At 38.6% G+C, this 144179-nt stretch overlaps 9 protein-coding genes and 1 non-coding gene across 13 annotated transcripts in view; 8 read left to right on the top strand and 2 right to left on the bottom strand.

Moving 5' to 3' along the window:
• Nucleotides 1-8102, bottom strand: part of LOC128359126 (ras-related and estrogen-regulated growth inhibitor-like protein) — a 9297-nt gene extending 1195 nt beyond the window's left edge. The window contains exons 1-4 of the mRNA XM_053319553.1: nucleotides 8051-8102; nucleotides 4896-4952; nucleotides 4225-4298; nucleotides 490-638 (exon numbers count right to left, since the gene is read on the bottom strand). Of these exons, the coding sequence (XP_053175528.1) occupies nucleotides 490-638; nucleotides 4225-4298; nucleotides 4896-4952; nucleotides 8051-8102 (332 nt within the window). The remainder of the gene's footprint in view (nucleotides 1-489; nucleotides 639-4224; nucleotides 4299-4895; nucleotides 4953-8050) is intronic.
• Nucleotides 8103-26103: 18001 nt separating this feature from the next.
• Nucleotides 26104-33786, top strand: rpl27a (ribosomal protein L27a). The gene is made up of 6 exons (XM_053319493.1): nucleotides 26104-26131; nucleotides 29816-29919; nucleotides 30528-30591; nucleotides 30682-30757; nucleotides 32624-32798; nucleotides 33613-33786. Exons 1-6 carry the CDS (start codon nucleotides 26104-26106, stop codon nucleotides 33739-33741), a joined length of 576 nt encoding a protein of 191 aa, XP_053175468.1. The 3' UTR covers nucleotides 33742-33786.
• Nucleotides 32124-32253, top strand: LOC128359585 (small nucleolar RNA SNORA3/SNORA45 family). The gene has a single exon (XR_008321459.1). It is a non-coding gene; the product is annotated as a small nucleolar RNA SNORA3/SNORA45 family (small nucleolar RNA).
• A 1395-nt stretch (nucleotides 33787-35181) lies between the features above and the next one.
• Nucleotides 35182-38908, top strand: akip1 (A kinase (PRKA) interacting protein 1). 2 transcript variants are annotated; one of them, XM_053319285.1, is made up of 5 exons: nucleotides 35182-35259; nucleotides 36882-37073; nucleotides 37191-37265; nucleotides 37356-37475; nucleotides 38460-38908. In XM_053319285.1, the coding sequence occupies exons 2-5, from the start codon at nucleotides 36912-36914 to the stop codon at nucleotides 38607-38609; spliced, it is 507 nt and encodes a 168-aa protein (XP_053175260.1). In that variant the 5' UTR covers nucleotides 35182-35259; nucleotides 36882-36911; the 3' UTR covers nucleotides 38610-38908. The 2 variants fall into 2 exon arrangements, with proteins under 2 accessions (XP_053175260.1, XP_053175261.1); XM_053319286.1 differs by lacking the exon at nucleotides 35182-35259 and adding an exon at nucleotides 35818-35841.
• A 7400-nt stretch (nucleotides 38909-46308) lies between these two features.
• On the bottom strand, nucleotides 46309-50629 carry LOC128359073 (nuclear receptor-interacting protein 3-like). Its single transcript, XM_053319492.1, has 7 exons — nucleotides 50462-50629; nucleotides 49648-49830; nucleotides 49031-49113; nucleotides 48254-48393; nucleotides 48061-48113; nucleotides 47072-47160; nucleotides 46309-46336 (listed from the first exon to the last, which is right to left on the bottom strand). Exons 1-7 carry the CDS (start codon nucleotides 50627-50629, stop codon nucleotides 46309-46311), a joined length of 744 nt encoding a protein of 247 aa, XP_053175467.1.
• Nucleotides 50630-54537: 3908 nt separating this feature from the next.
• znf143b (zinc finger protein 143b) lies at nucleotides 54538-68001 on the top strand. Of its 3 annotated transcripts, none has more exons than XM_053319560.1 (15): nucleotides 54538-54665; nucleotides 57642-57757; nucleotides 58384-58572; nucleotides 58796-58876; nucleotides 59553-59749; nucleotides 59930-59998; nucleotides 60088-60204; nucleotides 60366-60441; nucleotides 61152-61277; nucleotides 62465-62644; nucleotides 62788-63015; nucleotides 63137-63285; nucleotides 65226-65378; nucleotides 66433-66561; nucleotides 67700-68001. In XM_053319560.1, exons 2-15 carry the CDS (start codon nucleotides 57652-57654, stop codon nucleotides 67781-67783), a joined length of 1884 nt encoding a protein of 627 aa, XP_053175535.1. In that variant the 5' UTR covers nucleotides 54538-54665; nucleotides 57642-57651; the 3' UTR covers nucleotides 67784-68001. The 3 variants fall into 3 exon arrangements, with proteins under 3 accessions (XP_053175535.1, XP_053175534.1, XP_053175537.1); XM_053319559.1 differs by having other exon boundaries at nucleotides 62788-63021; XM_053319562.1 differs by having other exon boundaries at nucleotides 62788-63021; nucleotides 66433-66601.
• A 2263-nt stretch (nucleotides 68002-70264) lies between these two features.
• wee1 (WEE1 G2 checkpoint kinase) lies at nucleotides 70265-75824 on the top strand. The gene is made up of 10 exons (XM_053318977.1): nucleotides 70265-70801; nucleotides 71606-71820; nucleotides 72234-72300; nucleotides 73156-73328; nucleotides 73739-74007; nucleotides 74347-74436; nucleotides 74564-74649; nucleotides 74739-74909; nucleotides 75306-75451; nucleotides 75633-75824. The coding sequence occupies exons 1-10, from the start codon at nucleotides 70322-70324 to the stop codon at nucleotides 75787-75789; spliced, it is 1854 nt and encodes a 617-aa protein (XP_053174952.1). The 5' UTR covers nucleotides 70265-70321; the 3' UTR covers nucleotides 75790-75824.
• Nucleotides 75825-80304: 4480 nt separating this feature from the next.
• swap70b (switching B cell complex subunit SWAP70b) lies at nucleotides 80305-113383 on the top strand. The gene is made up of 12 exons (XM_053318843.1): nucleotides 80305-80458; nucleotides 83233-83373; nucleotides 93935-94108; nucleotides 95965-96192; nucleotides 97733-97879; nucleotides 98096-98204; nucleotides 99105-99286; nucleotides 104313-104420; nucleotides 105395-105561; nucleotides 107935-108133; nucleotides 109207-109303; nucleotides 111710-113383. The coding sequence occupies exons 1-12, from the start codon at nucleotides 80363-80365 to the stop codon at nucleotides 111826-111828; spliced, it is 1767 nt and encodes a 588-aa protein (XP_053174818.1). The 5' UTR covers nucleotides 80305-80362; the 3' UTR covers nucleotides 111829-113383.
• A 19785-nt stretch (nucleotides 113384-133168) lies between these two features.
• On the top strand, nucleotides 133169-134544 carry admb (adrenomedullin b). Its single transcript, XM_053319480.1, has 3 exons — nucleotides 133169-133280; nucleotides 133863-133979; nucleotides 134265-134544. Exons 1-3 carry the CDS (start codon nucleotides 133177-133179, stop codon nucleotides 134542-134544), a joined length of 501 nt encoding a protein of 166 aa, XP_053175455.1. The 5' UTR covers nucleotides 133169-133176.
• A 4353-nt stretch (nucleotides 134545-138897) lies between these two features.
• The window catches only part of ampd3b (adenosine monophosphate deaminase 3b), a 23305-nt gene continuing 18023 nt past the window's right edge, over nucleotides 138898-144179 (top strand). Inside the window, exon 1 of the mRNA XM_053319333.1 lies at nucleotides 138898-139054. The gene's annotated coding sequence lies outside the window, so the exon portion shown is untranslated. The remainder of the gene's footprint in view (nucleotides 139055-144179) is intronic.

The following is a 144179-nucleotide window of genomic DNA, read 5'->3' as shown; positions in this document are numbered from 1 at the left end:
GCATCTAGTAGTGATTGCATCAACTGAATACCCCTCCTCCACTCCTTCCAAGCGTATAGAAGAACCTGCGTTGGCTACAAAAAACATGAAAGGCCCTCTTTAAAGCCAGTGTTTGGTTTGTCCATTCTGGGCTACTGTAGAAACATGGCAGACCTGCTCCTTATGTAGATATAAAGGGCTAATTCTCATTCTAAGATAACAATTCTTATTATTTTTGTATGAAAATATACCTAAAGGATAAATATTCTTATATTCTATTTCTGTGAAGACTGTTCTGCTAGAATGCTTTAACAAATTCCACCTTTACAACTAAAGAAACAAGAAAATATTTACTTTTGAACATTTCATGCATAAAATATCACCAGAAACCATTTGACATAACAAGACAACTTATTTTCTGATCCTCCAAACCCCACAGTGACCTTTTCATCTCTGTCCACACTCTCATTCACATCATAATTAAAATACCCTCACTGTGGTGCTTCTGACCCTTTGCAGTTATCCATGCGTGCCTCTCGAATCTGCTGCAGGATGTTCTTGGCGTTGAGGAAGGAAGTGCGGTCGCTTATGTTGTACACCACCACAAAGCCGTCTGCCCAGTCCACCGGCTCCTCCAGTATACACCTGGCCTCTGAGCTCTGCCAAGGATGACACATAAATGAAATCCTGAATATATTCTGTATGACTTCGTTTTGTTCTTTGAGGAGTTATAAACTCATCAGAAAGAGGTTTAGATTGGCTCACTGGCAGCTTGGTATTTGGAAACCTATTACCATTGGGAATGTATTGCTTTGCTGCAGAAACATAATATGACTTAAATGAGGAAAACAAATAACAAAAATATACAGTAAGCACTGAAATATGGTAACTTTGTTATATTAAACACTTTAAGCCCCCCTGTTTACCATTTTAAAAATGATTAGGTGTAAGCCTTTGTGTGTTTATTGACATAAAGCCAGCATTTATTATTTCTCTTATGAAGATATTATGCAGGAAAAGTGAGAATACAGTGTATCTGCATTTGGGACAGAGGCAGCCAAATGCACACCATCAGCCTATGCTCCAAGCCACCAAGCAATGAAAATCCAACATCTCAGGAAAAGACTCAAGTTGCTTAAGAGGCAGTACAAAATGGCAGAATAAATCGGGAAGGTTGGCTTTGCAGATCTTTGGGCAATACTCAGGAAGGAGCTGCAGAAAGCCAGAGATGTAAGCCAAGAGAGAGGGCAAGGAAGTGAGCGGCATTCCTGGCCCACCGCTTCAAGTTGACTAAGCAGCTCCTTGGCTTACAAGAGGACTGACTGCTTCACCTGCTCCAGAGGCACCATTTATGATCACCTCAAGTGCACCTACAGCAACACTGGGATAGACCAGCCACTGGGTTAGCGTAAGACATTGATAACACCACCAGAGCCAGCAGCAGATTTCAATCTGAATGAGCCCAACCTCAGTAAAGTGGAGGTAGGGATGAAGAGGGTGAGATATTAGCTTTGTACCAGGCCCAAGTGGAGAAAAGAAACTACCCAGAGTTACTCCACCGGCTTTAGAGGGCTCTGAAGCTGATCTTGAGGAGAAGGAAGATTGCCCAGTCAGATATGCAGAAGGGAAAGTGGAAAGATCCAAAAACCGTGGTCAATTTCGGATCATCTCCTCCTCCCATTGAGAGCAAGATTTTCTTCAGCATTGTGGCCAAGAGACTCTCCGATTTCCTGCTGAGTAACAACTACAGTGACACGTCAGTACAGATGGGACTGTAATACCAAATGAGGATGCAGAAACAGGGTGCCGTGCCCTCTCAGTAAGTCTGGAGTAAGGTAAACACCCATCAGAGCCTTCATGGATGACTTTACGGCGAAAACGACAACATTGCCAGAGGCCAGGTGGATCCTACATGAGAAGCTCATGTTGTGGTCTTGCATGAGTTTCAAACCTCCTAAGTCCCGATCTTTGGATCCAAAAAGAGGGAAGATCACTGACAAGTTCCACACCAGGCTGAGGAGAGGACCAGATCCGATCTGTCATAGAGAAACTAGTGAAGAGTCTCAGGAAGGTCTTCAGCTGCTTCACCTGAGCAGCATTGGGCTGTATGTGAACAGCAATAAGCTCAGGTTCCTGTTTAACTCTGTCAGATAGGAATTCATCATGGCATCAGCACAAGAACACCTGCAGTACACAGGATCGAGGGATATTGAAGTGTTCAGTGCAGGATGGGGAGGAGTTGACGAGGCAGTCCAGCAGGCAGAAGCTTGGCTGAATCACAAGGCCTTAGCGTGGGAGTGTGGATCAGGTCAGAGCCAGATGCTAAACATCAACCCGATATGATATAATAATAACAGGTAATGGAGCAAAATGTCACCTGGCAGGAGAATTGGCTTTTTTTGCACAAAAGGACTGTGTTTTTGTGGATTTTGGCACCTGTCACTTACACTGAAAACGCATTTGAAGGGGATTTTTAAATAGCCAGTATAAACAGGAGGAAGGATCTCAGCCAGAAAAACCTCTTTTAGTCTTCATACATGCACCTGGCCGTTGTTTTAAAACAGACTTGTAAAACTGTGAACTTATCCTTTATGTACTAATGTGGCAAAGAATATGTTGAGGATGATTTAAACAAATAAAAGTTTAAAAAGTGTTTTTAATGCATTGTTTCCAACAATATGTGACAAAGTAAAATCAACTACTTGTGATTGGCAGGCAGGACACGTCACCCATGGCTCCAATAAACATTTTAACTACTCTTCAAAAGTTGGCAGGGGACATATATTAAACTGCAGGTAACCATAGCAACAGTACTTCTGCTTGTTGCTACGTTACCAGATTAATCTAAGTGCTGCAGCAGACTTAACCACAAGTTTAACCAACAACAAAAAACTTTTAAAAATGATATTCATTTACAAAACATACCTTTTTTTTAGATGGTTTATATAATAATGCACAGCAAGGTGCTCTGACACAGAAAATAAAGGACTTTTCTTTTGTAGGATCCCTCTTGATCTCACTGCCTTGCAACATTTAACTTTAATTTATGACATATCAGAAATATATTCAAGCAATAACTTCTCATTACTCACTACATTGCCTTTTGTATGTACTGTACTGTGGTGTACGTATACTGTGCATAACTTTTCTTCCAGAGCTCTTTTTACCACTACTCCGAACAACATCTGCAGAACGAGAGTAGGGCTAAATTTCAGTGACCTTGAGAAGAAGTAAACAGCGTAGGAAGGATGAGGGGCCCGAGGACATGTCTGAGCTCTCAGCATTGTAAAAACCCACTCATTCCTCTTGCCTTATTGACTCCACAGATTTTTTTAAGCAGCATAGGTCAGAGGAGCAGGACATCAGCAGTGTTACAGTGAGTTTAACCGATAAAGACAATGAGTGGCTCTTGTTCTGCTAAGCCTGAGGGTATTCCAATAAAACACTCACTTTGTAGTAAAAGGCCTCTTTGGTCTTGTTGAAGGAGAAGTAAGAAGGTTGGTGTGGCTCTTTTCTTCAAAGAGACAGTCATTGCCACACATTGCCTCGGGATACTCTCATAAATCGCTTTGGATTCCCGACTTTATGTGCAGGACGATACGTACACGTGCCGACCCAAGGTAAATATCAGATCTCAGTTCTTTCCAGGTCATGAGCATGAACTGCAGTTTCCCCCGCAGACTGGAGACGGTCCAGTGTTTTACTGTTGTTATGTGAAACCCTTGTAGCTCCACATCCAGACATTACTATGTTTTCGCTGAAAGGGTTGTATCATATTTGGTGGATTCAGAAAATTCTACCATACTTGGGCTTTAAGAATTCTTTCAACAACAGTGGATAAACTGAAAGATATTAATAATTATAGGAGAGCTTCACTTTGACCAGCATGGGGACGACAGGCATTTCCTCAACAGTGAGGAGTTATAGGCATTTTATATCAGGACTGATATCGTCATAGGAAAAATGAATGTTGATTGAAATCTGGCCTCTAATTGTTCACAATCACTCAACTGAATATTAAATTTACCTTTCATCAGTCATCAGTCTTAAATATTCATTTGTTAAACATATTCCTTTATTGGGTCAACAATGCAAGCCAGGAAACACTGAGTATACTTTGAGTCCAGCTGATGACATACAAGAGGAAACAAAGGACTTGGAGCTCTAATAAAAAACAAGATATAGACTTTATTTATTCAAAAGTTTACATAGTTTAGTAATATAAGGCTTGTTGTGTTGTTGTACCTGAGAGCAGGGGTCAAAAACTTCCAGATTCAGCTGCCTGCCATCGATGGACAGCCTTTTATGATACAGGGAGTCTGCAAAGAGGATTAGAAATGGTCAAAAATAAATAACCTTGTAATATTGATTTAAAACACTGAATGATGTCACACAAAAAAATACACAAATCTCTTTTTCTATTGTTTATTTTATGCTCTTTTTTAAAATCATGCATGAATTTATAGATATGTTAACTTGAGTTCAACTTGGCCTGATGTTTTTAATTGTTCAGATACTTTTTTAGAAATAGTAAAATAACAGGAGGTGTATTTGGAAATTGACATTCATCACAGAAATTAGCACGAGAAGGTACATTTTCTTCTGTATTTTAAAGGAATAGTTCAACATTTTGGGAAACATGCTTGTTTTCTTGCTGACAGATAGATAAGAAGCTTGATACCATTACAGCCAATGAGAGTGGTATCTTTTCATCTAACTCTCAGCAAGAAAGAAATAAAGTTTAATTTTCAAAATGTCATACTATTTATTTAAGCTCATGGATGCTCAGGTAAAATGTCTGGACCTCTGGGTGGCTGAAAAAGAACATCAGTGGTGTCCACTCATAAACTTTAAGCTTTTGGACCAAAATCAAACCTTCACCAATGCCTCATTTCATCAAATCTGTAAACACTTACTGGCATTTGAGGCATATTCGCCAATGAAGCGTCTGGTCAGGAACCGCACAAGGACAGCTGGAGGAAACAGACGAGATTGAAAACAACTAAATGAATCAAGGCATCGTTATAGTCATCCCTCACAGGTGGCAGCAGCGGGGGGAAAATGACTCTCATTCACTCCTGCAGGCGCAACACTGTGCCAACAGTCTCTGGGATTGGAGGGGTGAAACTGTAGCCTCATATTAAAGGGGCTGCATTGCTTTGCTGGAAGGTCTGCACGCATACTTGGCAAGCTGGGATGGTTATATTTCCCCTCTTTGCTTCGCCTCCAGATTGTGAGCAATACATAAAACTGACTGTGTGAGCCAGTTTTGATCCCACAGACAATCACTTTCAATTAAAGGCTGAAGTTTCGAGTGCTGAACTTTGGAGCACTGTTGCTGATGGTAGTCATGAGCCTCTGAAGGGGTTATACTTAGGCAATAGAGAGACATAAATATGGACATATAGTACAACAGGTGCAGGAAATAAAATACAAAAGCAAAGGCAATGCAATATGCAGGATATTAAGACACATTAGTGATATTTCTTGGGGAGTTCTTCATGCTGAAATGGATATATTTGGAGAGTAATGAGCAAAACGGCAAAGAGCAGTAAAAAAAAAAAACATACGTGGACACATACATGCACACACAGCATCTCCACAGTAACAACTCTGATTCATCACCAGGCAGTGAGAATGGAGACATCCCATTGTTTTATGAAGCTCTTACACAGCGAGGAGCCAGTGAGTCTCAACCACCACCAAGGAGACTGAACACTGATACATGCAACAAGACGCCAAGCAGCAACAAGGGTCCTATAACTTCCACCTCCGAGTGCCGCGACAGCATTTTATTTTTTTTTCACTGCAGTTTAAAAATACAACGTGGAATGTGCTTGACCTCGCAGATTTCAGGTATGGTCACATTAACTGTTGAAAGTCATGGAAACACATTACTTGAAGTCCCCATTTCCATTATTTACAGTCATTGTATAAACTGTTAATAAATGATATACGACACACTATAATGCAGTTGTAATCAAATTTAAGTGTTTAATAAACTGTGAGCCGATGTATAATGAATGACATTTGTAATAATATAAAACATGTCTTCATAATATAAACTGTAATGGTTGACACTAAGTGCTTACTTAAACATGTCATTATATCTGTTAACAACTACTTTATATGCTAGAAATAATTTATTAAACGGTTATATTTCTTATGAATGCTGAATATGGGAACTAAGAGTAAAGTGTTATGCTACCAAATAGGCTATAGATCTGTTTTAGATATCACAAATGTGAACAAAGTAAAAAACGCTGATCTAGTTAGTCACAATATAAACTAAATCAGTGGTGGATTATTTTAGATTGCGTACTGAAAGAGCGCCAAATTCAGTGATAAGTCGTAATTTCCTTTCTTAAAGGGAGTTTAAATTTTACAAATGTTTCTTGAAGGCAGAAATTCTCCTTAAAAAACCTCAATGAATAAAGCCAATACATGTTTTTTTCTCATCATATAATTTGAAACTGAAGCCCATGGTGAAAAGGGAAGTTGAGCTTACATATAAACAAACAGCTGCGACTGGCTTAATATCCTAAAACAGGCTAACTGCCTTTAAAGATGTCTGTTTATTTTACTTTTTTATAGAACTTTTTTCACTTTAGGTACTTTTTTAACGATTATTTTTAAGGTCAAGAACTTTAACGCTAATTGTTCGCAGTTAGTTAGTTAGTTAGCTACAGTAACTACAACAAGTTCATCCATAGACACATCCATAAGCCTCAGCTTTTCTTTGAGAGAATAACAGGAAGGAAGAAACTGAAACCTACACCATTATTCAGATAGACCTGTACAGATTACGATGTGTTACAGTTATGAGGAGTATCAACCGGTTTTTGACCATAAAGTTACAAATCTGTGGAGCTTCTAGTAAAATGTTAGGCACATTATTGTCCCTCAGAAAAACCTCCACACAGATTTCCTGGATAAATAAAAGTTTTGTTTTTTTCAAATCCGAAAAAACATTGCCCCCATACAGAGCAGATCATATTACATTATTCAGTCACCCTGGAGAGTCAGTAAAATATCAAAACAATGACACACACAGCATTTAACCAACCAGTGGTCGGTCTATGACAACATCTTCAATGCTGTTTTGGAAAGTTTTGTCTAAAGTATTTATACAGGCTCACTCTTAGACATTGAGCCTGAGCTGATTTTTAACTTCTTCTTTTTCTACATCTGTGAACAACACACAGCACAGAACAGTCACAACTTGTCGACAGAGTCTCTGATAAGATTGAATCCTGCCAAAAATATGCAGGATAAGTTCATGCACTGATCAGTGATATGGATTTGTGAGTGTACGCACTTCATATTTTCTAGTTCACCTCAGATGACTGTGTGTTATCACATCTAAACAAACCTACAGCTGCTTAAAATGTATTTACCTGGAAGAGAAACCAAGAATGTTAACTAAAGTATAGCTACAGTGCAGCAATTCAGTCAGTTAAAGTTGATTAATTGGTTGGTGGAAAGTTAATCAAACAAATCAGATAATCATTTGATATTAATTTGATATTTTTTCCAAGTAAAAATGCTCTTATCACAGGTTTTCCAGTGGATTTGCTGCTCTTTTCTGTTTTTTATTTGTATAATATTCAAATATCTTTGAGCTCTGGACAAAATAACTTGATTTTTCACATCACCCTGAAATCTGTAAACTTTTAATGGACACTTTTGAATATTTTCAGTAGAAAATAATCTGCTAAAATGTGTTAGTTGCAGCATAAAAATTAGATGTTTCAGCTTCTTTTATACTTTTCTGGAGGCTCAGTACACTTGTAAGCTACCTACATGTACTTTTTAATCAAATAAATGTAAAAAAAAAAAAAAAAAAAAAAGTCTAATGCTACTGTTGTGTTTCAATATACAGTATAATGAAACCTAAAACAGTGATTTATTATGCACCAAAATCATATCTTTACCTTTTGAAAGGCTCTTACACACTGTCATCACAAAATAAATGACATACAGTACAATGCTGTTGACTGATGAACCACAGGTGTATTTTTTTTTTTTTTTTTATAGCTGCTGGAAATAAAAACCATATTCAGACCCTCACCTGATTTCCCAGCCCCCTGGCTTCCCAGCAGGGCCAGTTTGATGTCGTTCATGCCTGCGCTCTGTCAGGTCCTCAGCTGGCTCTCTGGCTGCAGCTCTGTGTTGTGTCTGCTATCTGGGTAAGCGTCGCCACACTAAATGCTCCTAACAGTCCAAAGCTGGATGGGAATACAGGACTGCCCCCCTCTTTCTCTCTCTCCCTCTCTCTCTCTTTCTCTCTCTCCCCCTCTCTCTCTTCAAAGGGCTGTTTCACTTTTTAAAAGCCAGAGGGAGAGGCAAGAGGGGAAAACAAGTGCCCCCCTCCACTTGCTCTCTCACTCTAACGCCTCTCTTTTCACTATCCCCATTTCCTCTCTCTCTCTCTCTGCCTTCTGTACCCAGCATATCTCTCTCTCTCCCCTCCTTTTTCCCTCAATCCATCTGTTTTCTGTCTTTCTTTCCTTTGTTGCACCAGTATATCTCCCTTTTCTGTCTCTTCTCCCTCCTACAGAGAGGTTACTCAAAGGTCATGACTCAGTAAACCTACTGTGCAGTGCTCCTTTTCATACACTGTAAGTGGTCTGCCATCTATGGACATTAGTGCTATTCTTCATTGAGTAATTATATGGAAGCCCATTCATGCCATAGAAAAGAAAAAGGTGAACAAATGAAATGTTAGGTAATAATAAACATAAAAATACTCATAAAAATAAAAGAAAAATACCTCAAAATAATACATCACTAGAATTTATGTTTTAATATCAAATACACCTGCAGAGAGATAATCAACATCAACATCATGAAGAACATGTCTGCATATCTATCTGTAAAATGTTCACTGACAACACATTTAATTAGTTTTTGCTACAATATCTGCTTCTGTGATATGAAATCCATGTTTAAGTAATGCATGATTAACATTTTTCTGGTTATAATGGCACCAAAGTCCTGCACACTGGATGCAAACTGAGGAGACATTACTGTACACTTCAGTTTTTCAGACAGTTCTGACTTCTTAGTATAATTATTGTAATGTATATCTTTAATATAATATAATTGTGTAATTTGCAACTTTAATTTTATTCAGACAGGGACAGTGTACAATAAAACATTAACCTTGTATAAAACAAGGAGGATAATATATAAGATATGTTTTGACTTATTATCTAATAACTATAACTTAGTATTGTTCTTAGTAACTTATAATCTTTACTTTGAAATTAAAAAGTTTGAATTTTATGACTTTGTGTATCACACTTTCCAGCCCTGTCTCCTAAATGTTACTAATAATATGTATTGATAACTTCAAATACATTTAGAGAGAATGTAATACCACCTTAATTACATTTTTATGCACATAATAAGTAAACGTTTTAATGAACATACTTACAATATTACAAAATACTCCAATGATAATGTGTTATATGTTTTTCCTAGTCCATCCTGGTTCCTAGTATGCTCTTGCAATACAAGATAAGAAGTTTTGTCATGTTTTCGGACTCAAGGTATTTCAAATAAGGGCTAAATATTTAGATAAATCAACAATGACACAATGAGTTTATTAACATTTAACCAAACCACAGTCTATCCCTTAAACTTAACCAAAGTGTTAACAGGTGAGATGCAAACCCAGGTATCTGGTGTTTAAGTAACTAACTTGTGACTTACGAATAAGTAAAAATGACAACTTCTGAGTCAAAAATATGACTTAGTTTCCCATAAATATAACTTGTTTTATCTGTCACAACATTTCATCTTTTATTCTGGCAGAAATTAGGTTTTCTACATAATACAACTTCTTATTCACTTAAAATCAAGAAATCTTTATTTCTGCAGGTGGTGTTATTATTGAACTCTCTGTGATAAGATCTGACAACATCCTGTTGAGTCCAGTGTTAATAAAACTCTGGCTTCAAGAAAAAGTGATTTTAGTGAAATTGTTGGATTTATTTTCACAAAGGGAAAGCAGTGATATGATGGGGAAAAAATGTTGATGACTTTAGTTACGTACTTTATCATCCATACAGTCTTAGCTCACCAGACTGAAGCAATATAGTAAAGTCAATGCTTTGAGTATGGTGTAAAAGCAGAACCATGAGTGGGCCTGCAATAAAAACACTGATTAGAGCATCAGTCATACTCTTGACATCAAACTGAGCAGATCTGAACAGATCTAGACGAGCAATCCATCTACTTCAGCTTTAGCCGCCACACAAAACGTGGCACATACAGCCAATAAATCATCTTGCAGTAGCTTCGATTTCACAGACACCAATGTGAGCCAACAAAATGAATATTCTTTAGACTAAAAACACATTTCTGTCCCCCCTGAACTCTTTCGCATGTTCTTGCTGGGCATTTCAGGCCCATTTCCAAACCGGCTTCTATCTGTATAGCGTGCAAAGTCAGTGACCCTCTTCCAAAGAAAAGCTTTAAATTTAACCCTGATCTTTAGAGAAGGATACCATGACCTGTCTTAGTGTTAACAGCATTTCACTAATATTATGACAGCGATGTTTAAAACCTCAATTTGGGGTCGGTTTAGTCTATTTACATAGTATTTTTATGATTAAAATGGTTGGATTGAATACTTAAGAGTATTGGATTGTGAGGCCCAGACCTTTCCAGCATTACAAATGTAAACAAGTGTTCATTGACTTGTTACTCAGTACGCAGTAAGACTCCTGTCAGTCAATTTTAAAGTGAAAAATGTTTCCAAACACCCCTTTTTTGGAGTTTGAGCTTTTCCTCTTTTTGTTTGACTTTAAGATCATACATTTCAATACCATGTAACAAAAGCCTTAACAATGAAAAGGAAAACAGCGTGATCACGTTATGGCATCGAAATCAAATCATAACGCACGACATGCAGACTTGATAGGATTGTGAAATGTTTACCAAATTATGCTCTTTTCACTCAGTGATGTTTAGATATCCTGCTGTGTATACGCTGCAAACGAGCTCGCATGAGGCAAGATAATTGGTACCAGACAGTTTTACATATTATTGGGAGTTCAGATAAGGACTGAAATCACTTACATTTTGTTAATGTTTCATGAGAACGCAAGAAAATGCTGAGGAATTGCGATTAATATTGCATATCGGGGAAGTTTGTATGAGTGCCCCAATCAAGTGTTATCCAATACCATTAAAGTAAGAACTCTAATCAGCCTTGAATGCTTGAAACACTTGAGCTTGATGACCTCAATCAGCTGCGTGTGCTTTGGATCGGAAAAAACAACATGATGAATTGATGCAAAAATTCAAATTCAAATTGCCTTTTCCTCTCATGCTCTTTCATCATCAAAACTTCTCAATGGACATTCCTGATGTAATCAAGAAGAATCGCATCCGTCTGTTTTACTTCTAAGGTGAGCACCGAGTGGAAGGCCCAGCCATCCATAGCAGCGTTTAATCAGTCAAGAGACGGAGGAACTGTTTCTCCTGAGCTGATCAACACGTGGTTGCAGAGGAGCTTTCACATGGGACGACGTCATGTGACCGCCACGAAACATGTTATTCTCACCAGCTGCATACACACACACATATACACACACATACACACACATATACACATTCGAAACCTCCAACAAATCAACATCAAAGAGCCCCACAGCACATCAGCAACGTCATTATATAACGTCTCTGCACCAGGAATCTGTCGGAAAGGTTTCTGTTTATTCTGTGAAATGAGATTATCAGCCAAATATGACATTAGGGAAAAGTTATGTTGGAGGGTAGATTTCTATGTGGCTGCTAGCCAAACAGGAGATGCCATTTCACAACTAAATGGCTTTATGTCATTATTGGGCAGTTAGCCTTTTTTTTTTAAGCAATACTATTTACATACCTCTCTAAATGCTTCTTGTATAGTTCAGTTTTGGTTTGGTTTCCCGTATTTTAGCATCATTTTAGTTTAGTTCAGTTCAGTTTACATTAGTCATCATTTATTTAGTTTAGTTAGTTTACTTTATTCTGTCTTGGCTTTATTAAATTAACTTCACTTAGCTCAGTAACTTTGTGATGTGATAAAAAACTAAACGATAAGATAAACAAAACAAATGCAAAGTTAACTGGGTGATGCTTGTTCATTGTTAGCTTAGCTTAGTTTAGCTTAGCTTAGTTATCCAAGTTTTTATGATTTTATGATTTTAAAGGTGTTAGATATGTATTTTGTCTTCAATTGTTTTAAAATGTGAACACTGCTGATCTGTTGAGAACGGCATTTCACTTCTATGTATGCTGAGCGTGTATTTGTGCTAATACGCTATTTTTGGAGGCAAACACTATATTATGTAATGTGACACAAAACAGGCAGAAGTTCTTCAAGTCCAAACTGTAAAAGCTTTCATTGTTTCCAGCAGCTGCAGGTGTTGTAAGGAATGAATACATGGTAAAAAATCACAATTAGGACTATTTATCTTTTTCAATAAAGCCGAACAGTAAAAACCTTTGATTTCGTGACAGGAAATGATGGGATTTATGGTGAAATATGGTCTTAATTTTGAGGCACTTTCTCTGGCTTGAGATGGCAGCTATTGATCATTTTGACAGAAGCCTCACTCAGTAATTGTTCCAAGGAATCGGAGATAGTGTGACTTTGATGTATAATATCACACCTTTGCATTCATCCTTTACTGTCCGATGCTTTTTGATTCAGTCACAGTCAGAAAATCAGAAATAGTCACAAACATCTTGAACATGTTACAGTAGTGAGCCGTCGTCCTCAGAGAGACAGGCACAGGCAGGATTGATGAAGTGCAGAGGCAGAGGCTGTCTGACCCCAAGCCAACATCTCTTCTTCTTCTTCTTGTTCTTCTTTTTCTTCTTCTTCTTCTTCTTCTGCTTCTTCTGCTACTTCTTCTTCATCTTCTGCTTCTTCTACAACTACTACTATTTCTACTTGTACTTCAACTTCTTCTACTTCTACTACTTCTTCCACTTCTACTTCTCCTACATCTACTTCTTCTATGTCTCCTTCTTTACCTGTACTTCTTCTACTTCTTCTACATCTACGTGTACTACTTCTTCCACTTCTACTTCTTCTACTTCTACTTCTATTTCTTCATGTCTCCAGGGATTACCAAGGACAAAATTCAGCCCTGGACTTTTGTCTAGACCAGCCCACACACTGGCAGCAAATGGCCTTTTCTACTCGTACTTCTTCGTCTTCTACTTCTACCTCTACTCTTGTACATTTTCTTCTTTGTCTTCTACTTCTATTTAGTCTTCTACTTCCACTTCTACTTCTACTTCTATTTATTCTTGTTCTTCTACTTCTACTTCTACTTCTCCTACTCCTACTCCTATTTTTTCTTCTACTTCTACTTCTTCTTCTTCTTCTTCTTCTTCTTCTCTCCGCGGTTTCATTCCCAAATTTGTGCTAGTTTTGACATGTATCCAAATTCAGCTGTGGACTTTTGTCTAGATCAGCCCACACACCATGGTCGAGATGGTTTCTTCTACTTCTTCTTAATCTTCTACTTCTACTTCTACTTCTTCTACTTTATTCTTCTTCTTCTATTTCTACTTCTTCTTCTACTTCATCTGCTTCCTCTCACCGCGGTGTCATTCCCAAATTTGTGCTACTTTTGACATGTGTCCAGAGATGACCTAGGCGAAATCAGCCCTGCACTTTTGTCTAGACCAGCCCACACACTGGCCAAAAATGGCCTATTTGTTTCTCACACAACTGAATAACACATGTTCTCATTTGTCATGACTATCATATTTGCTTTATTTTTTGGATATAAATGGCTGCAAATGGTTGAATGAATCTTGAATATGCATCTGCAGGAATAACGTTATTCTTCTCACCACATCAGCTGGTTCATGAACACTGCCAGCTGTGCTGCTGCCAGCCTCCATCAGTGGCCCGATCTGTGACATCATGTTTGCTACGTGTTGAGAGGTCGACACACCAAACAAATGACTTATTTATTTACACTTGTCCGTCTCCACTTCTAACGGTTATGACTGTTGTTATGGTTACAAGCCACACAAAAGTTGGAGTCGCTCAGAATCAGAAGACACTTTGAAGTAATGATTACTAGATAATCACAGCACAGGAGGAGGGCTGGGGAGGTTTGACAAAGAACCCAAACTCACCATAACATATACAGGGCCGCACTGAAGCCGAGCAGTGCTGGCGTCAATAAAAAAGTGATGACTTGTGGCGTGTCTGTGATCTTTGAGCATGTTCTATTTTGAGGATTATGACTTCAAAAGCATCCAAATCTGTCTTGATCATACAAACATTTTCAAGTGAGAACCAAAAAAAGATGTGCAACATTATATTCTTTTTTTTTTGGACAGAAGTAGAGTTAAAAAAGTTAAAATATATCCTTGCGGAGTCCTTATCCCCTTCCATCAGCTTTGGTCATAAACTAAAAAAAGTAGTAAATACTTTTCCAGAAGGCTGCAACAAACTATCAGCTCCACTCTTAACACCGTCCAAGTAAAACATCATTCACTTATCCCACTCCCAGGCACGATAATTTAAGAAATGCGTGTTTAGACAGTAAGTGAGGAAATGAGTCTTAATGACTCTAAATAACACAGAGAGCTGCAAATCTTAGCTGGCAGCGTTTTGGCATAAGTACACGTCTTAAAACTACTGCACCAAAATGACGACGCTACTCTGAGATGGATGAAAAATGTGGGGGTCTAATCGTGGTTAATGCACGCTCTTGAGTTTGGTCTAAACATTAAATATAGGTCTTATCTCAAAAGAAGACATTCGCCTGTGCAGTCAGAGGAACAGAGCCTTTTTCCTCCTTTTCTGTGTCCATTAGTGATTCACCCAACATGAGACCAGATCAGACAGCTGGAGTGAGGGAGGGCTTTTGATGTTCTTAAATGAAACATCTGCACATCACAACACAGAAGGGGTAAAAAAAAAAAGAGGGAGAAACATGAGGAAAAACAGCAGAGAGAGGAGAAAGAAAGAGAGCAGGCATGTGACTGAGGTTTACTGGACTGAACAAAGCGGGTTTAAAACACACAAGCAGGGAATAAACCTCCCTTTGATAACATCTCACGGTCAATTTCCCCTATTCTATCTTACATTAGCCACAAGGCTGCTGGGCCTTAAAAGCTCCCTCTCATCTTTCTCTGTATGTCTTCATTCAATAGCTGTACACTCAGATCAAAGACAACATGTAGTGTTTATGGCTGGACCAGAGTGGGTTTTATCAGTGGTTTGACCAGATTCTGTCCATTGGAAAGTCTTTTTATGGGTTCACAAAGTAAGAGCACTCAAGGTGCAGCTTTCCTCATAGATTATATTACAGAAGAAGTGCGTTTTGTGTATGAAAGTATGAACTACAGAGGACAAATGGAATAAACTATGCAAAGCGGTCACTTAACGCTGTCTCTTGTCTGACAAATCATGGTGGATCTGGATTTTTGGAAGAACAAAATGTCCTGAAACACATGAATAAGAGAAATCATCTTGATAAAGTGAAAATTGAAATTGAAAACTGACAGCAGCAGGCCAGCAGCACACAGTGAGCAGACTACGGAGAGCTCCTCCAAAGAAAACAGAAGAGGATAGCAACATGTCCTCCTTAAGTTATTAATCTGACACACAGTTTAGATATTCGAATAGTAAGAGTTATATGATATTAGATCCCTGTGAATTCCTGTGGCATTAATCCCACTGCCATGAACCAAATAATCAACCCAAGGGACCACATAGATTAGCTTTTAACTTTATTTGCTGCCATAGTGTATCTTGTTAAAACAAACATTTTGTGGAGTGCATGTCACATTACCTCAATGATCCTGGTTTTACTCAAGTGAGGAATCTTTGTAGCATGTCATGCCCATTTTTCTCTCCTTGTTTCCTCTTAGCGTATTCACTATCAACTGTCCAATAAATGAAAAAATACAAATTTTGGGAGGAACAAAAACCCATAAATAACTGATGAAGAAACAATCCCTACAGCACCCAACACTGTACTCTGTATACCAAAAAGTTGGCTGACAGTGACATGAGATCAACATTTTTTTAATTCATAAATAAAGCTTTATTACAGATACTGCCACCCTATATTTAATCACTTTTAACCCTGAAGTCACATGATATTGGTACTCAATCACAGATTAGCTTGTTGCTCTGTACTCCATTAGTCAGAACCAAAATAGTAAAAATGAGATTATATATACCACCACTACAGCTGTTCAAAGGTCTTATCACAGACCTTGTTTTAATTGATTGCAAATGTTTTAACTTCACCGTAATCTTATGGGTTTACTTGTATTCATTCATCATTTTCTTTTCTTTTATTTCTTTATATTTCCTCTCTTTTTATTTTCTATTGTTTTTACGTGTTGTTGTGTTGCTTTTGTTATTCGCTATCAACTGTCAAATAAATGTGAATAATTGTTTTAATGACATATCCATTTATCTCATTAAAATACTTGTTTTTCTTGTCATCATTTGATAAACTGATATATTTTTATAACAGGAAAACTTCCAGGTTAGAACAGGAAAGTGAGCAAATGTCTAGTTTAATTGTGTATGCTGCTAATTCATTAGTTTGTTGGTTGGTTTATTTAATATGGGACAATAACACTGTTGCATCTGTACAAGCAATACAACAGATTAATTGTATATAATGGAGTTAGTTGAAGCTAATTAACAGTTTCTGTCCTAACCTTAACCCTAACCCTTTCAAATCCAGATTAAAACAACTAAACAACTAAACCGCTGCAGCAGATTTGGGATTTTTTTTTAAACGTCTACAAAAACACTGCTTATAGATGTCTTTCTTCACCACACTGACTCCTTGTCATATTCCTAACAAGATATATAGTTCATATTGACGTTAGGCATTTCATCTAAGCTATCTAAGCCATCTAAGTCAGTAAGTGTTTTAACGATATTGCTCTGGATGATGCTGTCCAGCGCTGGTGGTTGACAGACATTTGGCAGGTTTCTGTGTGTTCCCGCAGACGCATTACAGTCCAGACAGGATGATGAAGTTAAACATCATCGGCCTCTAAGGAGAAAAGAGTAAGAAAGTTTATTCTACTCCAGTTAGTGTCAACCTGCTTTGGTGGAGGATATTACTGTCATATTGAGTTACGTGACTGTCATTTATTGTCAGTAATTTAATTGCTTCATTTCATTTTTGTAATGCTAGCTGTAGCCATGTATAAATTCCTTTTTCTTTTTTTTTCTTTTTTAAATCCAGATCATGTGGTGTCAGATATAAATGTACTGCTGTGCTCGTCAGTAGAGATACCTTAAAATGAGAAGAAAATGAATGTGAAGATAAGTTAGTGAGGAGCGCCCCCTCAGCCCAGGTTTACTAGCTTAGTTTTGCTTAATTCATGGATAACATTGGAATTATGATCATGTTTCTTGACACTCAACAACTGAGCCAAGATAGCTTGATACATCAAAAAGACCTGTCTAAAGGTGTTGTTTTTTTTTACTCTGAGAAAGTGGGCTCTGAACCATCTCTTTAACCAAATCACACTCATTTAGACTATTTTACACGATCTCCTTTTAATACTTAACATAATAACTAATGCAATATGTTTTCACTTCCACCCCCCACTTTGAAAACCTCTAATCTACTCTTGAGTCCACAATCCATCAAGCCTCTAACCCTAACCCTCAATCAAAGACACCCAAAAAGTTCAATAAGTATGTTGGTACTGCAATGCAAAACACAAAAGCTTTCAAATAAAACACAATAAAACTGAAAACACAACAATATTTAAGAAGAAAATATAAAAAAAATATTTTACTGAAGACAAAGTGTATTTGGCAGCTCTGGGCCACCGTAGCAGACACACAGACAAACCACTGAGTCACAGAGCACAAACAATACAGAACTGAAACAAGCTGTGGCTTCATATTGTCATGGATAGTCTTCTCTGTGGTCCTTTTTGGTCATTACAAATACCACAGAATAAACATCACATCTTCTGTAAGGAGGAAAAATGTAAAAGTAAAAGAGACTCCATGCACTAAAACTTCAAACCTCTAACTGAATGATCAAACTTTACTGTGAAGGCTCAGATACAAGCACGCCCCCTGGTGGTAATTTGTGTAACAATAACCACAATAAACTTTATTTTTAAAGCACTTTCCATACATTGGGTGTAGCTCAAAGTACTTTACTACAAAAAATGACAAATTTAAATTTTGCAAACAACCAATAAAATTAACAAATTATTCTAGTGTGATTTAATAAAAAAGAAGAGGTAATAAAAATGTAGACACGTATCTCTTAAAGTAATTGTTTTGCATGGCAGGTAATTAGCAGGCTATTTCAAAGCCTTTGCTACATAATAAGAAAAAAAGAGTGAGCCCTTTATATCTACATATTATATCTACATACACTCAACTTTGTCATGAGTTTTGACACCCAGAATGAAACTCAGTGGAGTTAACGGGAAAGTTATAAAAATAAAAAGAATTTCTTCAAATGTTCCTCATTTCCATTCTCTTAAAGAAATACGAAATGTTTAATGTGCACTTGACCAGATGTTTATGATAGTGTACCAAATATTCTGCATCAATACCTGAAATATGACTCACAGCCTTATTAATCCCTGAAAACTCCTGAAAAACAGTCAAAATCTGGCTTTGGAATGAATCACTTCTACGTATTTTATATCAATTAAACAGCTTTAAACTAGTTACACATAATATTTTTTGCCCCTAAACACGCATCTCTTCTTCCTGTAGTTTTCCTTCCTCTTCCTGTTGAGCCACTGCAGGCGAGCTCTGTCCATTCTGTCCTGGCTGGCCAATGGAAACGTCAGGTCGGGAAAAATCTCCTTCAGTTTGCTTAAGAAAAACACCTCCAGGTTTCGACCAGCCTGGCCCACCTCTGAGTCCGGCTGCATAGCGGAGAGAGACGGATGTACACATGAGTTTAATTCAAGGATAGTTGACTTAGAGGATAGGTCTGTATTCAAACAGCAGTCAGAAAGAGGTTTGCCTCGCTGTACTCATTCCTATTGTTCATACTGACTATTAAAAGATCCCCTTCAAATGGGCTTTTAATGTTACAGGGGACAAAATCCACAGTGATCTTGTGTTAAATGGTGGTTATATGGTTATCTATCAAGTGTTTATCTGCCACATTTACAGTCTTTTTAACCTCAAATTCTCTCTTTGTGTTTCCCTGTTGAGCTGTGGTGGAAGTATAGTAACAAAAAGAAGGACTTTGGCATCAAAAAGACTGTAATGTTGAAATATGTCTCATTTAGACAGCTGAAGCTCCAAATTAGCTTCTGATAAACTTTTAAATACATTTTTGCACAGAAGGGAGACTGTGGATTTTGTCCTCCATCACTTACATTGTAAGTACATTATGAAAGGATCTTCTAATGGTCAGCATGAACAGGAAGAAAAACCTGTTTCAATGTTCATTTGGGCTCTTTACTGTTGTTTTAAGACAGAAAAAAATGTGAACCCATCCTTTAAAACAGGCTAGATCACCATCATAAAGGGACTTTATTTCACATGCCTACATTCAAGTAAACATTCTCAAATGTTGGTACAATCATGGCCAAAATAATCCCTAAGCATTTAAAAATCAGACTGTTAACAAGGCATTCATGGAGTTTTAAAATTATTATCTTTAAATGGAGTGCCATTTCTAGTCATTATCAAAATCAAGCCAGGCATGTCTGTCTCTTGCTTAGTAGCAGATGGACCAAATGGGATCAGTCCACATATAAGGAGAAAGTATCAGCAAATTATATCATGGCCTCATTTTCTACATGTGGAACTTATTCCCAGAGGCTATACAGCTCAGCAATAATTCAATTACACCAATAGTTAGATTAAGCAGGAAAATCCACTCGGATTCTTGTGACAGACGTACGTAATTGAAAGTGGCACAGTTCTTGAACATCAGCAGGACGTCATCGACAAACTGCTCGGCGGTGAAGTAGTGGAGAGTATTGCTCTTGTCCAGTTTCCTGCGGATCACCGAAAGGTCGATGGGCCTCTTGATGATCTGGTAGTAGTTTTGGGCCTGGAGGACATTTACCGACATTAGATCACTGCAGTGGAGAATGCTGTCATACTGTTTTTAACAGAAGTGGAACATTTCATCTATAGATCACTGTTTTCTCTACTTAGGTGTGTTGTTATAACCGTGACATGCTGAGTTTTAAATGAGGCCAGAAGTTTAACTTTTCCCTTTATTATTGCTGGATAGATGTGATGGATTTTATTTATCAGTATTTAAAAAGATAAATGAGTTTGATGCTTGCAAATAAGCATTTTCCTTTTTCCATTTTCCTTGTGATTTTAAGTTTAAGTGTTGAATGTTCAAAATTATTTGTAATGTTGAATGCAGACATTTGAACTTGAGTCTTTTGATTTGGAATGACTTTCCTGCCAAACGTATTAGATCCTAAATGTTATGATTACAGCTAATTGCACAGGTTTAAGATTGTGGGCCAAAATGACATCATCTGCTGGAGTTTGTATGTGTCTATATGCTCTCTAGACCAAAACACCAAGTGAAGGACTCCTATTGGTGGGAGAACCACTAGAAAAGGGTCAGCTGTTTCATGAGATCTCCCTAAAAGTCTAATGTGACCATGCCGTGACAATAAAGGCATTTTAATTGTTTCAAAACAAAGTGCTTTGGAGTTCATTTGTACTTTTGTGTTCATAAGTTTGGGAAAAGTACGTTTGGCATCTCAGACCAGCAGACAAACAGACAATACGTCAGATTATTACATTCTGATGGATTAATCAATTTGTCAAATGACTGAATATTTGATTAATCAATAGTTGATATGAATAAGTTTCTTTGCCCAGGGACTAAATTTGTTTTTAGCTCTGTCTGATACAATAAATGTGTTTGTGTATTGTTCATATTAAATATAAGAATAATATAAGAAAAGGAATAAAATCAATTAATGCTGCAATAAAGTGACTAGTGGTTGTATTTTTTATGTATTTTATGATTATAATGCTTTTTTTACAGAGCACTTTTCAACATACTCTAAGAAGCTTTATACAGAAAAAGAAAAAACAACATTGAAAACACACACAGAGAGAGTGCACTGAATACATTAAGCAGCAGGGGACATCAAATCAAACATGAACAGAAGCTCTTTGAAAGGTGAGTCTTGAGTGGTTTTTGATATTAAAATAACAAAGTGACTGATGACTAATACTGCTGCCTGTGTTTGTACTCTTTGTACTTATTTGTTATTTCTCACTGCCACAGCTGATTTATCATTCGATGTGATTTCTGTAAAACAAACATGTTGCAGCACAGATTGTGAGTGTGAACCTGCAGGACTCACCAGACGGCTGACGGGCTCGTGGAACGGAGCGCTGAGCAGGTGACAGTACAACAGCAGAGTCAGCTTCTCACATCTCTGCAGGAGGAAGAACACATACACAATTACACACAATTACACACATAATCACACACATAAACTTAACCCTCCTGTTGTCCTTGAGTCAAGGAAGGAAGGGAGGGAGGAAGGAAGGAAGGGAGGGAAGAAGGAAGGATGGAAGGGAGGAAAGAAGGAAGGAGGGGAGGAAGGCGGGAAGAAGGAAGGAAGGAAGGAAAGGAGGGATCAAGGAAGGGAGCAAAGGAAGGAAGGACGGAGGAAAGAAGGAAGGAAGGAGGGAAGGAGGGAGGGAGAAAGGAAAAGAGGAAGGGAGGAAGGAAAGAAAGACAGAGGAAAGAAGGAAGGAAGGAAGGAAGGAAGGACAGAAGGGAGGGAGGAAAGAGAGAGGAAGGAAAGACAGAGAGAAGGAGGGAGGAAGGACAGAAAGAAGGAAGGGAGGAAGGACAGAAGGAAGGAAGGGAGGAAAGAAGGAACAGTCAAAACAGACGGGGTCAATTTGACCTGGGAGGACGACACAAAGGTTAAACCAGGTCAACTTCCACCCATAAAACTTGGTTGACACTAGGTAAATCTACAACAGTTATTGCTCCTCCAGATTATCATCTATACGAGATAGTGCCGTAACACATTGTCACACTGCATTTGGACAGTCAGTATTTTCTGTGCCACAATGTAAAAGGATCCTCCACCTGATGACATGAAGAGCTGCAGCTGCTTCAGTCCTTGTAAAGCCAAATTAAATAGTTCACTAAAATCTACTCAGCTCTGTAACCACTGATGTTATATTTTATCCTTCTTGTGTTCATTTGGGTAGACTAGATAAGAGATTATTACTACAGTGCAGCCTGCTGGATACAAAAGTGTGCATTAATCTCTCTGTTACACCCAGAGAGAGAAATGGCTGCACGTTGGTGATAGTTTTGAGAAGATAAAAAGCATATTATTAGTGACATTCCCCCACATGAGTACAGAAACCAATTAATGAATGGTATGCAACTTCATTGGTAATATGTCACCTTTCTTGTTACACTTGTAACACCTTATGTTTTTGTTCAGCTTTTGTATGTATTTGTCTGTATTTCTTTACTCTTAACTTTTTATGTTGTATGTCTGACCATAGAAGATCCACCTGACTAGGCCTTATGGGTTTTATTGACTCCTTCTGCACATTTCTCTTTTGTTAAAAAAAAAACAACTGCCCACCCTCTGGTCCTGGTTGGACAGTGTGTACGGAGCTTTGAATCCCCCGCAGGAGTGCATGTTCTCACAGTCGTAGGCCTCCACAGGCTCGTGGTCAGTTCTGCACAGCGTACACACCCAGTCACCTCTGCAGGACATACAGCACAGGGCCTCTTAATCACAGTTTGGACATGAAAAAGTGCATGTGAGATACACTTGTAGCATTTCAGCATTTGTTATTCCGAGGATAAGACTGGAACTGTTTTATATTTTTATTGTAATCAATCCATAAAACGACCAAAAAGTGTGACAAGTGCGTAAAAGTGTGTGTATAGCTGATGAAGGCTGTGTGTGTTCATACTCACAGTGGGAAGCTGATGAGTGGAGGTACATGACAGATCAGATGGTAAACTTTAGGACAGCGGTCGCAGCAGAGCAGGTCTCCTCCGTTCAGACACACAGCGCAGAAATCTTCACTCTCCATCTCCTCGCTCACAGCTTCAGTTTCAGGTTCCTGGACAGATGAGTTGGTCACTTCCTGGGTCGGTGAACAGCTTCGTTCCCTTTGATCTTCACTATTGTTCATTTGAACTACATCCGCTTCACACTTTACTTCAGGTTCAGGTTCTTCCTCCAGCTGCAGTGTCTCATCCTGATCTGCTTCTGGTTCTGGATCCAGTTCGATCACCATGGTCGGCTCCGGGTCTGGATCCAAATAAAATGTTTCTGAGTCAGTGTTCTCGTCCGGGTCCGGGTCTGGGTCCTGTTCCGGGTCCAGATCTGGGTCCTGGTCCGGGTCCAGATCTGGGTCCCATTCTTCTGATCCAGAATCAAACAGGATATAAGGCTGATCTGGATTAGAGTCACAGTCGAAGCCTGAGTCTTGCTCTGGTTCTGTATACGGGGAGCTGTCAGGACAGTACGGCTCAGTCCAGGATGTTTCTGTTGCATCTGGCTGACAGGCGAGATCTGAAGACTCTGCTGGGTCAGACTGAGGTGTCTCCTCTTCAATCTCCACAATGTCTGCCTCACTGTGACTGAATCCATTCTGTGAGAGAAAACAAGGAGACACAGAAGTAAATAAAATAGTAAAATAACCAAAAAAGGAGTCAAGCTGATCTTTACCTTCCATGAATGAACCCCAAATATCTTGCAGTCCATATTGACAACAGATTAAACTGAAAACACACAGAGTGCCGACTACAGGAAGGGACAGAGGCGACTCTACATCTTGAGGAAGCTTAGGCCCTTTAATGTGTGCAATAAGAGTCTGTTTTGTCAAGTGTAATTTTCTTTGCTGCTATCTGGGGTGCAGATTCAGAGCCAGGGACGCTAACAAGCTGAATAAACTGATCAGGAAGTCTGGCTCCGTGCTGGTGACTCCTCTGAATGTACTGGAGGTGGTGATGAAGAGGAGGATGCTGCACAAACTGATAGAAATCATCTTCCATCCCCTCCATGATCTGCTTGTCACAGAACAGATACTCTATCTATCTATCTATCTATCTATCTATCTATCTATCTATCTATCTATCTATCTATCTGTCTATCTATCTGTCTATCTATCTATCTGTCTATCTATCTATCTATCTATCTATCTATCTATCTATCTATCTATCTATCTATCTATCTATCTACCTGCTGAGGGCGATCCAGGCAGCAGACGTCATCGTGGAGCTTGGCACATGATGGCGGCAGTCGTACCAGAGACACCACCGGCTGCAGGGCTGATAAGGACACAGACTGGAAGTTCAGACGCTCCAGGCTCACTACAGCTATGCAGGAATTACCCAGAATCCTCTGGGCCTCTGGGTGAATCCTGTGGAAACAGGTAAAGACTGACTTCTTGTAAGCAGAAGAATCTCCGGTTTTGTTTATGACGTCTCATATTAGTCCAAATCCTAAACTTTTTGTTTCAACTTAACAAATAATTATCAATCGCTCACAAAATTGAATGCACATTAAGAACAATGAATAAACTCGCAGTTAGAATAGTAAATACAAATAAAATGAATGCTTTTATAAACTTCATAACAATTAAATTGATTTTTTTTAGGTATTTTTTGAGTAAAAATAACTTTCAATTATCAGTCAACTAACACATTAATCAACTATTCAGTAAATTAAAAAAATTAAATAGTTGCTTAATGACTCCAAATGTGATGAGTGAGATGTGATAGCTCAGTCAAAAGGCTGAAGGCGGACCATCACATTCATGACTCGAGTCCAGGTCATGTGACTTGAGTCCACGCTTCTGATTGTAGTATCTGTCTCTCTTTGATCATTTATGGCCAATTAAGAAATGTTTTACAAATGTTCAGATTAGTATCATCCAACATGCACCATCTGTTTGTCTTGTCTTATCACCTTATTCTCTTCAGTAAAGCTGCAACACTTTCATCAGGACGTTGTTGTTTTTCACATGAAGGAGAGGCTGAGGTGGTTTTTCCATTGCAGGACCAGTTTGGCTCCTTTTCCATCCCACAGAACCCAGTACTGCTGAGCTATTCAAGAACAGAATCACACCAATAATTAAATCAAATCTTTAAAAAACTCCTCTCTCTTTCTTTTTCATTACTTTTTTTTTCAAAAACACTGCCTGTGTGTCTGTATTACATGTTCTGCTGGGAGTTTTGGCTCCTCTGCTGTGGATGCTGGATTTGAACCAGTCTCTGATGGCATGGCCTCCAGTGCCAACTGTAATCTACACTCGGCTTCCAGTGGCAACAGAGCAGCCCGCCTTTGGGGAAAGTTGTCATGGCATCTGTGAGGCAAATGCGCCATATCCAGGAGATAGGGGCTCTTGGGGTCAAAAAAAAAAAAACATAAGAAAAACACAGAAGAAGCTGCTAGTTTGAAATCTCCTGTGTGCTGAGTGTTGATATTGAAATAAACACATCAAAACAAACAGGAAACCACCAAAGAAGCGGTTGAATTAACATTTTAAGATCACATGCTCAGATTGCTCCATTCCCTCAAGACCAATAGCAACACCCAAGTCAAATGTGTAATGATAACATGCACAAACAAAAAAAGCATTGATGTTCATAACAAATGCGCATTATCATCCGGCAAGAATAAAGTCTAAGTTGCATCATGTGTGTACCTTACCTGAGTGTGAGGGAGAGAAATACAAAAACAAGATATCTGCTTCAGAAAGGCAGGTGTACGTGTCTCCAGGTGGGTGAGAGCTGACGATGACAGAGATGGCACTTTCCCGTTAGTCCAGTATCAAGGGGGACACGTCTGATTTGATTGGTGGAGAGCTGCTGATCCAACCTCAGCCCCCCTGACATTTCACCACTGTACCTGCAAGCAAGTGTATCATGTTCTTCTTACCTGAGCCTTAGGAGTTTAGCATGAGATGTTACAAAAATAAACAGAGACATATCTAACACTCAGCCTATCAAAGGTAGAAAAACATCCTGCAGTGAGTCATTTAAAACTAGTCTGGTGAATCCTGTCAAGGCTCACTTGCAAACGTTTGTCTTTTCTTTAACATCAGTTTGAAGTAGTGAGATCCCCTCCCTGAAATCTTAACCAATGACGGTGTGCCAGGCTGTCATGTTGGGTAAGGTTTTGAATAACAGACCTATGTAAATCAACTTTGTCTGATATACGACTGCGACCTGATGTTGAACCCCATGTTGTAAAAAAAAAAAAAAAACCCACACATTCCGCTCCAATATGTCAAAGTTCATGATCTGTTTTCTATTGTCAGTCATACAGCCTTCTTGTTATCATATTAATAGTAATCAGATTACTACACCCCATTAAATAGAACTTAAGACTTACTTAAGACGTATGTTATTCATGTTATCGTGTGTGCATGCCAACCTCTCTGCCCACTGTGAGCTTATCATCTCTGTAAAATATATCCCAGTTCAACCTTGTTTTTATCTAACTGCTGTCAAAAAACATTAATTAGTGTATGTAGAAATCCTCCCTCGCATTGCTCAGTAAATGGCTGTTCAGTTGGTTATTGAATGTGTTGCATCAGCTGTGGAAATCCTCCAATGATGACTACACTCATACTTCAACCCCACAGTGCTAAAATACAACTATAAGAACGATTGTTCAAGAAGATTACTGTTTGTCAGGTGAAGTAATCCTACAAAAATAATGTACAACACTTCCATAAACTGTGCAAAAACAGATTATTCTCTTTAAAAATGCATTTATTTAAACTTTGTTTTCCATACAGTGGTCTCCCGTGGACGTGTGTATGGGAGCTGCTGAGTAATTTTCAGAAATAACTGAATGAACTCTCTTTTTAGAGCAATACAAATGTTAAGAGTAATGATATCTTTAGATTACAAAAACTCATTAAGCTGATTTCTTGCATGAAAAGCTATTATAATGTTGAGAAATCTATGTATTCAGATAAAATACTTTTTAGTACTGGAGTGGACGTCATCAAAAGCAAGAACCATATAATATACAGTCGGACATTCAGATGGAATTCAGTCATTTCTACATTTCTAAACTCTTCACTTACAGGCTTCATGTAATGAAGTCAGATACAAAGGGCCATAAAATATTTGGTGATGGCGAGATCTCATCAAACAAGTTCACTCCCATGAATCTGGCCAAATATAAACAGCTGACTGGTGAGTTACAATGTTTAATTCTGTATAAATCATCACTGACTGTCAGAATGGGGCGTCACTCCTATACAAAGCTCAACGGAGACATAAATATGTCAAGATAACAATGATATAACCAGCTGATGCAGAAAAATCAACACATCCAACTGGTTTTTTCACAGCTGACCTGGTTTCTACTGTATGTTTGAGTTAGACAGGTATAGATACTATTTCAGTGAGGTTTGACTCTACAGTGATGTCTTTATCATATATATCACTGCATGTGGATTCGTAAGAATATAGGTGTTGGTTTGTTGTGTTTAAGTGCTATGGATTTAAGTTTATGATGAGGAAAATGAGGTTTGAATATGTTTAACTGTGTATGGATGCAACATATACACACTGCTTGAATAAATATCTTAATATTAATCTATCTATATATTATATTCATATCATATCTTACAGGTGCTTTATTCTAGCATTCTAATTTTTCACGACTTTGTCAATGAATTTGCTCCTAATGACTTTCTATCACTGTTTTTCTGTTGTAATTTATGCTTTTTAAAAATACTAATGTATAATGCAACCAATTCCACCTATACAGATTTAATAGGTGGAACAATTTACTGAGTTTAATGTAACACATACTATCACAGAGGCTAGGAGTACTCTGTCAGTCATTTTGTAGGAGGCAGACACAGATTTCCCCGTGCTCTGTCGATGACCTTAAATACTGCTCTTCCCAGGAGTGTACTGGGAAAGGGTTAACCCTAACCCTAAAATAATAATGATGTATTTTTTTCAGAGGATGTTAATTATCTAACTAATATGTTTTGACAAGAAATAAGTTAACATTTTGCTATGTCGGTTGCTTCTTACAGTAGTTTATTCTCGGGGTTCCCAGAGGCCCCAGTCATAAATCCTTGTATGTTAAATATGTTGGTGGGATGTGAGTCAATCTGTGCCTCCAGAGGTCAAGCGGTTGTCCACCAACTGGAAGATTTAAGGTTCGATTCCCGGCTCCTCCAGTCCATATGTTGAAGTGTCCTTTACTTAACCCCAAATTGCTCCAGATAGCTGCACCAAGTGTGAGTGAAGGTTAGATTCCTCCTGATGAGCAGGTTGGTAGCCCTTTCCATCAGTGTATGTGTGTGTGTGTGAATGTGACATGCTGTGTAAAAGCTTTTTGAGTGGTCAAAATACTAGAAAAGTGCTACATAGTACATTAACCATTTAATTTGATGAAATGTAGGTGGCTTTACTGTGTGTATAAATAACACAGATTCATCCATTTCTGACATCCATCACTTTTAAATACTTTATTAACAACATCTTAACATTTCAAGCAGGGGTCAAAGAGCAGGCTGCTGGCTGGCCAAATGGCCTCTCTGGGATAATATAGACACCTTGAACCTTGAACCTTGATACATTACATAACACAACGCATGTAAGTGACTAATAAGATCCAAGCTACAGATATGATCTGTTTTTAAAGTGTAATGAGACCTTTGATGTTGTAGGCTATATCTGCTTTTATGTTTTCTCATGTGTTTGGTGAGTTGAAGACAAATTGGTGGACTATAAAGCTTTGTTCTCTTATATTCTATTATATTCTGTCTAAGGCAGACAAGAGGGAAAACACAATCAAACAAAACTGCCAAGCGTTTATGAAATCATAGATAATCAGCCAAATTAGAAAAGCCAGACTACCCCTTTTTCCTCCCATTTATAATAATACATACTGAGTGGTCAAAAGACTAGAAAATTGTTACTTAAGTACATTAACCATTTAATTTGATGAAATATAGGTGGCTTTACTGTGTATAATTAACACTGCTCACTTTTAAATACATTATTAAAAACATCTCCACATATATAGATTTCAAATTGAGGTCAAAGAGCATATAACAATCTGTGTCTATGTGTTGTTCTTATTGTGCTGTTTCTCAATCAACTTCATAAACTCATTATCAGGTAAAATAAAGATGAAATTATATGCTCTGCTCTTTGAAGTTACTAGATCTCAACCAGATATTTGAACAGAGAGAGTTAAGACACAAGATATAGTTTGATTTAATATATTTTATTAAGTATTTCAGGATCCCCCTCTCATTTATAATACTACATACTGAGACACAGTATTAACTAACCCCCACCACTAGGTCTCTGCACTTTGTTAACAGCAAAGAGAGGAAAGACACAAGATATAGGTTCCTTTTGAGCTGCACCTTTATTTTGATTCATTAAAACTTATGAAAATGTAGAAAGCCCTAATGCTATGTGAATATTTATCAGCTCTTACTTTTGTTTGATCCCCTGAAAGAATATGTAACAATTTAATTCATTAAATTTTATTTTCCTATTGTTGTTCTGTTATAGTTTATTTTTGAGTATACCTTATACATGGGACACTATCCTCAGTCCTGAATGGCATAATGGTTGTAATTGAATGTGCTTATTGTAGCCTACTTGTATTTTGCATTTTGCAATAAAAAAAATAAAAAAGATCTAGGTTCCTTTTATATATCTTGTTGCAGGAATCTCCTACTCCTTTTCTTCCTCTCATGTATAATAATAACTGAGATAAAGCATTACCTCACTCCCACCACTAGGGGTCTCTCCACTTTGTTGTCAGCAGAGACACAGCATTACCTCACTCCCACCACTAGGAGTCTCTGCACTTTGTTATCAGCAACATCAACGAGGCAAGAAATCTCGCACAAAACCGCGAGTTTTCCAAATCCCGTTCCTCTTTCAACTAGCCTCCAAGATGGTAGGTGCCTTCACGAACTCCCTGCTCCGACAAATTAACTCAAATCTGTGGCCATCCGTGTTTGTTCGTACAGAAAATCACCATCCGATGGCGGATTATAGTATAATAATCTTCCTCGGTCAATGAGCGGCTGTTATTACCATGGTTTATTTAAACATAATGTATATTTAGTGAGGCAGTAGCAGGGGCCTCCGGCAGCAGCAGACATACCGGTGCTTACTGTGTAGTTTAGTTTGTTTTAACCGCGTATATAAAACCTTTATCATGTTTGTCACACGTGTGAAAATGGTGGTGGCTATTAAAAATTTGAAAGTGTATAGAAATGTCCTGTTAAATTGTTACGTCTGCCTGTAAAAACTGGTGAGTTAGCATTAGCTTGCCCAGATGCTAGGCAGCATGTAAGTTAGATGGAGATATGAGCTCGTTTTTAAGGTGGAAAACTTGCTTTTAATGTCTGATTTAATGCAAATTCATAGTCGATATCTGTCCATATACATAAGCAGGTGTTTCTTGATTAATGTGGTTAGTTAGCCAGATTCATGAGCTATGTTTCAGACCTATACACTCGCAGCATATTATAGATAATTAACCTTTTAATTCTTTGACAGCCAACCAAGAAGACCAAGACCAGGAAGCTCCGAGGACATGTCAGCCACGGACATGGTCGCATTGGTGAGTAACTTACCTGTATGTCACTTTCATGTTGATTGTAGCTCATGTGGAAGTTTTGAGGCTTAATGTGATTTTTATTCTCCTCTACAGGCAAACACAGAAAGCATCCTGGAGGTCGTGGTAATGCTGGTGGTATGCATCACCACAGGATCAACTTCGACAAATAGTGAGTAGTGCATGAATGAATCTGATCTCAGGTGTTCACATGAACTACTGACTACAGTCTGTGCCTCTCTTATATCTGCATACATTCATCACAGAGGTAACCATCAAGTTTCTCTGTAAGATAGTCAATGAATCTGTCCATATGGTTATTTTAAAAGACTTAAAGCTGCTCTAAATGTTTTTCCAGAACACTAAAATACTCTTCTGACCATGTAGATGATTAAATATTTCACTTGATTAATCATAAGAGGGTTTTTTTTACCTGTTTCTCAAATTGTCCCTCTTTTTTCTGTATCAAAACAAAGATATGAGGGCATGAAATAGTCACAATTTGCAAGTTAAATTGTCTTTTAAAGTGCAGGGGACCGAAATCTCTTAGCCAGATGTTTCTAAGAGGAAGCTGGAAACACTCTTAAAGGTGTTAACAAACTTTTTGCCTTTTCCAACACTGATCACAGTCTGATTTATTTTCAGCAATTTTGCACATACACATATTTTGCCTTGGTGTTGTTGTGCATAACAATCATAAATAGAAAGTTAGGATAAATACAAGTATCTGTACACCGTAAGAAAAATACAACTACCTTTTTAACTGCTTGTTAATTATCTTCTGGAGGAACTGATGGTTACCTCTTTGATCTGAATGTATGCTGAGAGGCACAAACTGGGGCTAACATGAACCTTTTCCTCATACCTGTATATGTGTTAGGAATGTGCTGGTGTCAAGTGTTCACATTATGGTTATCTGAGGTTAAAAATGTATCATGACAATCATTCATATTTCCTGAAATCCTACTATTGGTGTTAAAATTAGTAAATTAACTGACACTATGATCACCTGGGATTTTGTTCTGGTCTGTATGTTGCAGCTTTGTTAAACACTGTAAATTAGTAGGTTCAATGTTTGAGACAGTTAACTGCAAATTGCTTAAAATACTGGAAGTTTCTCATTCAATTGAATTCTGGTATTAAATGTTCAATTCATTTTTAAATGGCAGACTAATCATTAAATTACCACAGCAGTTATACTGAGCTCTTACGGGCCAGTTTTTCTAGAGAAAAAAGGAGCATTGTGTGTTTAATGTCCTCTGAAAACAATAATCACAGAAATGATGGAAACATTTGGCAGTATTGATACTATCAGAATATTTCACCACCGTGCTATATAGCTGCGATGAGGCACAGGCACATCCCTACTATGTGACACTCGGGATGGAAATGTGTCTTAAATGTATTTCTTAGTTGTTTATACTTTGGTCAGAGTTTTTCCTGTTTCTGGGTAAATGTGAGGTCTGGTACCTGTGGGCTTTCACCTCTGTAGTGTTTTGGTGTATTTCTGCTGCTGAGTCAGAAGTTTGGTTCATGTTGTAGAGACTAGAGTCTCATCTTGACACATATCATTGTCTTGGTGTGCTAGAGTCCTCTTAGAGTAAATACTGGTCCTATTCACCGACTGCATCTCTTGTAGTTCAGTCACCCACATGGGCAGTTACACAATATTTATTATAGCTCGGTCAATCACTACGGTCAACGGCTCAGTGTGCGCTCACATTAAATCAAAATGGGAATGTGTTTGTAGAAATGTAGAGCACACTTTGAAAGGTGACGGTGCTGTTTAAACAAATGTCTTAAACTCTGTAGAATAATGTGACCTGAAAGAATCAATAATGGAAAAAGGTACAGGGATTAATGCATTAATGTCAGACTTCTGTGGTTTAGATAAAAATGTTTGTTTGAACTTAGAATGAGCAAAATGTAGTTATTAGGGGCTCAGTTAATTATGGTTCCATTACAACTCAGAATAACACTAGAACATGCTGATCTTGCATCGAGTTTAACATCTGCCCTCTCTGTGTGTCGTCTCCAGCCATCCTGGGTACTTTGGTAAGGTGGGTATGAGACATTACCATCTGAAGAGAAACACCACCCACTGCCCCACCATCAACCTGGACAAGCTGTGGACTCTGGTGAGCGAGCAGACCAGGCTCAACTACGGCAAGAAGCCCGAAGGACCCGCCCCCATCATTGATGCCGTGCGCGCTGTAAGTTTTCATCGATATTTTTCACTATCTGGCTTTTTGTCTCCAGTCTTCATCACCAATAAATAAAGGGATAGATGGAGTTTGTGAAACTACACTCTGCATGTAACAATTTGCCAAACATTTGGCTGCACTGCAGTAATATTTAAGGATAGGACCATGTTCACATTTTGAGGAAACCCTATAACCCAGAGTAAAAGTAAGCTACCTGTTTCCAGTCTGAGCTATTCTACAACATGCACACTGCTGCCTTTTCTTTGCATCAGCCTCTTCACTGATCTCTCTGTCTGACAATCTACAATTGTTATGGAAGATATGAAAAGAAAAACATTAACCTCAATTAATAAACCCTTACCAAACAAAGCAAAGATTGATTCATGGGTATATTTTTGTCAAACTTGCTAAAAGGTGTTAATGACATTTTTTTGGTTGCTTTAAGTTGTATTTTTACTTTACTAGAGAATAGTTAGCCCACCTATTCCAAGTTCCCACTCATTAGTAGTAATGTCTCAAATGCATACAGAGGAATACCTGAACTTTTCACCCTTAAAGTGTCCTTTCTATTTGAGGTTCGTCTAGCTTGCCACATACTATCCTTGCTTGACTTTTAACTTTAGTAACACTGATAATCTGGTGGTAAATTTGTTGAAACTGACACGTTTTGTATTTTTATTTTTATTTCAGCAATTTGAGGTTTTCATTGTTTGGTCCTTGTGTGTTTGTGTTTTTTTTTTTTTTTTTTTTTACTGGTGTTCTCTCATTTAGTATTTTGTTCTTTGCCGTAGCATTAATGTCTTGTTTTTTTTTTACTTCACAGGGCTACTACAAAGTTCTGGGCAAAGGCAAACTGCCCAAGCAGCCTGTGATCGTCAAGGCCAAGTTCTTCAGCCGACGGGCCGAGGAGAAAATCAAGGCAGTGGGGGGAGCCTGCGTGCTGATGGCATAATGCTCCTGTCATTGTTTTTTCAGAAATAAACTGTATAAATGGGAAGCAAGAGTTTGTCATGCCTGATTTTAACTGAATATCTGTGGTGCTGTTATGGTATTGTATTGACACCCAAGAAATGTCAGTACTTAGTTCCAAATTTCCAAGTAAGATGCAAATGTAACATTGGTGTCATTACAGGTTATGCTTTGATAAAATGTGGAAAGCATAGTTAGACACTGGTAAAAGTTAATTTTTATGCAGAACAGAGTTGCGGTTCTACTTTGGATCATTTAAGCTTAAATATATAGAGCAGCTGCTTGGTTACACTGTTTCCCACAGAAAATGTTGAATATTTGTGGGGACCAGTTTTACATTTCAGTGTCAATGAGTCAAGGTTAAAACTTAACTGATAAAAACTTCACTCTGAAGAAACCTGATAATGATGTACCCTGATGGGACCCTCAATAATCAAGGCTAGTTTTTTTTTAAGGAAGCCTTTGTAAAGTGTTGAAACTGGAAATGAATGGCACGGTGTCCTGGTTAAGGTTCAAAACATGAAAAATTATAAAATATTGTATGCACACTGTTGCAATGAATATCAGAATCAACTTTATTAACCAATGCAAGCAGACTTAAAATTGGGTATAAAACTTAAAATATTGACCAAAATGAAGCGGCAAAAGTTGGATGTGACGTACAGAATTTAATTATATAACACTAGAAATTGAATGCAGCCAACAATATAAAGTCCAGTTTGATGGAATAAATGAAAGTAACAGGTTCAGAGATTGAATGAAGGATGTGAAATGTAAAGTCCAGTGTGCTTACAAAGCAGCTCAGCTATTTACAGCAGTACTCACACTAATAATAATACACTTCAAGTTTGTCATTCCAACGGTATCTGTTAAATACATACAGTGAAACGACATTGCATTTCTCAGGACCATAGTGTAAGGGAAAATAGAATAAATAACTAATCATACCAAACAAAGCGGCAGCATTAAAATATATCAGTGCTGCATAAAATCAAGTGCCTGATAAAAGTAAATTATTATGACCTTTTTTCTGCAGATATAAATATATATATATATATATATTGTTGTATATAGATCTTTATCGAAGTCTCAGCAGCAAAGACTTGTAAAGGAATAGAAATGGGAATTATGAACAAGGAATAGCTACAATAAATACTAATAAAAATATGTAGCTATAATATATGTGCAATAATATTCATCAGTATAGTGTTAAATAACTAATCAATATGTGCAGATTACACTTGAAATTAAGGGAGAATTTCCACTACAAGTTATTATAGTTGTTAAGCTTCATGTACAGGTGGGTGGGGGTAGGAGTGTGTGTGTGTGTGTGTGTGTGTGTGTGTGTGTGTGTGTAGGGGGCAGGAGTTTAAGGTGGGCGGGGTCTCACATGCAGGATTTCCTGTGCTGTCATTTGAAAACAGCTGCCCGTCCGCGGCTGTGTGAACTCTCTCTCTGCACATTAAACATGTAGAAATATGAGGAGGACTGCTTTTAAAAGGTAAGTTGACTATGAACAGGTGTTGTTGACATCCGTGAACGTGCGTGTTTTACTTGCTCCGCTCGACGTGAACGCGCAGAGCTGGTAAACATCAGGAAAACAAATAGATCTGTCACAACTGAGACTTTGTTGCCACGGTGATGATCGAACTATGACGAGACGATCGATAGAACGTGACGTGAGCGGTTCGAATGTTCTGACGTTTCGGTGTTTTTAGTGAAAACAACAGCTGCAGGAAAGCGTCTGTCCGAAGAGAAAGTGATAAGTACCTCCTTATGGTCGCGTTAATCTTCACGCATGCGCTGTTTCACTGCGTCCACTTGTAGGAGTGCAAAGGGTACTATTCAAATATATTTTTATTGTACCCACCTTTCCCTCATTTGCGTCGAGGATTTTTTTTTTTAGTTAAGAGACGTTCTTTCCTCACATGTGCACCAGGGTTGTGAAGCTAGTTGTGGCTTTTGGGGCAGCAGCCTTGAAAGCTTTCTTTAAAAGTCAAAATTCATTAATTTTATTGTTATAGTCATTTTTGACTATAACACATCTGAGTAGTGACTTCAACCAGCTGCTGACTGAATCTGGGTGAGTTTATAACAATTGTTATTAAGAGTGAAACTTCTGAAGATATTTCAGTTTAGACAGTGTTAAAGAGTGAATACAACCCCCCCTTAAACCATTTCAAACTTCAGTGACCCATTTTTACATTTGAGAACTGTAAAAACACCTTACAACATATATTTTAGCCAGACTTTTCTTAATGTGGAAATAAAATGCATGTTTTTTGGAGGGGAGGGGGACAGGGTTGTGCAGCTGATAACACATTTTTACATATGCAAATGTACAAATTGTACAAATACAAAAATCTGCATTTATTATATTCTATAAAATGTTCTTCCAGACAATAAAATAGTGATTGTTGATGTTTTTTCCATAAGATTAATCAAACATGTATTAATAACTGATGGAATTTATGAATGTGAATTGGTGTAGAGACTAATTATGAGTCAGAATATGAGCAGTATGTAAGGGTTAAAAACTAATACTGTGTGTGCATTGTTTTTGGAAAATGATTAATAACGACCAATGAAAAATCTACTACTACTACTACTACTACTACTAATGTTAGCAGTAGTCATTAAATGCAGTAAAAATAAATTCTGTACATGTGAATCATCCAAAATAAAATAGTCCCTGGCTGTGGGTGGTCTGAGCTTAGCCCCGGATCTTGTCAACTCTTAAATCCACCCCTAATGTGCACTGTGCTAATACTAATAAATGCTTACTGTTATCTCTGCCAGATCAGCCTTGTCTCTCTCTGCAGTCTGTTATATTATATATTATATATTATATGACCTGCACATGAATAAAAACATTAGAGTCTCTTCTGAACACTGTAAATTATTTATTGGGCTAAATGTTTCAGGGGAAATTATGTAATTTATATCAAATTTGACGCTCAGGTACTTTCAGCCTCACGTGACTTAATGGAAATGACAGCAAATGTCTCCTGTTTCTGTGAATCAAACCATGAAACCTATTAATTTAAGGTGAAATGCATTCATATATGTAGTTGATAGCAGGAAAAAAGTTGATTGACCATTCTTGCCTCTCTCTTCACTCAGGTGAAAGTCGCCGGTGTTAAACTCAATCTAATGGCGAGTCGTCAGGCCTGGCTGGAGTCTTCTCTGCAGCGCTCTGCTAGTCTGGGCCGAGAGGTGCTGGAGCGGGCCTCGAGGCGGACTATAGACTGGACAAGCACCGGTTCATCCCAGACCTCCACAAGCACGGATGAAGACACACAAATACCAGTCAAGGTGCCTGCATGTCATTTTCTATATACATGATCCCCATTTCCACAAGTGGACTCCTTCACTGGGTTTTATATCTGCTCATCTCAGTCGTCATGCTGATTTCTCGTGTCACTTTTTCAGAGAAGACAGAAAGGGCTCGATAACGCCTTTGCAACCATCACAGAGTTCATGGCACAGACGACCTATCAGTGCAAGGTCAGTAATTGCTTTCCTGCAAACCCAAAGCTTTTAGTTACAGATTAGGATGACTAAAATGTGACCGTTGTGTGTCTGTATGTGCCGCAGAAGTTTTATGAGTCCGGCTGTTGCATTGAGCCCACTGACGCTGAGAGGAAACACGTGTCCAGGTTCCATGCAAGACCAGCTGCTGGGAGGATAAGATCTGCACTGCCACGCAGGAAGAATGTAAGCACTTTGTACAACAGAAGTACCCTGATAATGTATAAATGTTCAGCTGTGTTAATGGCTCCATGAGCTCCTAAACTAAATCAGTCAAACACTCACAATGTAACATGGACATACTGTTGGAGGTCTATTTGTTACCTTTCGCACAGCCGAAAATTTGCCCGGTATAGATGGCAACCGCTCAGTTTGTCTGAGCCTGAAGTAGCTGTGTTTGAGGGTCAGGGAAAGCTACTGCGAGTCAACTATACGACCAAACAATGCATCAAACCTAAAACTTCAAATGTTGTAGAAATCCATCACTGGCAGCCCTTTCAAATTATGGAAACTGTTTCAATTAAAATACTAAAAATATATCTTCATGCATCTCTAAAGAACAGTGGATAAAAGTGTAGATTTGGTAAATCTAGAATGACAGGGATAGACATTGCATTAAACATACAAATGCTTTTTTGACCTTAATATCTCCTAAAAATAGTGATTCTTGAAATCACCAAATTGGCAGTCATTAGAAAAACTTCACAGTAGTGACCTTATGTAAGCAGAAGTATCACAGCGGGATGTTTCGATACCTCGCTTCACCCCAAATGAGGCCTTGTTGTGTCACTCTCATATCAGAGGGAGTAGGTCTGATACAAGATACGAATCTGCAACAGTATTTAAAAACACAGTTGTAGACCCTGTTTAAGTGATTTATTCTAATAGTATAGACTTTATTGAACAAAATAACAATAATGAAAGACTACAATTGTCTCATTACGGTCTCACATTTAATCCTTACAAATGCAATACCAGTAGTTTTACAGCAGATGGCGCTATTTTGACTGAATTGAATGCTTCGAAACAGTGTGCCATTTTCAATCCAGATAGCTCAGAGAGTTTCCCTCATCACTACTTTACAGCTTCACTCCTCTGCTTCACTGGTTGTTGATTAGACACAAAAATAAAAAGAGGAAACTGTTAAAATTCGAGTCTTGTTGTCTTCAGGGTCGCGTGTCGCCCGCAGGTGAAGAGTTCTACATAGAGGTGTCACCTGGAACGTACGCCGTCACTGCAAGCATGCCAGAGTCTCAGGAGCAGACCCAGCTGGTCAGCGTCAAGGCTGGAGAGAGCATCGACCTCACCTTTGACCTCTGACCTCACTTTTAACCTAAATAACAAAACCAAGCATTGCTAATGCTGCGAATGTGTGTGTGTGTTTTATTGCTTCTTTCATACCAGTACCTGCAGTAAGAGTTTACATTATATTTTTCTATCAAAATATTTTATTCGCTGCACATTGAGACGCCATATTTTGCTGCATTTTACCTTGAGTGTTTTTTTATGTAGATCGTGTGTTGAAATTCTGCCCTAGAACATCATGTATTGCACTTAATATTTTTGCCAGCACTATTACCACATCAGTGTATTTAAAATAAATTGTTTTTTAATTTAAAGTTTTGGTGTTTGGTTTGTTTTTCACCAACTTTATACAGATACATGGTCAGGTTTGATCATCTGTAGCCTCCCTGGTGGTCGAGGTTTGAACTTGATCGTTCCAAAAACATCTCTGATGTTCGCTCTCCTTCCTTTAGCACCTGGAAGAGTCTGAAACATAGAGCTGTGATTGGGGGAGGCGCTCGTCTGTGGGACGGGGAAGCTGAATCTTGCAGGTGATGAAGCCCTCCTTGGTCCTGCACCCCCTGCAGATAAAGACAAAAGTATATGGATGTGATGATATTTCATGCAGATTGAATACTGTGCTGTCATTTTACACACAAGGTTGTATAACAAAATGTAGTTTGTAGTCCCTTTATACTACTCACAAATGCAGAAATTAAATATAAATTAAGGAGGCTTGGTATGTTTTCCTCAGATGTGAAGATAATACAGCTAATAAGATAATTTTGTCATTTAAATCAAGTTAGGTGGTTCTGGCTTTAAGACATAATGAAGAACTCAGTTTGTGTGTTTCCCACCTGGCTGTCTGTGCTGTGGCTCCGGGCCTGTTCTACTCCAGTACCTCCAGGGAGGACGCTGTTGTTTACTCCTCAGCTTATCTGCAGGAGGACAAGTTGCTCTGGTCTCATCATCAGATAGAAATGAAGAGGAGGAAGATGGCGCCTCAGGGTCACTTCTCAGTATATCTATATCTTTGAGGTCCACCTGTTTATCTTGTTCTGCCTTATCTAATCCATCCATCCTCCCGAGGCTGGACCTACAGCTGGGTGGAGATCCGCAGGGCCAGAGGTTTCTGATTGAACAGCAAGATGTAGACGCTGACTGACAGCAGTCGGTGCAGACTGGACGGGGAGTGCAAGAAGAGCTGCGAGCACAAAGCCAGTTGCAAGAACGACTGAGAGCTGATGTTGGCATCTGGAGCTCTCTGATTATTCTGTCATGGTTAGAAGCTGAAATGGGTAAAACTAGACTGTCAGGAACCAGAGAGACACAGCCGTTCCACATCAGCACCCGGAAGCTCTTAACACCATCAGCTGTAGGAGAGAAGAAGGAGACATTTGAGTGAATTACTGATGTGGATTATAAACAGATATAAGTAATTTTTACTTTTTTTTTTTTTTTAACAAAAGCAGAAAACCCCCAAACTAAAAGGGGAATGTGGACGCACAGCGATTGAAGTGTGATCAGAAAAGTGAAGAATAATAAATGTGTGGCCTCCATGTTTCTAAGTGTGTGTCCGCCATTTAAAGATAATGTATCCTCTTGGATTTTTCTCAGCTGACACCACATATATTCACTTTAAAAATATAAAATATCAGAACCAAACACTTCTGTCATCATACCTCCAAAACTACCTCTGCGGTCAGTGGCGGCCATCACTCTCCCCGGCCCGTATCTCCTCAGGTCTGGTTCCCATGGTGACAGGACAGTATCTCCAGGTACCAGACAGAGTGTGTGAGCTCTGGTTTGGTTCAGCATGTCGAGGGAGCAAACCAGTTGCTGCTTGGAGGAGACGACACCCAAACTAACACTCCCCGGATAGTCAAACTCAACCACCCAAACTCCTCTGCAGCCCTGAGTTTGGACACACGGGATGAAGATATGGACAAAAACCATCAAAGTCATTTTTTAAAACACTGATAGTGTGTTGTGTGGTCTATCACTGTGTGTATCATATACAGGCGTCCTATATTTTCACCTGTACTTGCTGTATCACAGTGCCCAGATAATAAAAGCCATCCATCTCCCTCCTGGCCAGCACTCTGCCTCCTGGTAGAAATTCTGAGCTGGTCAGAGTTCGGCCAGACGGCACACAGGAGGTAACTGGGCGCTGAAAATTACACAGACTGCACCTGATGGACCTCAAAAAAGAGAAAAACAGAAGTATAAGGCTTGTATCGCTAACTTCTTTTAAATCACTTCTTAAAACTTATTTCTACAGACTAGCTTTTATATGATGTTATTTATTGTTACTGTCTTTTTATTTCATTTTATATTATTATTATCATTATGATTATTATTATCATTATTACTCATATACATGCATTACAGGTACCATAGGTCTTTTGGCTGAAGAGTCTATTCACAATACTCTACAGCACATTGTGTTTATGTCTGTGTCAGACTTGGTAAGGTTATCTGCCTACAAAGCTGTAATATTGTTCATACTGCATTGTTAAAGAGGGTGTTGTCATGGAAACCAACCTGAGCAGAGGTGAGGATGTGTTGTGCTGTTGTGGGATTATAAGAGAGGTAGACGGACGGCAACACTTGACCGGAGAGACGCTTGGCACTGATGATTGGCTCTCTGATACATACAGGGGAGTCAGCTGATAACATGCACAGAAACACACAGTCACAATGAAGTTCTTTTGATATATTGGGGTTATTGTTAATAATGTATTTCTAAGTTCATTTCTTAAGTTATAATACATTTTGTCAAACTCTTTTTAAGTCTGCAAAAATGTCAGATTCTCATTTGAGGGAACAAATATTCAGACAAAGATAAGAATGGCTTTAACCCTTAAAGAGAAAAGTAACAAAGATTTTGGATGAATTCAATCCACTGTGGAGTACGACGCTTCTAATATGACCCTTCGGTGAATTTAGGTTAGTTTATTCACCCACAAACTGATACAAAGTGCAACCAAATATCTTTCTGGATACATTTTTTCTATAAGTTTGAATCCAGATACACTGAACTTTGCCCTGTAAAGTGAAGTCAGTCTATGTGGAAAACCTTTTGAGTGGTTTGAGGACAAACTGGATGGGATGAAAGTATTCAATGAAAAGACTGAGACAGGTGCCTTAAAGTTAATGTGGAGATTCATCTAAAAAATGGTATAACTGGTTCGTTATGATGACTTTATTTCATAAAATGAAAGTGAAGATTCTCCCAGATGTTGCTTATATTTAATGCATGCATAGCATCTGTCTTCGTGACTGCAGAAAGATGCAGCTTCTCCCCAAAGCTCCAGTGGCAAAATGTTGTATTTGACCTTGAATGTGCTTGTGTCCAATAGAAAAATCCGAAATTCTAAACCAGTCAGTCCAGTCTGGTACCCACCAAATTCTTACTCTTACTCTACCTTCTCCAGCGCTCCATTCGAATTGACTGAAATCATGTAACAGCTTCCTCTTGGGGTGTGGGTCAAACACTGCAGGTAGTCTCGGGTCTTGCTATCCAGTTGGCCGCCTGAATCCTGCAGGTAGAAAACGTTGACAGGCCTCCAGGCTGCCAGGGCTGGCAGGGCTCTCAGCACGGCCTCTGGCTGGTCGGGGAGGTCTGAGGTGAGCAGATGGACGGCCTGGCAGTTAGGGTCAGTGAGGGCCATACTCAGGGCGGCTAGGAGATCTTTGCCAGGGCTGCAGCTGATGGAGTGAATCCAGGACAGAGTCGTGTACACTGTGTCAGGACTACAAGGACGCATGTGGTGGGACCAGCAGTTCACCTGCCAAGTAGGAAGAGAGAATGAGTCATTTAAAGGTAGAAAATAAAAACTGAAAGTGAAGGTTGTACCTCAAATGATATTTTATTTGGGCTGAAGTGTTTTTTTAAACAGGGATACAGATATTTATGGTTCCCTATGTATTTTGATGACCTCCTGACCTTTCATCAAATGTAGTGACGGGTCCAAATTTCCCCTGGACTAAAACTGTGGTCTATGGCAAACTTAGTTTTGCAGTTACTAAATAAAGGTACTTCACTTATTAAAACTGGCCTGACCAATGTCATTAGGATACATTATGTGGGAACAACGAATGTCTTGACCTATGAAAAGTCAGAAGATCACCAAAATCAGTAAGACTCAACTTCTGTGGATCATGAAGATATGTACAAATTCCATGGCAGTCCATCCATTAGCTGTTGACATATTGAGGTCTGGATAAGTCAACCAAACTGCCAAACAGTACTGCTAATGTAGGTGTAAAACATTTTAGCCCCACTAATTGATCTGATATTGTTTAGTATGTTTTTGTATACTTTTTGTATGTATGAACATTGAAACCTCTATAGAGAGTTTTTTCCTCGTCCTCTGAGATGAATGACCTTCTATGTGTAGCAGTATCTGTGGTTGTTGGTGTTGTAAATAGCTGTTAGTCTCACCTCACCTTGCCTGAGAATGTCATGACGTTGAACAGAGAGTCCCTGAGAGACGCTTTCGTCAGCAGAGTGTGGATCAGCAGGCGTTTGACCGCCTCCAGAGCAGCTCTCATGTTCTCTGAGCTGTCCAGGACAAAAGTGATGTTGCAGCCCCGCTTGCCCAGAAACAGAGGAATCAGTGCAGCCTCGGAGACCGCTGACTGCATGTACGTCATCCTTACACTGTAATTATGTGGGGGAACAACATGATTTTATTTGGTTTTCAATAGCTTTGTATAATGAAAGTTAAGTAACAGAAAAAAGTGCAAAAATGACGATATGGAAACATCTTTGGCCAGACTCAGGCCAGGTATACTGCATTTTAAAGCTAGAAATAACAAACATAGGAACACTTTAAATATGTCAAAACACTTTTATATATATATTTTTTCTTTTTAGCCCATTATGAGCAGGCTGTGTCTGCTACTATCTGATAACCAGCACCTCCTGAAACTGTGTGTGGTTCTGTCTATCTGCATTTAAGTTACTATTTTTCCTTCATTTCCATAGCACACATATAGACAGTATACATACAAGACAAAGGAAAATATTGACTACAACACCTCCCCCCAACTCCTTATCCCAGACAACATCCACAACAACACAAATAATTACAAACATGCTCCATTTATGCTCTGCAATAAAAGCAAATGCCCAAAAAGATGCCACATCTTACTATAAAAATAGATCATTTCTACAGCAAGTCCTTTCATTTTCTATTAATGAGGTCCTCTTCTGTTCTTATATAATTAAGAATTGATCCACATTCCTGCTAACGATGTATTTCCAGCCTCATGTGGTATACGATTTACCAAAAAAACCCTCCATATTTCACTAAATTAATGTTCGCTCCTGTTCAGGCCTGCACACACAGCTCTCTGGGAGAAGAATCCTAAATATTTCATTATACCACATATGAACTGTAGGTGGCTCAGACTCAACCTGCTCCTCCCCAAAAAATTAAATTCACATGTATTTAATGTTATAAATATAAAGGAGCAGAGACAGGGGAGATGGAGGAACATTTATATTTTGAAATCAATCTATTTTCTACTAGCCTCCCCAAAAAGATTTAACTATGGGACCAAAAGCAATGTACAGAGGAGGCAGTGGGTAACAGTGCACATTTTTTACTAGCACTTCAATATTTCATCTCGTCATGTTTAAATAAAGTTTATAACATATTTTAACAACCTTTTTAAGCTCATTGGCCAGACACAAATAGAAGATGCTTAAAAGCACATAAGATATACTGTATGTTTTACCATTTTAATTACCATTTTAATCATTTTATTAAATACATTCAGAAGTGAAGAAGTTCATGTGTTTGTTTTGTTCACTTTTTTCATGTTTAATAAAATATTTAACCGGTTTTGTGAAGTTTTCAAATTCTTCAAACCCTTTCCTCTCTCTCTCTCTCTCTCTCTCTCTCTCTCTCTCTCTCTCTCTCTCTCTCTCTCTCTCTCTCTCTCTCTCTCTCTCTCTTTTAAAGTTCAGCCACTGGTCGCCTTAAAATATGTATCCACTCAATAAAACATTTAGTCCTCCTTAAACTGACAGTAAGAGAAAACACAATACTTATATTTACTGTTTCTGTCACTGAGAACGACCCAAACCATCAAATAAAGCAGCTACTCCCTTTTTTATTCTTATCTGATCTTAAAACATAGTCATAAGCAGTAAAGATGAGGTCAGTATATTACTTACAGGTTTAAAGTGTTTCTCAGTCAGCTGCAGACGACAACTTCACCTCACTTGTTGATGTTGGTTTCCATGGAGAACTCTTAAGGACCGAGGCAGTCTTCTTCTTCACTGCCACTGGAGGGGCTGCTCGCCTGCCAATCAGCTGAGCGTGACCAAACACTACTTTTGGTTGCCACGGTGAGAAATGACACTCATCCCTGCTCGGGTGTGAGGTTTTTTTTGTTTTTTTTTCTTAATCCACGTCAAACCTTCTTTTTGCTCCATCTCTTCTTTGTTAACTCTTATTAGCAGCTTTAACATTTGTATCGTTTTAACTGTTTCTTCTTTCCTCCCTTCCTTCCTTCCTTCCTTCTGTCTGTCCTTCCTCCCTCCCTCCTTCTCTCTTTCTTTCCTTCCTCTCTCTTTCCCCCTGCCTTCTTTCCTTCCTCAATCCCCCTTTCTTCCTTCCGTCTATCCTTCTTTCCTTCCCTCCTTCCTTTTTTCCTTCCTTTCTTTCGTTCCTTTCTTTCCTCTCTCCCTCCTTCTCTCTTTCTTTCCTCCCCCCTACCTTCCTCCCTTCGTCTTTTCCCTTTTCCCTCCCTCCCTCCCTCCTTCCTTCTTTCCTCCCTCCTTCCTCCCTTCTTTCCTCCCTCCCTCGTACCTTCCTTCCTTCCTTCTTTCCTCCTTCCTCCCTTCCTTCTTTCCTTTCCTCCCTCCTTCCTTCCTTCCTTCCTCCCTACTTTTCTTCCTTCCTTCCTCCCTCCCTCCTTTCCTTCCTTCTTCCTCCCTTCCTTCCTTGATTCGAGGACAACAGGAGGGTTAATTATGTCAACCTTTTCTCTGGCCCAGTTTGGAAATAGCACAGTCTCATTACGTAAGATTTCCTCCTTACAAAAAACCCCAAAAGACTGTCACATCATTTTGAGATTTTATTTAATATCCAGTGCTGCAGTTTGCTACAGTCATAGTGATAAAACATATCACAAGTGTCACTTTCTCTTTGTAAACATTAAAAGGCAGTGACCTCAATGCAAACACATGTTTCGGACTAGAAAATACATTACAACATTATAAAATACAGCAGCTCAACAGTATATCTATATATTACAGCTACTGTATGTGCTATAGGCTTATAAACTACACTTCACATGACATAAAAATCATGCAACCTGATCTCCGGTTTCACACGTAGTATTTCATCTGGCAGAACAATACGAGAGCTTTAAATCACAATTCTACAAGAATCTTAAAAATCTACAGCGACTACATGTTCTGTCTGTCAATAATGTATTTACTAACTTAGCACAACACATATTACTGTAGTGACAGTTCATATATGATCATACTCAAAGCTACAAGAAATGATTGTCAGTGCTACACGACACAAGGGACTGTGTGTGTCCACCCGCTGCTGCCACTGACCGCAGCAAACAAACAAAGAGGCAGTGAGTGTGAGAGTTTATGAAATGGGGAAATTTGAAGGTCTCTATAATGAGGCGTCTAGTTGTATGAGGAAACATTTCTATTGCTTTTGGTCACCGTACGTGTTGTTAGCAAAGGAAGTCAGTTTTACAGGTTTCTGTAGTCGGAGAAGGTGCTGTGGGGAAAGGAGAAGAAGAAATAGAAAAGGACTTGTTTAGATTGATTTGTAGAAGATTTGGTTTTCTCAATTTCATACATATAAATCGTCCTGCTTAAAATAAAGTTGTATTGTAGGAGCATTTACTATGGAAGGGGATTAGGGCCACTGTGGAGAAAAAAAAGTGAGTTCTGACTCTAAAGAGAAAAAAGTCAGAACTCACTTTTTTCCCCACAGTGGCCCTAATCCTCTTCTGTAATTTACAAATCTAAAATACAACTTTAAAAACAATGTTCTACTTTTCCTTCTATTTTCCAGAACTAGTGTGCATTCAGTTTTTAAAATGTTTCACAGCAGTATGTTCAGTCTGTTCATTCCCAGTGGTGCACAACCCTCTCCAACTGTCTGAAATGTGCAACTTCCCCAAAACATACTTGTCCACACAGTGATATTTGCATCATATAACTGTTTGCACAACAATATCCTCCCCACCTTTCATTAAAGTGCATTTTCCCCCATTGGTTAAGAATCATTCTAGATATAAAGAAATATCTGAAGGGTAACATTGATGTGTTTTTTGTGATGTTATTGTTGTTGAGGATGAACTTTCTTCTTCATTTGTCACGTGGTTATCCTTGTTATTATCATTTAGTGTCTTATAAACTCATTAATCAATCATTATTCTAAATCAGATTTGACTGTGAGGAACTGTAGGAGGGTGTAGCTAAAAAAACATAAAATATATCTTCTTACCTTTCATTGATTGGCTTCTTAACAAACTGGACTTGCTCTCTCATGGCTCTTCCAAACACCAACATCTGATTTTCAGTGTCAATTACACACTGCAATAAAACCATACAGGAAACATCACACGACCTGCCACCAGTTTAACTTTAACCTTCATATCGTCCTCCTGGGTCAAATTGACCCCGTCTGTTTTGACTGTTCCTTCTTTCCTCCCACCATCCCTCCCTTCCTTCCTTAGTTCCTTCCTTCCTTCCTTCCTTCCGTCTGTCCTTCCTCCGTCCCTCCTTCTCTCTTTCTTTCCTTCCTCTCTCTTTCCCCCTTCCTTCTTTCCTTCCTCCACCCCCCTTTCTTCCTTCCCTCCTTCCTTCTTTCCTTCCTTTCTTTCCTCCCTCCCTCCTTCTCTCTTTCTTTCCTCCCCCCTACCTTCCTCCTTTCCTCTTTTCCTTTTTCCCTCCCTCCCTCCTTCCTTCTTTCCTCCCTCCCTCCCTCCTACCTTCTTTCCTCCCTACCTCCCTCCTACCTTCCTTCCTTCCTTCCTTCCTTCTTTCCTCCTTCCTCCCTTCCTTCTTTCCTTTTCTCCCTCCTTTCCTCCCTTTCTTCCCTCCCTCCTTCCTTCCTTCCTCCCTCCTTTCCTTCCTTCCTTCCTCCCTCCCTCCTGTCCTTCCTACTTCCTCCCTCCTTTCCTTCCTTCTTCCTCCCTTCCTTCCTTGACTCAAGGACAACAGGAGAGTTAAAGGAAAATGTCAGTATTTCCAAATCTGCCTGATTGTATTTGTATCTTTTTTTGCTCTTCAGCTAATCTTCAGTCCTTTGTTCCAACATAGACTGAAATATCTCAACAATTATTAGACGGATTACCATGAAAGTTAACTCACAGCATCAATGCCTGGTAGACACCTTATAGATTTGGATTTTTAGCTTTATATCCTGTATGTATTTTGCTGATCTGTGTGTTTGAGTATTAGCCAGCATTAGTGGAAATGAAGCAACATTACCTTGAGTGACTTTAATGTCTTGTTGCCCAGAGACATCAGTGGCTTGTTACTATCTGCAAATACATCAATACAATAATGTTAGATATTCATTTTACTTCATAATACTTTTAATCTTCTTGAAATCCCTCAATGCACTTTCACAAAATTAGCTCTAATCTTTAATCAATGCTTTAATCTTATTCTTCATCCTTACCCACTACAGCGAAGGAACACATTATCCTGAGCTGTCCGATGTTCAGGCTGAGTTCCTCGATGTGACTGTCAATGTGGAGTTTCCTCTGTAATGGAAAGCCGTCCATCTCCAGTTTGTTCTCCTCGATCAAATCTTTCAAACTTTGAGAAAAACAAAGAAACAGTCAACACAGTTTCTGAAAGAAGAAGAGGCAGTGTTATCTTCCTCTGATATGTGTGTGTATTCATTACTATCTAAACCAGGGGTGTCAAACATGCGGCCCGTGGGCCAGAACCGGTCCGCCGAGGGGTGCAATCCGGCCCACTTTCCTTCCTGTGTTCTTTTCCTTCCTTCCATCTGTCCATCCTCCCTTTCTTCCTTCTGTCCTTCCTTCCATCTGTCCTTCCTCCCTTTCTTCCTTCTGTCCTTCATTCCATCTGTCCTTCCTCCCTTTCTTCCTTCTGTTCTTCCTCCCTTTCTTCCCTCTGTCCTTCCTTCCTTTCTTCCTTCTGTCCTTTATTCTTTCATTCCTTCTGTCCTTCCTTTCTTCCTTCTGTTCTTCCTTCCTTCTTTCTTTCCTTCCATCTGTCTTTCCTTCTTCCCTCCTTCCTTTTGCCTGTCTTTCCTTCCTTCCTTCCCTCCATCTTTTTAATGATCCGGCCCACATGAGATCAAATTGGTCTGTATGTGGCCCTTGAATGAAAATGAGTTTGACACCTCTGATCTAAACTCTCAAAGTGACCCAGCGACAGTCAAAAAAGGACAGATAATGACTATGTGTGCTCTGAATCATCTCACCCTAATCTCTCAACAGTCAGAGAGGACATTAGATTCAGCTTGCAGCCCGTGTCAATCAGCACGTTCACCTGCTGCCCTAAACACTGTCAACACACAGAGATGAGGTCATGGTTTAAGTGGATGAGTGACGGAGATGATGAGAGGCCAGATGGAAAGAAGCACAACAGAAACAGACACAAAAAAACATTCATTCATACAAAATATTTTCTGTATTTAAAGAATTATTCTAAATATTACAACCTAAAAGGAAGCTGCATGTTTAATAAACCAAAGGAGGTAATATATTTAAAATCTGAAAAGTGAAATAAAACATTAACATAATTGCAAAGTTTTATAAAATGTATAAAACTGAATTAAATGATGTGAAATATAATTAACATTTATAGTATCTTGTGTTATGATTATGATCCCTGTATTCTGTTTTTCTTCATATACTAAATGTACAGGTTCAATACATTATTATTGTTTTATTATTCTTTCCTTTTTGTTCCTTTTTATTCTATTATTTAATTCAGTAAAAGTCGTCATATTAGTTCAAAAGGTGTAATAAGCTTAAACAACTTCACCTTCTAATTGTCTAGTTGAATAAACAAATGGATTAATAACGTGTTGGTCACCTGGCATGGGACATAGATGAAGTCTTCCTCCTCCTCTTCCTCATCCTCATGTGAATTTGAACGACTGCGGGTCAACAGGACAGCGTTGTTGTTGTTGTTAGGTGTTGTTACCCCACACATGCTTATCCTCCCCCGGGACATCTTGGCTTCCAGCAGGCGCTTCTGTAGGATGTGATGCGGCTGCTACAGTAGAAAGAAAGAAATCATTATTACAGTATGACATGAGAACAAGTTTCCAATGCGACCCAAAACTATAATCTATGATGATGATGAGATCTTCAGATGCTCTCAGTGCTCAGTGAACATATAGATGGAAAAAAAACATATTGATGGTGAATTCTGAATAAACAATATAAAACAGTATAAAAAGCACCAAATTCTGATGTTAATAACTTGGAGACATACATTAATGTCAATGACCATCTCTAGAAACATTTCTGTATTCATTTTCACTGTTTTAAGGGTTATTTTGTTCATTTATCAAATACCAATTCACTGCATTTTCAAATATCTCACATACTGTCAACACTATGGTCAGTTAATTGGTGTGGGAGCTTATTATTTCTATTTTTAGTCATCAATTAGCCTTTTCTCCACATGTATATCTGTCAGCTGTGCAATGCTCAAATGTTTTTACAGCAAATAAGAATTAGAAATGAAGCTATATTTTGTATTTAAACATATATTTTAGACCACATGAATAACATATTTGACCTTTTATGAATTAAGCCCGACCATCGTCATAGTTTAAATAATTGAATTTATACCTTCTGGCTAACTGTGAGCATGTTAAGGCCTCTAAAATGGGGCTCACCCCTTGTTTGGATGTCCCCAGCTTCTTCAGTCCATCCAGAGGCAGCAGATCCGCCGAGTCCTTATGGAGGAACTGGATCGCCTGCTTCAGTCTCCTCTGCTGTCTCAGAGCTGCAGCATCCAGGATCCCCGAGTCCCCGCAGTCCTCAGTCCGCATCCCTGTGAACATGTCGGCGAGTATTTGAGAGAGGGAAAACAATTATGTCACGTTTCTGGAGCCTCTGGTGCCTGCAAACAGCTGCTTATGTAATGAAGAGGAATCCCCCTGTGATGCGTTAGTGGGGAAGAGGAGACACCCCCCTCATCATCATCATCATCATCATCATTGGACCGTGAAGGTGAAGTCAGACAGAGTACAGGTACCGCTTCTGGTGCCACGTTTCACAATAAAACCTGCTCAAAAAACATATTTCAGTTCATTCTCTCTTAAATCCCCCTGCTTTTAAATAATAGATGAGTGGAAAGCAACACACGAGTTCATAAATCTGCTTTAAAGTCAAATTAACACTCACAACATGTTAGATGAGCCTGTTTGCAGATATGAGAATTTCACTGATTCAGCAAAAAAGCAGCACAAATAATATAATGAGATTTTATTTCTACTAAAACCACAATTTCTCATTCTTTCTTTCTAATTAAACCCCTCATAGAATAATATTCTATTAATGCCATATAGACTATAATACAGTCTATAGGTCTATGACACACTCTCCTATATTCAAGCATAATTGGCACAGTTGTACCTGAAGTCTGTGTAGTTTACATCCAGTAGTAGTAGTACACTTGTTATTTTACACTCAGTCCAGATGTGAAAACAAACTGGGAAGCTCAAACATCTGGGTGAGGTGACAAAAAGCAACATATTTGGGTGGACGAGGGTTTTAAATGCACTAAGCGATGAAGCTTCTCAAGACAATACAATAAAAACGTATTGCTGTTTGCAGATGTGAGAATTTTGTTGATTCAGCAAATAAGCAGCACAAATAATGTAATGACATTTTTTGCTATACTAAAACACCATTTCTCAGTCTTACTTTCTAATTAATCCCTTCACAGATTAATATTCTGTTAATGGCATGTTACAGCCTATATCATATATGACACACACACATGAGCATAGTTGTACCTGAAGTCTGTAGTTTATATCCAGTTTAGTACACTTGTAGTTTACTCTCAGTCCAGATGTGAAAACAAACTGAGAAGCTCAAACATCTGGGTGAAGTGACAAAAAGTAACATACATATTTGGGTGGAGTGGGGCTATGCAACAAGGAAAAAGTTCATATGCATTGTGAGGTTGTGAAAAGGTGTCAAAGTTTAAGTGTTGAATAAAATAAGGGCTTTTACATTGACACACACTTCCTGTATCGTCCTGTCTGTCCTTGTGTCTCTTGACCAGAGGACCAAATACTGTATACATCATTTTATAGAAACGTGACTCCACTGGAGAAAAACAAACGTGACAGAAGTGAAGTTTCTTGTGTTTCTGAATGTTAAATAGAGCTGTAAGTTATACATTTCTAGACATTCAATATTTAGTTTTAGAGGAATGTTTTACAAGAGAGATATGAAGAGAGATAAAAAGGTTTGCAATAACTATATATACACAGTCAAAAATGCCAATCAGGGCTGAATAGAGATATAGTTATATTTTGAAATAATAAAACATTTACAATCTCGCTATTTTAAAATGCTGCTTTATTCTACAGTCATTTCATTACAGTACATTAAAAAAGAGGAAAATCTGTTTTCAGTTTTTGGACTTCTTTAATGTTTGATATTTGCTGAAATATTGAATCCTTTTTAACATTTATTGAAATTAACCCTCCTGTTGTGCTCAGGTCAAAGAAGGACAGAAGGAAGGACAGGAGTAAGGAGGAAAAGAGGAAGGAAGGAAGGAAAGAAGGAGGGAGGGAGGAAGGGAGGGAGGGAGGGAGGGAGGGAAGGAAGGAAAGGAGTAGGGAGGGAGGGAAGGAAGGAAAGGAGTAAGGAGGGAGGGAGGGAGGAAAGGAGTAAGGAAGGAAGGAAAGGAGTAAGGAGGAAAGGAGTAAGGAGGGAGGGAGGAAGGAAGGAAGGAAAGAAAGGAGTAAGGAGGGAGGAAAGATGGAAGGATGGAAGGAGGAGGGAGCAAAGAAAGAGGGGAGGAGGGGAAGAAGAAAGGAAAAATTAAAGAAAGAGGGAGGGAAGAAGGAAGGAAGGAAGGAACAGTCAAAAGAGAGATGGGTCAATTTGACCCGGGAGGACGACAGGAGGGTTAAACCATGCGAAAATTTTAAAGGTGGAAAAAACACTATTTGATGGAGCTGTTAACAACTCATAGACATCTGAAAAGTGACCCTGACTGCAAACTGCTTCTTGTAAGACATCAAAAGACAAAAAGGTTTCATCTTTAACAATGTGTTGTATTTTAAAAGCTTGTTATATTAACCACGTGTCAAATATGCATCTGAAAAGTAACTAAAGATATCAAATAAATGTAGTGGAGTGGAAAGTATAAAGTTGTGTAATATGGAAATACACAAGTCAAGTTCAAGTACCTCAAAATTGTAGTTAAATACAGTTTCTTTCCAACATTTATATATAGTGATAGAGTGATAATATGCTATATAGATTAGTGTAATCTAAGTTTGCTGTAGTGATGCTGTTCTGTATTGATAAACTTGGACTTACATTAATGAGGATTCACAGATTGTACATATATATATTAAATACAGGTATAATGATAGGAATAAAGACACACAAGTTTGTTTATTTCAGCTTTAATGTGTGTGACCCCAGATTTAAGGTAACATGAAACTAAAGGGAAGCAAACCTAACATATCTTTCTAGAGAGCAAACATCTGCTGAATGAAGACCACAGAAAGCAGATTAGTATCTATAAAGTTTCACCTCTACCCCTCAATGTTTTATGTGCAGAAGACTATATTCAGGGGGATTTTTGTCAGTCCTTTTTTTACTGTGATGTGTTGGTGAGGTGTATAATAACAGGAAACATAAAAGTGAGTAATTTAAAATAGTTTATAACAGTATATTATTCCCAAATATAACTACATTCCTATCCCTGTATTGTAAAACCTTCCTCTTAGTTTTTTATTATTTCTAGAAATGCACATAGCTTATAGCTCTATTTAATAAAAAATAGTTGGAGTTCTTTTTGTAAGAGAAAAAAAATGCTAATTATCCATAAAGTCAAGTCTTCATCTGAAATGTAGCCTGACTAAATCTGTCAGATAAATGTAGTGGAGTAAAAAAGTACAATCCTTCCCTCTGAAATGTAGTAGAGTTGAAGTATAAAGAAGCATCAAATGTAAATACTCAACACATTTTTATAGAGTAAATGTACTATGTCTTCCCTCTTAGGTGTATTTATGTTGTTTTTGGTAGTGATTAGTGTGACTTTGCTACTGAACCACAGCTTTTTATTGTCTATTCATGAGTTGAAATCAATTAAAAGAAGCTATAGGCTACACACTGATTTTTATAAGATACCAAAAAGATTAAAAACCACTAGTTTCCTCTTTTTTTGTCTATTCATGAGTTGAAATTAAATTCAAATAAGCTGTGGACTTGTTTCTTCTTCTTTCTTTTTTTATCCAGATGTGATGCTCTGTCCTCCTAATTGTCCTGTCATCCAGATGTCAGCTTCACATTTCATCCCTTACAGCCTCTCCTCTGTCCTCTTTTCACTGCATTGCCCACATTCCCCCTTTTTTCTTCATGTTTTTTTTTTTTTTACCCACACGACCTTGTTTTCCAACATGGATGCCGAAAAACCTCCACCACACACATACTCTCTCTACTACTACACCTGCTGATTATATCGCAGAGGAGCACACATTTAAACCACATCCTGCGTGCACACGGAGCCTAACAAACCTCATTATATGCCAAACCTTCAAATATCTTATTTCAATTTCAGTCAAACAAAAAAAAAAAGCCCCAGTCGACGACACAATAACGCAACCCGACGCGGAATGGCGGCTGCTAAAGGGGCCCGTGAAGCTGAATAAGAAATGACGGACGTTGGGTTCGACCAATCAGAGAGAGCGTTCGGAGCATTCTAGCCAATCGCTGCGCCCAGATGGAGGATGGGGCGGGACATGTGCTGCAGCCACACATGTTCCTGGTGTGTGTGTGTGGACTGAGCATTTCCTGCACTGGTGCATGGTGGTCGAACAGGAGGAATTGTTGGAAATTTTTTCGGAGGTTAGTATATAAATTGGTTTTTTTACCCAGTGTGCATTATTCCCACACAGCCATCTCCATGTGTGAGAGAGAGGGAGTGTTGTGTTGTGTCTGTACTGCAGGGATTTAACACACAGAGCGAGGATTTATACTTTAGCATTTTAAAATATCAAACTTGGACAAACCCTGCATGTTATCATTAATTAGCTCAGCTTGTTTGCTGCTTTTTTAAAGAAAGGCGGTTGAATAGTGGCTCCGTGGAGATAGTTAGCTATACTTACAGCTGTCATGCTAAACACACAAAGGCTTAAGATGTTAAATATAACCTGTTATTACTCTGTTTAAGCTTTATACTCTTTAATAGAGTGTGTTTTTTATTGCAGCTAAAAGAGACAGTCGTGACAGTTAGCATGCTACTGTTAGCCACCATGAAGTTAGCTTCTCACTCGTAGTTAAGGGAAGCCTCAATAATGACATTTAGCAGCTTATTATTGGCTTTTTTAAATAACTTATACTTGTGGAAAAGGTGTTTAGACATCGCAAGTGTTTAAACTCACTCCTAAGATGTATAATATTTTAATTTAGCTGATGAAAACTGACTTAAAAAAGGGGTTTCACTGCGATTTCACTGCTTGTTTTTTAATCTCCACCCAGAATAGAAACAATTATACTTATATTAAACTTGTCACATCAGGATTAGATTAATAAACAGACTCCAGGGAGACATTAAAACACAGTTTCACATTTGTGACATCTTTTATTTTGTATAGGAAAACAATATAAAAAGGGCGATTTCACTGCTTATTTTTGGATCTCCACCCAGAATAGAAACAATTATACTTATATTAAACTTGTCACATCTGGATTGTATTAATAAAGAGACTCCACAGACTCATTAAACATTTGTTTTACTTATGAAAAATAGCAAAAAGGGCGATTTAACCTGCTTTTTTCTTCCTTATGAGCAATAATAATGCTACTGGATGCTTGTGCAATAACAATCTGAGCCTGGCATCATTGCAATATTATGAATTTATCTCTTTATTCTTTATATATACTGTATTTATTCATTTATTGATGTGTATTGGTTGTTAAATGAATCTCTAGGGCTGTCATAGGTAATTTTGTTGTGCTATATAATGACAGTGTTTTACCAATCCAGGCCACATTACAGCAACTCCAACTAAATAGTTGAGCTTGTCAAACCTGGACTATATTATTATTGTTATTATAATATTATTATTATTATTATTATTATTATTAAGAAAGTTTGACAATTATACATATAATTGTGTCTGATCTAGACTTGGTTTGGATGTGGAAAAGCAGTGAAATCTCCCTTTTTGTCTTTTTTATAAGCAAAATAAATGTGAAAGTGTGTTTAAACAATGTTAACACTTTTGGTACGATGTCTAACACTTTCTCATAGCTGTAAGTGGTTAAAAAAAACAAAGAAAACACCGGATAAGAGCTGCTAAATATAATTATTTATGTTTCCCTTAACTTTTCCCTTAACCCTGAGTCTGAGGCCAACTTCAGCGTCATCTCCTGTATGACACATCGTTTAGGCGGCTGCAGCTGAGATCTGTCTGACTCCTCAAACATGCTGTCAGTCGGCCACAGCTGAGCCGGACACTACAGTTATTTATTATTTAATCTTTTATTACCAAGAAGACAATTATGGTAAGTCATAATTGTGCTACATGCTTGCTAGGAACGCTTTATTCAAACTAATAAAACTTAAAGTAAATCATATAAAGACACTTGGGATGAATCAGCAAAGCCTGTAGCTGTCCTGGTTAGATGACACTGCTGCATATTTTATTCATATTGACTATTTCGCCTATAAAACATATATATATAAATAACTCTACCTATGAGAACATTTACTTCTGCATATATTTTGACAAACTTTTTAATTTCTACATCCACAAGTCAGGTCATGTATACAGCAGTCAAAGTACTGTAATACTCATAATATAGGCTATATAGAGCTTTTATTTTGTACTTGTTAACTGTTTTACTTGTTTCCTGCACTGCTGTAACATGAAAATGTCCTCTCTGGGGATCAATAAAGTCTTATTTAATGGTAGCGACATGTTATTGCAAGTGTGTTTTATGTCAGTAGTGAATGCAGTATAAAGTTATGTAGGGCCAGAGACCCCGAACATCTAGTAATTTACTGTGTGTCAACTGCTTTATGTTAATTTAATATAAAATGTGCCTGTATATGAACCAGTAAAGCACAATGAAAGGATGAGAGGACCTTAAAATGACACTTTTAGACTTTTCATTCATTCTTCTTCTTCTTCTTGAAGACCTGAGGGCAGCAGACTTACCTTTCAATTGGACTTTATTTATTTATTCATTAATCTGTCTTTTATTTTAATTTTCTTGATTGTTTTCCTCTTCATAACCCAATTTTTATTGTCTGGTTTTACTTCATCACATTTCTTTTTAGTTGTTCTCTTATCTTTTTCCTTTTTCCTAACATTTCTGGTGTTACCCACTTTATTCTATGATAACATTTCCTCACTTCCTGTTTTTATTGAGTCTTTTATTACCTTTTTATTTTATTTGGGTTTTCTTAAATTTAAAATTTTTAACCTACATTACATTTCTAGCTATGTAAAGCACTTTGTGTTACATTACGATGTATGAAAAGTGCTATACAAATGAAGTTTGATTAATTTATGGATTGATTATTTCAGTTTTGTGTGTTTTTAAATGTTATAAAGTCCCTTAATTTATGTGTTTAATCAAATTATCATAGACACAAGTTTGGAGTCTGTGTATTCTCAGTATAGAACATCTATACACAGTGTTGAAAGAGAACAGGCAGTTTATTTATGCTTTTGAAGTTAGTATCTGCCTCCTCAGCGCTTCTTACAGTATATCAGTGTGTGTGTCTGTGGGGTTTTTTTTTCTTATCAAGCCAAAAGCCTTACGTGTGTGTGTGTGTGTGTGTGTGTGTGTTTCCTGCGTCTGTCATTACAGCAGCTGAAGCATGCTCTTGGCCCAGATAAACCGGGACTCCCAGGGAATGGCAGAGTTTCATGATGCTGAAGGGCAGCCGGTCACTCTTTGTCTCACAGAGGCCGTGACGGTGGCGGGTAAGCTACGTGTCATTGTTACAACAACATTTAGTTTTCTAACGTTTAGACTGCGACACTCTTTGAGAAGCCCAGCCTGCTAAATTATTCAGTTAAATCGATTCACATATTCTTGTTGTTGTTGTTGTGTCACTGCTGAATGAATAGGATAAGATGATTTATTAAAGGGATATTTAAGTATTGCTCCACAAAGTAAGTACATAACAAATGCATAACATGATTCTTAAATGCTATATTCTATGCTTATGACTTTATTTATGTAGCACAAAACACAGTCGTGCTTTACACAATAAAGAGAAATCAGAATGATGATAAAAATGTCAATTATAAGCATCTGCTATATACTTTATACAGCATGACATAAAGATAAACCAATAGTTATTACATAAATAGTAACTACAAAAGTGTATGTGACACAACTATAAATAAAGCAAGAAGATAAGAAGGTAATTACAGTAGTAATAATAATTAAATACAATAAGTCAGTGTGTATTTATAATAGATACTGAAGTGAAATGTTGCGTTTAGAGCTGTCTGTCACTCTGAAGTCGACTTGTGCAGCCATAACACGATGTTATCTTTTAGCTGACAATTAAAATATCAATTATATATACATCATTCCCTAGATGGCGATCAGATGGAGAGCATGGACACGGTGAGCCTGCAGGCTGTTACTCTTGCAGATGGATCCACTGCGTACATCCAACATGACTCCAAAACGGCCTTTTCAGACGGGCAGATTATGGACGGTCAGGTCATACAGCTGGAGGATGGTTCGGCGGCCTACGTTCAGCATGTATCGATGCCTAAAGCAGGTAAAAAACACACAAAGCCCTGCAGTTTATAAGAAAGGATATCATTTGATTACATTACATGCAGCATATGAGTCTGGGATGATGGGAAGCAGTCATTTATTTGTATTCTATCTATGTTTATTACGACTTCAAGCATACACAGAGATGTCCAAAAATCAACTGAAGCAGAAAACTAGTCCCCGTTGGTGAGGTAGTTGTGTCTAACATGTTTTTCCTGTCGTAGGAGGGGACAGTTTACAGCTTGAGGATGGACAGGCAGTGCAGCTAGAAGACGGGACAACAGCCTACATCCACACACCCAAAGGTAAAAAAAAGACATAGTTGAACATCTCTTGCTTCATTTTCTTGAGATGTTAAACTACCTGTTTCTTCTTCTCATTAAACTCTGTCTAATTTCTGTAATTTTATGTTAAAACATGCCAACATAAAGGATCCAACTAATTAAGACGCTAACATTTTTATTTTTAATCAATCGGAGAGTGATGAAGAGGTTTAATTGAACATTTTAGTGTTCTTGCTTTACCTCTACCTGTCATGTCTGCCTCTCTATAATGCTGTTGGACAACCTCTTAAAAAGTGGTGTTGCAGTAATCTGTTACTGTTAGCTAATCAGTCAGTCTATGAACATTAGGTGTGTTTATTATCATGTTATACACTCATTTTAAACTCAACATACAGTGTCTTGTGGCTGCTTTCAGCTCAGATCTGTTTCTGTCAGTAACCCAACCTAAATGATGTTTGGCTATTTATTCACAGAGGACTGTATAATACATTACTAATAACTAATTACTAAGAGCATGAGCTCATAAGATTTCCAAACCTTTGTTTCCACCTGTCCTGAGTGATTTTATATAGAGAAACAGTTATTAAGTCTTCCATCCTCCCTGAATAAACAACCACCTATGATTTCATACTGGACCTCAGCCCAGTTTCCCCCGTTCGATTCCTCTCTCTACATCCTTCTCCTTATGTTTGTTCAGATGCTTACGACCAGAGCGGCCTGCAAGAGGTGCAGCTGGAGGACGGCAGCACCGCCTACATCCAGCACACAGTACACATGCCCCAGTCCAACACCATCCTGGCCATCCAGGCCGATGGTACCATCGCAGACCTGCAGGCCGAGGCCACAGCCATCGACCCCGAGACCATCAGTGTACTGGAACAATACACCACCAAGGTAAAGGTGCTGGATTGATTCTCGATTTGCTTTTATTGCCTTGATATACACATTTAGTTTAGTTTTTATATTTTTTTTCCTTTGTCTTGGAATAATCTTTTGATGCTTTACTGCACATCCTAACATAATACATAACACCAGCTGCCTTTAATATAAAGTGTCCGTTCTCCTTCCTGTCAGGTGGAGAACATAGAGAACCCCTTGGGGTCCTTTGGCAGAGTGGAAGCAGACAATGGCGTCCACATGCGGGTAGAGTATCCTTCTTTTCCCTCCCCAGACTTTTTAATCCTTCGCTCAAGTACAACACCGGGTTCTTACTCATGTTCGTTGTCTTTCAGATTGTCTTGCAGGGTCAAGACAACAGGCCAGGGCGGGTCTCAAATGTAGGAGAGAAGTCTTTCCGCTGTGAATATGAGGGCTGCGGAAAGCTCTACACAACTGCCCACCATCTCAAGGTAAGCGTGGACGGCTGTGTGTATGTAAATGTGGTCCTTTGTGTGCTTGTTCTTACTCTAATGTGGGTGGATATTTCCTTTTCCATTTTCTTTCATGATGTTGTCAGCTACTTGTTTACTTTTTGCCTCATTGCTGAACATTTCTGTTTGTTTTCCCGCAGGTACACGAACGCTCCCACACTGGAGACAAACCGTACGTCTGTGACTATCCAGGATGTGGGAAGAAGTTTGCAACAGGTAGTTAACTTCTGTGTTTAACTTTTCACACTGGGCAGTCTCATTTAATTTAAAGCCTTATACTAGATTAACATTTAGGCAGTAGAGTAGAATATCATTCACCTCTATATTCTTGAAAAAACCCCAACATTTACTCTGATTTCTTTGGTATTTTATGAGTTAACTCTATGACAGAAATGCATTAATTACCATAGTGTCGTTCTAGACTAATTATCATTTTGAAATCAGCATAAATATGACGTGTTGAGGTGCTCTCATGTGGCTAAAACAATATTTACTATGTTAATCCCAGTAACATTGCAAAAGGGAGTTTTTTTCTTGCCACTGTTGCTCATGTGGGAATGTTGGGTCTCTTTAAAGTTAAAACCTGAAGAGTTTGGTTTAGAACCTGCTCTATGTGTAAAGTGCCTTGAGATAACTCTGTTGTGATTTGGCGCTATACAAATAAAGATTGATTGATTGCACACATGTATATAATCTCAAGAATTTCTTATTTATTGCAGATTTATTTACACAGACATTGTTTAGTGTGTATAGTATTTTATTTTATTTCACTTATTTTATCCCTTTCACCCTTATGTACCTACTGCCAATTTGAATTTCTATCAATAAAGATCACTAAAGATACAGTTTATCTTATCCTACTGATTAGACATAATGGTTTAGCTGAATGTGAATGATGAAATGTTTGTTTTTCTGGTGATTTAAAGGGTACGGACTGAAGAGTCATTCACGCACACACACTGGGGAGAAGCCATATAGATGTCAGGAGTTGAACTGCTGCAAGTCTTTCAAAACCTCCGGAGACCTTCAAAAGCACACGCGGACTCACACAGGTACACAGCCGCACCCAGGAATTCACTCACCAGTCATAATTATGTTGCGCCACGTGTCTGAAAAGGTTTAAATGTCTCATCATGTGTCATAGGTCTGGCACAGATACAGTTTAACTACAGTTTGCTGCTGCAGGGAGCTGAAATCGTGACTGTTAGTTTGACCTCGGGGCCTTTTTGTCTAATAAAGAAGTCACTGAGCAATGTGCAGCTGAGATTATGTTATTTTGGTCCCGCCGACTTTTTGAAACGACACAGATTGTGATGCAGCGTTACGATTGGCCGAACAAATTGCAAGGTTTTGTTGGTTGGATGTGGAGAGTTGAATATTTCCACAGAGCCACAAAAGCGCTGGAGGAGTGTTCAGGCATGTGGTCAATAGAAGAAATATGACACCAAGATACTGCTGTTTGTTTTTTAACACATGATTTTTGTTGTTTTATTCACATTAGTTTTGAATATTGCATTATTGCCTGCTAGAATAGAGTATATTTCAGAGTCTATCACTTCCTCAAACGTTTTTCTATACTTCATTTTTTAGTTCTTATCAAGTCCATACAATAAGTTTTAGCATAGTGTTGCAATATAAATCTTATTTTTAAATGATTGCCCTTTAAAATGGTGATAAATAATCAATATTCATTCATTATAATAACAATCAAATAACAATGTGTAATGTGGTCATGGGCTCATAGTGATTAACCTACAGTTAATTCGGCCTTGACTGTACCTACTCTACCTAATGTTTAGCTGTCTAACTCCAACTTTACCGGTTTGGTTCTCTCGCATCACTTTCATAGTGTTATTTTCAGATGCAGCAGGCATCTGTTTTCAGAGAAAAAGCTCAAAAATCCCCACTGTACACCACCTGCTCAGCACCAAACAGGAAACAGACAGAATTAGCACATGGTGGACATAGTGGAGCATTTAGCAGCTAAAGAGTCAGATGTTTAAAGAGAGTTAAAAAAGAGTGAATAATAATGTTGCTGCTGAACTGCTGGATGTGTAAATATGAAACTGATTGCTAACAAATGCAATATATTAATTTAAAAGGTAATAATGTGTCAGTGTTATTTTCACAACTTGTTTCCGCTGCTCCCAAGTGGCACAAAAAAAAAAAAATCAAATAACGGACATTTAAACCCTGACTTTTCTCCTCTATGTCTTGTGTCCTGTCTCTTGTGCTGCAGGAGAGAAGCCTTTTAAATGTCCAGTCGACGGCTGCGGCAGGTCGTTTACCACCTCCAACATCCGCAAAGTTCACATCCGAACACACACCGGAGAGCGGCCGTACTATTGCTCCGAGCCGAGCTGCGGACGGTCATTTGCCAGTGCCACCAACTACAAGAACCATATGAGGATTCACACCGGTGAGCCCTTTAACATTACTCCCTGGCTTTTTATTTGCTCTCGTTATGAGTCAGGAAGCTGAGGTTTAGTGACATCTTATACTAATAAAGAAAAAAGAAACCTTAATATATATTGTCTGACTATTCTTTGCCTACTTTTCCAGGAGAGAAACCGTATGTGTGTACTGTACCTGGCTGTGAAAAGCGCTTCACAGAATACTCCAGCCTTTACAAACATCACGTGGTTCATACACCGTGTAAACCTTACAACTGCAACCACTGTGGGAAAACCTACAAGCAGATCTCCACGCTCGCCATGCACAAACGCACAGCGCACAATGACACAGAGCCCATCGAGGAGGAGCAGGAGGCCTACTTTGAACCCCCGACAGGTCAGGGTAAATTAAGCCACAGAAAGAGTTTTTACTAAAGATTTGATAATATATACATTAGATTAAAAAAGTATCATCATCATCATCAGGAAACAGTTAAAATCCTCTCTTCTTAATGCAGACGCCATCGATGACCCCAATGTGAGCTACACGACAGCGGTGGTCGAGGCAGACGACTCCGGCTCGGAGCAGATTCCTGTAGAGGCCTCAGACATAATTGGTCAGCAGCACGTTGCCTTGGTAACGCAGGAGGACGGAACACAACAGCAGGTAATGGAAATGTTAAAAGCCATTCCTCGTTAAACATTCGTAAAGTCAATGTTTGAAACACTATTTTGAATCCTGCATTATTTACATCGATGTTTACAGGCTGGCTCACAGTCTTCTGCTGCCCTGCATTTGCTGCTACATTGCTGCTTTTTTGGGGGCTTTACAGCCACCTGTAGATCATTTGAATAGTTTGAAAACATTTATTTAGGAGCCATTATCAGCTGTATGTGTGCGTTTGTGTTTACGATATAATACGATACAATATGATATACTATACTATACATACTGTAGTGAAATTTGTCTTGGACTCAAATGCTGTGCACATAAATGCCTCCAGAGTTACAGTAAACAAACAACAACATAAATTACACATAACGCAATATTGCACTCACCCCATAATAAAACCCCATGAGACCATTGCACAATCCTCACAGCCTCAAGCAGCATTATTTAAAAGTTTGAGAGGTCGGCACAAATGAGTTTCTAAAACGGTTGATGGTGGGGGAAGGCTGTATCGTCTGCCAGGGGGCAAAAGCTCACATTCTGTGTGGAGGATATGTGATGGGTCAGTCATTATCCTGCGAGCTCACCACAGAACAGACTGCTCATACATGAACTGGAGAAGCTGCTATTCATTCTCCCCCATCACCCTTATGGCAGTGTGTACAAGACGTGCAAGCTTCACAGTGAGGTTGCCGTGCCATGCTGACACTCCATATCTAACTAAGCTCTCTAGAACAGCCTGATAAAATAAAAACATAATTCTCTGGTACACACCATACACTCGTACATATGTATATACGTCCAACTTGCAGGCGGTGCTGCCTTGTTTTGGGTAAAGTGAGAGTTTTACTGGAGTGGTTAGAGCGCATGCCACGTAATCGCAGCGTCCCTGGTTCGAATTCGGCTAGGGACCTATGGTGCAGGTCATTCCTCCCTCTCTCTCTCTCTCTCTCTCTCTCTCTCTCTCTCTCTCTCTCTCTCTCTCTCTCTCTCTCTCTCTCTCTCTCTCTCTCTCTCTCTCTCTCTCTCTCTCTCTCTCTCTCTCTCTCTCTCTCTCTCTCTCTCTCTCTCTCTCTCTCTCTCTCCTTCCTGTTGGCCTCTCTGCCAGATACTATATAAATAAAGGCAAAAAAGCCCAAAAATATTGATGCTTTTAAATGAAGTAATTATTTGTATAAGTGCATTTAAATACACTGTAGTTGGATGAAATATTTAATATTTATCATTCTTTACACCATTTGACATTTTCAGGAGCATTCAGTCTTACTTTTGGTAAAGAATGGTGCAATTGTCATTTCTAATCACATAAAACCAACAAAAATACAAAATTAACATTTTAACAAACCTGATGCTGCTTTTAACTTTTTATGATGTTTTTGAATTGCTCATCTTGGCAACCCTTATTTGTCACTGACTCATATACCTTTGTGGACATTTCTGAACTGTTGTAAAGAGTTGTAAAAAAATCTGAACTTTGACCTTCTACGCCCCTCACGTTTACTGGAAGCACACGTCATTATATATCCCGCAGCCTCAATAGTCACTACAGCGTTCAAGTACGTGTATGACATCACCTTTGTTCATGTGCATCCATGTGTGTGCACAAGACAAACAAAACAGTGACTCACTCCTGAAATAAAAGCTCCATAACGCTACCAGAGCTCGGGAAGTCCACAGGGTGGCCAATTTTCATGTTGTCATGGTAATGAGAAAATCACATCCCAGTTAAACAACAGCTCTGTATCAAACAAACACCTGATTGGCTGACTGCTGTGCTGTTTTACACAACCTGGAGGCATTTATACTACTACTGTACTACTACTACTACTTCTAATACTAATACTACTGCGACTACAGACTGGTTTATAATTACAAGTGTACTGTTAGTTGAAACTCAATCTTCTTCCCTCTTCCCTCTGTATTGTTTCTCATATCAGGTCAGCATCTCTGAAGCAGACTTACAAGCTATGGGTGGCACAATCACCATGGTAACCCAAGAAGGCACAACCATAACCATCCCGGCCCACGAACTGGCGACGCAAGGTGCTCACGCGGTTACCATGGTAACGACAGACGGCTCAGACGAACAGGTGAATAATTGTCCAAGTTCTCAGTAGACTGTAGAAAAATGTTGTTAGACTGCTGTGATTTTTTTTTTTGTATAGAGGACTCTCTAAGTGATGAACTCCACCATCTTATAGCCATGTTGAAGGTTTACAATGCTTCAGCAGTTAAAGAGGACATATCATGCACATTTCCAAGTCTATATTTTCATTCTGGGCCCTACTGGAATTTCTCTAGATGATTTACAGTTCATTATTTACTGACCCTTATTGCAGCCCCTCAGTTCAGCTTCTGTCTCAAACAGGTCGTTTTAGCTCCTCTCTTTAAATCAGGCTTGTGACTGGAAGGTGATTAGTTCAATCCCCAGACCTGCAGGGTAAACCTGAGAGGAGAAAATTGAAAAAGCAGCACTTGTCCCTTCCTCATTACCACTACTGAGGTGCCCTTGAGCAAGGCACTTAACCCTAGCTGCTCCAGTGGCTGGCAGGTCAAACTGTAGTTGTTCCGGGAGCGTGATCAGGACATTCCTGCCAAAAAGAAGCTGTCTCTCAATAAAACTTCCCTGATTAAATAACGGATTCAAAAAAATCCCCCCTCCCCATTGGGCCCACTCTATTGTGATTTATTAGCTTCTGGAAATCCCCCAGCAGACTTCCACCGCTCCGGAAGCTACGTAAACAAACAATAGTAGTCAGATTTTGCTTATTTTTCCCACTCTTCACTCAAAATGGAAACTTCTCTATATATCCAATCCAAAATATGCTCTGAAGAAGCCCTGACTTTTGACTTTCAGGGAGCACTTTCACCTAGTTTCTAACATTATAACAATATGAATGACAGAAAAATCACAAAAAGCATGATATGTCCCCTTTAATAAATAACGTAATTAATTAGATGACTGGGACAAACTGTAACAAACTAGTCAAACAGCTTCACCACAGCGTGTATTATATTCAGGTATGTGTCCATTATTGAACTCCTGGTGGACATTGTTGATCGCATCAGATGTTTTTTCTACTAATTGATTTGTAACTTAACACCAAACCTGTGATCTGACTACGATTTCTCTGTCTCCCTCAGGTGGCCATCATGGCCCCAGACATGGCCTCGTTCCAAACTGTGGAGGAGGCAGGCTACAGCCAAGAGCAGGATGACATTCATCCAGTCACGTTATTGGCCACATCTAATGGCACTCACATTGCTGTGCAGGTTGGTAGACCGACCCCATGGGAGTGAATAGACTGGTGGGGTGAGTCGCAATCTGTGAATTTGTTCAGTTCATGAAGCTGAGGACACTGTGTCGTTTAAATGCCGAAAATGTGATATTTTTGAAAATGGGGAGGCAGAAGAGGCCTCTTAAATTCATAAATATCACTTAGAGACTGGATGTTAAGCCCACAGATTCTACTTTGATCCCCTTTTTGCTTTGACTGAAAACACTTAGTGTTCTGTTGTATTCATGATACTGGCAGGAGTTTCAGTCAGGACTTAAATTAGTCTCCCTAAATAACCCCTCCCCAGATCCCACCCTCTTTAGCTATTTGTTCAAACACTTTGCAGAAGATCATGGGGAGGTGGGATTCAGCTGGAGGGGGGTGTAGATGTGTTGCCACCCTCCTGCTGGTGCATTTCATTAGGGATCAAACTAAACCGAAACTTGCAAACACAGGATGTGTGAGTTTACATGTAATCCAAATTAACAATGATCCGCTTTTTCTGCAAAAAAAAAAGAAAAGAAAAAGAGGAAACCAACGCTTTAATAATAATTTACAGTTGTGGTTTTATGTGGGATTTTATTTTATTGCCTTGACATCTGAACAGAAGCTTATCACTAAGACCAGAAGGAAATTTGTGGAATTTTTCATCCATTAATAAAGATTTAGTAATGCCAAACATTCATTGTTTCTGTTTCAAACCAATTCAAAACATTTTAGAAACATAATAATCTGGTTTATTATCACAAATATATGTGATCTAACAATAAATTACATGATTCAATAAAATCTAAGTAGTATGTTAACTATTTAAAACCCCTGAGGGCAACAACCACATCAAAGGCAGGTCTGATGACCAACCTTTATTTATCCTAAGGAACAGTTTCCATTTACCCCCTTCTGCTCTCTCTGTCATGGTAATTACAAAGCAAACACTCTTTTCCAACCTTTTTCCACCATGTGACAGTCATCAATGAAATTCAGCAGCCTGACAGCATCAGAGGTGGTATTGTCTTATTTTAAAAGGGTGGCAGAGCACATAGATTTAATCAGTAGTAATGATCGATTAACAGTAGTTAAGAGTATGTCAGTAAATGTTTGTTTAATGGACATTGTCTTTCTTTCCTCTGCAGCTCAGTGATCAGCCTTCACTGGAGGAAGCCATCAGAATAGCATCAAGAATACAGCAAGGGGAGTCACCCGGCCTAGATGATTGATGGACACATTATGGACTATGATTTAGGTTCAAAACCATCTGAATTGGACTTTATCTGCAAGAGAAATCACGAGTCTTCCTCCGAGGCTTTTTTCCACAAAAGAACTTAGCTTTTATCTGTACATAGGATTTTGATAACTGGAGTTCCGCTATGCTATTTTGTCCCTCAACCAAACAGATGGAAGGAGGGGAAAAAATGCTTTCTAATGTTTATGATGCACAGTGCAATGTACAGCTAATGCTATTTCTAATAAAAAAAAATGATTGTGTGATTATTTGACTGTATTTGATTTTGAACACCTGAGTCCCTGTTATACTTTATTCACCTTTACTGTTGTTCAGCTGCAGCAGCACATAGTAAAGACTACATGAGGAAAATGTAAAATATAAGTCAATCATTAAATTAAGGGATACATAACACAATATCTAATGTTTAACTACTGATTAATGAATACTACTTTTAAGTGTCTTGCAAAATATGTGCAACTTGAGACAAAAAATAACTTTAAACATGTTCTGAAGCACTATAACAAATCAATATGAACAATGTCTTTAAAGGTTGATGTCATGGGTACAGACGTGCCTTTGATGTGTGTTATCAGCTATCTGCCTTATCAAAAACTCCTGATAAGAGACAGTGGTGGCTACCAATTTCACTTACATAATATTCTACTGTAAATGGGAGAGCATTTGTATTCACCACCATTTTTAGGCAGTGGCTGAAACACTACATTTACTACTGTATTTAAGCACAATTTGGAGGTCTTTTACTTCAGTGATTTCTACTTTTCATTACATTATGCATTCAGTCCACTACTTTTCTGAGGCACATATTGTACTCATTACTCCACTCATTACACCTATAGTTACAGAAATTACAATGGCAGCTATGATTAAAGTCACTAGTATATAAAGTGGTTAAAATTGCTCAGTATTAACAAGCTACAAAAATACAGTTATGTTGATGGATAAGTAATATAAAGTTGAATAATACACTAAGTCAAAAAGAACATGTCTTCCAAATGAGTAAAACATACTGTTATTTAACTTCATTTTCTTACAATACTTAGTCTTAAATATGAATGTGATGTATTTGCATGGTTATATGGTTATATTTTATGAAGATAAAGATCAGAATATTTCTCTCACCTATTTTTCATAAAATATCTTTATTTCATATTCCAAAATCTACATGAACTAATGAATACATTTGCAAATGAGAGATAAATCTTCATAAGAAATGATCTCCCTAATACATCATGTCAGTATCCATGAAAAACAGTTGAACTTAGATCTTGGTGCTTAATGGTTACACTTAACCCTAACAGCTGAAAACATTTGTTAGAACATTTAAAAAGTTATCAAAAAGTAATCAAATGTAAAAAAATAGTTAAATAAGTTATTACATTTCAAATAGGGTAACAATGAGTCATCTGTGACCTATTACATTCCCAAAGTTGCCCTCCCAACCCTGATTATTTATAGCCTAGGTTATTATGTAATGGTTTTACTGGTCCAGCCCATATGAGTTCAAATTGGGCTTGGATTTAAAATGAGTTTGACACCTCTACTTTGTGTGTTTGTGTGAGTGAAATGTGCATTTAGTGGAATGAATGTTATTTATCTAGTTTTATCATTTTTACTGTTACATTGTCCTCACTTGGTGCAATGAAATTTCGTAGTATATATATAGTTGTTTTTTTGTTTTTTTTTTACAATGACAATAAAAGGAATCTTGAATCTTAAATCACGTGTAAACCAATATATCAATTAGGTATTTACGGGTCAGTTAACTTTGCTCCTTGTTTTGAGCCGCGACCCGCCTTCTTTGATCAAGCCGTCTCTCCATAATAATGATAATGTGCGCATTGTTTTCGGTGTCGGTGTAAAAATCGAAGACACATCAAAGAGAGTCGACTTCGCGCCAGATTGTTGCTCCGCCGAGTATGACGCAACGCGTTCTGGAACCCCCACCCCCCCTTCTGGAACGCCCATCTTTCAAATTCTCGAAGCGCGCTCTGATTGGCCGCCCGGGGGCCACGTGACCAACGGTCGCGGGAAGTCCTTTGCCACGCGCGTGATAGGAAGAGGCTAGTTCTTGACTCATTCAAACTTTTTTTTTTTTGTAAACATTGGTGTTGTGCGTTTTATTGCGGTCCAGACGGGGTTTTTTTATGCTTGTCGGTGACTAAACCGAGAAGGCACCAGCTGATAGCTTCGGTGTTTGTGTTTTTTTAACTTTTACACCGACTTTTGGACGTTTGGTTTACGGGGTAAAAAAAAAAAAATCAAGCTACTCCCGGAGCTCGTTTTCTCAGCGTTGGATGGATGGGCGTGTAGCAAGTTAGCAACAACAACTTTACTTTTTCTCGCATGTTAGTGGTGCTTTAAACCACTTTGGGACACTGTATTTATTTAAAAGTAGTATAAGTTGACTAGCTTTTACGAGAAACGCCGCAGCAGTCGGTATTTGGGGGTCCAACCGCGTGTTTTTCACCCATCGACGCCACCACCGGGGTTTAAATCCTACACACACAAAATGTCGAGCTACAGTCGCCATCGACACGGATCGCCCTCTCCCAAATCTCGACCGATCCGACAGAAATTACAGTTTGCATCCAGCGACGGAGAGGACGAGCCAATCGAGGATGTTAATAACAGCACCGGGGGAGAGTCTGGCTTCACGGAGCTCGACTCTCCGGTGCCAGTGAGACGAGGAGGAGACGCCGCCGCAGATAAGCGACTTGAAGGCAGCAGCAGCCCAATGCACCACGATGAGCTTTGGGACGAGGAAGGTTTTGGATCTCCGTCTCATCTACGGTCTCCGAGCTGCAGCGGGCTTTTTGCACATTGCTCGCCGTCACCGAGGAAAGCTTCACGGTTATATTCACCGGAGAGATCCTACGTGCAGGACGACGGAGAAGAAGGATCCAGCTCCCCGATCCCAGACTGCCCCGACACACCTCCGCACAAAACTTTCAGAAAACTCAGACTTTTTGACACACCGCACACACCAAAGGTTAGTATTTCTCTACAAAACAACCTAAATTAATGTTATTAATGTTGCAAGAGTCATATAAAATAAGTTAGTGGCTTCTATTTATTTAACATCCAATCCACTATAGCACAGTTTTGACTAACACGAGGTTTTTCCAAAGTGCTGCGCAACAAGATAAAACGTGTTTAGTTTGAATTTGGAGGATGAATCGTTGAAGGAGTGAGTTTCTTTTACAGATCATGCCACTATTGCAACTAAAGAAACACAAACATAATAAAAACAGTCACTCCTAAAGTGTCCAAGAGTTATAATAATATATTACACTAAAATCAAGCCTTTTTGTGATCTTAATTCACATACAGATTAGAGTGAAATCTTCTCTAAAAGTGTCTTGAACATGTTAAATCTTCTTGAAACATGTGGTTTTTGGTGTTTTTGGATAGAAAATGTCACCCAAGCTTACACAAACAAATCCAGTTTTTTGAATTAGGTACTCATGTGGCAGGTAACGACCCAGTGACCCACTTAAAGTGCAACTGTACTATTACATAAAGCTGGTACTGTAGAGTCAAGCCAGCCAAGCTCAGTTGATGATGTGGAGTTTGAAGTATGTCTGGGCATGTCTTTTAATGCTGTTCATTGCATTACTCAGCATTTTATTCAAATATACACAGTCCTCTTTTCTTATGTAAGAACTACCAAACATTAGTTTTTCACTTTTTTAATCAAGTTTTCCGGCTACTGTTTGCATTGTTAATCTTTAGTCTTTTCATTTCAAAGCTCTAAATCTTTCTCTCTCTCTTTTTTTTTCTTTTTTCTTTGCAGAGTTTATTGTCCAAAGCCAGGAGCTCCGGCCCAGGATCTTCCAGCAGGAGAGTTGCCCTGTTCAAGAATGTGGAGCCTTCAGCAAAGTCAATCACAGACAGCAGCAGGAGACAGCAAACTCCCCTAGTCAACTTTAACCCCTTCACCCCCGACTCCCTCCTCATCCAGTCGGCCACACAGCAGAGAAACAACAGGAAGAGGGCACACTGGAATGAGTAAGTTGCACAGATGGAGTTGTTTTTTCAGGCTGGCATAGTTAGATATACTTTTGTCCCAGAATCTTTAATGTCGTTAATTGTGCAGAAATAAAAGCTGCAGATTGTCGTACTTTTCAAAGACAAGCTGCCGTTAATATTCTGGTTTACAACCTCGGTCAGTTAATGACATGGCAGAGCCGTGTTGGACACCCACACCTGTTATCTTGAACACAGATCAAAACCCCATTGTTATAATAACCAGATTCGTTAAAGCCGTTGACTAAGGCCAGAGGGGTTTGGCCGAAACCCAAGACCTCATGGTTACTGGTGAACTCTGCTCGTGTGCTTGTGAACCCCCTCCTCCCCCCCTGTGCTGCCCCCTGCTGTACAGAATGCTAACCAACACCTCCTATTGTCTCTAAACTTTTCAGCTCATGTGGAGAAGACATGGAGGCAAGTGACGGTGAGGGAGAGGAGGAAATCCTGCCGCCCTCAAAGGTAATTAAGAGTTTCTGTCAGATTTGCATTAATTACTTTTTCATTTAGGAGTTTTAGTTTGTTTTTATTAGAGGACCAGTCTGATCTTTGAAGATGTTCTGAAGATAATTTCTAAACCTAAACATGTAATAAAAGCACAAGCAACAATTGAATGTAATAAAATACACTATAAATAGTTCAACCATACAAACAAACAGGTATTGATCTAAATACCAGACAGTCATCAGACACATTACACCATAATATATGAGTCATAAGTTTAAAGTCCAAAGGTGAAATGACTACATGTCGTCATTTCATTTCTTAACTCATCTCTCTGGAATGTGGATGGATTAAGTCTCTTTTCTTGCCAAAAAACACTGGAATCCATCTCTAACTTTCTGCTTTTATTCTCCAGTTTCTCTGAAATGCTTCATTAGCATTTTTTTACTGAAACCAGCTCAACCACTGGCTTTGCTTGCTTTCACTGATTATGCAAACTAACCCAGGGTCCTAGTGGATCCTTAAATTAGGTTTTTGATATTCAAAGTCTAAAAATGTCTGGGGTTTTAGGCATTAACAATTATATTTGTTCAGTTTCTATTATTTATCATTATCTGATTATTTTACATAAACCAACCAATCAACTTAATAATTAAAGTAAACAATAATCACTATAATGAAACTAATCATTAGTTGTAGTCCTATATAACTTAGTTCAGAAGTAAGGTCTTAAAAGTCATTACATTTGTACTTAAAAAATGTGCAGGTTCCCTATATCTAGTGTACAAAAACCTGTAAAACAACTGATGTGATATGACAGGTTTTTCAGTGGAAATCAGATTAAACTCTTCTCTCTCTTCCTGTTTTCTGCAGAGGATCACCATGATGGAAAGCAACATGATGTCCCGGTACGTCTCAGAGTTCCTCGAGTTGGAGAAAATCGGCTGCGGGGAGTTTGGTGCTGTTTTCAAGTGTGTGAAAAGAATCGATGGCTGCATCTACGCCATCAAGAGATCAAAGAAACCTCTGGCGGGATCAGTAGACGAGTAAGTTTACTTTCTTTTGCTCTAAAGTACACTTCTTTTTGGGAGATTGCAGCCAGATGTTTGGCTTCCGGTGTGCATAAAAATGTGAAAGAAACAGTGTAAACAGGACACAATTTTGTTTATCAACTACTTACAAGACATGTAATTCTTTAAACTATCATTTAAATTTGATAAACACATGATTTTGTAGTAGTGATCACTTTTAAAGTCTTGTATGTAATGATTTTGAACGGAGCTTGTTGTAAAATTCCCCTAAAGTTTCCCTAAAGTGATTCATGTGCTCCCTTGCATAAACAGTTGATTAAAATGTACTGTAAGCCTTTGAGGTGCCGGTTTATCCTTATTTTTAACCACAAAACTTTCCTCAGATGTGTGTTTTAATTAAAGCGGTCTGTTCCCCTACTCCACAGGCAGAACGCCTTGCGGGAGGTGTATGCCCACGCGGTGCTGGGCCAGCATCCCCACGTGGTGCGCTACTACTCTGCCTGGGCGGAGGACGACCACATGCTCATCCAGAACGAGTACTGCAACGGTGGCACGCTATCCGACGTCATCGCCGAGAACTACAGACGCCTCAGTTACCTGTCGGAGCTGGAGCTCAAAGATCTGCTGCTGCAAGTCACACGAGGCCTCAAGTACATCCACTCTACCTCCCTGGTGCACATGGACATCAAGCCAAGTGAGTACTTCAGGGTGTAAAATTAGTGTTCGTTTTTGTTCCTGCCCTTGAGAAAGAAATGTAATAAACTAATTGTGGTAATAATTATAGTAGGGCTACAACCAACAATTATTCTCATTATAGATTAATATGCTAATTGTTTTCTCAATGAATCATTTTGTGTGTAAAATGCCAGAGATTAATGTATATGTCCTGTTTTGTTTGATCAATTGTCCAAAACCCAAAGAAAAGCACTTTATCACCGTGTTTATATCACTGAGAAAAGCATTAAATCAACAATTGAATTGATTATTGTCTGGTCAGAAACTAACAGGAAATGTTGATGTCTTCTTGTTCCAGGCAACATCTTTATTTCACGTAAATCCGTAGCCAGCTGTGGTGAATGTGACGAGGACGAAGGTTTGACCACCAGTGTAATTTATAAAATAGGTAAGCTGCTTCTGCTGTTTCTTTCTGCATTTTAGTTTTTACCTCTTGTTTTAAAAGCCATTTTTATTGTGCTCACTGAAAGATAATGATAAAACCTTAGATCTAAAATATCTGTTTCTTCTTCCAGGTGATCTCGGTCATGTGACACGAGTGAACAATCCACAGGTGGAGGAGGGTGACAGCAGATATTTGGCCAATGAAGTTTTACAAGAGGTTCGTCATCTTTTTAGAACGTCTTTCACTTTTTTAAAGAGTCAAGCTTCAACAAATCTCATTAACTTCTCTTCTGATTTTGTTTGTAGGACTACAGTAGCTTGATGAAGGCCGATATCTTTGCTCTAGCTCTGACTGTGATCAGCGCCTCGGGGGCCGAGCCTCTGCCCACCAACGGAGACAAATGGCACGAAATCCGGCAGGGAAAACTCCCCGCCATTCCCCAAGTGCTTTCTCCAGAGTTTCTCAGTCTTCTAAAGGTAACAGCTGACGCTTAGTTTGCCTTTCTTTTGAATAATAACTGTGTGTCCCCTGTCAGAGGATGTCCATAATTGTTTTTGTTGATTGTATTAGATTTTTTTTTAAGATTAAGGCCTTGAAGGAAATAAGCATTTTAACTAGATTTAGTTAATGGAAATCATTAGAAGCTGAAACAGTTCATTGTTTGGCAGCAATTTAAATTGTACTAGGCAAAATTACTGTTTTTGATTTTGACTAAAGCAATTTTAAGGAAAATAACAACCACCAACTTTGCAAATATGAATATTTGCTGGTTTATTTATTTGTTGAAGCCCCATAAAGAGATTTTTCTTTCAAATGACAGTTTTCAGTTTCTTCCCTACTTGAAACTTACTTTGTCCCCTCATGTTTTTCAGCTGATGATTCACCCTGACCCAGCTAGAAGACCGTCAACCTCTGACCTCATCAAACACCCGGTACTCTTAACTGCTGCCAGAATGAGCGCAGACCAGTTGAGAGTCGAGCTCAACGCGGAAAAGTTCAAGAACGCTCTGCTCCAAAAGTAAGTGTACAAAGTTTGATTACGTAGATAAAATGTTTGGACAACTGCTGAAGCTAAAAATGAGCAGTACAGTCTGTTCTCAGTATGAATCTTCTGCGCCAGGATAAACAGCATAAATCTGTCAGCGACCCTGAGCTTCTAGCCTCATTAATGATTAACCCTCACCGTTTGTTTCCTGCAGGGAGCTGAAGAAGGCTCAGATGGCACGAGCCGCAGCAGAGGAGAAGGTTTTATCCACAGACAGGATCCTGACCCGCTCCACAGTCCAGTCCAACCCCAGAACCTCCAGACTCATCGGCAAGAAGATGAACCGGTCGGTCAGCCTTACCATCTACTGAGACTTTAACCCACCATGACAGGAAGTGAAACACGTGGGAAAACACATGGACTTAAAAAATAAAAATCAGATCTGTTGAGTTTATAAACAGTCTTTTTTTTGGGGGGTGGGTGGGGGTTCTTGTCGAGGAGGACCCCTCCTGTCGGTTGTGGTTTGGGCGTTTTTCCGCCCAGTTAAAGCTGTAGACTGTTGCCACACTGAACACGGACGTCATCTCGATAGACTTTCTCATTGCCAACACAGTTCAGCCCTGTTGTCCAATGAACTGAACTCATTCATCGAAGGTAGTTACGATACCTTTCCACACTCTCTCATTCCTTTTTTTTTTTTTTTTTTAAAGTTTGCATAGACGGCAGACACACTCTCTCCGTTTCTTGGCCTTGCACTTCCTTCGACAAAGCCGAAGCCTGTTTGGCAGCGGATTGAATAAAAAGCCGCAGTGAAGCTCTCCCTCTCTCTATCTTCAGTGTGAATGTACTTGCCGTAGCCGAGCGCACCTTACTGCCTGTCAAATGCCTGATGCTGGGTACCAGAAGATCCGAGGACCGACGACGACGATTTCTGTTTGTGTAACGGAGCACTTTGGAGGCATCGAGTGGAACTTTTTTGTTTGTAAAGAAGAAGAAGAAGAAAAAGAAAAGATAAAAACCTGCTGCTATTGATGTTTTGTGTGTATCAGGGTTTTGGCCGATTTCAGGTTGGATCGTTCCAGGTCGATGTCATTTGGCTCTTATTTTGAAGTAGCAGGAGTCCATTTTTCCCCCTTCGGTTTAAATGTCCGTTTTTTTGTTCTGGTCAGATGGAAAAAAATGGATCATGCCATTTTCGTGGAAGAAATAATCCCAGCTTGTTTTTGACAGTACCAAAAACCAGTGAGCTACTCATTATCTGTGACGTTTTGAATTGATCCATAGTGTTTTTGATTTTCCTGATATTGGTGCTGCCAGCCCTGCCTGTAGCATTAGAACAATCATTGTCCTGTTCTTTGATTTCTCATTTGTTCTGTTGTACTTCTTTCTTTTTTTCCCCTCCTGCTGTCGTTTCCATGATGCTCGTCTTCACAATTATTGTTTAGGAACATATTCCTCATCTTTGTTGTTCTCCTAACACACAAAAACCCTTTTTTCCTGTTTGTAACCTTGTAAATATGTTCTTTTAATAAATTCTCACCATCTACACTTTCTATTCTGTCCAGTGTCACATTTTTATATCGTAAAATCAGGCCTGCCATGATAATACTTTTATTGATCGATATATTGTCTCAAATAATCGCGATAAACAATGTTATGGCGCTTCTCCACTACACAGTTCCAGCACGACTCGGCTCAACTCGGCTCGGCTCGGCTTGACTCGACACGGTACCAGGAAGGACCTTTTCCATTACAAAAGGTACCTACTCAACGTGGGCGGGGTCGTCACAGCAACGCTTCGCGAAACTGCCGTGACTTCGTTTTATACGCGACACAAACACATAAACAATGGAGGACATGGAGGCAGTGGTGTACTTGCTGCTGTATGTGGCTTTCTGTCACACACAAAGCAAGAACATTGAGCCGTATCGCTGTAACGCTGTTGCCGGTATTTAAAAATGCCAGGTTTGATTCTTGTGTGGGACGGCTCGTGACTCTTCTGACCAATCAGCGGCCGGCAGTCTGTTGACGTCACATTTAGTATCGGCTCGGCTCGCTTGGAACCTCAGCAGAGCAGGTACTAAAAAGTACCAGGTACCAGGTACTATCCCTAGTGGAAACGCAAAAAAACTGTGTGGAACTGTGTAGTGTTAAAGCGCCATTATTGTCATTTGAAGATCATTTCATATCACTGATATAATGATAATACAGTGCCTATAATGGCTGGTTAAAGGGACAAGTTCACAGTTTTATAGGAACAGTCAGGTGTCCAAATAAACATAGAAACCTGTTTTTCTTGCTGTAATCATTCCTCCTGTTCATACTGACCATTAGAAGATCCCTTCATAATGCACTTACAGTCAAAGTGATGGAGGACAAAATCCACAGTCCTGCTGATATGAAGCTTCAGTCGCCCAAATGAGTCAAATCAAGTAGATATCCTTCAAAATTACAGTCTTTTTAGTGCCAAAGTCCTCCTTTTTGTTACTATACTTCCACCACAGCTCAACAGGTAAACACAAAGACTGTAAATGTGTCAGATATCCACTTGATATGACTAACTCAGACTGCTGAAGCCTCATATAAGCTTCAAATCTACTTTTAAATCGATCTGTCCTCCATCACTTATATTAAAATCACATTTAAAGGAGATCTTTTAACTGTCATTAATGAACAGGAGGAATGATTACAGTGAGGAAATCCCCTTTCACTGTTCATTTGGACACCTGACTGCTGTTTTAAGGCAGACTCGGAAAATTGAGAACCTATCCTCAAAGTTTGCTTGATTTCTAAAGTAAAGATGAAAGGCTGGGTTAATGCTTTATTTTACTTTACATTACATTAGTTCCATCTGTTCAGGAAGAACTTAACATGTGTGTAATTTGGTACTAATTGTCAGGAAATTAAAGTTCAAAGAGTTTAGTGAGTTATGTTGAGTTTTTGCAGCAGCTGCTTCCAAAGCACTGCTTCATTTTAATTATAAGTCATTGGAGGACTGAAACCATGTTCTTTATACATTATATGATGAATCGTGTGCTGTACGTTAGCTGAGTCACTTTGCTCTCATTAAAAGACTTAATTGGAATTATTAGTTAGAAAAATGTCACAACTGAACATTTCCGCATAATTAAAACCAAAGCAACAACAAAATATTGTTTAGGAATATTGCCACGAATCAGCAGTTTTGTGTCATTTCCTCTCTAAGAAAGCTCATTAACATTGTGTTCAAGACTCCTTGACCCATGAAGATGAATTTTTATTCAGTAGTTTTCTTTCCAGTATAATGAGAGAAAAAGAAAACCTCAAAACATTCAGCCACACAAAATTGAAGTGGAAGTTAACCCAAAAGCATTGAATTTTGAACTGAATTTGAATTGAACTTATTTATTTTGAACATGATAATAACGAACAGATAAATAAAATGAACAAAACAAGAATAACAGTGTTCAAAAAGGAGAAGGAAGAAGTAGTGTATACTAGTGTATACCTCTTCCTTGTCCTTCTTTGTGTAGTGACTACACAATTCCCACCTCTTTCTCACCACTCCTCTCATATCTAATTTATACCCATATATTTAACCCAGGTATTCACCCAGTGTCAAATAAATATATAAAACCAACCCACCTAGAATCACCTGGCTCACTCAGCTCAGTATTTTCCTCTCAAGTAGCTAATGATCATGATATTAAGAAAAGTGATCATCTGAAAATGTATCTGCTATAATAGATCAAATATAATTGCATGTAGATACTTTCAGTGGACAGTTTATAATAAATGTGATTCAGTCCAGCGAAACATCCCTTCAATTAATTCTACCATAATGTTCAGGTTTCATTGACACTGCTTTAAAGAGGTGCTCAGTGTATAATTAAACTGTATTCAACTTAGAGGTGTTTCTCATATTTACTGAACCCTTAGTGATATAAATGGTGTGGTGAAAAATATTAGAAACACCAGAAGTCCATATAATATATATTTTTAATTTCACCTGTATTGTAAATGTTTTTATAAATAGGAAATTGGCTTTCAGTTAGAGGTCAGCAATATGAGGACCAAAAAGCGTTAAAATGATACATAATAGAATAAATAATGACATGGATAAATACACATAAAGTATGTTATGTAACAATTAAATTATGAATAATCCAGTATAGTTTTAACTCTAATTTACATTAAAATGTTATTTAACCTAATTGCCCCCCCCCCCCCCCCAAAAAAAAGTCTGTTTTAATGTCACAAAAGCAGGTTTCCCAATATCCATTTTATTCTAATTTATTTCACTTAAAATTCAGTCCAGCCTTTTGAACAAAGTCTAACATGAAATAATAATTTAAAAAACTGTAATAATAATAATAATAATAATAATAATAATAAAAATAAAAATAAAACACCTGTCAATTAACTGGTGTTTTGTGTGAAACTGAGCGAGATGACATTTACTTTAAAAAATGTATATCATTGTTTTATAATTTGATGATTACATTATGTATTTTTGAACGTATGCTGTAATTTAAATAATTAACTTCATCATGTTATTAATGTATTTAATTGTGTACACTTTTGACCCTCCATACAGTAGAAAACACAGGCAGATTTATTACAAAAAAAAGTCATTAAATTGCCAAAATCTGAGCCTTTACTTGACTTTGACCTCACATAAACTTTAACACACTGCTCATATGTAACTGTAAGATTTGATGTGTGTAGTTTTTCTCTCGCTGAGCGGTGCTGCAGCTCTTTAATCATCATCATCATCATCAGGCTGAACACGCACCGCTGTGTCTGACAGCGGGGTCATGTGACTGCGCCTCATTGTGTCCAATAACAGAGACAGTTCAGACACACACACATACATACATACACACACACAGAGAGAGAGAGAAAGAGAGAGGAAGAGAGAGGGACTACACAGCAGGACAGAAAAACTTTTAATAATCTGACATTATGGCTCTCCGGGACGAGCTTTTAAAGTCCATATGGCACGCCTTCACTGCGCTGGATGTGGACAAAAGTGGAAAAGTCTCCAAATCTCAACTAAAGGTAAAAACTTTATACTTCTTTAAGCTGAGCGGCTTTTTTGTCATTTGCCAAGCAGGAAACTCTCCCACCTGCTACAACTTCATTTTTTGTAAATGGAAAAGAAAAGAAAGGAAGAAATGTCTTTGGGGTTAAAGGAAAGAAAAACAGCGCGCTTCTGACGCACCTGTCTGAAGGCTTGCACAGAAAAACAACTAAACTACAGCCAGCATCGCTACATGAGCCACCACAATCTGCAGGAGAACTACCGAAGTGTTGAAGTGACAAACATTTTCCTTGTCTGTCTTAAAATAACAGTAAGGCGCCTAAATAAACACTGAAACCTGATTTTCTTGCTGTAATCATTCACCCTTGTTCATGTTGATTATTAAAAGATCCCTCCCTTCATAATGTACTTACAATGCAAGTGATGGAGGACAAAATCTACAATCCTTCTTCTGTGCAAAAATGTATTTAAAAGTTTATCTGAAGCCAATATGAAGCTTCAGCCGTCCAAATGAGTTAAGTCAAGTAGATGTATTTTAAATTTACAGTCTTTTTAGTGTCTAAGTCCCTCTTTTTGTTACTGTACTTCCACCACAGCTCAACAGGGAAACACAAAGAGAGAATCTGATGTTAAACAGACTGTAAATGTGTCAGATATCCACTTGATATGACTAACTCAGACTGCTGAAGCCTCAAATAAGCTTCACATAAAGTTTGATCCCATCACTTACATTAAAAGCACATTTGAAGGGGATCTTTTCATGCTCAATATGAACAGGAGGAATGATTCCAGTTGTTTTAACACAGACTTGAAGAGTCTATCCTTTAGAGTAGATTTAAGGTAAGTAGCCTACAATTTTATTTTTGTGCTCACACTTAAAATACAGTATTTTCATGAAGGAAGCAGCTTTAAAAGATCATTATTATCATTATTATTGTTATTATTATCATTTTTATTAGTATTGTGTTAAGTCTCCATGTCAGCAACTATACTGAGCTTTAGGCATATTCATATCAGATATGTGAGGTTTAGTAGTTAAGGAAGGAAAACAGTGAAATATTATAAATATTATATAGGGGTGAACTTTATTGACCCTCATGGAAAAATCTAAACAGCTCAGTAAAACAAAAGTTAATTTCCGTGGATCATGCTCAACATGTATACAACGTTTTGACACACCCACATATTTCCAGCAAACCCACAATGGAGCCAATCATTGTTTAGCAATGTAAAAAAAACCAAACCAAAACATCAATTAAGGTCACATTTTTAGTTCAGCTGCCTCAGAGCCTAAAAAGAGAAAAAAAGGCTCATCTGTACAGTTGCGTTCTTTTGCACTTGAAAGCATTTTATTATCAGATGAAGAGATGATGGAACAGTTTCAGCAGCCACAACGACCCACAATGCAATTCAGCTTTGACCTTATAAGACGTCACATCTTTTTGAAAGTGGGAAAAACTTCTCCTTTCGTTCTCATGCTCACTCTTTGCTATCTGCATTATTCTCATCTCTGTTTATATGTATTATGCTATTATGTATTCATATTGTATTGCGGTCTTAATTATGAGTGAGAAACAGATAGCTGACTTGGAAACTTAATAAATGTGCCCGAAAATACTTTAACCAAGTTCTTCAGTGCAGCTTCAGTAGAGAGTAATTTATTTAAGTCCTTAAGTGATCAGTGAGACTTAACAGATGAGATCATATTGTAACCGACTGTGTTCATGTAAGTGTTTTAATGTTATGTTATTGTAAGTAACTCTGGTTCATTTCAGACAAAAACAGCTAACGTCTCATCATCTACTTATCAAGGGACATTACAGTATCATTGCTAATGTTGAAACTATAACTCAGTTAATCGACATTTATCAGGCAGAAATCCTAAACCTTCTTTTTTGGGTTTTGGACTATTAGTTGGAGAGAAGATCCAATTTGAAGATGACACTTTTGACTCTGGAAAATTGTCTTATGTTTTTCGTGCTTTTATTTTTGTAATTTTATAGACTTGACAATTAAACTCTTCCGATTTTACATATTAGAGTATTTAGTTTATTTGGATCCCCATTAGCTGTTACCCAGGCAACAGCTACTCTTCCTGGGGTCCATGTACTTGCAGGTGTTGGAGGAGTACGACTGTATATGTTACCTTATGAGGCAGCTGGATTCACAAGATCACATGAGAATCAATCTTATCAGGCTTCAAGTTATGCGCTTGTGTCCAATCAGCGTCATGAATTCAGCTGCCTCGCAAGGGACGATGGTGAAAGGTGGTGATGGACAAATGGTTCATCCCATCAACCTGCCAAGGATTTTTTGAAAGCGCTCGCCCTTTTTCAAACAGTTTCTCAGGACAACTTCTCAGATGGTTCTGTGTAACAAACCATCTGGTGCATCAGGTTATTGCCTATGAGGATTTTGTAATTTAAAACCTTTCATGGCTCCAAAGTAAGTCAAGACTACAAATTCAAAAATTGGAGGAAACAAAATCTGTCTTTGTGGAGTGAGAAAGAAGGTCACCATAACCCTAACCCCTAACCCTAACCCCAACCCTAACCCCAACCCTAACCCCTCAACATCTCTGCTGGAGGCTAGCAGCTTGAGGCTACATTAACAGTTTGTAGCATAACAAACACGAATTTCTGACTGTACCTTTGGCAGTTATGGACAAGGAAGAAGAATGCATGGACTAAAGAGAGGATCTGTGGTTCTGCTGCATTGATTTTGGTCTGACAGTGTTACAGTGTTACAATAACTGTTACTTGCAGCACTAAAATAAGCATTATCTTTCCAGGTGCTGTCACACAACTTATGCACAGTGATGAAGATCCCACACGACCCCGTCGCACTGGAGGAACACTTTAAAGATGATGATGAGGGTCCCGTCTCCAACCAGGGATACATGCCGTACCTAAACAAGTTCATCCTGGACAAGGTCAGTCAAAAGCAATGAGTCAAGTGACAGTGTGGATGCAGCCAGATGATACTTTGTTATACTGTAAGACATTCAGCTGCTGCTTGTATCCAACGTTAGACAATAAGTCTGAATACTTTATTTGAAAGAAAGCAGAATTATAGAGCAAAACTTGAACATTCAGGTGCTGCACTGTGGCCCCCTCCCACCTGAAAGAGTTTTGATTAGGGCTGGGTATCAGTACTCGATAGCTTTTAAGGTATCAACCAAAATTAATCGATACCAAGTAGTATTGAAATGTCTTCAGTCAAATGATACCTGCTGCAATCAATACTTTTAACATCCAGACTCCAGAGCTAGACAATGACTATTTGTATGGACTTATTCAAAGCCAATCAACGCAAATGTTCTTCGATTTAATGCGACATGCGATTGTTCCACTGCCACAGCAGCTACAACGCGTCACTGTGGTGGTGAAGTCGCAGTGAATTTGAGTTAGCAGTCTTAGCAGTACAGCAGCCAAGGTGCCACTCAATCGGTATTGGTGTTGGATCACTTTATAGGGTACTTGGATTGGTGCTGGTGCATAATTTTTTGTCAAGTTCAAGTCTGATGTATAGTTTTTAGTTCAGGGGTTATTTAACACCACGCTGGCACTGCACAGATAACACTGGGATAATTACAGACGCCAGCGGAGATAGTTGATAATGAAGACAACATTTAGGAAGTTTAAGGAATGATTCAATAGTCGACTGCTTTTAAGTAACACACATCAAAGAAAAACATCAATACTGCAAACCTTATCTCCACGATCAGCTCTCTGTCACAGTTAAATGACAGAACGTGCTTCACAGCAGTTGTCTCAGATCCAACGATAGACGAGGCCAAACAGACGTTTCCTGGATGTAACAAGTTCTACAAGTATGTACACAGCCAAGTCTCAATATCACAAAGTTAGAGGAAACAGGTACCTCGGGCTTGTGTAATTACAGTGAAATTCATCCGCTTGGTGTTACAGAGGAGTTGACACTATAAATAGATTTACCGAACTGTTAACAACAGTTCGGTAAATCTAACAATTAATGAACAATGATTTCTCGGTTGTACAGCAGAAACAATGATGGTCATTAGTTTTGACATACGAGGTTTCTTTGTGCTGAAAGTGACTCATCTCTTTATGGAAAATGATGAGTAAAAAAAGACACTACAAACCACCAAAATAGATGTAACACTGTCCAGGATGTATCCACATAATTTCCACTGTGCATAAGGGGGACACTCAGATTTCTCTACACAGTGTCTTCTTACTATCCAAACGTCGAAATCCAGATTACAAAAGCTGGACCACTTTCAGTCAGAGTGTGCTCAGACTCACATCAATGAGTTTTCCAACAGAAGTGTTTTTGTCTGATGGTCGAATAGCTTCAGAAGCCCCCCACCCCCCCAACAGATGCTAAATGTAATATTTTCGTTGGGTTAAGTCAGTAGAATTTCATATTACAGCTGTTATGGAAAGCGTAATAACTACTTTTTGATCACTTGTACTTGCATGATGCATGAAGTTGGGAGACAGTGTTAGTAATTCATCTTGAGAAACCAACATGTTAGCCAACATTTTACCACCAAACTAAACTCATTCATGACCACGTGTAGATACCACATCAACATCTGTGTTTATTATATTAGATCCCTGTTCTTGTTTGTCCTTTATTTGACCCTGATTAGTTTTAAAAGTGAAGTCTGATGAATCAGCAAATCCTTTCTCAAGACACTGGTGCCTATAGAGCTCCACTGATTGACATCTGGTGGGATTATATTGTGGCCATGTCACACTCTTTTGTGTCCATCAGTCATTGTACTGCGCTACAAAAAAAAAAAAAGATTATTCAACTCTGAGACGATTCATTCAGCCGCCTTTCTCTTTCTCTGATGATGTCATAACGGGTCACAGCAAGAATGTAGCACTGGTGATGAGCCCTTTTTCCCTTTTGTGATATCATAAAAAGCCAAAGGCTCCTATGGAATTCCATTTGGCTGCTTGGAATTCTTGCCGTATGATGTCACAGTGATGGAACACTAGCTGAATGGTGGTTGCTATGGTGAAAGTTCCGGAATTCTGTTGTGTCATAAGTGGAATGTAACATAAACACACAAAATGTGGCATTGCACTTCATAAAAGTATCAATATAACTATAAAAAATACTTAATAATCAATAAAATTTCACCACAGAGACTTCATGAGATGTTTGGCAACACTTTTCCCGTCTGCTTCAAACACTCTTCACTGGAAACATTTTTATTGGGAATGGATTTTTAAGTATCTTTGTAATTTGATAATTCAAACAAAACAAAAAAACTTGAAATTTGAAGCTCATTTTGCTATTTTGCTAATTGACATCGTCAGCATCAGTCTCATCTGTAAATGTGAAAGGTTGGATCAGCTGCTGTTTGGGTCATATGAACGGTTGTTAATAGGATAAAAAGGTGAATATGTTTACCTCTTATTCACCAGCTATGTTCTTGGTGTTGCTGTGATTGTAACTTCTATTAGAGTTTTTGGTAATTGTGACACTTTTCATTGCTTGTGGCCTGTGTTAGTGTCTGTTGGCGTCTCAGTTTTTGTGATAAAAATTACTATACAGCAAGATTTCTCTTGTGGTCAAGGGTGTCTGTTCTCACAGTGGATGGTGAAACTTTGTTAACCAAAAACGATGTGAGTTTCATTTTCTTTTGGTTTTCTATTGATGGATTTTACTAGACTCAGCAACATCTGAGCTACTCTGGGTTTTGGTTCTGTCTTCAGTTACCACATTGGTTCCTCGTTCCAGCTTTTTAAGACAGCAGATTGATACCAGGAAAGCGGCTCGACGTCTTTAACAACTAACATTGCATCAGACCTCTGAGTGCAACACAGAGACGCACTCTCAAAACTGTTTTTCCCCTCTTTATTCCTCTTTCTCTTCTTATCCACACTGTCTGATAGTATCATATGTATTCTATGTCATCTTGTGCCAAATCGGTATTCAAACTATGATGTTTTTTATTGAGTGAAATATTCCTTTCCTTCAAGGGGAATTGTACCATTTTATACCAGTTGTATACTAATTTCCCCCACGTTCATCCTGAAATACTGGATATTATTGGAAACGTGTTTTAAAAAATCTCCACTACATTTTTAAAACATGTTTCTGAGGGTTTTGACCTAAATTTGCCTTCAAAGCATGACTTTGAAATGACTGACCTGCTTTTCTACAGGAAACAAAAAAAATCTGGATTTAAGTTCAGGAAGACAGTCGTAACATAAAAGGAAGACTTAAATAATCTCTCTACACACATAGGCTTTTTTGTACTTTTCCATACACACACACACACGCACAAGCATACACATCCACGACCACCCCACCCCACTCAGCCATTGAAGTGGAGGTGACCCTGGCCTCAGAGAACGAGGGCGTCGGTCACTGCTGCTGGCACTTACTCCTGAGGAAACTCCACCCAGTCACTCAGGGAAACTGTGTGACACCCCCCCACCCCCCACCCCACCCTCTCCCCACACACATACAAAATAACTCTTTAAATTGTGCTATGTGTGTATATTTATATGTGTGTGTATTCCATAGATAGTAAGCAAAGCTACATGATGCATAGTATTTGCCATCCTCATCCTCACTGACTCACCCCACTGGTTGGGAACAATGCAGCAGAAAATAAAATGCAGAACAGCGACAGACAGTTCACCTCAGTCTGAAGCACACAGACAGTCACAGATGTGCCTGCGTGTTGTGGTTGTTGAGCTCCGTAACCTGAAACCAAAAAAAAAAAAAAAGAGAGACTGTTGATTTGGCATCCGAGACAAGACGTGGACTCAGCACTTTGTGGTCAGACGGAGCGTAGCATTCCTCGGAAACAAATGGATCCTCTGTGACCCTGAAATACCCTGAGTGTGTGTGTGAGTGTGTGTGTGTGACTGTGACTGTGTGTGAAAGAAAGAGAGAGACTATCACAATGACCACCTGCAGACCTGCTTAAATATCAGTCTTTTGTCATATTGTTTCCTTTCATATTTTTTTAGTGCAGTTCTGATATTTTTGTCACTGTGTTTCATATTTAAATGTGTCTCCACGTTTTCTGATGTTAAAAGTTCTTTTTTTTAAAAGGGTAAATTCACACCAGTTATAAAACTCACCCAACTCAGTTTATTAGGTACATGTAGCTTAAAATAATGCAGTCTTTAAAGAGGTGTTAATGTGCAGTTTCTGTTAGAACAGTTTTAGAGAGGTGTTGATTCAACTTTATGTTCATTTTTATAATTCAGTTGCGAGGTGAGAAGTGTTATAGGGTCAAGCATTGGGGCCTTGAGGTCACAGTAAGAGCCACACTATCATCTTGGCAGAGATGCATACTGTTTCTCTCCTTGAGACAGTGAAGGCAACTGTCTGTGGTGTTTTTGGGAATGCACTTTGATAGCGGCGGTGCAGCATTGCTGTGGCAGTCAAGGTCAGAGACTATGACTGTCTGTCTGACTCCCTAATCCCACAGATGTTTAACTGTGTTTGATTGTGTGTAGAATAGCCCAAACCTCAATAAACATCTTCAACATAAGACATCCTGGGCTCTTTGGGCACTTTCTCCACTGTTGAGGTTAACCATTGACAAACAAATTCTCTGTAACACCTCTTTCAGAAACCACTCTCAGTTGTAACACAGTACAAAATCACAATAGCTTCCAAAATGACTGTTAAGTTGAATTAAAACACACACACACACACACACACACACACACACACACACACACACACACACACACACACACACACACACACACACACACACACACACACACACACACACACACACACACACACACACAGATTAAAATACATTACAAGGATTGTTGTATAGAGTACATAGTGAGGAAGACAACCCAATATTTAGCTGATTTTGACAACAACTCAGCTCTCATGAGTGTTCAGAAAAAACTTCTCCCTGAGTGAGACTTGGTTAGACACATTAATAAACAGACTGGCTCAAACAATATGTAAAGAAAAACATTTTATTCTCTGACCTCTATAATGTTGCCAGACACTTATATAATAATAATATGAGTTGACCAGTGGCAAAAACAAGCACTTTTAGTTCATGTAAATGGACACAATTGCCCCTAAGGATTACATGACAGCTCATTTTACAGCTGAAGTGCTCTCACTCTCAATACTGAGCTTATTTCAAAACTTGTTGTCCCCATTAAAAAGTCACAAAGAGATGGTTAAATAGCATCCAGGTTAAATACAAGATAAGTAACAAACTATAAATACAGTTTACAGTGCAGTAATAGTTTTAAAGTTGCTCCTAATGCAATAAAGGAAATAAAAGTGCAGCAGAGATACCAATCAATGTTTTAGATCTGAAAGTGATAGTTTGACCTCATTTAAGGTTATCAGGAATTTTATTTTATCTGTGTGCAGCATCATGACTCAAAGCTGCTTCACCCAGTTTGGTTTTGACTCAGAGTTCAACTAGTGAAATGAAGTGAGGCAGAAATGCAGAAATCAGAAAAACAGACACCAAAACTAACTATTAGATACCACTAGAGGTAAATAAGGAAAACATAGTTGCTGTCCTACTATCTCCAGAAACACAGGCCTGTTTTCAGCTTTGTAAAGATTTTTTTTCTCTTGGGATAGAGTAACATAATAAGAAGGGGAACTTTCTCAGCCCATACAGGAACAACAAAATCATTCTGTTCTCCAAAAGATGAAAAACCACCAAATGATACGTGTTTGTACTTTGAGTGAGCTGATCCTTTTAAAGCCAGAAGCAGCAGCTGCATTCGTTGAATGAAAAACGAACCCTACAGCACCTGCTGATTATTGTGGTCATTTAGTGCTGTGGAGCATTAAAAACTGCTCTCATTTCCCCTTTTTATAATGACGATCATTGCACATAATGTATTTATCTTTGCTTGAGAACGTCTCTCTCTCACCGATGATGATTGTTTTAATTTCTAAAGAACCTTTCGATTGCATAGCAGACAATCCTGTTTAACTAGTAACAAGCCTTTTCATTGTGTTACTGTTTATATATTAAACCTGACCACACTATCACACTCTAGTGACTTCTGTTCTCATAATGCGGCTGCAGGTTTTAGGATTCAGGCTGTTTTGGATCCTGAATCCTAATGAACATGTGGCTCAGGAGAGGAGGGGAGGCAGGGCTGACAAGGCTCTCATTGTTGATGAGTGGAGACTGTTAGCGAGAGAGAGAGAGACTGATGGAGGGATAGATGGATGGATGGATGGATGGAGTGTGAGGAGGAAAATAAAGGAACAGAGAGGGCCAGCGAGCCACGCGGACAAAGAAAAAAACAGGACGAACATGACACAACAAAGTTAGACAAAGAGCTGCTCTTTCATAACAAACCCCACTTTCACAACTTCACTACCATCCCCTCCCTAGTCTGTCATCCTGCCAGCGCCTCGCTCCACACTCAGCTCCCCTCTCTCTCTCTCTCCCTCTCTCTCTCTCTCTCTCTCTCTCTCTCTCTCTCTCTCTCTCTCTCTCTCTCCCCTCCACTGACTCATTCACAGCCGCCAGCAGGATGATACAGCCGAGTCTGGACACCTGCATCTGAGCCCCAGCCATCACTTCTCATCCTCACATGATGAGACACAGTCATGCTGGTGATGTGTTGATAACAGAAGCAGAGTGAGAGGCCTAGTGCTGTATGTTGTGTCTGTAGTGTCCACAGTTTGAAATATTATAACAAAAGATTTATGATTTTAAGATTTTTCCTTTCCAGCTGCATGCCAACATTCTTTTTTAAAGTGACACTCCACCCCAAAATCTATTTTTACAGTTTCAAACACAACATGAAAAGGCTGAGAGTTTGTAGTTGATCCAGTTTCAGTTCACGTTTTACGTCATTACAACTGTAACACTAATAGAGTTTAACTTCAATAGAAGGTAGAAAAACATAATAACTACAGAAAAAGTAGAATTGAAGTTCAATATTTGGACATTTTCCTTTTTAAAGCTGTTTGAACAGAAGTTGATAAACTAGCACATTCACATTATTTTTTATTTCAATGTATTTTTTCATCACAGAGAAAAAAATCCCCTCAATACTGAAGGTGTCTTAGTTATTTCTGTGGATCAAAACTTGATTGTCTTTGCTTTCAAATCTCAAGTCAAGTGTCTAGACTCTAGAGTGTTACATGTCCTCATCTCTGATCATTGGGATCATTGAATACTGATAACAACATTTTATTGTATTTTATTGTGTTAATTAAGGTTAAGATAACTGCTCTGGACAATCCATGTTCAGAAACAGAAGACACTTGTTTTATACGCTTTTGCTTTTGAAAGATATATTGACTGAAGTTATTTATTATGGCATAATTGTCTTCCAGTGTTAAAGTGGCTGTAAACTTGTTCACACGGTTGTCAGTGGTGGTATAGCCAAATAAACACCCCCCTTCACCCCTCCTCCTCCCTCCTTTCCAATGGCAGGTAAAGAAGAACTGTGTAAGGACATTTGTGTAACTTTCCCAAACAGCCACTTGACATAAGTTGAACTTCTCTCTCGGACTACAAATACACTTTTTTCATTTTAAAATGACCACTAGCACTTTAGCACCATTTCAGAAATACTTTTTGTCCATTTTGACACATATCACATGACCGTTCACGTACACTGGGTGAGCATGTGGACATAGAAATGGTCGTAAATCACTGGAATAATAACTTCTCTTGTGAATGTGTGCAGTAATAGCTTTATAACGGCTGCTATCATCGACAACAAGGTCAGACATGCCTGTAATTGATTATCCATGTTGAATTAATCATTAGTAGTCAAGGTGGATGTAGGATCACATGATGGGGGGAGTGAGGAATCAGGGGAGGAGACGTCATAAATGATAAGACCCAATTAGGAAGCAAAAGTCGGTGTCTGCGTCATTGATTTCAGAAGTCTCCGTTCCTGCTGGTTGAGACTAAAATCCGAAAACAGGGTCAGCAGCATCTTCAAAAGTCTCCGTTATAGGAGTTTGAAAATGCAAGAGCAGTGTCGACTCTAGATGTTAAAGGAAAAAAAGTAAAATGAAATTGTATTAATGTGGCCTCTCGATTTCCCTTTTACATGAATGACACAATTTCATGTGAAGAGGCAACAAAATCACAATGAAAATGAAGATATTCACCATCATCCCCGTACTTTATCTCTCCTCTCTGTGACGGTCTGATGAACACATTTTTAATTTCTGATATCAGACATAACGTCATTAGAACCAGTTCTGAGCGTTCATGAATCATCCTCTAAGGTTCTGGGTAACAATGAGCAGAGGAGGATAGAGGCGGGAGAAGTGGAAGGAAGGAGAGATGATCAAAGGTTTTTGGACTGGGGGGTATAAAAAGGAAGGAAAGGACGATTAACTTTTAATATAATATTTGTTGTCATGGCGCCTGATTTATTCAGGAGAGGATGAAGTGAATGTCTTTGGACATTTGTTATGAGTTGTAAATGCGTGTTTTTATTCTGTAAAACTATAGCATGTAACTTTTTTCTATATCCGATCTGTCCATCCTCCAAAACAGAAATAATTCACTGAAGTTTTCACTAAGGCTTAAGTCCAAGTCTAAAGCTAGTTTTCATATGTCAAAAATACACTTCACTTTTCAGTTAAGCTTCTGAACTTTGAGGAAGTTAATAGCTCAACACATATTTAGGGAAATCAATGATTGATTGTAACATATCGAGTCCATAATCAGACACAGGAGAAGTGGATTATTCAGGATTTGACATTTGAGAAGATTCTATTTCTGTTTTTTTTGTATCTGACTGGATACAACAGGCTTTATTCTTGTAGTGAACAAAAAAAAAAGGTTTTTACAGCTACTTTCCAAACCTTCAGGGGATCAGTGTTTCAGAGATTTTGGGTGGAGTATCCCTTTAACATCCAGCACAGGTTTCCACTCAGGCTCTCACCCTAAATTAGCACAATAGAGAGTTACGTCAGATCCTGTGTGTGTGGTCAAAAGCCTTAGAAAAGTCGAGAGTACTTCACTGCATTCATTCACTTCTGCTGAATGTCACACACACACACACACACACACACACGGAAAAATAACCAACTGACCAATAAGGGGACTGTATTGCTCCACTGTAACATAAATGCCACATCTCCATCATATTTTCCACGTTCCTGTCCTCTGAGGGTTAGACTGGCTCTCTTTTCATTACATCATCTTCATATTTTATTGCTACGACAACCAACTGTTTATCTTGTGTAAAAGTGTATTAATTAGCATTTTCCTTTTGAATTTGGTCAAACTTTCTTTTCATTTGGATGTAAATGTGGCTCTGTGACAGTTTCAGCCGTGCGTATGTGTTCATGCACGTGTGGAGGAGAACATCTACATCTCTGCTTGTGAAACCAGGTTCTGCATCACTGGCGGCTCAAAACCACAACATTAACGACTGCGCCACATTCTCATCGTTTTTCTCGGTTTTTAAAATAGCCAAACATGAACTGTAGATGCGAGACTTGGTGTGAGAGCAGTTTCGGGGTTTACTTCATATTCAGATCTGTTTTTAGAACAAGCTTTTGGGGTTGGTTTTTTTTTGGGGGGGGTTACTGGTGGCCACTGCCAGCAGGAACGAGATGTGCTTCTGCCAGGTGTCTCCATGGAGACGCTACTGTTCACCGGCTCGAGGAAAACATTTCCCCTCCTCAGCTCTGATTCAACCTTTTCAAGAGCTTTCCTCCTTCATTTTGCACTGGAATTTGAACACTGGAGATGTTTTGTTTATCTTTTTTCTTTCTTTTAAACAAAGCACCTTTTTTTCTCACATTTCTTCACACCGTTTTCTCACATTTCTTCACACCGTATACTTTAAATGCACATAAGTCTTTTTAATCTTGAGAAGTGTGTTTCACCATCCCTTCTTTAACCCCCCTTTTGTTTTAATCCTCTATATTTAACATTTGGAAGTTTATATTCAGTAATAATGCAGTTATAAATGTTGGTAATCTATTAATAAATGTTAAGTTGTTTTAATAAGTTGTATTAATGGAGTGGATGGATAGAGTTTTTTATAATCTTGCAATCTGAAAGTTATTAATGGCTTATAATTTATCTATAAAGCCATTAATTGCAACCTCAACCACTACAAAATCTATACAACAGCTGATTTAACTTTTTAATCATTACATTTTTTTGCATGTGACCCCCTGACCTTGAACAGACTATCTGGCGGCATGTGAGAAATATCCAATTCTTCTCTCATTTATATCTTAATTATTAGAAAAAACATTCTTTATTGTTGCCTCCTCAGGTCTCTAAAAACAAACTGATAAGGGAACATCACTTTCACTCTCCTCATAACTTGTAGATATTAGCTCCTTCCCTGTTATCAGTGATAAGAAGACAGGAGCAGCCTTGAGTTGAGTGGGCTCATGTTTTCATTGTGGGAATGTCAGCAGAGTGAATGTTTGCCATCTCAGGTAGTTTTTATCTGTGCCGTTAGATAAACTGTCTCCCTACAAACACGACTCACCACAGCTGTTGTTCTGCTCTGACGCAGGTGACGGATAACTTTGACCGTCAGGACTTCAACAGAATGTGCTGGACTCTGTGCTTCAGGAAGAACCTGGACCCGAGCCAACTGTGCATCTCCAACGACGACTCCTTCAAGATCTGGTGCATCTTCAACTTCCTGTCAGAGGACAGATACCCACTCATTGTCGTCACGGAGGAGGTGAGTGTGAACTACAGCATCACTCCTGAATATTAACCCTCCTGTTGTCCTCGAGTCAAGGAAGCAAGGGAGGAAGAAGGAAGGAAGGAAAGGAAGGAAGGTAGGGAGGAAGGAAGGAGGGAAGGAAGGAAGGAAGGAAGAGAGGAAGGAAGGGAGGGAGGGAGGGAGGGAGGAAGGAAGGAAGGAAGGAAGGAAGGATGGAAAGAAGGACAACAGATGAAAGAAGGAAGGGAGGAAGGTAGGGGGGAGGAAAGAAAGAGAGAAGGAGGGAGGGAGGAAGGACAGACGGAAGGAAGGAAGGGTGGAAGGAAGGAACAGTCAAAACAGACGGGGTCAATTTGACCTGTGAGGACGATACAAAGGTTAAACTACATATCAATATTGGTATGGGCAACTGTTCATGAAGGCAGAGAAACGTCATCAGCTCGTCATCCATCTGCAGCTGTGATGTTTTGAAAATGCAGCAATCTCAACTCCATCATTTCACGTGTGTCTGCCGTGGTCGTATTAAGCAGAACTAAGTGTGTTTTTCCCTTAACTTCATTGAAAAACTGCACTTACACAACACTTACACACCCAGTGGATTGTGACATTTTGGGTCCTTCTCTGATTGGTTTATAGATGGGAGTCATTCTGTAGCAGCAGTCACATCATGAGAATTTGGTCTTAAGTTCATAACCTTGTCAGATCTCAGGCAGCTCCAAATCTGTGTTATCTGTGCACAAGTCTCACAGTGTGATCCTGAAACACTATTTTGGATTGACGACCAAACAGACCAAAATCACTCAGTGTAAAAAAGTCAATAGGGCTACAGCGAGGTATTGTTTTAAATTATTCAGTGTTGGTCACAATACTGTTGTTATACTTCAGAGAATATACATGATTAACCACAATATGTCTAAAACTGCTCAATGCATCAGTGTTCAATGAATAACTTAAAAACTAAATATAGATAAGACATTTTCTGAGCCAGATCAGGGATTGTTTGATCAAAGTGTGAGTACACAAAGTTAAGAATGTGACCTTTTGATTTGTTGTTGACTTTAGATAACTGTTACTATGAACTCCAGTTGACACTTAAAAATGTATTGAGGTTGGCCCTACCTACTTGAGACCAGTCAATTCTGGTTTTCCAGTGTACTCCGCACTATATACTATAATACCACAATTTGTTCACTTCCCCAAACTCAATAAATTCTCTTCAAAACTACAGGATTGAATAATTTTCATAGTCTTGATCTTGAATCCGGTTTTCAGAGCAGGAATGCTTTTAGGTTCACTGTACAATTCATATCTACTGGCTGATAAATCCACAAATTTAATTTACCGTCCATTTTGCTATAACCAGTCAGTTACTGTAGATGTAGATTGGAGAAGTCATTTCATAATTTTTTTTGTTGTTGCCAGAATAAAGACAAGTACTTATGAAATTTACTAACTTCCCACCCATTACTCAAATTGGTTTCTGCTGATTTTAAAGATGACACAGATCACACACACAACACAATGCATTCAGCTGCTGTGTTGTATGTGGGGCTCAGCTGGTATACGGTAACTGGCCAAATGTCTGTTACTCAACAGCAGAAAAGGAAGTGTCCAGCTTCCTGTTCTTTAACAAACACTGGGGAGATTTATTGTTGGGTATAACAAACATCACAGCTGAATCACAGGGAGATTGTTTTCAAGAGAAATGTAAATGTATATGCCACAATCAGCCCTATCAGAGATGAATAGCGGGAAAAAAATCAGGACAGGGATTGTTGTCTTTGATATGTTTAAATAAAAATCTGAAAAATCACACCTTTCTTTTTTGCTTTGCCACATGTTCATGTCTTTGCATGTGTGTTCATGCACAGATCGAGTACTTCCTGCGAAAGCTGACGGAGGCGATGGGGGGCAGCTGGGTGGAGGAGCGCTTCGAGGACTACAAAATGCAGCTGAATTGCAAGCAGCAGTGTCTGAACGCCTGGGAGCTCATCAAACTGGTGGGCTCGGGTCACTTCAGTAAAGGCATGGACCACCAGACTCTGTCCATGGGGATCACCGAGGTCTATCAGGAGCTCATCCTGGATGTGCTCAAACAGGTCAGCAGCATAAAACACAACATTATGGGGTTATATATCAGACTGTTGACTGGGACAGATGGGAGCAGTTGCCAGGAAACCTGTGGAGGCTCCAGGAAGAGTATGTCAACACTGAGCTGCTTAAATTTGTAAATGCCTCTTCTTCTTTTACTTTCAGCCTTCAGTTAAGACAAAAACAGGATTTTTCTTGCCCCAAAAACTGAGGATGTCCTAAAAGAACCCCGAGAGTTTGTGAATCTCAGCGTTCAGGGTAAACTGAGCTTTTACAAAACAGTGATGAAGCTGCTCAGCGAGGGTCGGGCCTGTGTGCCAGGAAAGCCACAAAGACAACCTTTAGTCGCCTTTCAGTTTCTCTGTGATAGTTAATTTTAAAGTTGATTGCACTGCAGAGCTGTTATAAACCTGCATCTGTGTTAACAAACAAGATATAACATGTTAATTAGTGAGCGTAAGAGGTACTGATAGGGTGAATTTATTACTTTTGGACAGAGCCAAGCTAACCAGCTGCTGCCTCCACCTACATATTTAGTGTATAACATGAGTTTGTATTGATATTCTTCTCTAACCATCGGCAAGAAAGCAAAAATGTTGCACTATTCCTTTAAGTTTCTTTAGAAGTAGAAAGCTCTGCATTGTGAGTTTTGTCTCCAAAGTGTCTGACCTTGATGTCAAGACCATTCAAAAAAGTGGGGAAAAAATGTGCACAAGAAGATCTTAAAACATTAGAAATATAAAAATCTAAATACGTATCAAACTATTGTCAGAAAAAGATGTAAATCACTGCACAAGCAGAAACATCACTGATACATAAACTGTGTAATACAATGCAGCATCTCTAAAGAATAACACAGCAGCACACAGACATGTTTAGTGGGAGGGAGGGGGGCTCAGAATTAAAACATCCCCTTCTAATTTTAAAAACAGGAAGTGAAAGTTTATGGCATATGAGGCATTGTAGTATATCATTATGAGAAAGAGCATGTGAATGTGTTACTGGGGTGATTTTTAAAGAGACAAAACCAAAAAAAAAGTTGAAAGTGAATTAAAGAAAGGACACAAACACATATCTTCTTCTTTTATTGTAATAAGTAACAAAGGCAGGTGTTTCTATCGTGTCACTTAGATGTTGTAGAGTAAACTGAAAGAGGTTTAGTTAGTTAGTATTTAATCATGACTTGTGGAGAGTCACTGTTATGTTTATAGTTTCAGTGACCTCAGTGGTGATTTACAGATTGTGTATAGATGGCAAATTACTTCCTTGTCCATCTTAGTCTCATATTAACACCACTGAATTTAGCAAAATCACTTTGAGCTTCATTTATTGTATGAAAGGTGCAACACAAAGAAAGTTGTAACTATTAATTATTTCCAAAGATATTTCCATTTTAGTTCAAAATGAATGACTCCCTGAAGTTAATCTTCTACTATCATACAGGGAATCCAGTCTGTAAATTATAATGTCCTATAATAAAACTCATCATATTTGGAGTAGTTGTTGGTTTAAATGACCCTGATTGATTTTCCCTGTTTGTCTCTGCAGGGCTACATGATGAAGAAAGGCCACAAGAGGAAGAACTGGACGGAGCGCTGGTTCATGCTGAAGCCCGGCTCCATCTCCTACTACGTCGGAGAAGACCTGGCAGAAAAGAAAGGAGACATCGTGTTGGATGGAAGCTGCACTGTCGAGGCAAGAACCAGATGTTTTTACAGGGTTTGATGTCTGAAGCCAAAATATTCAGAATACCACCTCCACTTAATACTTCAATTCAACCTCAAAGACAACACAGGGAAGATTAGCTAGCTTATAATAACATCAGCTCAAAACTGTGACATATCTTTTGTTTTCATACATCGTTGCACTCAGCAGCTGGTATTATTCTCATCAATTGTGTTTTGGCTGCAGCCTTTAGCAGATAAAGAGGGAAAGAAGTGCCTCTTCTTCATCAAGTCGTCACTAAAAAGCTTTGAGATAAGCGTGTCGGACAAGAAGAAGAAGCAGGAGTGGATCCAGGGTGAGTAGTGAGATGACTTCATTCAAGCATCACTGTTACTCATCTGACCTTTATTGTTCCTGCTGTTATCAGCCTCAATGAAGTGACTCAGTGTCCGTATCTCATTCATATTATGTCTCATTCATTCACTCACTACCTATTTTTGTACTCTTTACAGTTAATGTTTTGTCTTTTTTTGTGTACATTCTGCTGAAGTGATGTAATCATTTGAGCCACAGGAAGTTATGATGTCATGTCTCAGTGCAAATATATTTGTCCAACAGAGCAGATATTTTTTTAAACTCTGGTTCCACAAAAACTAAGCAGATTAATTTAAAATTAAATGTTTTTTTTTTTTAAAATTGTCATTTCTGTTTTTAATTTAATTTAATTTAATTTAATTTTTCACATTTTTTTATTACTTAATATCAACTTTAATGTTTTCCCACATTTTTTTCATTATTTGTAATTGTTTCAATGTAATGTTTATTTGAATTATTGTTTAATATGTTGATTATTTTCCGGATTAATCGATTAGTTATTTGGTGTTTAAAATATTAGGTAAAAAAAATATTGATCACCTTCTCAAGGTCTGGGATGCAGCTTAAAGGGTTAAATTACAGTCCAAAGCCTAAAGATATATTAAATTTACTATGAAAGACAAACATTTTAACATTTAAAAAAAGCTGAAAACTATTTTTCTTTAAAAAGTGACTCAAAATAATAAATCAAAATAGTTCAATATAGTTTGTGATTCATTTTCTGTGGACTGTTGCAGCTTTAAAATGTTATTAATTGAAGTTAATCCAAAGTTACAAAGCTCTTCAGTTTATCAAAATCAAAGAACAAACCTCACAGCTCACATTTATGGTGTCAAATACAACAAAATGATTTTCCCGCCTCGCCACCGTCTCCCTGCAGCCATCCAGACCTGCGTGAACCTGCTGCGTCAGGACCGGCCGGCTCCCCACCGCGAGTCCCGACAGAAGCGCCGGGATCATCGTCTGAAGCTGCAGGCTGACCAGGAGGAGCTGGAGCTGAGGATGAGGGAGCTGCAGACGGCTAACGAGGCCAAACAGCTCGAGCTGGAGAACATGAGGAAGGTGAGAAAAAACACACACTTACAAATTTGTGAACCCATTACACTCAGGAAATGTCTGCTTCATCACTTCCTACTCAAAACAGTTTCATTACTATCTTGAGTTCAGTTACGGCAGGCATGACTGATCCATGGTGACTGTGTGAGCATATTCATACAGGTTAACCTCAGTCTAGTCTGTTTTTTAAGACTTTATCATACAGTAAAAGTCACTTCTGTCTCCACTGACTCTCACAGTGATGTCATGCACACAAACTCTGCCAGTTGATGAAAGCTTGATTTAAAGCTGGGTTAGTTTACAGTGCAGCTACAGAGCCAACACACACAGTCACCATGTAAACACACATTTACAGCTCTAAATCTGAGCCTGTCCGACCACAGTACACCTGAAATTCCTGTAGGCTTCTTTCTGTTTAAATATGTGATTAAAGAGATACCAACAAACCAGGAAGTGATTTGCTAGAACTTGTAAGTGAATGAATGAAACCTGCGGGATTTCCCCCAGAGGGAATTTCACACACCTGTAATGCATTGAGGGGTGACAAACATACAGCTGTTCATGTCTTAGGTAAAATAGGACTTGATATTATGTGATAGTAGTGGTGTAAAATCAAAAAAATACACACTCTCTGCTTTCTGAATGTTGTCAAGCAAATTAACCTAAAAAACCCCCAAACACAATATGTTGAAACTGCTCATTTTTCTCAGTAAATAGATGGTTTATTATATATATATTATTTGTAGGTTATTATGGAATGGTTTTACTAATTCAGCCTCCCTGAGATCAAACTGGGCTTTGTGTGGCCCTTGAACCTAAATGAGTTTGACCTCCCTGAAGTAAAGGCTGTGTGTCTCCCTCCAGAATCAATCATGGAGGAGGAGGAAGGAGGAAGAAAACATGTTGTTCCTTAATTGCTTTAGCAGCAGCACAAGTTGTAGTTTGACAAGGACTCAAGCTGTGTTGGTATTTTAGGTATTTAAGACGTCTGTTTTCATCTTCATAGCTGACTCAGCTTCACTGTTTGTATTCATCGAGCGTACTGTTTGTTCTCAACTTGAACTGTACTGCATCTTCAAACACATCTTGACACGAGCAGCAGACACACAACAGCTTCTGTCTGCTCCAAGATTTGACTGATCAAGGTTTGACTATCAGACATCGTTATAATACCTGAGTAAGCGTTCAGACTACAAACAGCCCAGTGTTGGTACATGTAAATGTGAGTTGCCTCAGGTGAGACATGAAAATACGATGACGAGTATAAGATCCATGATTTTATCACATGTCAAAACACTGTGCAGTGGTTTATGAGACAGGATTTTATAACTCTGGAAATGTGTAACATTTGTACAGAAATGATTTCATCTTTTGACACAATAATTGTGAGGTAATTGTGAGAAATACTGTTTATGTAAGTTAAGTAATGTACAAGGAATGTGTACTTGGACATTTTTCATCGGCCTCTGCGGCATCTTGGTGTACAACCCCCTCCCCCCGACCCCGACCCCAGTGTCTATAGACTGTCCTCGTTATTCACCCTTTTATTTCACTTCTGGTGCCGTCCCGACTGGCAGCCTGTCAGAGTTGCTCCTCCTCAGCTTGTGTCTTTTTCATTCTTTTCTATCTTAGTTTACTCATTTTACTAAATGTATCTTTCTTATTCTGTTAGGCACTGCACTTAGCATTTTCTCCTCATGCACTTTACATTTATGAATCTATTGTTTTTATTCTTGTAATTATTGAACGATCTCTGGCATAAGAATTTTCTACAAGATGAATTAAGTTCTGTTTTGAGTTATTCAGAAAAATAATTGAAAGTGTTAAGATAGGTCTGAACACGGCCTCGGACCACACAGCACTCTGAGGACTTTAGTAAAGAACATGCAGGGTCATGTAGAGAGAGAGAGTTGATGTTGCCACTGTCATTATAAATGATAAAATAATTTTAAAAGTATTATAAACTACTATGTCGTATTTTGGTGTTTGTTGCTGTAACTGGACTTTATGTCTCATATTCCATTGGCCCCTCAGTACCTGAGTCAACATCCTAACACCAATCAAACCTCTTGCATTGTTTTTCAATGCAGTCTGAAAGTCTATTACACTTCATGCACGTCACATGAACTTTCCTGGTATCACATTTCTTGATGAGCATAACATGCGGTGAGTCACGATTCCTGAAGAGCATCATGATATTGTGCGTTATGAATGTTTTCCTTCCACTGAGCTAATTCAGGACATCAGAAGAATAAAAAAAAAAATCTTTGGTACAACGAGTATAGTAAGTATTTCCCAATCAGACGTATCATCAGTGTAACTAGAATAACTTAAGCTAATGGCAACGCTCTCAAAGTGATTGAACAGCATTCCTCACAGATCACGTCACACCTTAAAATAACTGACCAAGATCTGCGTTCATTGTCATGGTGACTGCCACCATTGTTGTAATTTTATAACACACTGTTGGTTTCAGTCACACATTTACATTCACTGTTGCATTTGACACAACATGGCAGCAGGTCTGAAACTGACTTGCTGCTGCCAGCTCATGAATAGCAATAATAGGTCAGCTCCACCTCCTGCAGCCTCCATCTAATGAATATTCTGTCACTTACCATTTACAGAGGAATGTGGATTAGTCCAGAAAAGAGGGGAGACGATGTCATTAGTTGCCATTTAACATGTTTTTCTAGTCAATCTCCCTGAACCTGACTCACACACTCCCACCTGTTGAAACTGCTGACTGACCAGTCGTGTCGACATTCAGTAAAAATGTGGATTCCCTGAAAGGTCTCTGACGAATGGCTGCTTCCTGCAACTACCTCACTACGACGTTAACAGGAAGTGTGAGATTTAAAGAACAGATGATGTCATACAGTACAGTAAACTGGGCCAGTTTTATCTGCTTCTCTTATCTATACTTATCTGTGAGTCAAACTCTTTTAAAAGTATTGTTTATTTTCCATCTGATATCTGATTTGTTTTTTTATGACTGCATCCTTACAACATATTAGACGTTGTCAGGGTTACAACAATTAAGTCTGGATTCATTTACAGGTTTGTCCGTAATGATTTAAAAGGTCCAACAACCTTTATAAAGATGATGTGCATGTCATGTTTGAAGTGAAGAAATACTGAAAATTACAAATGAAATCAGGGCTGCAGCTGATGATTAGCTGCAGGTTAGTATCTTCAAATGTCTCGTTTTGTCTGAACAGTCCAAGAACCCAAAGACACTCAGATTATTGTCAGTATGACACACACGTTTCACATCGTCACATTTGGGAAGCTGCAACCAGCAAATGTTTTGTGTTTTTCCTTTTTTTAATGGCCCAAAGGTTATTCAGTTATAAAAAGTTGCAGGTTAATTTTCAACAACTTGACTAATCAATGACTTTTATAACTCTGAGGTAAATAAGACCTCATTGGATTTACTTGGGGATTTTTGTTAAAGCAAAAACACACAATCACTACTTTGCAAATGTTTGTCTTAAGAGTAAAACTTTAAAGCAGCTATAAAAACTAAAATAGTCTGAATTTGATCTAAATGATGGTTGACTTTTGAAGCATTTCAAAAGCTCGAGAGAACCTTCTCAGAGGATATCGTTCTTTTGACACAACTGAAAACACAATTGCTACAATTCATTTGGAAAGGTTTCCATCTCAATGCAATACTGGACATGTTGCAGCCATCATCAGCGTTGTGACAAACGATGTGATGCAGCAACATTCAGCTGAGCTCGTTCTCATTGTAGTTGTGTAACATTCAGAGAAGCAGAGAGCAACAGTTTGTCTTTGTCTGGGACGCTGCGCTGTCCTCTGAATGCACAACAATCTGCCATTGAGGTGCAAGTCTCCGTCTCACATAGTTGGATGCATGAATGCACAATGAACAAACATACATACAGTATATATGGACACACACACTCTCTCTCTCTCTCAGGATCTTCTGTAGTGATCCTCTGGACACACACACACACACACACACAATAGGTTCTCCAGCTCTCACACTGTCTTGCTACATGCCACCGACTGTCACACTCTGCAGACAGATCACAGCTGGGTGACAAAGTTAAAAAAGGCTTACTGCTTAATTACTTGAATATTTCTCCTTTTGTTCTCTTAACTTGACGCATTAGGAGGTTTCACCATGCAGCTACCCTACACACCACACTGGTTAGACTAGTCTTAAAAATAGAACATTTCACCAACATGTACATGATTCACTCAGAGGAACTCATAAAGACCACAAACCTCTGCCAACAATAACTTTCCTTCATTCTCTCTTACAATTAAACATCATTCCTATCGCTTACATTTAAAGTGCTAAAGTTACATGATAAAGCAGATGTCTGAAACACAGCAACAAATAAACAACAGAAGGAAATGGAAGGAAAAAAAACAGAAACAAAAACAAAACCACAGACTCGGGGTACGATTTATTACACAAGAAGACCTGAGTTCATGCTATACTGCGAGGTTTGGAAGTAAGGTGGAGGTTATGACGCTTTATGTTTCACAAAGATTTACAGTTTAAAGTGTGTCACAGAGCAGACAGTGAACCGGAAGGATCCAGCACTCAAGATATCATGAACACCAAAAGTCTAGGTATATTTAAAGTTTTAGCCAATTAAGCCACTGAGAGACTTTCCAACCAAGTTTTAAAGGAGAGGTACAGTACATGTCTGTCTGTAAAGTGTATCTTCAAACAACAATCAGGTTCCCCTCCAAATGTAAGTGATGGGGCACAAAGTCTACAGTCCTCGTTTATCTGAAGATAAAGAGGCTTCAGCAGTGTGAGATAAGTCAAATAAAGTGGATATCTTTTTAATAAAACATGACTGACTGTGTTTCCCAATGGTGTGAAATAAAGCTATTAAAATAAAAAGTGAGAGTTAACACGTCTGCTTCCATTTATATAGGCTGCTGCTTGTTTACCGGCCTTCAAACTAAAATGACTAGACTGTAATATTAAACTTCCTCTAATATTGACCTTTTTTTGATTGCTGTCTGTTTTTCTTTTGGCCAGGCTCTGGAGGAATCAGCAGCAAGCGCAGCAGAGGAAGAACGAAGGCGTCTCCAGACTCAAACTGAACTCCAGGACCGTTACAGGATGGATCTGGAGAGAGAGAAAATGGTACGTCGCCCCTTTGTGATCTACCAATGCATTAGAACCAGTGGAGGACCAACCAATACTAATGCAACTTCCTGTTTTTGTGTTCTGGGAGTTCAACAGACCTTGTGATTAAAAAAAAATACACACTTGAAAGTAACATCTAGCTACAGGTGTCCTAAAAAATAATGCTCAGGAGAGTAAACTGAAATAGAGTTAAACTGAAGAACCGCTTCATCTCTCACTGAAGGTCATGCACATTTAATAATACACTAATACTGTAAGGTGAACAAGTCTCTATGTAGCTCAGTCAGTGCTAACAGGGTAAATTTGGACAATATAACCACCAAAAGGCATTCTTGCTACTACCGCTTCAGTGCCTCTGTTAATATCATCTTGACATGCCGAGTGCACAGCATGTTTGTGGTGTACCAGCAGATGCTTATCGTCCATTGCTGACTCGCTTTTAACATCCCCCCCTCAGTCGTTTCAGATGATGAAATGAAACAACCAAGCTTTAACATGTGAATCTAACACGCACTCCAAAACTTCAACAGACTTGGAGGTCAAGCATCGTGTGTATAGAATGTGTTTCATCTCACCTCATTGACTAGTCTTATAAAACAACCAAACCCAGAAACAAATCAATCAGCTGATTAAATCAATCACAATTGGGCTGCAAGTAATGATCATGTGCTCTGTGTACATTGAGGAAGCTTTCCTACCACTGTCACAAAGTTTGCATGGTACATCACAACAAATCAGAAAAGCTGAAGATTTCATTTAAAGGATATGACCGACTCTTTTGTTATTAGTCTTTGGAGTCATTTTTGGACAAACTACAGTATCTGAGGTCACCTGCTGCAACTGTGTGGCTTATAATTCATTGTTGTTGTTAATGATAAGAAAAGTAAAGAAAATCGCCAGCCTTATGCTTTAAGACCAAACAGAAACAGTTCACTGGTAATGTTCATGCTTTGTGTTTCCTGGTTCAACAGGTACGGCAGCAGATGGAAGAGCAGGTGGCCCAGAAGTCCACGGAGCTGGAGCAGTACCTGCAGCGAGTCCGAGAGCTGGAGGACATGTACCGACGACTGGAGGATGCTCTGGAGGACGAGAGGCACGCCAGACAGGATGAGGAGGCGGTCCGCAAACTGCAGACACGGTCAGTCAACAGCAAGTGGAAGAAATGCTGCATAACCCTAATCCTCCAGGCTAATGTATAACAAAGCAACATATAACATGAGTTTTATGAAGTTTCTAAAGCAAACAATCAGATGCACTTTACACAGCGATTGGTCAGAGGTGTGAAAACAAGGATGGTTTCGAAAATATGTTCTCAAGCTTTTTATTTGTAATTCTTCACACATTTACAAAGAGGGACTAAACTTTTACCATGACATCATTGATTAGGTGGTTTGATGTACCCACAGACAGCAGTGCAGCATCACTTTTCTGTCCTCTATCATCTTGACATGACGAGCACACAGCATGTTTGTGGTGTACCAGCAGATGTTTATCGTCAATTACCGACTGAGTTCTCAGTTGTTCTCAGAGATGACGTGAGTTTTATTTTATTCATTAAAATGAAACAACCAAGCTTTAACACATGTACTCCAAGACTTTGACAGACTTGGAGCTAAAAACATGTGTGTTTATATATAGAAATATATAGAAAATCAACTCTTTGCCTTAAAAAAAATACATGGTTACAGTGTGAATGTAATCCTTTAACTAAGCGGTGATCAGACACTAGCCAATGTTAAACTCTTCATGAATCAGTATTATTGATTTATTCAATCATTGTGGGTTTTTTTGGTTATAGCTAAATAATTTAAATCAAAAATGAACCACGTGTTACATTGAGAGACCTAAATTTTACACTTGAGAAACACAACCTTGTTGCTCAGACAGATACTGTACTATGACCACAAGACGATGCATATAAATATATCATCAAATAGCTGTATTAAAAGTCTGCTCTCTCACAAATATGACAGAAAGAACATAACATAGTGCTCTTTTCCCCCATCCTGTGTTAGATAGAATATATTTATCTATTTTGGCGGATGTATCAAACTGCTGCTTGTCTTATCTGTCTGTTTGTCACTTTCTGTTATCAGTTAGTCAATGTTGTCCAACTCAGGTAAAAAGCAGTTTTTTAACTTAATATTCAACTGCCAGAGAATCCTTTAACATAAAACTGTAATCCAACCAACCTTTCTGCCTGAGTCTGACACATAGCCTGAAACTGAACTTCTTGTTCCTTCTCTCCACCACATTTCCTCCCTTGTCCTTCCTTCCTCTCTGCTGACATTTACTTTCCACCTCACGTTTGACTAACCAGTGGTGAGCGTGTCAGTGCCATTGTGCTGACCACTGTGCTTAAATTATACCACCGTTATACAAACACGACAACTAACAACTAACGCTTTAACATTAAATAATGTAGGACGCCTTCTTCTCAACAAGGATAGTTCAATCTGCTACCAAACTAACTGAGTTTCATGTAAAGCTCAAAATAGCATAAAACAGGTTGTAGTGAGGTTAAGTTAAGGACACGGTTTGAGTTGCTAGTCCACAGACATGTAACAATCACTTGTATTTTCCCTTTAATAGTTCAGTGATCATACTAAATTACTGAAGTGATAAAAAAGTGTCTCATTGTGGAAGTACTGTTGCCACATTTGTTACAGATATGATAAAAAAGTAGGTTTGCAGTAGCCAGGCAGGCAGTGTCATACTGTGCAATATGCTCAGTAACCTAATACTTTTAATAGCAGCACAACTCTTTTCTGTGGTATGCGTGCAAGGTTTAAGACACTGTGTGCTGTCCCACTTGTTCTGTTTCTTTTAGTGTACAAATGACGCAAGATTTAACACATGCATACTGTAGATGTAGATGAGTGTTGGTTGGTTAGTTGAGTAGATGATATGAAAGGAAGAATGCAGCACAAACTCAGTGGCTACCTTTTATAAAATGACTCTGTAACAAAAAGTACACTCAAACACACTAAACTACATTTAACCCCAAACTGCAGTGTAGCTACATTTCCTTGAACCATAATGTTGAAACCTCAACTATAGCACCACCTGCTGACACTGAACACCCAACATTTTTTTTTTTACTGCTTCATGTTATTTCTTAGACTGAGGAACATTTCTGTACTCTCAAATGTTTCATACTTATCCAATTTTGATGCAGGAAGTGAAATTAGTTAAGAGTTAAAACATACCGCAGTACTGATAATGTGAATTGTAAAAATGCATGAATGATACAGAAGCTAAAAGTGTACTTAAAATCAATCATAAATCAGAAATGTTGGTTTTCTGCAGTAGAAAAAGCACAAATATTGTATGTGTTTGGTGCTCCATGACCTTCTTTATATCACTCAGGGTGTTATTATGTTACCGTCATTCCAGTGAAGAAGTGGAAACCAGCTCCCATTCAAAGATGTATAGGACTGACAGCTTATAGTTAATAGTCCATACAGCATTACACTTTATACTCACCCACATGAATATCTGTGTTGTGCAGGTTACTGGAGGAAGAGGCCACGAAGAGAGCAGAGTTGGAGCAGATCCACCTGCGGCAGCAGCGAGCCATCTCAGAGACGGAGGCTGAAAAGCAGGAGCTGGAGAAGGAACGTCTGGCCAAGGAGAACGCTCTGCAGGCTGCAATGAAACAGCTGGAGCAGCTGGAACAAGACAGACAGGGGGCGCTGGAACAATACCAGGTCAGCTAAGGGCAGTCACAGTGTTGGTGGTGGAGGGATTATTAGTAGCAAATGGTCACATGAAGAGTTATGATTGAAACACACAGTATATCATATCACAGTTTGGCTCATGTAGAAACTGCAGATTCCTCAGTGGAACAAGACTGTTGAGCAATGTATGAGAATGAGAGCGACACATGATTATTTTCACTATCCATTAATCTACCATTCATTTATTTTGTGTATAAAACATCAAAATGATGAGGAAAAGGCCCATTGTAAGTTAAAGGAAAACTCCCAGATTATCACCACTAAATCTAAAGATTTCCTCCCTCTTCATCGTTGATGTTTTTGGACAATGAACTGTGTTGACTTTCACATCAAGAGTGAGTTGGGAGGAATTTGTGCTGTTACAAAATGTGACTGTATCTTTATCAGGGCACATGGTACAAATACCACACAGAGTGAGGAAAAGCAGTGCAAAACATTTATAACTTTTTTTCTTGGAGCATTACTTTGCTCACATACCAAACCCGAAAACCCACCAGTATAAGAACAACCCTAAAACTGGTTGTAAGGCATTTGACTAAATATCAAAAACACAATTTAAAAGCTGTAAGTTTAGAAAATACACTGTTCTTTTAGCTTTTACAGTTCTTGACAGAAATTTGGCAACTTACTGATAAAATATTTGGTCTTACACTGCATACCTGTATGTAACAGTCATAACACATATCAACAGAAACTTTCTGTAATAGCTGTTTGGGAAGATCTTCATGCTACAGTATTATACTACAGAGACATACTGACTCTAATTAGGTCAATAAGTGTCTAGATTTACTTTTTTAAATGAGGTAGTACCTTCCTCGGCCACATGGTGTCACTATGACTGCTAAAGGCGAGGTGGACTGTTAGACATAGTAGAAAATCCTGCAAGCAAGTTAATATACATTACACATTTTTTGGTGATAAAATATAACAAAGTGCCTGGTTTAAATCTGTTATAAGGTTTCCAAAGTTCACATAAGGGAGAATCCTCCCCTTATATTTTAAAACGTATTGATAACTGTGTGTTTTCTTTTTGTTTGAACCAGACGGTGGTTAGGAAGCTGGAAGATGCGACCAACAACACAAAGTCCTGGAAGCACAAGGTGGCTGAACACGAGGGCTTGTTACGGCTCATTCAACCAGGTAACAGCAGCATGCTCACCACTGTCTGGAGTCCAGGGCTGCAACTAACAATTACTTTCATTATTGATTAATTGTTTCGGTTATAAAACATTCGATATCTTGTCTGAAACACAAAACCCAAAGACAGGAACTTGAAACAATTACAAATGCTATAGAATAGGACATGAACAATTAATCTATAACTATTTTGACAATCAATTGATTTTCTGACAATCGTTGCAGCTCTACCAGAGTCTTAATGCTTCTTTTCATTGTATTCTTACTTGAATCTCTGTCAGTTTTAAGTTTAGACCCTGTTTGGCCAGTCCTTTGTTCCCCAAATGGCCGTTTTGAGGTGTAAGTTTAAAGTTTGGACTTAAGCTGGCTGAGCTCTGACAGTAGACCACAGAGGAGCAAACAAACCATTTGCCATTCCTGGCTGTGGGATGACTACCGGATGTAGCTACGCTCTTAGCTGTGATTGTGACATACATTTCAATTGATTTAAATGGCCGAAAAAAACATTGTAAATCAGACACTCCAACCAGGATTTAAATATGGTTCTTTCCACTTGAACAGATGCTTCACATACACCACAAACCACTTTAACAATGTCAATACACTTGTGTAACCTCTTCTTAACATTTAAAACCATTAACACCATATCAACACAACACATTTAACACTACCATAAATCCCTAAAATGCCACCAAGCTCAATTAATTAATCAAGACCAACCTGCCACAGTTAAAGGCCTGTTGACTCATGCTGCTGCAGTGATTAGCATTTGAGTTCAGTATTACTGTGTTGTTGATTGTCTTCTTTATTAAAACAACTTGCTGCAGTAAATTCTCTCAGCACATTTTATAAGCTGTCAACAGATACATGACGTGAGAGTTGCTTCTTCTTCTGTTGTATCTCTCACAGAAGACCCGCTCCTAGTTGTCGATAAACTCATAATTTCTAACCTAACTTTGTGACTTGTATTATTAAAATACAGATGTTGTTACCACTAGGAATAGCAGAAGTCACCAAATCAGCAAACAATTAAATGTTAAGGATTATAACCCTAAATCAGAACTACTGCTAAAAGTGTTATTTTGTGACACAAATTCAAACTTCTCAAACTTTTAGAGCACGCTAAAATAATTATCTCCCCAAAGTTACAAGTTGGCTCTAACATGAATAAATCTAATGGCACTTTTTTTCCCTACACGTTGACCAATTAAATATTGATGTGCTTTCTCAGCCAGCTATTTACAGTCAACTCCCTCAAAAGGAGGTTACAGCAAAACACAAATGCAAAGGACTGAAAAGAAAAAACAACTTAATTCTGCACATGTTTGTGGCTTGAAGCTTCAATCTACTGGGTGGTAAACAATATTTTTAAAAGACTGAATATCTATTTGTAGAAATAAAGTAATTTGGAAAGTGTACAGATTCAACAGTTCATCTGATATGAATGAAATTATACTCACCTGAGAGGCTAAAATGCATTTATGTATTTACAGGTGTGCATTATCTTAAATGTAAAGTAATTAAAGTACGACGGGATTTGTCATCACAATACTTATTTGGTGTTTTTCCATTACCAAGACTTACCAACCTGTAACTGACCTGTAGTCTGGCAGGGCTGTGGCTGGGCTACAGCAAACACAACATACAGAAAGGTGACAAATTAAAGGGAAAACTGGTTCAGGCCTGAATGTTTGACCCTTACACTGAGATCTGGTGGCTCTGTAATGCTGTGGGGGCATTTTGCTGGAAAGGTTTGGGTCCACTTGTCGCCTTAGAAGGGTCATGACGAAATATTTCTATCCTGATGGGAGTGGTTTCTTTCTGAATGACAATGCCCCCGTCCATAGGACACGAGGGGTCACTGAATAGTTTGATGAGTATGAAAATGATGTGAATCATATGCTGTGGCCTTCACAGTCACCAGACCTCAACCCATTTTAACGCCTATGGGAGATTTTGGACTGACGTGTTAGACATTGCTCTCTGTCACAATCATCAAAACACCATATGAGGGAATATCTGTTAAGCAAATGGTGTTCATCCCCCCAGTAGAGTTCAGACTGACTGTAGGATCAATGCCAAGGAGTGTTGAAGCTGTTCTGGCAGCACATGTTGGCCCAACACCTTACTAAGACACTTTATGTTGGGTTTTCCTTCCATTTGTCACCCGTCTATAACAGTAACCATGATTCCACATCTGTTTCTACATTGTTGTGGACGTTTTAAACCTTTTATTACGAAAACCGACACCTTTTTAAATGCTATATGTCCTACATTTGTTGCATTTTCAATGACGTGGGACTCAATGATGGTTGATGCTTTGATGCTTTGACTTTATTAAAACAACTTGCTGCAGTAATATTCCTACCTCTATCCTAAACAGTCTCTTGATTTTGTTTTATTCTCCAGGCTCCAAGGGGCAGAGGATGATCACAAACTGGGGCCCGGCAGCCTTTTCTGATGCAGAGCTCAGTCTGAGGGAGAAGAAATGGCAGGAAAGGAAGAACCAGACGACTGAGGCTCAGTAGAGCAGCTGTAACCTCGACATGGAAACAACTGGAAGAAAAGACAAAAGAGGGCCGCTGGGATAAACTGTCTGTGATAAAATATATTGAGGTTTTAGCTGGAAGTAGTTCTCTGGTAACTAGATTTACAGTCGAGTTCAAATATGAAATTTACAATGATAATATCAGATGTGTTGCAGAAACATGTTAAGGGGCATTAAGTAATCTATTACCTTTAGGGTCACCTTGTACTGGAGTAAACTCCTTTGGCATCGCCTTTAATTTGAGTTAGCCTGTAATGACAGAGACTTAAGCCACATTTTTACATTATGGGGATAAAGCTCACTAATTACAGCAAGATCCAACAAAAATACTAAATGTGAGAACACCATGAAAATGCTGGAATAATAATAATAGCTTCTTTTTTTGTTCTTATTTCTTATTTTCTTTCCCAAAATGTCACTCGCTGGTTGTTTGTTTTCGTTCCAAAATGGTGTGCTGGAAGTAAAATGAGATGTAAAGGAAAACTAGCATTATTAATATTTATATTTAACCCTGAGAACCACTATAGATGCAATATATTAGTCATTTTGGACTATGGAGCAGAAAAATCCCTTAAAATAATGCTTTGACCCTCTTGATCCCATGTTTTTCAAGTGCTAGCTGACAGAATAGTCTTAACAATGTGAAAATATATACCAAAACTGGACAAAGTTAGAAAAGAGTTCACTGAGTTCACCTGTAATAGACTTCACACAAAGTATTTTATAGTGTATTAACTAAAATCCAATCAGGCTAACCATAAACAATATGTAAATCTAGTGATTTTTAAAAATGTGCTTATCTTTCAAGTCACAAATGGAAAAGCCACCACTACCTTTTATGATTTGTTCCAGTTAGTCCTGATTGTCTATAAATGTCTATAAATGCACTACTTTGGACCACAGTCTGACCTGATGGACTGATAACAAATTGCTTTAGCATGTTTTAGGCTGTAAAGTTAAGGAAGTGTAAAGTTGTAGCCGTCCTCTTTTAAAAGCGTGAACTACTGAACTACTGTTACAAACTACTATCTTCTCTGTGGCTTTCATCTTAATGTTTTGGGACCATTTCAAATGAAAAATGTGGGATTTTTTTTTAGGGGCGGTTACCGTTATTGTTGCCATTTATGTTTTCTGTACTAAACAGACCGAAGGCAGCACCAACAGCACCTGAGGATGTCTAATGTAAAAAAAATAATGTTTAACAAAGCTGTCTTCCTGTAATGAAGATACCATGTATGACTAAGTCTTCTATCATTATGAAGTGCTGTTTTGACCTCGGTGTATCTGTCTAAATATCTAGTTTTTAATAGTTTCCTGCTTGTAAACACTGTGTCAGAAAATAGGGCATTTTGTCAAATTGTCACTCCGAACACGAATGCTAACTGCTGTCCGTTTGTACCGCGTTGTCATACTGTAACCATCAGTGCCTTTATACTGTCGTGAGTGAACGTTGTGATTTTTATTTTGTTTTTATATATATATATGTAAAAAGTTGATGACTGAACTGTGTAATAAAACATATCTTGGATAACTGGCTTGCTTGTATTCTCTGCATTTTGTGTTTGATAGTTCTTAATATATAAATCATGGACATAAAACCACAATAATTATATTAAATGTAAAAAAATACACAAAATCTTTGACCATCTTCACTTTTATAACCATTTTTAGCATTAAAAAAACCTTCCTGAACTATATACTGTAAATCTACAGTATATATGTATACACAATATCTCCACCAGAGGGCGCTACAGTGCCATAAATCCCACATTTAACCACAAGGAGGTCAAACTACAGTACTCCTGACAGATTACTTCCAATGGAGCCACACTTACTGTCAAACTGTAGTAAATGTGTAAACTGAGGATCATCTGGGGATAGAATAGTTGTAGAGAAATGTTGACTTCATTTCCATTACTTCATTGTCTAGACCCTCCATTTTCCAAAATAAAGCAGATGACTGTCTTTTTTATCTCCTGTCTGGCTCTGCTCAAGACAGACAATATCATCAGCCTTATGTGTTGTTCTATAATTATGTAACTCTAATAATCTATAATGAAATTAAGCCAGACTATTTATTTGTCTGGTCGATAAGAGACCTAAGAGTAATTTGAGTTTTTGGACACACAGGGAAATATGGAGGAGACTGAGTGAATGAAACCTACCTGCCAAACAATAATTAAAAGGAATGTTTTTTGTGATTTTTATTATATGTGATGTATTTTATGTGTTTGTTGTAATTCAATATGATCGTATATCTGCTTTGAGTGGAATCCTATCTTGACGCCAATTACGACTGGAAATTACTTAAAATGTCTTTACACTGGTGCTGACATACTATCTGTTTTGGTACTGATACCTTAACATCTTTTTTTTTTTTTTTTTTGCCCACATTAGCTTTAAGAAATATAAACATGTTTTTCCCTCTTTCATTTTACAAAAAAACCTCTCCAAAAGTTTTCAAATGTTAATGACATCCAAACAAAAGCAGCTGTACAGCTAAACTGAACTAAAAACAACTTTAAACTATCTTTAATTGGCAAAAAAAATAGATTCAAATGGAGAACTAGCTGATGAAAGAACAAGACGGGGGCCAAAAAAATCAGTCAATTAATCAAAATTGTCACACATTGTCTGATTCGCTGCTTTTCTCAGTTTTTTATCCTTTTAACTTTTAAGTCTTGGACTGTTGTTTGGACCAAAACAAGTGATGTTAAGATGTCAACATTGGCTCTGAGAAACTGTTATGACCTTTTTTTTAGTATTTTATGACAATTCACAGACTTGATGGTTAATCAGAAAAATACATATCAGATTAAGAAATAATGAAAAAAACAGTTGTAGCCCTGAATAAGATGATGAATCTCACCAGACATTCGATGACGGCTTTTGATACTTTTTCTGTTGTTTTTAATATTTGATACAAGTAAAGCAGAACAGCCTAAATATCATATCTAAGTATCATCAGTATTAGATAATTATTTCAAACATACAGCCCAGCTCTGCCTGACAATAATCTGGATTCAAGTAAATTTAACTTGATTGGTTTGTTTGCTGCTCCTTTAGAGGACCAATTGAGGGGGGGGGGGGGGGTCAGGGTATTTTAAAACTGTAAATCACAGGAAACAAATAAAGCTGCCACTCAAAAACATTACCATGATGAACTGAGGACTACTATACGATGGTCCTTCGAGGTTATGGTTGACCAAGACCGGCAGTGCTTTACCGTCTCTGGAGCCCAACAACTTTCCCCTTAAGCAACTTCACAATGAGTATCTAAGTTTGACAAGATTCAATGTGCATAAATGACACTGTGAGAATAGAAAGACTGCATCCCAACTTCACACAAAACAGGCCACCTTGTAAAATCTCCACTTCTAGATCAGCCCCCCCCTTCCTCTCGCCCCCCTCTTTGCCCCCCCATAGATCCCCAACTAAGTTAATTCACTCCATTCTGCCTTCGTATCGTGCAACAGTCGTTAATTTGAGTGAGACGGGACAGACCAAACAAACACACACAAAAATACGTTCCCAAAAATCTGCAGTCCAGATGCGCTCGGCACATACCACAGCTGCACTAACATTGCTTTATGCAACAAGATGGCCTGTCATTAACGCCAAGTGCCGCACCGGATGCGCTCTGTCAACCCCCCCCTCCTCACCACCACCCCCTATAACCCCCAGCAGCGTCTGTATCCCATCATCCCCCTCTCTTTTAAACATCCTCACACTCATCAGCCTGAGGTTATGAGGCTTGTGGCACGCGTGCCGCATTCCTGGGAGGTGATGCGAAACAGAAATGCATTAAATTCCCGATCTGGAATCCATCGCAGGGGGTGTGTGTGTGTGTGTATGTGCGTGTGTGTAAGTATGCATTTGTGTGTTTGAGGGGCAGTCGAGGGGGGGAGTAAGGTTGGAAAATAAGGAAAAGGCGGGGTTATGGGGTCTCACTGCCCCCTTGAGTACCAGAGCATCTGAGATACAAAGTGTCTGAAGGCGTCGGAGGACTTCAAAATATATAGGGTTAGAAAGTTTTAGGAATTCTGGGTATTTACAGCGAATTGGGTTCTCGGGAGCCCCGGGGCCTGTGGAGGTTTACGGAGCAGAGGGGTACTCATGGGACAGTAAAATAAAACGCCTGCAGAACATTTACCTTCCTTCGCAGTATCACATTTGACAATTCATGGACCCCAGGGGTGTGATATGGACGTATTAAGAGTTCAGGAAAGCATCTGGCGAGAGTGTAGACAAAAATAGCATATCACTGCATCTTCACATTATAGATCTCTACAGAAGATTAAAAGGTCTCCGGAGAATTCCTGTAAGGGTCAACGACGCAAACAGATGTCCTCCTCCGCCTCATAAAAATGAAAAACACCAAAAGTGAGTCCAGAGAAGCGAGGAATTAACAGCAGCATTCCACTTCACACTAACTACAGTGACTATTACTGTAAACAGCGGCTCGGCGTCGCTGCTGGAATTTCACCTTCAACCTTATTTCACCTGCATGTCATCCCTCTCGTCCAGCAGCACGTGTTTCTCTGCATCGCCCTCCTGACATTTCACAACATCACTTTAGAGTTGGATTTGTGTAATGTGGGACTTACACCAATGACTGAAGGTTTTAGTTTAGAGATTTCGTGAGGTTCAAGGGTGCAAGGAGACGGAATTTGGGACAAAGGATCTGGCTCCAATCAGCGCATCTGACTGAGGTTGACTCTGCACCAACAGGAAGGCAGAGCCCGAGGCAACAGCGGGGAAATCAAACCCATCTTTCTCAATTGTTCATTCCAGATATAAATATCTTCTGACAACGCAAAGAGCCAAGTTAAAGGTGAGCGGTGTGCCACTCTGACCTCCCCATTTGTATTTTGGCCCTCATAGGTCAGAGGTTACTGTGGACACATGTAAAAGTACACACACACACACACACACTAAAATGCACAGACTTCTAATTGCATACATGCATGCATTCACACACACCACACTACCTGCAGGAAATACCCACATTAAAATAGATCAATGCAGTTTACACACACACACACACACCAAAAAAGACCTATGAATGCACACAACTAAATGTCCCCACAGACACACAAGCATTCCTTAGACATGAATCTAAATGTGACCTCTTCTTTATTTTTATTTTATCTTAATTAATCCTAAAATAAACTACAATATAAAGGCAGTAGTGAGAGATGACTGGTCGTTCACTCCATCTATGTGGAATGCTTTACGTGACAAGACAGAAAGACTTCAAAGTCAGCATCTCATCCTCTTCCTCCCCCATGAACACCAAAGAATGTGTGGCAAGGCGCAAATATAAAACACAAGTGTTTCTGTGGAAAAAAAAGAAGAAAAAAAAAAGAAAAAAAACCTTCAACCCCCATGGACTGTGTTGCACTCCTATCAGCGCATGAAGTTATTCCTTTTTCAGTTGAAACCGTCTGACTTTTGACTGAGCCAAGTTTGGAGTTGGCCTCCGACCAGAGCATTGTTTACCAGCATCCTACTTAATTGCACTGAGTATATGAAATCATGCTAAAAATACCCGAGCACAGCAGGCTGTACGGAAGAGACGAATAAGTCACCGAGTCAGCAGAGTTCTCTTTTACCAGGTGAAAGGCCAAAAGTTTGATGAGGCGATGCCGAGGGTAGAATTACCTGCACGCTCCTGTATCAGCATCCTTTCCCTAAACACACACACACACACACACACCCTATCCTCTTTATCCAGGATCAGTGTGTCATCAAGGTAAAACTGCAGCTGCTATTTATGACCGCAGAGCAATTCAAGTTGCTTTATTCTCCTGTCAAAAGAAGAGATATGACTCAAAAGGAGGGAATGGCACCTAATCTTAGCTGTCAAAACACAAGCCTGGAGCTTTGCCATCCCTTCCGCCTCCACATTACCTCCCATGTTGGCCACGTCAAATTACTGCAATTTATTTTGAGCATCTTCCCAAGTCTATCCACTCTCCACATAATGATGTGTCACAGTTTTTTGGGCTACATGAGTGTTTACACTTTGGTCAACATCAGCTGAGAGTGCAATGTAACTTTACATGTCGGTTTCATATCTATAAATGAGAGCAATCATCAGTTGGACTTGGTGATATTTTTCATATTACTGTACGTCCAGATGCTGTCAGATTAAGGTAAAGACTACAGCTTTAATCTCAGATTAAATACGACCATAGAGAAATTAAATGTACATCTAGTTTCCTGCATGAGAGAGAGCGAGCACTGTAGTAAATATATCGCCCTATGATCTCTTGCGTAAAATCAAAATAAAACGTGTTTGAAGCACGAAGTAAATGAGGGAATTTAATTTTGGGAGATTGTTCTCATGTGGGATCAGTCAGTAAAGAGGAAAAGAAAAAAGTGTACCACCATGCTAGCAGCTCTGTGAGGCTGTTTAGACACAGATGTGTTTTGAGCTAAAAAAGTAGCACAAGCATTGCGACATACTCACAATGACAACGCTAACATGCTGATGTTAAGCAGAAGTAATATTTACCATGTTCACCAGCTTAGTTTAGCATATTAACGTGCTAATGTTTGCTAATTAGCACTAAACACAACATAGAGCTGAAGCTGATAGGAATGTCACATTTTTTCGGGTATTTTAGTGATAAATCAAAGTGTTGGATGCATTTTGATCTGATGATGATGCTGGGGGATAAATAAAAAGATTGCCAAAGTGATTACAATTAATCCTGGAGGGGTGTCATGAATTTCGAAAGTAAATTTAATTGAAATCCATCCAATAGTTGTCAAGAAATGCCATTAATAACAAAGATGTCATCCCTAATAGTTATGATAGAGGAAAAGTCAGGGGATTCATCCTCTGGGACTCATTAAAAGACATGGCTGGTGATTTTGTTTTTTCATATACAAATCTCAAGAGCCAAACCAACAATGAATTGATCTACTTAAAAGTTTTGTGTGTGTATCCAAAGCCTAATATATCAATGTTCTGTGCTGTAGACTTCCATTATTGTCCAAAACTATTAAAAAAACGTGTTGATAGACTATTGCACTGAATGAAATGTTCCTTCATCACAAAGACTACGGTCAAATTAGTTTACGGCATCTTCTGTACAAAGAACTACTCTCCAGAGACTGAAAATGTGATTGCTGTTATTAATATTTTGAGCCATTTTCTAAACAAACTACCGTAACGATTGCCTTCAACCTTCAAATTCTGGACAAAATGTCCTGGCAATCCATATTTTCAGTCTGGAAGCAGTGAACTGGCCAACATTGCCATCCATCGACGCCACTAAAATGGATAAAAAACAAACAAGAATAATAATAATCACACACAAGCACTCTCTTTGTATATTTTCAGTTTTCATTCATTGTGAGCTGTATGGCTAAATGAATATCAGCCATGCTTTACATACAAGCATGTGAGTAAACAGGAGATAATTTAATTGAAGTTCCAACTTATTATCTTTCCATAAATGTCCCATAAAGCCTTGAGGAACATTTACATAATAGAAAACCGTGTCTTGACAAAAAGACGTCACTTTATCAAAATAGATGAAGCCACTGATACATATTTTCATGTCTGAGAAGAGCTCATAACCACCAAAACAAGCAGTGGTGAGGGATTGTTTGAAAAAAAACCCAAACATATCTAAAAAAAGAAACATAAATTCTTGTTACCCAATCCATCCTTCACTTAATTCAAAAGTGATGAAGCATGTCTTAAACTATAAAATTCTAATGAAGACAATGTGACAGTAATCCTTTGGCTCCAACGCTGGAGATAAACTCTAATGAAGTGTTATACAATCATTTAGCTCACAAGAGTGCCAGGGTCACATTTCAAAGGGCCTGAATCACTCAGTGGGGAGACCGCAGTGAGTGATGGCCAGTGATGCTAGCCATATTTTTTTTTTTTTGGTACACTATCGACAGAGCATCGGGTGCAGACGGACTATGGCCTTTTCAGCGTGCAAGGCCTCCGTGACAGCTGATGACTCATGGCAGCAGAATGTGATGGAACAGGAAACATCATTTGCAATTACACTGTTAACTTCACAGGGATAACTATAGTAAACATGCTATTTTCAAAACACGTTTATGGGCCACTTGAGGGACATCCATCTGCTGGAATTGGAGAGGACAATGTGGAATAAAGCCCCAAACATCTTGGAAATGTGATCTACGTTTGCTCAGCTTGTTGCCTTAGTACAAAAATAAAAAGGATAAACAATCGTTGACAGTTACCAATATATCACTGAAATTATACTGAGCATATTTTTGTGTGTGTGTGTGTGTGTGTGTGTGTGTGTGTGTGTGTGTCAGCGAAGATTTTTGCTTTATTGGCAAAGGATGAGGAATTTATTAGGCTACTTGTGGATACACATATACACATGTATACACAGCATTAAAAAAAGGTTGAATTAAGATACCCGTAGAGTGTCGTATAATGAGATATAAAACGCTGAATACAGCAAGACTAAAAATATAAAATGTGTGAACGACCACAAATCACTGCGTGTTAGAAAAGTGAGTTTATGGCAGAGAGGTTGACAGTTCAAAATCTCCCATGCCAACACAAAAAAATGTGAGTAGCCCCTCCTCCCTTTCATTTCACTGAAAAAGGAATGAGACCCTCAAAAATGTGAAGCTGGTCTGTGGCGATCGTTTGATAACAGGTGGGAGTTTATGAGTGTGAATGTGAAGCAGGGCGTAGCTGGAAAAACAGCAAATGCACTTGACTTTTCCGGAATAAAATATCACGACAATTTTCACATCTTTAGACATTTAAAGCCAATTTGTTATGTAAGCGTCTTTCACATTTCAGCACGACTCAAAAACAAAGTGTTTTTAAAAATCAACAAAAAGCACTGATTCACCCACGCTGAGAGCAGATTATAGTGGGATATTTCTATAAATATTAAAAAGGACTAAGTAGTAAGATACTTACTGGCGAACAGCACAAGATGAACAATTTATCTGTGGGTGGTTGACAGTCTTGCTGATCAATATCAATCGACTGCTCTGCCAGGTGCTTAGATCTTTGGCTTTCAAAGTCCACTTTCCATCCCGCACCCCACCCACTGGAATTCCAAGACTCTCCAAATCGATCCCTGACGTATTTTCACATTTTAAATGAAATAATGAAAGACAGCGCAAGTGAGAAACCTATACATCACGCACGCCAGCTCCAAAACACAAGTATGTGTCAGCTTGAGGTCAAAAAGTAAATATCGCAAGGTGATTTATTACGCTCTTCACCCCCTCTGTTGAATTTCTGCGTTAATTTGCGAGGTTAAGCTCTCTCCATTGTGTAAAAGTGAACTTTATGTGTCATAGAGTTTGGAAAGCAATGTCTAATGACGCCTAACAAATGCACATCAAGCTCACAAAGTAACATAACAGCTCCGCATCAGCAATCACAGGGTGTAAACACTAAACACGGTGCATCTGGTGCCTGTGTATAATTGTATGTTGCAGTTTCAATGCTATTGTGATGTCCATGTCAAATAAATAAACTTCTGTAATAGTTAACAGAATATTTAGGGGAGTTTAAGACTGTTTAAATAAGTCAACATGGGCTCTAGGAAATTGCATTTTTCTCAATTTTCTGAAATGATACATGATTCATCTATTAATTAAAAAAAAAAAGGCAGAGTAATCAACAATGAAAATAATCTTCAGCCACAGCTCTAGATACAACTGAGGATAGATGGAAATGTTCACGCAAATGATAACTCAGATGTTTAACACTTCATCGGCTCGGTAATTAAATTTATTCCTAACATCTTGGAATAAAGACATACACGACATGTAATGCTTAGATGCTTGTTAGACGCACACAAAAAAAACAACTTTTAAGGAATATGTAGGGCAAATTGTGAAACATCTTCAGCTATCCGGACAGCTGGTGTATGATGAAGTCAAAAGGCATGAAGCTGAAGGTATAAACGACTGAAATCATCATGGAAACACAATTTGCCATCTGTGTTGATATCTGTGTTGCAATGGTTCAGCTCCTCCCAGTTTCACAGAAACGCTATTTTAAGAAACACTGACAATGCTTTAAAGAGGGACATAACACAAGTCTGTTATGGTCCAAAACTACAAAACTGCCAGAATAAATGTGATTAACCAACATCTGGGCCTTGACAATGTGTTGAGATATCTGGCCTTCATCATTTTCTCTCTTTTAATGTATTCTTAATGTCATTGTTTCACTTTTCATCTTCTTACCTGTAATTGTTTGTACGTTTTATATATTTGAAATATTCATAAATACTATAATTACTAGTATTGTCAATTTTATACAAAGTGTTTGGTGTTCTTGTTGAAGGGACCCTCTTTGAGGCCCTCAGGGATATTCCTGTCATAATAAATATGAGAAATACTTCTAATTTTACACTTCTCCTTGTTTTTTTGGGTTTTTTTGTACCTCTAATAAAAAGATTAATAAAATAAATAATCTGTGTCTGGCCTGTAATGTCTGTTTTGGAACAAAATGTTTCCCCTACCCACCAATATTTTGACATACTACTCAAGTCACATATTTAATGTGTAATAATGGAGAAAGGTGCTAAAAAGCAGCTACGGACAGCATTAAGTTTAAAATGTGAACATTGTATTTCATTCTTGTGGAGACCCACATAAGACCGTTTAGTGACTTCAGGCTCCATGAGTTAAGAGTGCCAAAACAAACTGACTGGGTGCCACAGATATATGTAGCAGTAAAACACCAAAAGGTAGCGACGGATAACTGCACAAAGTCTGGCTTTCAACACCCCGTAGCCTAATAATTCAACATGAAATCCTGGATACACAAAACCATCACGTGTGGGAAAAGTCCAGTTTTCATCAAAAAGACCTACACCTTTTAGATAAGAGTGTAAAACAGCTCTAAAGTAATACAGTCTAATACTAATTCAATTCAGTAATTGTTTTCATGAAACAGAGCAAACAAGGCTGAGATTAGAGGTCTAGGTCAAAATCCAGTAAGGCCAGACCATTGTGGCCAGTTTGTCACAGGGTTAATCAGTGGCCGTGTCTATAATGTGAATTCCTGGATATTAAATGTTGAAGTCAATTTTCTGTAGTGGTCACAGTAATATTTGTTTTTAAAGTGTACTGAAGGATCATATCACATGACATTGTCATGTCAATCATTGTTTGAGTGGAAAAAAGAAAAAGAAAGTTGTAAAAACAATACTTTCCACTCATATCTTGGGATGTTTGTCTTGGAAGAGAGTTTATTTTAAATTTAATTATAACTATTTTAATTTTGTGTTAACTCCTCAACCTCTTTCATCTGTTTTGATCTGCAGATGTCTGTAAATATATATCATTCATTATGTTTACATAGGGTTAGCATGCTAGGCTAATAGTCTGTTGGCTGTGTGATTTTATATCAGCACTGTGAAGTCTTTCAGAGCACACAAACACTGAAAACACACCTGTCACCTGCATAGTACAGTGCTGTTTAACAGGAAACACTTTGAATATATTATTTTTATACTTTAACAATGCTAGTCATTCCTGCGAACTGCGAGCTGCTGTGCAGGCCGGTAAAATTGATCCATCATGTCTCTTTATATCTGCGGGTTGGTGCTCCTATCAGTGTCGGAGCCTCTGTGTGAGGCATTTTAGTCTGTAAATGTGTTTTTAAAACTTATTTCAGGACTGTGCTCACTGGCACACAAGGAAATTCCAGCACCAATTCTGTAACTTCATCACTCAGTCAGCCAAAAACAAACATCAAGCTTCAGCAACTTCTTTATTTCTCATATCCTCATGTCCTTTTATTCTTCATTATCCACCACAGTGCTGCAGTGATGGGGGGAAAAGGAAATAGCTCTGGTTCTTACAACATGCTATCCGCCCACATCAGAAATCAGATGTGTTTATCGTCATTCTGAACGGCTTCACTCAAACACGACAGTCACAGAGAGGGGAGGGGGACGGGGAGACACGCTATCCTTCCACTATGGAGATAACAGAGCATATTTTAATATTACTGTTGTACTCAGTCAGTGTTATGGGTCTCTCGTTTGTCATTTTGACGCCAGCTGTATGCTGGCTAGCTAAGTTGTGTGCTGCCAAAATGTACCAGATGGAAGTTGTGCTCTCGAATTATTGTTCCGCACGTTGTGGTAAGAGGATTATTAAACTATTTTGACAGTAATTGTTTGGGTCACGGCTCATACTGAACTGAGGAAAGTCACATACCGTACTAAACATCCTGTGCCGAGCGGTTCGGGACAGATACACATACACCAGCCTGTGTCATCCAATCTCAAGCTGCAATTTACACTGTGGTCAGTCAGCACAATATTTTGAGTCCGATTAGCGAATCATACAGTCATGAACTCTTGTCTACACATTGACCTCAACCAATCATAACTTGCGGTCTTCCATGACTTGCATGATATACAAAAGGTTATCAGGAAGGAGACGCCATTGACTGACTTTAATGAAGCTTGGTAAAACCTCAATCAAGGAAGACTTTATGCTTTTTCTCTCTCGAAATCAGATTTTGCCACAAACTCTGTGAAACATAATCTCGTTACTGTCATGCCTCTAAAATAGTTCCTCTGTCTGCTGCAGTCAGCTGTCATTTCAGTATCAGATAGATAACCCTCCTCCTCCCCATTCAGCTCCAGTTTTCATCGGTTTCAGCTCCCAGGGGTCCTTCCACTGTGAGCTCATCAGAGTCCTGCTCCACATTATACCACCCAGATCTTCAGCCATTGCCATCACCCCTTCTCCACCACAGCCATCTATTCCTGTACAATTCATAGCATGAACTCCGCCTTAAGAGACTCCTAAAATATTTCTTTAACTTTCCCAACTCGCTTCAGCATGTTTATAGTTGTGTGTGAAAGAGTGCTCTATGTTCTTCTGCATTATAGAAGTTTCCAAAATAGGCAGAAGAAGGGGGAAAAAATCTGACAGGGTAATCATAAGAGCTGTTCATAATTTGGAGCAACTAACGTTTCAATGTTAAAAATGATTATTACCGTGTGCTTCAGACCTCTTTCCAGATCTTACCTCAGTTTTCCGGTCGGTTGAGGCACGGGCTTGAGCTTGAGTTGGCTGATGTGCCGAGTCTCCTACACCTTTATTTTCCTCTTTTTGCCGAGACGTTGTGAGAAGTCCCACAAACTGCACTGGGGAAGGTTAAAAACCCCAAAAAGTTAGACGAAGCCAGCAATGTTTCCATGTCTGATGGCTTTATTCTCACCCATTGGTTGTCTTCCACCATGACATGCTAAAAAGGATAACACCCCCACCCCATGTTTCTTCTCAGTGACTCCAGTCTGCCGGGTCAAGTCATTATTGGGCTGACATTGTGCAGTCTGATCTCCAAAGTTAGACGAAGCCAGCAATGTTTCCATGTCTGATGGCTTCATTCTCACCCATTGGTTGTCTTCCACCATGACATGGTAAAAAGGATAACACCCCCACCCCATGTTTCTTCTCAGTGACTCCAGTCTGTCAGGTCAAGCCATTATTCGGCTGACATTGTGCAGTCTGATCTCCAAAGTTAGATGAAGCCAGCAATGTTTCCATGGCTGATGTCTTTATTGACACCCAAAGCCAAATCCTGCTCTATCTTCTATGCAGTTGGTTTCCTCACCACTTCGTACACTTGAAACACTGAATAATATAATAAACAAGACTAGAAAAAATGCAAGTTCTCTCCTCCCATTAGAAAATTAGAAATACCACCTTACAATTGTATATCTATGCCAACCAGTCAAGTTGCAGTTTACATCCATGTTTCTTAATCTTAATCATCCAAACTTATAAAGTCTGTAGTAATGACTTTGAAGGAATGTAATAAAAAAGTATTAAGTGTATTTTCCTTGCGTGTGTTTGTATGCTTGGCCCATAAAGCCAATTCTGATAGATAACAAAGTTGTAGCCATTACAATAGACGATGCTTCAGATATGGATGCTGCTGTAAAGAATCTACGTATTCTAAAACATGGATGCTTCACACACACACACACATATCTTCAATTTTAAGATGGGAACTCAAGATCCGCTTCGCCAATTCAGTGTCCGACCAAATGCGAACTATGATCACAATCTCTCCTTCTCTCCAACAGTTTAAATAAACCTATTTTTAAAAAAAATAAAAAGAGAAATTACAAAAATATCTATGTGTCGTAATTAGTCTACGAATTCTTGAGTTATGGCCCAATACATATTTTGTTAAGTCACAGTAACCTTTGACTAACAAATTCTAATCAGCACATCCATGAGTCCAAGTGGATGCTTTCTGCCAGATGTAATGAAATACTCTCCAGGTGTTCCTGAGATATCGCGTTCATGAGGTCACAGTGACTTTGACCTTTGACCACCAAGATCTAATCAGTTCATCTTTGAGTCCAAGTGAACGTTTGTGCCAAATCTGACGAAATTTCCTCGAGGTGCTCCTGAGATATCGGGTTCATGAGAATGGGACGGACAGACAAATGTAAAGACAGACGGATGACACAAAGACATAATGCCTCCGTCCACATCTGTCACCAGCGTGGAGACGTAAAAAACCCCCACAAAGACACATGTTCAACTGGGTCATAGATGGAGTCACGAAGACCCTGATGTCTGTGCCAAAGTGAAATCTTTCTCCGACCTCTCACTCACAACGTTGCTGGCAGAAAATCTGGAATCTCCACACATCCATCACTTGACACAACATGCAGTTTATACTCTGACTAAAGGTTCTACCCTGCCTCATCCAGCTCTGATGGACTAGTCTCTCAGGGCAGCTGTTGAGACATTGCATTCTGAGTTTATGTGCTGCAATTCCCATGGCAAACTTCTCAGGACTCACAGGTGTAAATCTGAAACTCACAGTCATGAGACAGTCTCTCCCCGGGCAGGAACGGCAATATTTAGACGAGATCTTGAGAAAATCTTAAGATTAAATGTCAACTCTGAGCCTTGGGTATAAAAGATCCCTCAATATATCACTGACCAATTCTATGTACAGCCTCTATAACATAGCCTGTGCCAGTAAGCCTAATGGAAACATCTTTGGCAAATTTGAAAAATGTCAGTATGTCATTTTGCTCTCCATTATTTCATGATATATACAGTACCAGTCAAAGGTTTCTTCCTGTTTACGCAAATGAGAAACTGTCCAACTCTTGACTGATGCTGTATTTTATGATGAAGCTCCAGACTTTAAAACTAATGATTTCAGAAGTTAGTGCCCTAGCTCTATAAAATATATACATAAAAAAAAAAAATCATAATACATAGCAACAAGACAATAAAAAACAAATCCCCTTCAAAGTGGTGAATTTTATTAGTTATTTTAGCTTAGTTTATTTATATATGGTGGTGGGGGAAATAGTTTTTATAAATTGTGTAAAAGTCCAATTGAAGCTGCTGTGGTAATCCAACCTGGTTAAAAATGTGTGTTACATTTTGAACTAGAATATAATATATAAATAACTTAAACTCTGCTGCTGTCACGTGTTCATGTTGTTGGTTTACTAAGCTGAAAAATGATCAGCATGATATTAATCAGCAATCTGATGTCGTGGCTGTGAATTAATGTTACAAAAATGTTTAATTTCTTATAATAATAATATAATAAAAGTATATAAACTAATCCTAATCCTGTTGTGCTATTGGCTTTGAGGGTTAATATCTATTTTGTGGTCAGTCTCCATTGTTCTTACTGTGTCTTGTCCATACCATCCAATCATTCACTGTTTTTATATCTCTGTTTTATACTATTTTTTTTATTTATTATTTATATTGTAATCTGTCTGTAGTTTTATGTTACTGTATGTGCTTATGTTTATGGTGTGTACCACTGGAGACTATTCATTTCATTGTACATTGTGCAATGACGCTAAAAGAACTGAAATTGAAATATGGAGCATTGACAATGCAGATTAAAATAGAGATAAAGTCAAACCTAGTAAATAGTTCAGGTTGTTCCATCATTTCTCTCACACCATTAACTTTCAGGAATATGTGGAACCTCATCCTCCCCTTGGGTAAATTGATGTTTTCCACCTGTAAATGGTAGATATCTGATCCTGTATTTTTCCGCTAAGAAAAAAAAAAAAAAAACGACAGTGATTTTCCGTTGAACTAAGATGAATGTTTGCGCCTCACGTTTAGACTAAATAACTTCATTTCCAGAGAGTATTATCTTTCAGACCCATGAGGGGCGCCGTGGTATTACATACCAAAGGAGCAGATTTAATAACATTGTTGCAATTCCTGCCTTTCTATCTCAGTAGTAATACAAGCACAGAATGAAATGCGGCGCTATAAATAGACACGAGCATCTAATAATATCTCATAATGGGTGCCGGCCAATGTTGAGCTCACATTGTGCTCTACTGACCCCTGACTGTGGAAATCAATCACAGCTTCATCCGTACCCTAACCAAACACCATATTGTTTTCATTTCTGTAATATAAAAAAAGCTATTCCTGCAGCGACGACTCGAGACAACAAAAGATCTCGGCCAACTGATATAGATAGATAAACAAAACAAAACAACGTTTATCAAACCCTTTTAAAATAGATTCTGATCACGACTATATCGAGTTTTGGATTAATAGAAACTCTGCAGCACGAGAGGCGCCGACAGCTAGTTTAAGAACTGGAAGGAATCAAGTTAAAACATAGATCACTGAATAATCTTTAGGGCCTGGAAAAGTGCTTTTTGTTGCCATGACAACACTGTATGCATCTATTTAAGCCTATCCATCCATGACGTCCCATGACTCGTGCTTCGACAGATACATGAGGTCTTTATGTGCTGTTGGGTTTTGTAAAGACTGGAAAGAATGACGATGATGATACTGGTGGTAGTTGTGGTTGTGACACCCAGAAACTGCAACTTATTTTTTCCTTATTGTGTATTTGAGCCCTGACAATAAACCGTAGATATATTGCACCAGAAACAGCTATGGGCTAAGTTGCATCTGTAGTCCCTGGATAGGGGGTCACCAGTGGCACATGATTAAAGAAGTAAAACCTATGATTTAAACAAAATATCAATAAGACCATTTAAAAATACACAAAATATATCATAGTAAAATGAACGATATATAAAATGACATTAACTATTCCCATTTTTACCTGTTGACTGAGTGTGTACTGTTCTTTCAACCAAGCTTTCAAAGATAATTTAAAGGCTTTAAAGGTAGTGCTGCCTTTAATATTACAGAAATTGGAGGAAAAATATCTTGAACAAAAGGTCAAAGGACTAACATCACTTTCAGTTGCTGATTTGTTCAAATCATAAATTGTAACTTAAGAGAACTTCTGCAACCAGACAGTTAGAACTAAAATCAAAGAAAAAAGCATTAAAACTCTATTAGATAGACAAAAAAAATGTCACTGAACAGAGCTGAAACTCATTCATTAAAAGCAACAGTAGAGATGCTGCCATAATTATGAGTTTGAGTCTCGCAGTACTGACGATAACGTTATCAATAAAACATATAAAAGCATTAATAACTGAATGCAACTCGTGTGGGAGCATCTCTATTAAATGGACTTGTCAGGACTTGCAGTGGAAATTCATACTCACCTTTTCCAGAGTTAACGCAACACTCTACTGAAAGGTGTGATTGCTTTGTGAGTTTTAAGACACACAATCCAAGTTCACACTTCCCTGTAAAAAAAAACAACCCTTCACCGGCTGTGTAAAGTCGTCTATTTGATTTCCTCGATAAAAACCTATTAGCCTCCAGTCTAATACAAACAGTACACAGCCAAGAACAACTACAGTGGACATTCATTTTTTAAGGCAAAATAAAGCTGTGTTTTTAGGTTTAAAGGTTTAAAGGTTACTACCTGCTGGAGTAAAGTAAACAAACCAAATATTAAACTTAACTGTATCAGATATGTTGCCATGGAAACTACATTTTTCCAGTTTAGCCAACAAACACAATGGCTGTGTGTTCTCGAAATCACTCCCTTAATCACTCATTCACAATTCCCTATATAATTAGTGAGTAGCAAATCAAGATTTCGGACACCAACTAATCATTTTGTGTCGTCACTATCAGCTGTAGAGACGCGCGATGGTTCATTAGTTGTATGACTCCACAGTTGTTAGAAAGTGTCTGAAATCTCCATTTACTTAAGTAAAGTATTAAATAGGCTTGAGTAGTATCAAGGTATAATGGTACACCAGGGTACTTAGAAATCCTGAAAGTATGATTTTCAACAGTACCATAAAAAATACAGACTCTCCTCTTTCTATTGAGCTGATACAGAGATGCTGTATCGAGGCGATGTATTGTAGTGTAAAGAGAACGATGGCAGCTGCGAGTAGTCGGGACAAAGTTACAAGTAGTAAAAAAGGAAAATGCCTCTTCCCCTGTTTGTAAGTATTTTGGGTTCAGTCCTGAATGCTAAGCTTGTCACGATAACTACTTTTATTGGACGATATATTGTGTCAGAAATAATCGTGATAAACAATATTATTGTCATTTGAAGATTGTTTTATACCACTGATTAATGATAATATCATAGCTTAATATTGCAAGGGTGGTATTGGAGAGTAGGTGCTTGCTTCTGCAGTCTCCACTCAGGACGAGCACAGTGAGGAATGGAGGACACTACTCACTTAGCCAATGTGACATGAATAGTCTCATAGCTGCTGACGTGAAGTGTGGCCAAGGTCATGTCCATGTATCATACAATAAGTCCATATATAGACATGATGATGATGATAATTACGTTACTGTACGATAAAGTCGATTTTTATTGTGACAGGCCTATATATAACTTTCTTTTTGACATAAATTTTTCCAACTATAAAAACTGTTTAGTGGCTGCATGATTTTATTCAACTGCCTATCTGACACCTCCACCACCACCCACATGTCATCCCCGTTCAGTCCATTGATGTGAATAGAATACAATAGAAAGCTTTATTGTCATTATATTTGACATATAATGACATTACAGGTGCCACTCCATTTGTGCTTTAAAAGACAATAAAAACATGAGAACCAGATAAAACAAGAGCCACTGCACAACCACGCTCCACCACGATTTCGGGATTTGTATGTCATCGGGACCTTGAAGACCATTTATTTTCTATCTATTAATTATTTGGGCCATAAGTATTTAAACCTAGCAAGACTTGTCTAAGTAAGCAAATAATAATAAAAGATAATGTCATACATGCTACAATGACTAACAGCTCAGATTTTAAACAAATACTGTCATGTACCGTAAACCCAGTGAAATGTCAGAAAGGTATGTAAAAATAAATACTGCCCAAGCCTTGTAATGAGGGAGTAATTCTGGATACAGGATTGATGTTTTTAAAGGAAGAGTTCATTAAAATTTCAAGTTCAAGTACCAAAAAAGGCTTTAAAAGAAAAGAAGTAGTAACTCAAAAGAACTCATACTGCATCTTTTTTTTTAATGTGTTCTTGCTCCAAAACAATAAGTTCCTAAAATCCTCCCTGAAACAGGTGGAGCAATCAAAATGTGACCTTTTAAAGTGTCATCATCAGAAAAAATATAATTAAAATATCACAATGGAAAGAGAAGCGCAACTACAGCCCAACTTCAACCCACACGTTTGTTTTTTTGGCACGAGGAAACATTCAGTTTACTTAATGATGCAAGACTTTTGATTTAATGTTAGGAAGCATAATGCAGTCAGAATTTGATGAACAGTCAGAAACACATCATTTTCAATTAGGTACCATCACACAACACATCATAAAGCATTTCACAAAAAAAAAAAAAAAAAAAAAAAAGACGTAAAAAGGTCAACTGACACACCGCCTCGCTACAGACGTTTCCACTTTACTTCCCTGACCGTGCACGCTCACTCGCTGTAAAGCCCCGCTTCCACATTCCTACAGTCAAATTTTAGGCATTCACACCTTGAAGTAGCTTAACTTTGATTATCAATACATTTCCAAAAACAACTTTGCCTTTTGAACCATCTTCATCTGCAGCTAATGTGGAAAGCTTTAGTGCACGTTCACCTTCACACATGCACAACACGCTGCCCTTATTAAGGATTCTTGGAAGTGTCTACTGGAGTGTGTAAGTGCTTCTCAGTGATTGAACTGGTCATCTGGAGGTGCACCAGTTCAGTATTAAGCACATGTTCCTTCCTTAAAATTTCCACGGTGCATGCAGTTGCTATAACAACGCAGCGCTGATTTGAATAAACTCAGCATTTTGCAGCTATTTAAAATCAAAGATGGCCAACTCAAGACTGCAACAGAGCTATCCAACAACACATCTACATGAGAATTATTGCAGCTATTAGCGACAATTATGCCTAACATAACTGCCTTAAAGCATGCATGGCCAATAAACTTAATCTTGCACCCCCCCTGAATTTAAAAAAACTGACTAAACAAAGAAAAAAAGAGAAAAAAAAGACTTAGTGCACTTAGGAATCCCATTTGCACAGTCAGAAATAAAACCTCAGAGTAAAAAAACACAAGCACAAAAACACAATTTAGGTCAATTTTCAACTTTGTCAAAGAGGAAGAAGTGTTGCATTACATCAGAATTAAGATTCACACAAACAAAAACAGCATCAGTCATACTTCTTTTTTGGGGGGATTGCTGCATCTTTTTTAATCTCTCTCTCTCTGCATGTTTTTGGTTTGACTGTCTACATGTGGGGTGGACGGGGTTGACATGAACTGTCCCACAGTCCCTCCCACTGGGTCTGGTATTCAGGTACAGCTCCCTCCCTCCTTCTATAAAGTCTCTCATGTTAGCAGTGTAAACTTCAGACTTCAACTCATGGTAAACTCTTTACAACCTGAGGGGGGAAAAAACAAACAAAACAAACAAAAAAAAACCCCACCAACCAAACTCTGCTAAAACTGTACACAACAAACTTGGATGAGCACCATAAATTCTCCTCATTACATTGCAAGCTAGAGCCTGAGGTAAGTGACTATTTCCATCCTTTTTAATTCAAGTTCAGACATTTTTTAAAGGTTACTTAACAATTTTCCAAGTTTAAAAGAATGTAAATTGATGTTTATGAGTTCCTGTTTGGGGTAAATTTGGGGTAAAAGCTTGAAGGACTAAAGATTGAGTCTGTGTTTTTTTAACCTATGATGTTGGGTTAGGGTTTATGTTGGATGAATGTTCAATAAATTAACCTTACAAATCCATCAATACTGATTTGTTATTGATTAATCAACAAATGCCACTCTGTTATGAAGCTAAAAAAAGCTTTTAAATATGTTTAATACCAATTCAATCATGAGTCATGTCATGGCACAAGTCCAGTATTCACCTCCTCAGTTACAATCATTGTATGTTTAACTTTAACAGCTCCCAGCCAAAATGAAATTAGCCCTGCACACTGTCATCTGCTGCTGTGTTTTCACCACCGTCCTGCCACTGGTAAAAGGTGCCACAGGCGACTTCAACAGCAGCCTGAAAAAAAGGTGAGTGAGCCTGATAAACAAGCACGTGAGAACATTGTGTTCACTCTTATAATAAAAGTCTATTTTTCTGTCTTTCTGTACACAAGTACTCAAAATTAAAAGATATTTATATCAGGTAATGTCTATTATAAAATGTGACATTAATAAATTAAGTGAATCATTGAATTCACATACTGGATTTTTGAGAATGATACTGAAAACAATATTTGAGAGCTTAAAAAAATCTATATAATCAACTAATATTGTTTTTTGTTGTGGCCAAGACATTCTCTGAGCGGAAAGTTTTACACTTGAAAGATGAAATTTTCAGTGTTCTCTGGTGCGCAAAGTGTAACAAAGACACTTTACCTCTGTATTGAAATAAGTAATTTCTTGTTACCAAAATATCGGCCAGGCAGATTTATCGGTCGGGCAGTTGCTTGCTTGTAAAGAATCAAATGCTCTCTGCAGCTTTCCATGATACTGCCAACTAAGCTAAGCTGGCCTCAAATGAAACCATGACATTTTTTGAATGTGTAATGCTGTGTTATTCTCTGAGCATTAGTCAGTTCCTCTCATCACAGTTTGTATGCTCTGTGGCAGGTTCAGAGTATGGCTGCAGAGTCGTATGAGGAGAGACCTGCGCAGTGACGAGTACTCTGACATCCACATCAGACCACAGCAGGACGGAAATGCAGAAACTGTCTCAGTCTCATCAAGGTAAAAAAAGAGAGGCTGTGTTTATTATGCATTGTGAAAAGGTTTTCTATTAAAAAGTAGTCTGAATATTCAAAACTCCATATCAATTGCCCATTTTAAGGCAGGAAAGTCAAGATTTTGTCTTGTCTGCTGTCGTGTATTGAAACATCTACATGAATCTAGAGTCACCTTGATGATACATTGGATTTAAACCCTGTTGACATAATAATTATGAGTGAATAGATCACATTTAACAACCTTTGGAAAGCATCAGCAATCTAAAAATAGAGCATCTTCTTCTTCCAGCTTTGGGTTGAATATCAGACCCAGGAGATCAATGCCACCCAAATCCGGCTGCGTCCTATTCACATGCTCATACCACGACCTGATATACCGACTGCACCAGATTAACCAGGAAAAAGAGCCCAACGCCCCTCCCAAAAAGATCAGCCCAAAAGGCTACGGACGCCGACGCCGCTCGCTTGGGGACGTCGCCCGACTCGCCCTCCCGACGGGAAGACAGAGATGGAGCACCGAAGCTGGTCAGCGAGTCTACAGACACAAACGCACAGGCACAGTGGCCTAAGACAGGCAATGGAGAATCCTTGTTGGGGTGATTTGCACACAGCAGATGAAGATAAGTCCCCCCCCTCAGAGGTTGTTTTCCACTGACTTACTGCTAGATATGCCGAAAAGAACGGCTGCTATATCTGTACAGCCCATCAGAGGAAACTTTGCTCAGGTCACTCTGGGAGATTCCACTAATAGATACTCTGTGTGTGTGTGTGTGTGTGTGTGTGCATGCTTAGCTGCAGTTTTCAGTGTGTCTGAACAAGTGTGTGATTAATGGTTGAATTCAAGTCAGACCTGTGGGACTTGACAGGAATGTCTGTCTCTTCTGCAGCTTCCAAAGTGAACTTGGCTGCTGAGACTGAAGACCATTCCTGAGGATCTTCTCTGAAATATCCGTGAACTGAGGAAGAACCGAGGCCGAGACGGGGGAGTCGTCTTTTTCTTTTTTTTCCTTCTCTCTTCTCAAGAAAACTGACAGTACTGGACCCCAAACTGTCACATGCAGGAGTCTCGCCCCCCAAAAAAGGAACTGAATAGGATGAACTGCTCATGAAGAGTGCAATTTAGAAAAGTATCTACTAAGCATATTCATACTTAAAAATGTAATTATCAGCTTGTATATAAGGAAATATAAAGCTACCTTATATTTAATCATATAATACAACTATATTTTTATACAGCCAATATACATATTAAAGTGCCTTTTTGTTATTTTTAACTTCAATGAAGTATCAGATGTATCTGTGTAAATAATCAATGTGTCCTGTATCCATTATGTGCATTAATGATCTTATCACTGAGTTATGTGTTATATAAACTGCCTTATTGTGCTGATTATATGTTATTGGAATTTAATCATGTTAGAGATATTTTAAGGTCATTTGTTTGGATGGTGTAACTCACACATGAAAATGTTAAAAAAAAAGGGGGTCAGTTAGTTTTTGGCTGGACTGTAATGTCATGGAAAGTGACTAAGAGCTTTTTTTTCTCTCTTTTTTTCCCCTGCTATGAAAGAGAAGAGCTGATGAAAGAGTTGTGCTGCCATCTAGCTTAACAGTAGGCTACATGTTAACAAATGTAGGCCAAGCTCTTTTGAAATCAACACGGCCTCAACAAAGCACTTAGTATGTTAAATGTTTCATCTTCAAAGTTTTGACATTTATCTGCCTCTTTATTTGAATGTAATAAATCCTAATTTACCCACAAATCAGCGGAAATGACTTGAAATGGTATTAGGTAACATCATTTGTGTCTTGTTGTGGTGAAACACAGCAGGAATTGTAATAGTTTTCAGCTGGTGGTGGTGAAGTCCTTGTTTCAGAATTAAATAAATTAACTTAAAGCAACTTTGATGTCATTTTGGTGACCTAATACTAGTGATATTCTGTTTGTGCTTGTGTGCAGCAGTGTTAGTGTGTATTGTTATGTAGTACGTGCAGTAAAACACGAGTTTTTAAAAGTCCAAAAAGCTGTGCATACCAATCTGAAAATAAAAACTTCATCAGCTGAAACATCTCAAACACATGAAATTGGATTCAACTTGACTAGGGTCGACGTGTTCCTAAAAACTGTGTAATCACAGCGTATCAGTGAAATTAATTACAGCTTTGGCAAAGACAAAATCCAAGTTTTGATGAATGGACAGCAGCGTGTTCCTCAAGCAAAACACTCTAACGAGGTTTAAAGAGAAATATTAATCACTATGGAATTTGACCTTCTGTGATAGTGCAGCAGAGTGACCACACTGTTCTGAAATTACGCACAAGTTCATCATAAATCTGGTTATTTTCACTAAAACATCCAAACATCCCCTTTTGGAAACAGTAGATTATATTAATGGTTTACATGCATGTGACTTTGCAAATGGATCTGCTACTTCAATCACGAAAGTTTTATTTTAATTTCTTCCTTCAATAGAATTTTTTCACTATTGCCATTTTATATGCTATGCACTGTGCAGCAGGGACAATCATGACATAATAAAATACATTTCTGTACTTAAATATCTCTTTTAGACCCTGTGACAACCCTGAAGCCCATCACTGTAGGCACTAACTGAAATATCTCAGCTTTCAGGAATGAATGTGAAAACCCCCCCAAAAAGCTACATCATCACTTGGCATGAAATTTGGTGCAGCCATTCATGACTCCAAGACCATCAGGACCATCTGGGACAATTTACACAATTAAACCTACATGTACACATATAATCCACAGGGTTCTCCATACATTAATTCATTTTACCCCAATAAAACTTTGCCCGCCACTAATTGATTTTCCTAGTTTTGGAACCGTGTACCTCACCCTCTCTCTCTGATATCTACTCCAAAACAGATGCAGACGCACCTGCACAGACTCGTCCTCCCCCCCTCTGAGCTCTCTCTGCAGTTGCATCACGTCGTCATCTACACAGGAGAGGTGCGCTCGTGCTATCTCCACTTAACATTTAAATATCGAATGTGCAACTACGTCACATTGTAAAGCTTCGACCGTAGACTGTAAATACACGGGAGTTCGTGGTGCATTCAAGTGCACCTGGTAAACTCAGAAATCGAAAATCAAATGTTCACAAAAGTTGTCCAAAAGTTTCAATTTCTTTTACTAGAGGATTTTTTTGATAATAAGATGCTAAAACCGTAACAATATCCCATTCAATTCTACATAGGCACATTAAAAAAACATTTAATGCCTTGATTGATTGAAGATATATAACATATTACATGGATGCATGCTACATCTAGGTATTATAATTACTCTGGGTGCATGAGACGTTGTACTGTATGTTTTTATGCACCAGCCAGTATATTGACATACAGTAGAGGCTGACAGTGACAAATAAGGCATATTGTTTTCATTAGTGTATAATCACCTGAAAATAAGAATTGCTGTGTTTTCGTTAGCTTAAAATGAACCCTTTATATACGGAGCCAGTCTTCTTCCACGGAGCCCGGCATCTTTCTACAGTAGCCCAGAACAGACAAACCAAACACTGGCTTTACAGAGGGCCTTTCACATTTTTCAGGAGTTTTGTGGCCAAAGGTTCTCCTACACGTGGAAGACGAGGGAGAGGAGTATTTAGTTGGCTGTAATCTGTAACCTCACTGCTAGACGCTACTAAATCATACACACAAGTCTTTTAAATGAAGTCTCTTAAAATACTCTATGATATAATCACTATACTGTAAAATCTTTATAAAGAACCATAACCATGAAAAGGTTGAGGGCTCAGTAGAGGGGAATTCAGACTGTGATCAAGGGCCATGAGAGGGTCTTACACTGTTGGCAGATTTTCCTTAACCGTCCAGATGGTGGTGTCATAAGCCTTTCTCCTCAACTCTGACAGCACTCAGAATAAAAAGGTAGTCCACAATCAATCACATCAACAGTAAATTTGCCATAACATGCATTTCAATTTCTTTTAATGATGAACTGTAGTAGATAAGAACTGTGCTAGCAACATTTGTAGCGCAAGTACATATGCAATTAACAAATATTTTTATTAAATTAATCTGCAGATACAATAAAGTTAATAGTGAAAAACACCCATCATGAATTCCTTGTATCCAAAGTGACATCTTCAAATGTCTTGTTTTGTGTGACCAACTCAAAAATCCCAAAGATGTTCAGTTTACGATCAGTTAAGGTGAAGAAAAGAGGCAAATTATTTCATCAAATGTTTGAAAATTAAAAAAAAATATTAATGAAATATCAAATTCTAATCATTGTAGCTCTACTGATTAACTATGTAATAAAGTAGCTCTGGAAAAGTTATTATTCTAAAAGTTGTTGATGATAAAAGGAGATGATTAAAAGAAATACACCCTAAAGTGCCCCGACAGAGATCTAACAGGGTGGCATAAGGTCTATTAGATCTTTTAACATTAGATGACCTGAACCTCCATCCAGGGTCAGTCAGACCTTGACCAGGGTCACAGCAGCACAGGTCAAGACAAACTTTAATTTTCTTCCTTTTTATTTTAAAGGACTTCCTTCTACTCTTATTTTCTTGTGTGGAAAACCCCTGTTGATATTTATAAAAGAAAGATTTGCCTAGCTTAAAGTTATGGTAGGCAAATAAATGTTTCTATAAATAGTATTTTATGTACTTTTTTTCTGCCCCTTGTAAAGAGACAGTGAGATGCAGCCAACACAATGACCATACATACATCCCGAATCAACACAGAGGGAGGGGTCTATAAATACTTTTCCTGCTGTTCAGACCTCACACAAGTACTAGTGCATATACAAGCTTCCTCCAGCACTTCCTCTAAACACATTCACCACTAGTGATACAGATCACTTCCTGAAACTCCCTTTTGGGTATTAGGCGCTGCAGCTTCATGTGTTTAAACTGTGCAGCACTGTTACACTTGTTTCCACACACTGGCAGTGAAAGGGTGAAAACAGGACTGTGTGTCTGCTGAAGAGGCTGCTCTGACAAGACTTGTCTTTTGTCGTGTGACGCCTAACAAGGTTGTCTGCAGGGTCGAGCACAGTTTTCACACCTCTTGGTACTGCAAACAGTAAGTACCCTGCTCTTTTTCAATTCTTAGGCTTTTTTATAAACAGTCGCATCTTATCGCTTTCATCACATTGCATTCTTTCTAGTTCAGATGACCGACTTTATATGGTAGTATCTGTTCACAGGAGTACCGTTGTTTTATGTGGCCTCAGTTATCATTACAGTTAAAATATGCAAATGTTTGGGGAGTGAGAGATAATTTACTAGGTCTATGTTCATGTTTTCCACACTACCATGTATCTTGACATATTGGAGACTAACATAATAAGTTGTGACGAGCATCAGAAAGTTTTCACTATTCAGTCGCAACCCTTTATTTGTGCTTGCCTGGTCTACTCTGCCTTTGTTTCTGTAGGTGTGTTCTTGCACTCATGTTTCTGCACATAGTTCAAAGACGAGCCATGTCGTGTACTCTAGAGACTATAAATATCCCACAGGTATGAGTGTGTGTGGTATGTGAGTGTCTCTCTCAGTGTGACCTCTTAGAAAAAAATAAAAAAGTTGTGAAGATAATAAAAAAAGGAAAGACTAAAAATAGGATTATGGGACAGCACCAATGTTTATGACATGACAGGAGAACTCACTGTCTTTCATCTGACTATTTAGAGTTTCCCCTTCCGGTGTGCTGCCATGTGTAAAGGGGTTACAGATGATATGGACACTGATTACATTATTTGATTTTTTTTTCAACAGAAATAAAAACCCATTTAGTTAATTTTTATCTATCAGCATCCGCATTCATCAAATAAAAAATAAAAGTAAAAAACTAAACATGTAATCAGTACTAAGTTGGACGAAGAATGCCACAATTATAAAAATCTGCTATCTATCTATCTATCTGCTCTGCAACCATCTGCAGCGTAACAGAGTCGATCACAGAGTCGAGTCGATCACAGAGTCGAGTCGATCACAGAGTAGCAGAGTGAGACGTCTGTCCTCCCTCCTGCTCTCCGCTGTTAACACACGTAGCTGTTAGTGAGCAGCTGCTCTCGTGTCTGCCGGGTTTTGGTACTTATTCTCAGCAGGTTTGCAGTCAGGTTGTTTCTTTAGCTGCAGCTTTGCCAGCACACAAACACTCTCTTTCGACCACACACGCTCACTAAACATTCCTTAAAAGGAGCTACGCTAATTGTATAACACATTTTTGTTCAGTTCTTAAAATACCGAGCTTGCAACAAACTGGCAGTCATCCTGTTGTTTATAACTGAAAAAACTTGTATAAAGCCTTTTTCTGATGAAATCTGATAAACTGCCTCGGGTGATGTCACTTGTTTGTGACCTTTTGTTGCAAGAAGATGACTCGTCTGCCTTTCTGCCTGAGGCCTTTGTGGTTTTGCAAGATAAGCAGAAACTCGTCATCTTCCTTGTGGAGAATAATAGGCCTTCTGCATGCCTAAACAGATTGAGTTATTCAATGGAGTAAATGAGTTACTGCCACCTATTAAAGGTCTATGAAGGTCCTAAACTAAACTGCCTGAAGTGTGATTGTGTCCTTGGAGTACAATTAATTATTTTTTTATTAAATGTCTTCCTGTATCTTCGTGGTAATAAAACACTGAATGAGGAAGACTGATCTTGAGTTGATTGCAGTTGCTTTTGTTTAGACCGACTCTGCAGAGCAACAAAAGCACTTAAGTCAAGCAGATAATAACCATCTACCCGGTAAGAAGCACAATCCAACCACAGACACGGAGCATCCAGTCATGTTTATAAACAATTTACATTTTGTTCCCAAAAACAGCTGCTATGAGAAAAAAATCCAGTATTTCTGTGGTCTCAATGGCTAAAACTTGCATGTCCGTGAGCACTTTCAAGTTTCTCCCATCACAATCAATAGAAGATGTTGAATAAATGAATGAAGATTTCTTGTATAAGTTTAATCAGAAATCATGCTTTAAGTACAGCACAGTATCCTTATCTGATGCCACTTCCTGCTGTGAAACAAATGGCTATATGCATAACATCAGATTGTTTACTCAGTCATTATGTAGGTTACCATATAAGTAGTGTTATATAATGACATTCCTTTATCTGAGTCAGACTTTCTGTGCAGGCATTTCCTCAGAGATGCAACGAGCCCAGGCACGCTTTTAAAAAGAAAAGGCCACTAAAGCAGTGGCTGGAGATTGGCTGAGTAACTTTCTGTAGATACTGATTTGAATGATTGCTGTGACTGAAACTAATTCAAAGTATCTCTACTGCTACTGTAATACTGTCATTAAAACTAGTCTAAAGTATCTCTACTGCTACTGTAATACTATCATTAAAACTAGTCTAAAGTATCTCTACTGCTTGTGTCTGTGTCAGAGAATATTCATGTTTATCTGTTGCATGCTGAATAATACTGTAGGAAGATCTTAAACCTGATGTAGTGACCTGAGCTGACTGACACGTCATTTCAATGCAGAGCCTCGTAACATTCAAAAGAGCAATGTTGCAATGTTTGTGCTGTGTGTACATCGGCCTTCAACTAGCAAAAACAGGAAATTCCAAAACCAACATGGCAGCCAATGTGAAACTCTTTCAACCCACTGCCAGTCTGGGTCCTTTCATCTTTCTGCACCATTAAGTCCTCCATCAGTCAGTCTTAGACCATGTCCACATCACCCCAAGACCTGAGAGGTGCTCTAAATGCCATGTAAGAAATGGGACACTGCTTTGTGAAATTAAGCGTTACGTGGGTAGATACATTTCTGAAATGACACGTGTAAGTCAACAAAACTGAGCATTTGTTGATTACTTCCTGCATATAATCATCAAAGCTTAACAAACAAACATAACCACATCTTCATAATAGAATAAAGAACAAGAGCTTCCTGCTATAAACCGGTTATCTCTTGGTTGACTCCTCCAATCTTTTTAACCAGTTCAGACTTTTCCTGATATTCCACTTTGAGAATGCTACGAATTGTTGGTGAAACTACTGAAGAAAATTCTGCAAGATTTAGAGGTGTTTTTTTTCCATTCACCCAACTCGTTAGGCAGCCCATCAATCCCTTATATTACATATCAACTGCCTGCAAACAATTGCTCTTTTTACTCCATTAAAGGAGATTAAAATAAAGAGCACTCTGCAGCACAGCTAATAAATCTGTGATATCTTCTTCTATTGCAGACTCTCCAGCTCTGCAGTCACTCACATGTTTTTCTTTGAATCTATTAACCCTCCTGTTGTCCTCGAGTCAAGCAAGGAAGGATGGAAGGGAGGAAGAAAGAAGGAAATGAGGGAGGAAGAAGGAAGGAAGGATGGAAGGGAGGAAGAAGGAAGGAAGGATGGAAGGGAGGAAGAAGGGAGGAAAGAAGGATGGAAGGGAGGAAGGAAGGGGGGAAGGAAGGGGGGAGGAAAGGAAGGAAGGACAGAAGGAAGGAAGGAAAAGAAGGAAGGAAAGAAGGACAGAAGGAAGGAAGAGAAGGAAGGAAAGAAGGAATGAAGGAAAGAAGGAAGGAGGGAAGGAAAGGAAAGAAGGACATAAGGAAGGAATGAAGGAAAGAAGGAAGGAGGGAAGGAAAGAAGGACAGAAGGAAGGGAGGAAGGAAAGGAAAGAAGGACAGAAGGAAGGAAGGAAAGAACAGTCACAACAGACGGGGTCAATTTGACCTGGGAGGACGACACAAAGGTTAAAGTGACATCTTGAGTACAGCTCTATATTGATAATCGTTCAAACCATTTTATAAGCAAAGATCTTAAAATTCAGCTTCTCCAACATGAGGATTTGCTGTTTTAGTCTCATATCTTTTTTAAAGTATTAGTTCAAAATAACATTAACAAGGATTTTGCATTTTTCACTACTTTCAGATGTTTTAAAGAGCAAACATTTAATCGCTTCATTGAGAAAATGGTTGGCAGATTAATTGATCATGAAAATTATTAGTTACAGCCCTAATCTTTAGTCTTACAAACTTGATTTTTTCCTTGAAAGACATAAAAAGATTTGGCCAAGAATTTTTGGCTTAAAAAAAAAGATAAATAACTTGGTAACATGAACACTTTCTGAATTTGTGAAAATACTCAGTATTCAGTATTTAAAAAATGCCCTTCTGTTTATGATTTTGATTCACTGAGAACAGCATGTGTGTGTGTGTGTGTGTGTGTGTGTGTGTGTGTGTGTATGTGTGTACGTGTGTGTCGTGAGGAGACCTGTTGTGCATGTCGATCATTACAAACACATGTTGCGTGGGGAAGCACTCTAAAAAAAAAAAAAGCTCAGAATAATACCAGTTAAGTTAGGATTTGGGGAATTTAACGCTGCTGCAACACCAAACATTTCTCTCTTCCCACCTGCAAAGCATAAATATCTGTTATTTTAAGAATGCTTTGCGGCATCCTGTTTCTCACAACCTCATAAACAAACAAACAAAAAAAACATGACCTGAATAAAAAGATGAGGATGTAGATCTCTGTTCCTAATAGCCATAATATATCTTTTCCTATAGATGATTACTATTGCTACTATTATTACTGTTATTATTATTCATAGTACATTATTATTACTGTTACTGTACTGTGGATAATAATGGTATGATATGGAGGTACTCAGTGGTGTGCACAGACTTCTTGATGGGTAGGGGCGAAAAGAAAAAAAGGGCACATACAGCACGTTCTCGCCACTGAAGAGGGCACTTTAATGCGTGTTCTTGCCACCCAAGAGGGCAGTTTAGTGTGTTTTGCCAACCAGGAGGACAGCTTAGCACACATTTTGGCTCTCAAGAGAGCACCTTAGCACGCGTTTTGGCTCCTGAGAGGGCACCTTAGCACATGTTCTGGCTCCCGAGAGAGCACCTTAGCATGCGTTCTGGCTTCCAGGAGGGCACCTTAGCACGCGTGCTAAAGTGCTCCCAAGAGGGCACTTTAGCACGCGTTTTTCAATAATTGGGCCGGGGGGGGGGGGGGGGGGGGGTACCACCAGTGCACACCACTGGTGGTACTGTATTTTTTATATAGTGACATTTTATATTATATCATGTTGTATACATTAAGATTGATAACATTACTTAGTATTACTACTGTTATTACTCTACATTACATTATATGCTTTGTGGTTTTTAGTTGGTGTGGGTACTGTGGGTTGACAGGAATGATGTGTGGGTTGGTTGGTAATATGAGAGCCTTGTGCATGATGTATGTG

Source organism: Scomber japonicus, chromosome 5 (assembly GCF_027409825.1).
Source record: "Scomber japonicus isolate fScoJap1 chromosome 5, fScoJap1.pri, whole genome shotgun sequence".
Taxonomy (NCBI): domain Eukaryota; kingdom Metazoa; phylum Chordata; class Actinopteri; order Scombriformes; family Scombridae; genus Scomber; species Scomber japonicus.
This window is presented reverse-complemented; position numbering and strand designations above follow the sequence as displayed.

What these genes read in the sequence shown, in the direction of transcription:
- LOC128359073 (XM_053319492.1), bottom strand. Translation starts at nt 50,629, where the DNA reads ATGTTCACAGGGATGCGGACTGAGGACTGCGGGGACTCGGGGATCCTG. An exon ending in CTGACTGTTGAGAGATTAGG is followed by an intron (nt 48,394 to 49,030) that starts GTGAGATGATTC and finishes TTTTTCTCAAAG; the next exon opens with TTTGAAAGATTTGATCGAGG. An exon ending in GTGTTCCTTCGCTGTAGTGG is followed by an intron (nt 48,114 to 48,253) that starts GTAAGGATGAAG and finishes ATGTATTTGCAG; the next exon opens with ATAGTAACAAGCCACTGATG.
- wee1 (XM_053318977.1), top strand. Translation starts at nt 70,322, where the DNA reads ATGTCGAGCTACAGTCGCCATCGACACGGATCGCCCTCTCCCAAATCT. An exon ending in GCACATGGACATCAAGCCAA is followed by an intron (nt 74,008 to 74,346) that starts GTGAGTACTTCA and finishes TTCTTGTTCCAG; the next exon opens with GCAACATCTTTATTTCACGT. An exon ending in CCAATGAAGTTTTACAAGAG is followed by an intron (nt 74,650 to 74,738) that starts GTTCGTCATCTT and finishes TTTTGTTTGTAG; the next exon opens with GACTACAGTAGCTTGATGAA.
- znf143b (XM_053319559.1), top strand. Translation starts at nt 57,652, where the DNA reads ATGCTCTTGGCCCAGATAAACCGGGACTCCCAGGGAATGGCAGAGTTT. An exon ending in AGGACGGAACACAACAGCAG is followed by an intron (nt 63,286 to 65,225) that starts GTAATGGAAATG and finishes TTCTCATATCAG; the next exon opens with GTCAGCATCTCTGAAGCAGA. An exon ending in GCACTCACATTGCTGTGCAG is followed by an intron (nt 66,562 to 67,699) that starts GTTGGTAGACCG and finishes TTTCCTCTGCAG; the next exon opens with CTCAGTGATCAGCCTTCACT.
- rpl27a (XM_053319493.1), top strand. Translation starts at nt 26,104, where the DNA reads ATGACGGTGTGCCAGGCTGTCATGTTGG. An exon ending in GTGCCAGGCTGTCATGTTGG is followed by an intron (nt 26,132 to 29,815) that starts GTAAGGTTTTGA and finishes TCCCACCACTAG; the next exon opens with GAGTCTCTGCACTTTGTTAT. An exon ending in TTCAACTAGCCTCCAAGATG is followed by an intron (nt 29,920 to 30,527) that starts GTAGGTGCCTTC and finishes ATTCTTTGACAG; the next exon opens with CCAACCAAGAAGACCAAGAC.
- akip1 (XM_053319285.1), top strand. Translation starts at nt 36,912, where the DNA reads ATGGCGAGTCGTCAGGCCTGGCTGGAGTCTTCTCTGCAGCGCTCTGCT. An exon ending in ACACACAAATACCAGTCAAG is followed by an intron (nt 37,074 to 37,190) that starts GTGCCTGCATGT and finishes TCACTTTTTCAG; the next exon opens with AGAAGACAGAAAGGGCTCGA. An exon ending in AGACGACCTATCAGTGCAAG is followed by an intron (nt 37,266 to 37,355) that starts GTCAGTAATTGC and finishes TATGTGCCGCAG; the next exon opens with AAGTTTTATGAGTCCGGCTG.
- swap70b (XM_053318843.1), top strand. Translation starts at nt 80,363, where the DNA reads ATGGCTCTCCGGGACGAGCTTTTAAAGTCCATATGGCACGCCTTCACT. An exon ending in TCCTGGATGTGCTCAAACAG is followed by an intron (nt 96,193 to 97,732) that starts GTCAGCAGCATA and finishes TTGTCTCTGCAG; the next exon opens with GGCTACATGATGAAGAAAGG. An exon ending in ATCTGGAGAGAGAGAAAATG is followed by an intron (nt 104,421 to 105,394) that starts GTACGTCGCCCC and finishes CTGGTTCAACAG; the next exon opens with GTACGGCAGCAGATGGAAGA.
- admb (XM_053319480.1), top strand. Translation starts at nt 133,177, where the DNA reads ATGAAATTAGCCCTGCACACTGTCATCTGCTGCTGTGTTTTCACCACC. An exon ending in AACAGCAGCCTGAAAAAAAG is followed by an intron (nt 133,281 to 133,862) that starts GTGAGTGAGCCT and finishes GCTCTGTGGCAG; the next exon opens with GTTCAGAGTATGGCTGCAGA. An exon ending in ACTGTCTCAGTCTCATCAAG is followed by an intron (nt 133,980 to 134,264) that starts GTAAAAAAAGAG and finishes TTCTTCTTCCAG; the next exon opens with CTTTGGGTTGAATATCAGAC.